This window comes from Paramormyrops kingsleyae, chromosome 4 (assembly GCF_048594095.1).
Source record: "Paramormyrops kingsleyae isolate MSU_618 chromosome 4, PKINGS_0.4, whole genome shotgun sequence".
Classification (NCBI taxonomy): domain Eukaryota; kingdom Metazoa; phylum Chordata; class Actinopteri; order Osteoglossiformes; family Mormyridae; genus Paramormyrops; species Paramormyrops kingsleyae.
The window spans coordinates 36,852,609-36,996,787 of NC_132800.1; the positions used below are offsets into that span (position 1 = coordinate 36,852,609).

At 44.1% G+C, this 144,179-nt stretch overlaps 1 protein-coding gene across 6 annotated transcripts; it reads left to right on the forward strand.

Annotated features, from left to right (window-relative positions):
• Positions 1 to 4,289: 4,289 nt before the first annotated feature.
• LOC111846215 (cadherin-18-like) lies at positions 4,290 to 119,181 on the forward strand. 6 transcript variants are annotated; one of them, XM_023816221.2, is made up of 15 exons: positions 4,290 to 4,475; positions 6,249 to 6,331; positions 48,227 to 48,300; positions 68,230 to 68,320; positions 68,962 to 69,434; positions 82,093 to 82,387; positions 91,696 to 91,815; positions 104,307 to 104,474; positions 105,915 to 106,102; positions 107,337 to 107,590; positions 108,306 to 108,442; positions 109,752 to 109,873; positions 111,488 to 111,602; positions 115,257 to 115,514; positions 117,912 to 119,181. In XM_023816221.2, exons 5-15 carry the CDS (start codon positions 69,204 to 69,206, stop codon positions 118,412 to 118,414), a joined length of 2,391 nt encoding a protein of 796 aa, XP_023671989.2. In that variant the 5' UTR covers positions 4,290 to 4,475; positions 6,249 to 6,331; positions 48,227 to 48,300; positions 68,230 to 68,320; positions 68,962 to 69,203; the 3' UTR covers positions 118,415 to 119,181. The 6 variants fall into 6 exon arrangements, with proteins under 6 accessions (XP_023671989.2, XP_023671991.2, XP_023671987.2 ...); XM_023816223.2 differs by lacking the exons at positions 48,227 to 48,300; positions 68,230 to 68,320 and adding an exon at positions 22,054 to 22,097; XM_023816219.2 differs by lacking the exon at positions 68,230 to 68,320 and having other exon boundaries at positions 48,227 to 48,325.
• The last annotated feature ends 24,998 nt before the right edge of the window (positions 119,182 to 144,179 follow it).

Genomic DNA, 144,179 nt, shown 5'->3' on the forward strand with positions numbered 1-144,179 from the left:
CGCACTTGTAGCTTGTAAAATTTAAAATCTGGCTGATTTACACCAGACATCAAAATGAATCCCTTATTTTGGAGCCCCATGTTGACTCTGAAGGTGTGATCGTCACAAAGCTCTGCTCCTTTTGACGGGAAACAAAGACAGCACAGTTGCCTCGAATTTCCAGTACCGACCAACATAAGTAAAGACCCAGCAGGTGCAATCACAGGTCCTGGATCAATCGGAATCTGGATAGAAAATGTCTGTTTGTCGGCTCTTGACACCAGAACAAAAAGCACAACTTTGACAGTTGGACACTGTTTTGGGTTCTAACATGGTCCCATTATTCAGAGATGAAGGACAAATCAGGCACTGAGAGTCGTGACTCAAAAGGTCCAGGGACTCAGACATGTGAAGCAGCCCCAGTGGCTAAGAGACCTGCTAAAATCCTGTGTGGCTCCATTATGCGGATAGTGACCTCACACATGGCCATCTCACCCACGCCGTCAAGGGCATCGTCAGGGGAATTATACACAGGCACAATGAGGTCGCCCATGGAAGGGAATTATTCCAAGGAAACAAATCACATTTCACACAGAAGATGAATTTGGAATCTGATTGCTTAGAAGCATAAGTGAAGTGCAATTGCAACAGCAGCATAAAAATAAAATAGTAATAAAATAAAAATAGTAAAGCATAAAAACAGACAGGGAAGATCAGCCGGGATGTCCACCTCGGAGTTTACGATGGGGTCCACCTGATCCCATCCTGCACCTCATTACAGAGTCCACTCACAACAATGCTTTATGGCCGTGATGACAACCACCACTTCCCACCCCCTCCCCCCTGCCCTTCCCCCACAAACTTCCCAATTTCACCCTTTACGAGGAGGGGGGGTAAAAGTTGTCGACTGGAGGGGGTATCCACGGAAACGCTATCGATTTGGGGGGCAGGCGCCAGCGGTTTGCTAATTCTGTGCCGCCGCAGAAGTTGCCACTCTGGGCTTCTGCCCATCTCGCCCTTGCCAGGATCCACCACTGTCTTCAGTCCGGCAGACGTATCCTGGAGATGATCCAAAGGAGGCACGCTTGGCTCCAGATGCTGCCTAACCCACTGCTGTGGATGGTCCATGGAGTATCCATCTTGGCCACCAAAACTCAATCTGTGTGCTGCTGCACATATTGTTTTTGTCTTCCCGAGGCTTTCACACATTTAACTCCTCCCGGGGCGAGTCTGTCTTCCCACACAAGAAAACCAAGGTTAGATTACAATTTCACAAAAAACCTCACCTCTTGCTGAAAGAGCAAAGTAAACAGCAGTTTGTGTACTGAAACCTGCCGAGGGTCATTTGTATCATTAAAAGAGAAGCTTTAGACATTTCACTCAGTACTTATGGTAAATAATGGGTCATTCATTTATTCATTCTTTCTTTTCTCCTGTTCATTCCGCATGGTGTAGGAGGGACAACAGAAACACATGGTGGCTTAACCCAAAACAAGCAACGTTCCTCCTATGCTGAATGCTGTTGGGCTCGGGCCAGCTAGGAGACTCAGAGTTTGTATTTCAGCCAAACACCTTCTTTGGATTTATATCTCCATTTGTACTGTTGGGTCTTCGTACTTGTAGCGGGTTCCCTGTACGGCTGGCGTGTTCCTTACTCTCATGCCCAGATTCCTACGTTCAACCCAGTCCTATTGGGTAACCTATCCACAACTCGATGTCTGTTTGGCTGCAGTGCACCCAGTTTCCTTTCCTCTAGTCCCTGTGTCACATGACTTTGTTCACTGTACCATACAGAGCAAGTCTTAGCACAACAGAAACAACCAGGTAACATTATTAGCTCAAGTTACAATCCTGAAAATTGAAATCACTGGCGAAGGAAAAAAAAAACCTTTTCATCATAAAATAAACCTGATAGATTTTCATGAAAATGACCAGCTTCGTGCTCATGTTTTGCCATTCATTTTTTTTTTTTGAGTGATTCCGGGGGTGGTAGACCTACAGAGATAAGCTTAACTCCTATACGTCCTGACATTTCATTAAAGCTGTGTCATACAAATCTTGTACAGTAATCCTCTCGGTAAATATTGTGTCACCCAAAAAGTGGCTGAAACTGCTCACTGTCCACGCGAAACCCGTTTTACTGTCCGAAGACACCTGCACTTACTTCTCACAAAATCCCACGATAGATAAAGACTAAGTGGTTTTAGCCCTTAGAGTCATGGTTCTGTGAACACGTTTATACAGGGGAAGGGTCACCAAAGACCTCAGCGATAAAACCATTCAAACATTCCCAGTTGGCAACATCTGGATGTTTTACTCATATTTGTGTTTCTCAATATGTGTACTTGACCATACAATGTGTTGTCATGTACCCATTTTATGCCATCTTCCACTGGCAAAGACCAGTTCCAATACTAAGAACAGTAATATAGAGGACGGTAAAAATCCCCAGATGTTGTTCTTCCCAAGATATCAAGGATGCATTGACTGCATCGTCACCAACTGAAAAAAATCCCATGATTTATTACACCCGGAGTTCGCTCTTAAGAGGCAAGATAGGGAGACGGCTCTTGCCAAGAAGACAACTACAATCTTTACATTCTTGGTATTGAGAAACCATCATGTGTCTCTTTATTCATTTTTTTGCTTTTGAATTTGTAACAAGTCTCCAGGCTCTTCATGGCAATGTTCTGGATTGACAGAAGGGAAGGTGGGTTGATGGACACTTTGAAATTAGGAAGATTTATTTGTATTTTTTAAACTATGCCAAGAAATTTGGATACAGACAAACACGTTCCCTCATTTTACTACTACAGTTACCCAGCGACTTCACCTCACCTGAAACAACTCTTTTCTCTTTTCTCTGTACACATGTCATGCTCCCATACTGTTGTAAGAACAATATGAGAGCAAATCTGTGTATCTAGTGTAATAGCCCGAAGAAACACATAAATATTTCAAACAGCGCAATTAAAGATCTGCAAAATGACACCAGAGAACTGACTGCTGCTAAAATATGTTTCCTGATGACAGTGATGTGACTCAGCCATTGCTACATTGTTATGGTAGTGAGAGAGTTTTTCCAGTAATTTCTCAAAAAAAAAATAGTACAAATAAAAAAAGATAAAAACAGATCGACCAGGATGTGACCTTTAAGCAAATCAAAATTTCACTGTGCTGCAGTCCCTGTTGTTTTATGCACTGCTTGAAACCACAAGCAAAAGCATTATTACCCATAAAGCCCAGGTCTTTTTTGTTATTTAAGTCAGAATGCTAACTGTAAAATGTAACTATTAAATGAGCAGTACATTACCAGCACATATTAATGGAACTGCTGGGAGCCTTCTACATTCTAGGACTGTTTGTAAGAGCCTAACCGTCTCTCAAATGCTAGCAGCTACATCCTGTATAACAAATGTTCCTGATTTGCCCCCACTGTGGCTCCCCATACACTTTCTGAGACCCCCCACTCCAAAGAAAGCAGCAAGCTGAAAACTACTGAAAAGTTCTTCACAATTAAATGTTAAAAACTGCAGGGAAAAACAGCCCCCCCACCAGATGACTTTAAATGGTCACTATATTTGAAATAGTAGGGGAGTCTGTAAGCATGCATTCTCACATCCACACCGACACACACACGCTGTGAATACTGGGGAGGGGGGTCCTCATTGTGTGGGGAAATCTTACAATGGAAGGCCTTAACACTCATCAATGTAAAGCAAAAGTCATTTATGAAGGGAAGGAGCCAGTTGTTCTTTTTTTTTTTTTTGGGGGGGGGGGGTAAAGGTGGGTAATTATCATAATGAATAAAATATTCGAAACTCCAAATTATGCCCCCCCCCACACACACACACACACGTACATACAGACACACATCTCATTTCTAAACCTACGTCAACAATTTCACTGCAACTGGAAAAGAAATGACACTTTAGATGGCATTTTAGATGATCAATAATCCTCTGCAGTCTGTCCCGCGCTCGCTGTCTGCCTTTTCAAGTAAACTGGCAGCATTTTTAGGTTCTGAAAAACAAGTATGACTCGTCTTCCTTGCTTTGTTTATACCTTCATTGTGTTTTACTAAATGGGTAAAGATAACGCGTAAAAAAGCGAGCCGGCCGAGTGCTGAGCTAACTTATAAAGACGACAGGATGATTTTCTTCCGAATCTGTCAACAACAACGTAATTCGCGTCGGATTCGATTTATTCGCGATTTAATCTAATTACGTCCCGCACGCGAGTCCAGCCGGAGACAAACGCGGGTGTCACGAGCCTGGCGCTTGTACAGGCGAGGTGACACGCATGAGCTATGGATAGGGGGTGACATTTTTCGAGAATTATGGCCGTTGCTTTTAATTGGAAAACACGGGTAAATTATATATAAAAAAAAACGTGTTATGAGATTTAAATCTAGTTAGAAAAGTTTCGACTCCACCATCGATACATCTTCTGCTGCGGGATGAGGCGAATCGAGGGTTACTGACGACATCTTACGGGTACGCCGTCGATAAAACATTCCGAGCTGGAGGGGAAAAGTGATTTTCTGCCCAAAGTACTTATTCAAATAACTCGAGCCCGTGATAGAGAAGATGTGTAAGGCAAAATGTTTATGTAAACATCATTGTCCTTTTAAATATGGTCGTCTGTTCAAATATCACTGAAGCGTAAATAAGCCTCTCTGTCTTTGGTGATTTGTGATTCATTAACTCAGCAAAGAGCACATCTAAGACAGATACTGCCAGTGAAGCTGTTCTATGCAGTTAGCTTGGGCTGCAAGGAGAAGTCACAGGATCATGATTTAAAAAAAAAAATGGCAACACTATATAAACAGTATACCAATTGTTGTTGGCTAAGACTTTTTCCGGTGCTTTCTCCTGCAGTCCAAAGATGTGTGCTGTTGTTAAGTGAATTGGTATCTGTAAACTGACCCTGCAGGAGACTGGCATCCCATCCGGAATGTTCTTTTGGACCCCTTGGACCCAGTACCATTCTAACTTAATGATTGGAAAATTTATGATTTAGTCAGAAATACTAGCAATAATAGAGGGAGCTGTAATTTCACTTTTTTTCCAAACACATTAATCAATGTTAATGTGAAAATGAAATGCAATAGTGATCCAGGTTGACTGAGTGCATCTGCAAGGGTTGTGCTGTCCCCTGACTTTGTGACAGACAAACCACATATTGAATCGTGTGTCCCTGGCCTGTGGCTCATTCTACAATTCTTGCTGATGTAATGACCACTAAAAAACATGAGTCTACAAGACGCTACCTGTAATAACACCCACCGATATAAAGATTAACTTTCTCAGTCACATTTCAATCGTCAGGCCATCTGTAATAGAAAACATGGACACCTAGTCGATATCATGGCTAGGCCCTCTATAATTATGATATCATCACTTCGGTCCTGAATAGATATGGCTTGTTTTGAACCAGTACAAGACTCAACCTTTCAGGTCATCAATTCAAATGCAGGAATGACACCACAGCTCTTCAGAATCATCTAGCAGTTACCGCAGGAGAATGGGCCATATCAGCGACCCAGATGAAAGAAGCTGTGTTTGTGCTGAGTGTTTGAAAATGGTACCAACATCATGTGCAGATACAGGCCTGTCATGTGATTTAGCTTATGGATAAGCATCTGGCTGACTATCTATCAGATAAAGTAGCAGTGGGATTTTACAAGTTGTATTTGACAAACAGAAAAGGACCAGCTGTTTTTCTTTTTCCTGAATTGTGCCTGACTGGCGTGTTTCTTTTTTAAGAATTTTGTATCTTCAAAGTGGGTCATTTGGTGAAGCATAAAATGAGATAACAGCAAAGCCTTCTTTTCCCAAACTTTTGCCAAAAACTCCTAGTTATGTCTCTGCTGGAAAAGACCCAGAACTGGAGAATACTTTTCATTGATTGGTTCGTTAAATAGAGCCCTATTAGCCTCTGTCAGGCTAGATTGATTATACAGCAGTGGCAGAAGGAGTCAAGGGCTTAGAGCAGCGAGAGAGAAGACCAGCGGGATGCGAGAGAGGGGGAGGGATGGGGAGGGGGGGAGAGATAGAGAGAGAGTGAGAGAGAGAGGGGAGTAACAGAGAGGGGATCAGAGGCTGACTAGTGCATGCATGCTCTGCTGCGTCCTCTCTCTGTGACTGCCTGTGCTGAGGTACTTGGTGGACAATTTCTCAGAGCGGTTTGCTTGACGTTCACGTGAAGACAGAGGCTCATATCTCGGGCTTCGGAAATGACGGGCGCTCTGGAATTTCTCCTTTAAGGTGTCGCCCCCAGCACGGTCCTTGCCACCCACCTCCGGCTGGCGGAACCCGAACCCGAACCACTCAAAGTTAGAAGACTGCAGGTAAGCTGTGAAACGCACCCTCTCCTGGGGCAGGTAAAAGTAATCCAGTGCGTATGTCTGTGCATTTTCTCTCTTTCATTTCTCTTTTATTCTTTTTGATGTGTGGGTCGTTTTTTTTAGGATTTGGGGGGGGGGGGGGGTGTCACAGGGAAGCTTGTATATATGCACATGCATATGGATAACTATGTGTGTAACTAGCCAGTGTGGCCACCGGTTTAGGCTTAGGATGTGAATTGGGAGCCCGGAGCCAGCTGTCATACACACACTCCGACTTCACGGTCTCTCGTAAGCGGAGGCACTGCTGTCTGCAGAGGTGAAAAGCATACAGTACCTCCTCTGCGTGACCAGCCCGTTCTTCCCTGACCGTCGCTATCCCACTACTCTGGGATGCATCGGACTGGAGCAAAGCCTCTCCCGTTCTCACTGGAAGATTAGAAGCATCACTCGCTGATTGCAGGGGTGTCTGTATGTGCGTGTATGTGTCTGTGAGTGTGGGTACGTGTGGTGCTTGCAGTAAATGAGTGCGGAACCAACTCCCCACTCCCATCTCTCTCTCTCTCTCTCTCTCACATACACACACAGACACACACACACACTCTCTTGATCCCCACCCCTCCGCCCGCCTGCTGCCACACTCCATCGTTCTGCAGCACAAAGGGATTTTCTGTTGACGGTCTCAGAGTTGGGACTCCGCAGCTGAGGGCAGGAGGAAAAAGCGCTGCTACATCCTCAAAGTAGCAAGCGACTATAGCGTTTAATACACAGCAATCGCCTTTTGAATGTATCGTCGTAATTTACTTCGGACAACTCCGGAGATTCAGCACATGTTTCCTGTAATATAAAGACAACTGATTTGTAGTCAGTGGAGGAAACGGATTCAACAGTGAAAGAAGTCATTGTACTGATAATGACAGCAATGCATTCATAGTGGAGATGATTCCGGAAACAGAATTCCTTGTTGGCTGATTATGCCCATTGCCCATTGGGGAGGTAATTTATCTGTATGGAGACCCTCTGTCTCAGTGACCATGAACTACCAAACAAACATATATGTAAACAGACAGGTAAACAAATAAACCAATACAAAAAAATACATTTTGAATGGACTACTATTTAAAGATTTTATGCTTTCCCCCCCCCCTTGTGATAGAAAACCATAGCCCAAAATTATTGTTGACGTAATAATAATAATAATAATAATAATAATAATGTTATTATTATTGTTGTTGTTAACAATGATATCTATCTAAAGCTGAAAAATGTCTGTATTTCTTTGTAGTGTCATTTTGTTTTGTCCATAGATGTCTCACAGTAGTCACACTAAGTTTCTTGCAAAAATGCCTGTGTGAATTTGTTCCAGAGCTGACAGCAAGGAGAATACGGTACACCTTTAGCCAGTGTCTGCTTTTGAAGTGTAATTCATCATATTCCTATTATGTATTCCATTCTGTGGATCCTGAGGTCTTACGCTGCAAATAACTGCAATGCAATTTGAAATTACCAAGTCAAGCATCTTGGTTAATAGTGTCCATATAAATCAACATCAAAATGAATCAAATCATTCACTGTGCATATTTCAAGTTAAATATAATGAAAGAAAAACTATTACAAACCATTAACTGAGATTAATGTGCTTAAATGATCATTTGAACTCATACTGAATGACTTATTGAGTGCTAATTTAACATATTAAAGAGTCAAACGTTTGGAGTTTGCTTGTTCATATATGATTGTGTGTGATTGAGTTTGTGAATGTATGCTGTGGCATAGCCAGAAATTCAGAGCCCCTGCTAAATTTTGCACTTCCAATATGAGGTCCCCCCATGTTGGGGGCCTGACAGTAGATTTTGGTGCCCTTATATAGTGCAGGGCTCCTGAATCTGCTAGGGTATCCATGTCACTTTGACGTCCTTGCATGTGTGTGCTCTGTGATGGACACACACACACACACACACACACATGTACGTGTCGGGTTTACTTATCCTTATGGGATATCCTTTTTGCACAGTATTTCATTTCATCCTGTAAAATTGTATATACTCTCTTTGTAAATTCATAGGTTTTCTTTTTTCTGTTTTGCACTCTCTATAATTTATTTACAGTATATTTTACAATTTATTTTCTAGTTTTTCTTATTTGCACGAAGTATGAGCGGTTCAGGATACATTTCACTGCATGTTGTACCTGTATAACTATGCATGTGACAAATAAAGCATCTTGAATCTTGGGGACCGCTCATTCACTTCTGTGGGAAAATGCTAATGCTAACTATGATGAACTTAACCCTCACCCAGCCCTAACCATAACCATAAGTAACCAAATAAAATACAAGAGTTTTTGCATTTTTAGTTTTTTCATAGCAGTCACCAAATTGTATAAAATTTTATATAGAGTTTTCCCTTATGGGGACCGGTTTAGGATATTTATCATGTTATGGGGTGATTGTGTCCCCATAAGGATAGGTATACCCGCTCAAACACACACATACACCAATGAGCCAAAACATTATGACCACCCCCTCACGTGACACATTACTCCTGTGATTATCATCAAAATGATCTGCACTTTGTGCCACAGTAGACCTTCGGTTGGGTTGTACCACATGGGATAGCCTTCATTCACATTTTGCATCAAGCACCCTCTCAGTGGTTTTTCAATTTGTGCCACAGTAGCTCTTCTGTTATTATTTACCAAACGAAACAGCCTTTGTTCACATCCTGTATCAAGGTAGTCCTGGCCACCCAACACCCTGTTGGCAGTTCATGGTGTTTCCCTTCTCAGACACTTCTCAGACCAAGGCTGACCATCAGCATCCCACAAGCCTTGTCGTTTCAGAGATGCTCTGACTCTGTCGTCTAACCATAATTATTTGGTCCTTGTCAAAGTCACTCAGATATTTATCCCTGCCCATTTCTAATGCATTCAACATGTTGAGTACAAGTACGGAATGTTGATCCTTTTTTGGCTCCAGAACTGCTTCTTGGGTTGATGAGTAGAAGCCAGTTTTACAAAAGACTGCAGTACCGAGCTGCTATTCCTGCACTTGGGGCCTCCTGTAAAAAATCTGGCCATTCCCCTTCGATCTGTCCGTATAACAAGCAGTTTTCAGCTTCAGAACTGCCACAGACTGGATGTTTTTTGGTCGTCACTCCACCCTCTGTAAACCCTACACACTGCAGTGTGTGAAAATCCCAGGAAGGCGGCTGTTTCTGAGACGCTGGAACCACCACCTCCAGTAACTGACAATCACACCACATTCAAAATCACTTCTCAGCCATTGTAACCCTCAGCTGAACAGTAAGTGAGCCTCTTGACCCCGTCTGTGAGCTGTATGTATTCAGCCCATGATTGGCTGCCTGGAGGAGCAGGCTGCTTGTTCTCACAAATGTACCTAATAAAATGACCATTTACAGTTTTTTCCAATAATTTTCACACTTGTCTCAATACCATGTCCACTTTTTCACAACACTTAGCACATGCACTGTACCATTGGACCCTGTGAGCTAAACTATGTATACGTTTGCATTGCTTTGACACAATATGCACTCAATCACCACTTCCTCCAAATTTCATGAATACTTCTCTCAGTCAGTGTTCGCCACCAGCAAAACTTTGTACAACTACAGCCGATTTTTCAGACGTTTAGATAATCTATTCAAAACAGTTAACTTTCAGGTCAAAACCTAATGAAATTTAGAGCAATTGAAACATGCTGCATTTTGACAAACAAAGGACACTATGCAGTTGCACTAACACAAATAATTATGCTTTTAGCAGAAATTTCCTAATTTTGTTTTTGTTTGCTGCTTCGTTACCATCTACACCATTTATACAAATGAGGTCATGGAGTGTCCCTTTCCTTTTTGCAAGGCAACACAATGTAATCTGTGCAAAAACAGTGGGTATGGCAACACATATATTACAGTAAAACATTTGCATTTATTCATTTAGCAGACAATTTTTTTAAAAGCATCTTATAGTGAAGTATGGTAACTACAGGGACTGTCCCCGTGGATCAAGTTGGGGTCAAGTTCCTTGCTCATGGGCACAATGGTGGCACCCCCTGGGATTGATCTCACAATCTTCTGGTGTTCCTATAGTAATAGGAGCCCAGATCCCTAACCACTAGTCCACCACCATCCCCTTAGATCTGGGATCTCCAAGTCCGGTCCTGGAGAGCTACTATCCAATAGGTTTTCTATCCTGCCTGGCTTCTGATGAGCCACACCTGTTCCTGGTATTTACTTGAGTATAAGTGTGACTCATCAGAAGCCCTACATCACCCCAAGCATTTTACAATGGCTGAAGCTGGAAAGCTGAATGAAAACACACACCAGCCTGAAATTTCAGCTAAGAACCTATCTAGGAATTTGTTTGGTTAGTGCCAATTTGCCATATGTACAAAAGGGGCCATCTTTGGATCGGCATTTTCTGCTAGGAATGAAATATTTACATACTGCAAAAAAGAAACAGCAACACCTACATGATTTCTAATGAAATATATTGCAGCATTTCAGAATTGGTTGGTATTACAATTTTTACACGCAAAAGTAGTTCTTGTTTATTTTATTTTTACAATGCAACATGACAGTAATTTGTGCCAAACTGGAGGATACAGCCACACTTTATATATGTAATTTGCAATGCTGAAAATTGTTAGTGTTTTTTAGCCCATTGAACATTGAGTGCCCCAGTAGTGTTGTTGGGTGACAGCATTTGTCATGGTTATGGCAGCATGAGTCACTTTTGGGTGAATTGTGAAGCGTTTTGGTGGTTGTAGTGCATTTTGCACCAAAGGTTAAGTGGTGTGCTCAGTTGTGTATTGGTACAGCCCACTGTGTGAAGTGTTGTGAAAAAGTAGACATGGTATTGAGACAAGTGTAAAAATGATTGGAAAAATCTGTAATACACATTTACCATACAACCACTGTTTTCTTACTAATTGCCACTGATTTCTCAGGAATTATTTCATTTAACTTGAAAGCTTTCATGAAGGTTCATTTTCTTGAAAGATATACTGAACAAAAATATTAATGCAACACTTTTGATTTTGATTTTTCAGCAGTTAAAAAAAATCCATGATTTTTCCCGACATACAAAGAGCATATGTCTTCCAGATACAAAAGTCTACTTTAAAAAAATGCATTGATCTGACGGGCTTCACAATCAGGGACCATGTGGCCCGAATAGTGCAGGCAACCTCCCACAGTAGTTGAACAGTGGGACAACGTTCCACAGGCCAAAATCAGCAGCCTGATTAGCTCTAAGGAGATGTGTTGTCCTGCTAGAAGCTAGTGGTGGTCACATCAAACACCAGAAATGAATGTGGAAATTGTTTCCCATGGTCTTGCTTTTCAGTGTTTTTGTGACCAGAAGAGCCCAATGGATCAATTTCACTCTCTGGATTTCCATTCATTGATTTCTATTAAATAAAATCTTTGAATTTAGGCTGATTGTTCTGCGTTGCATTTACATTATCGGTCAGTACATGCCTTTGATGCTTTGATAGATTTTCCTTGTTCATAGCATATATAAGCAAATATAATCAAATTTCAGTAACGCAGCTACACGAATGTGTCTCCTTACTAGAGTATTCCTATGCAAGACAGACATTTAATGTGTTAGTAGTGTTGTGTTAGTAGTGATATGTGTTAGTAGTGATATGATTATTACTTAATACCATCAGGAAGTCTGTAGATCTTTTAAAAGACTCCAGGTATTGTTATTGTAAGCTTTTGAGGTCTTTGTTGACAGGTCATTTTGTGAACAGTGTATTTGCTTATTGGCCTTCAATGCATAGGTTTTGCGCTACCTCTAAAATACCACAATAATACAATTTTTAAAAAGCAGGTGTAAAAGACAGACTTAACAGAGAGGTATATTAATCCATAAATGTATTGAAAACATTTATGAAAGTGCCACAAACAACATGTTCACGTTACAGCAGTATGCTGCAGTAAAGGCTGACATATGCTCAAGGTTTTTATACAATCTGTCTTTCAGACTGAGCAGAGACTCCTATAAATAACTTTCTTCTTTCACTATGTGTGGGTAGCTTTTTCTTGACTTAAGGATTTGTATTTATTTAGGAATATGTTTTATATCCCACTGTGTTTAGTTTATTTGTAGCCTGGAGTAGTCCTGAGAATGGAGCTCCTTGGTGTTGAGTTCTGCTCCATTGGGAGCTTGTGATCCACATCCAGGCCCCAAGCCAACGAGTCAGACCTCTTAACTGCTACAGTAAGTGTTCCGATAGTACAGAGACATCAGCGGTCACATCAAACGTTACAGGTATATAAGGGCACGGTGGATTAAGCCGCCTATCACATGGGCGTCATTAATCGTCAGCTTTCCTTATTGTGATAAAATTTCCATTCATCTATCTTCTAACCATTGGTCAGGGTCACAGGGTGGGTCTAGAGCCTTTTCCAGGCACCATAGGGCACAAGGCTTAGGGACACACTGGACATGATACCAGTGTGTGACAGGTCACACACACAGTAATGCACCATGGGCAATTTAGAGTTGCCGGTTAGCCTAAACACGCTTTTGGACTGATGGAAGAAAACTGAACATGGAGGAAAGCCACGCGATGCGACATGGGTAGAACGCACAAACTCCATACACACGCACACACACACAGACGGGGTATGTGTCTCTTTTTGGGGACTTTCTGTTCTTTTCTATGGGCATAACCCTGATCCCAAATATGAGAACCTTAACTGCTATCCGGCTCTAACCTCAACAATAATTTACCAAACAAGATACGATACTAGACTTTCGGGATTTTTTTTGGTTGCATTCACAGATTTTTTATAAAACTGAGTTTCTAATCAAATCAAAAAAAAACTTTATTTGTCCCCGAGGGGCAATTTGAGTCACGTAGAGCAGTGCTGCATAGACACAGAACCAGACATTAAAGAAATAGAAATATTTCTACTTCTGGGGACATTTTTTTTTGTCAAAATAACAGGTTTTTATCACATTGTGTAGACATTTGGTCCCTACAATGTAATATATACATCACACACACACACGTACAGGTTGGTAATTATATCTTTGTGGGGACTCTCCATTCATTTCTATAGGGCAGGGTTATTCAAATCACGGTCCTCGTGGTCTGAGCACTGCTGGTTTTCCAGCCTTCCTTTACTTGTCAGTCAGGTGTGAAGCCTCTGACCAATCAGAATCAGTAATTATTAAACTAACTACCTGGGAGAACTGAAAACAAGGCCTGGATTTGGAATCGAGGTCCAGATTTGAAGAACCCTGCTATAGGGAAACAACATGACAACCTTAACCCCTACCCAGCCCTAACCTTACCCATAAGTAACCAAACAAAATATGAGACATTTACCATTTTGGTCCCCACAACGTCAAAATAAGTTTTTATTACATTGTGGGAACATTTGGTATATTAATGTAATATAAATATAATCCACCCACACACACACACAGACAGTAGAAATGGGATTCACCCTCCCGGCAGGGAGATATGAGGCAGTAGTGTTACCCACAAGCCACCAGACCACTTTATATCTATTCTAAAAAGCTCTCCTCCAACTAACTAATTCCCTCAGTTTCTGGTTAGACTTGTGCCTGCTCACAAATACACTTTGAATTTCACATAAGATAAAATTCCCAAGAAGAATAGTGTTGGTACCACTATGAAAGTGTTCTGTTCCAAAGTTTGCATTCTAAATATTAATAAAGTCCATTTTTAAGGGTGTATTGTCTGATGTAAATGGTTACACTGTATTACACGTACAAAAAGAAAACAATAAATAAAACAAAAAGAGATAAATGTTCTCATCAATGCATGAGGATTAAAGCATTTAACTAAAAACTTTAGCATGACAAGCGCCTTTGTAACTAATCTAAATGCAAATTACTAGTGAGAGGAATAATTGGACATACTTTCACAACCATACAAAACACATCCATCATTGGTTATCATTTTTTCGAAATTCTAATATTTATTCACCTACCATGAATGGATTTCCAGGTAATATTAGTCATAGTGATATTCTTCTTGTAACTGTATATGCATCACAAAAATTTGTGGAGCAGCTGAATAGGTAATGAGCAGCAATATCAGTTGTAGCATTGTTTTATTTTCTTTGTCTGGCCCATTATTGCGTGCTGTGAATGAGGTGACATGAAGTGTAATTACCTTGTCAATATGCGCACAGAGCATGGGAAAATGATGACCTGTTATAATTTGACTAAGCGGAATCCGCTGACACATTTACATTCAGGAAATGACAATAAGTTACATGATTCTTGGATGCTCGGAGGACACATAGACAGATCGGTATACGATGCCGCTTCCGGAAAGATCATTAATAATGGCCTGTGGATGGCTGAAGCCTCGGGCTACAGGGGAACCCTTGCTAATATTACTGAAATTACAAATTATAACAAAGAAACAAATTGCCAAACATGCCTGGACACACTACTTATGTGTGTAAAATGTTTTTTTCAACTAAGCCTTTGGAATCTGGTGAGCTTTTGCACTCTGAAAGTATTAAAATGAGATGCAAATATGAAGACCAAATGGCAGAATATCAAAATAATCCATTCTGTCATCCATCCCTCCGTAAATCCATGCATGCATGCATCCATCCATGCATCCATCCATCTTCAACCATCTATTTCTCTTCCATAAACTTATCCAATGCAGGAATGCGAGGTGAAAGAGAACTGAATCGTATGAATAAAAACAGAATAGCATTGAATATATGTAATGCACCGAAGGTTTAGAGAAGCGCGGCCCCTTAAAACTTACCCCATAGTCTCTCATTAAGGCATTGATATGTTCTACTTACTGCTCTTTGCAAGGGTGGCTCTATCATTAGGTGAGTTGAGTCATAGTATTGGTTTTGAGTCATATTATCACTGTTGAGTCAGCCAGACCATTATCATGACGTTAAAAGGGTCATAGAACTTCATATACACATTTTTTCTTTCCTTTCTTCAGCTGCTTTTCTTCCATGTTTATCTGTAGTTGTGTCTTGCTAGAGGATGTTGGGAGTTTATTTTACTTAACTGCCTGAAAGCTTCTCCGTGTTCAGCTTGGATGTTTAGGACCACTGATGCTCATCAGATGTGTCACGAGTGGGGTCAAGGATGCTATCCCAGAAGCTACAGGCACAAAGGCAGTGAATAACCCAGGACAGGGTGCCAGGTCATCGCTGGACACACACCATTCACATGTACAGGACAATTTGGCAACTCCAGTTCACCTTAGTGTGTTTTTTGGACTGTGGTGGAAACCAGAGAAACCGGTGGAGACCTCAGTACAATATGGCGAGAATATGCACACTCCACACAAGGAGTCATGGCGGAAACTCAAAACCCTGGTTCCAGAGGTGTGAGACAACAGTGCTAACCACAGTACCACTGTGCCTGTCTACAAGCGGCTCATCTAAATTAAATTGATCCAAATCTAAGTGTCGATTCAATACATGTAGAGAGTAGAACGAATCAAAGAATATCAGTATTTTTCTCCTCACAAATCAAATGTATAAAAAAAAAATATGCAGCATTTTCCGATGATTTATCAGAGGCAATAGACACACTGTCAGTTGAAGAAGAGTTTGTTGATTTCATTTTTATGCAAGTCAGCAGCCTGCAATGAGTACATCTGAGTTGATGGTGGAATCGCTGTTTATTATAAGGTAATCTGTTTTCCCGGAAGAATATTTCCATAGATTGTGAGCTTATCTATTGTAATCTGCATGTGGTGCAGTTGAGCAAAATAAGTCAAACTCCTTACAGTGCAGTGCAGTTGTGTTATAGACGTTTTAGCCCGACCTTAATGGAAATCTGTGTTGACATTTTCATTGCATTAATCTTTCGCTCTGCAAAGACATATATAAAAAATGTGTAATCAGATGCGTCCTAGCGGTGATAAAAATGACCGTTGAACGTGAAACGCCTGCAGGGAATCCCTGAAGGGGGCTGCTGACATACTTATTGACAGTCTGATGTTGGCATTGCCGGGATTATATGGTTTGTAAGTACCTACATACTCAGCATATGTGTCACATTAACAAACGATTGTCATATAACTCCATGAGAGATCATTGATTAACAATCTATAAAATGTATGTAAGTTAAAAGAGAGGAAACTATATAGTAGAGGCACAACGGGGGCAGGATCTGGATCTTACTTTTGTTTGTAATGCCAGATTTGCGCATTACTCGCAATACTCGTTTTACCAGATAGCAGTTTAGCATTTTGCTTTGTTATTGCTGTTGGTATAGCTAATATTAGGCTAGATAAGTCGCTGTTAAGTGTCCCTACCCCCCTCACGGCCATGACGCGGCATCAGGAATCACATTACCACGGACAACCTGACACGCAGAAACAGGATTATGTAGCGGGATCCATTAAGCCAGCCATTACCAGCCCAAATAACCAGGTGCCCCTGATTTATTCTCATGTGAATTAGATCTGGTATGGTGAGCAACTTTCCCCTGATCATCCATAAAACATCTTATCTAATCTCAGTAACAAATGCACATGCTTCTTTTCTGCGGTTATTAAACAGTCGTCTCGGGGCAAATGCTTTGTCATTTGGATTTACTGACCGGGGGATGAAATCCTATCTGCCTGGCTGCATTCTGTAAGGTATAGTTTTATAAGACATATATGGCAATTTAATGTTTCAAATATTAATGCGCGATAAAGATTCAGAACACCATTTATTTTCTAAGAATGCCATGTTAGCATATAGTGCATGAGGCTGATGTTGTGGAAGCAAGTTATGGAAGTCCACTTAACAGCAGTCTTATGGCATTGATTCCTTCGTAAACAGCAACTGTATGGTGAACGGAGCTGATGTAGCTTTTGTGGTGGCAACCACAAGGATGTGGGATGCCTGACCTTTATATGTTAGATCTGACTCGATGCTGACTGTTTTTAAAACACATCTAAAAACCTATTTATTCTCACTGGCTTTTAACAATGTACAAAATGTGTTATCTGTTTTTCTAGCTGTAGTTTTACTGTATTTACAGTATGTACTGTTATGTCTATTTCTTATCAATACAGCACTTTGGTAAGCGACTTCTGTCTTAAATGTGCTTTATAACTAAATTTGATTTGATTTGATATCTCAACACACATGACAAAATTATTCAAATGATTCACATGCAGTTATTCTCGCAGGCTGTTTATAATCACATTAAATAATTATTTATAGTCTGTGATATTTATATAAGCGTTTACGCTCCTCCGGATGAGTTGCTTGTAGACGAATGGATGATATTTATATGAAATGCTACATGCGAATCAAAACAGGCTAATGGATGCTTATTATGACGCTGCACAATAGAGCATCAGAACGTAGCACAAAGATGAAAATAAAGTTGTCCTTGCTTTTCCCAGCAGGTGTAAATATTAGCGCTCTGCTGAGTAAGCAGCATCTCCGCTCGCCTGTGCTTCGGCCAGCTGGTTACATTAGCTGATAATCACGCCTCAGAAAAGAAGAGCCAGCTGGGAATCATTAGCAGCAAAAACATCCACTGCTTTGGAATGACGGTTGTCAGCTCTGAAGCATCAATATCTCATTCTGCGAATCTCATTTAAAAAATTATACACAAATTGTATTATAGAATCGCATTTTTCATTGGATTATATGGTAGCGCTTTACATTAACTGCACCTTCATAGTGCCTGTTATAGAACATTCATAAGCAGCATGTAAGTATACCATAGCATCCTAACATACCTTAACTGCTTTAATATACATTAATAACAAACATTTTATGATTACACAATTATAATGTTTGCTATTAATCTATATTACAGCTGTTGTGTCTTGTTCATTGAATGTATTATGAATGCAGTGCTTTAAGACATGCTAAGGTACAGTATTCTTACATGCTGCTTGGGAAAGTTCTATGATTGCATTATAAATGCATTATGATGATGCACTGACTTCTATGAATGTGTCATGAATGCATTATGTTGGTGCAGTTAATGTAAAGTGTTACCGATTATATTGCTAATGGTAGTGTTTCTCACTTTATGTTTCTAATATCTGTATCTTGAAGTTGCTTCCGAGGTCTAACAGCCAGTGAACTAATTTTATTTCCTATTGGTGCATTTTTCAGTGAAAATTATAAGAAAATGATAAAAAGGTATCTCATCTGTAGTCCATGTAGTTTCATCTGATGAAACTGGAAATGAAAATTAAAATAACTATTACGGGAAGAGGATTTGTACTTTTTAAATAACAACACTCGTTTTGCATTAAAGTTTCATTTGATTTATATACATCTTTCACAGGAATAAACAAACAACTAAGCTGAACTAGACATTACAAGGCAAAAATGAAAGCTTTAGAAACAAACTATTCGCCGATGTAATATTAGGTTCGCCATTGTCCTGATAATTCCCTGGGAGGGTTATTAATCTGAGCTTCCTCTTACCGAGAGAAGAACGAATATTTGTTCAAACATTGGACTTGCCATCACTAGGCAAATATTTTAATATGCATTTTTTATACCATGATGCCAGCAGAAGGGGGTGAAGGTGAACTTTGTGCTCATACTCTTCTGTGATTTCAACACATGGCAATGTGCTTGTTATCTGTAGTTTAATTAGCTCCATGTAACTCCCGGGGAGTTAAAATAGCCCCCTTCAGTGGAGCAATCGGAGCCTGACGCCAAAACGACAAAGGCTAAGTCATTCCGGCAGAATTCGGCACCTCTCTTGTGACGCTATGGGTCTTAGCAATAACTGCTGTGGAGGTATCTGGAGGTTTTAGGGAGAATAAACTGATTCTCCAGCACTGACCCCGGGCATTACTGACTGGTGTCACAATACTTGCTGCTGAAGCCAGTCACTGAAGAATCAGGGTGTTAATCACCCATTCCGATTAGTGATTATCTTGCTTAGGGTTGATAATTAATGTGATCTCAGTTGTAATAAGTGGCAGTATTCTTTAGAGTAAATCATGCAATGGAGAATACACAATCTCACTGAACTGGCTTGTCTTTTTTCTTAATATTGTACAGCTCTTTTTGAGATATGCAGGGAAATTTCCAGGGGAAATGGTAGACACTGCAGTGCGTGAAAATCCCAGGAGCGTGTCTGTTTCTGAGAGGCTGGAGCTGCCATGTCTGCAGCCAACAATTACAGCATGTTCAAAAATGCTTAGATCAGGCGTCTCGGCCGTCTAAACCTCAGTCGAACGGTAAGCGAGTCTCCTGACCCTGTCTGTGTGCTGTACCTATTCCGTTACAGACACATGATTCTCTGTTTGGAAGACTAGACTTCTTGCATCAGCAAGCAGGTTTACCTAACAAACTGCCCACTGAGTGTCTATATTTATGTGTATAGACCCAACAGGCCTGTTTCCCCTGAAATATGTATATATTCTATGGCTTTGTTAAAGCTTTTGATCTTGATGTCTCACTAATCAGATTTTAGAATTATGATATGATCCTCAAATGTTCCACTGATGACTCCTATTGCATTTAAATGTCTTAGCATGACTATCAAATGAAAAAACATGGAATTGTAGTTCTTTGAAGTCTCTGGTGGCAGTGGTGAGGGGGTTGCCTCTCGTTTGTTCCACATGTGGCCCCTTATTTGGTTTGACCAGTAACCCAAATGTGTGTGTGTGTGGATTACATTTATATTACATTGTGGGGACCAATTATCCCCCACAATGTGATAAAAACCTGTTATTTTGACATTGTAGGGACCATTTTTCAGGTCTCCACAAAGATCTGTGAATGCAATCAAAAAACTAAAAAAGTCTCAGAATTTTGGTTTCTTATGGTTAAGGTTAGGGCTGGTTAGGGGTTAAGGCCGTCATATTAGGACTAGAGTTTTCCCTATAAAAAAGGGTGGAGAGTCTTCACACAGATATAATTACAAACCTGTGTGTGCTGTGTGTGATTATGTGTATGTTTGTGTGTACTGTGTGTGATTGTATGTGTGTTTTTGTGTGTGTGTGTGTGTGCGTGTGTGTGATTGTATGTGTGTTTTTGTGTGTGTGTGTGTGCACGCGTATGCCTCTCGAATGCCGTATCAGCAGAGTGATTACAGGCGCATTGTTCACACGCCCCTCTCTTGTTTCCCCGCTGAAACAGCAGTTTTGTACTTTGCTTCCTCTTGAGGATTCCTCCCCCCCCCCCCCCCAGTCCCTCTGCCCTCCCCACTTCTGTTCATCACTGAAAAGGGAAAAACAAAAACATAGCCACGCTGCGCTGGAAGCTACCGGTGTCACGTGATCCTGTTAACCGGGCCCACGGCTTAGTTACATTTTTATTTGCAGTGTCTTTAACAGAAAGGCTTGTGTTTCCTCACTATTGGTTTCTCAGAATATCTGAGGGTTTAACGCCTGATGTATTAGGAGATTATTCCAAAGAACAAGACTGCAAACTTCAAGGGGAGGATGTTATTAGATGGCTGTAGCATCATCCGCCATCCACCTCTTATCCTCAAAAGATTACCTACACTACTTAGCAAAGACTCTGCAGGGAAATCCTGATTTCAACATGCCCCTGGGTCAACAAGGGAGGATCTTGCGTTTCACCTCTTTAGCCAATCACAGTTTTCCTTTTATAAAATCATAACATTGGCCCATTTTTTTTCTCATTTTCAAAACTCAAGGCTTCCTGCTTGCAAGCTGAGGGCAGGTTGTGGCTCCGTGAGTTAAGCCTCTGCGCCTGTGATCAGAAGATCGTTGGTTTGAGTTTTCTTGTTATTGGTATTATTACCATTTTCGTGAAATAAAGACACACAACCTTTGCAACCGAGCACGTTCCTATGTTTTTGTATCTATGGCATGCACTATAAAACGGGTACTATACAAATCTGTGCATCTTGCCACTTAACAGGAAACATTTTAATTAAAAATGATAATGTTCTACAATGAAGACTATGATTGGTTAAAGAAGTGTAACGCAAGCTCTTCCCTTGTTTACCCAGGGATGCATCGAACTCCGCAAAATCAGGGCCTGCAATTCTGCTCTGCTCTGTCACGATCTTACAGTGATATAGGGTGGAAATAGACCTTCAGATACAAAGCCACTAAAGAATCTGGGACAGAGGTGATTCAGTGAAGCATTAATCTTAATTTATGGCCAATTAAGGCTGAGCAGATCTGCAGATTGGATTTTCTGTTTTCTGCTCATCACAGGGTCTAAAAATTATAACCATGCCACGGTGAGAACATTGGCGATAACATACTTCCAATGAACAGAAAACAGTATGACATCCTTTAACCTCTAAACGTGTAAAATATGTGAAACCTACAATATTTTGTATTGCATTCATGATCATATAAGCAAATTCATTTGTTAGTAGATTAATAGTTTTAGATCCATTACCTGTGTCCAGATATCTCCAGCTGCTGTTGGAGTGCAATAAAATAACACAAGAATCACGATATTAATCTCCAGTAACAGTGAACTAAGGTCTCTGAGTGTTAATGATTACTGATGTGCAAACCTGGGGGTTGTTTTGGGGCAGTAAAGCACGTGAGTGCACGACAACCCCACTGAACCCCCTGTAGGGGCTTCACCTGAGTAGGGGGCTTCATTAGGATAATCTGCCACAGCTGTGAGCAATTAAGGTATTTTAAGTCAGGGTGATGCTGTCGAATGAATGTATGCACAGAGATGGAGACTACGGAGATATTGTGCTAAAATAGTGCTTTGATGCTTTACATTATACTGTACTATTTCTTTGAATTTCAGAGGACTTTCAGCTGGATCAGCAGGTTTCTCACTAGCCTTGTAAGGTAATTCTTCCTGACTGCATTAAATGGCTAATGTGTGACATATTGTGTTTCCATCCTCTGCACACATTTCCTGAAACAGGCCCACTATTGCACCCTAATAAATGACTTTCCTAAGTCATGCATAGCCACAAATTTTCTCCTGCCACGGCGGCATCTTGCAGCCTGCTTAGTAAGCCGCGGAGGTTCGGAGGTCTTGCCTGGTGACTGGAGGCCGGAGACCCACGGAATATTTGCGTTGGACTGGATTTTCCTGTAAAATCTTCTAATCCAAACCAGGGAAGGGTGACCTTTAGTGCAGAGTACCCAGAATGCCGTGCGGTGACCAGGCATTGTTTTAAGGCTTTGGTGAGATTACTCTGGAGGTAAAGGAGAAAAAAAAGACTTGACTGAAGAAATGTTTGATTCTTACACGACAGAAATTAGATGACACATGAAGGGGAGATCATTGATATCTTTCCCTATAATGGAATCTATGATCCTTTACTCTAGGGAAGTGAAATCTGTTTCACAGGGTAAAATTAACCATCCAAATTCTCCATCCAAATTATATGAATGCTTGTTTTTGTTATTAATATATGGTAAATACAGATACTCCGTAGCTTTAAATGATTTTCCCCAGTTTTCCTTTGAACCATCTCCAAACCTCAACACAAAAAAAATGATTAAACCACCCGTCTAATTAGTTTTATACACGTGGACACTAGGGCTAGGTGATTAAACACTAACAACAATTATCGCGATGTAATTTTCCTTGTTATCAATATAACAAATGCCCAATAAAAGTTCCATGTAATTTAAAGCCTGATGTGCAGCCTGCGATGAATTTTGCATCACAATGAAATGGCGCCACTTTCTCTGTGACTGCTTGTCAGAACCTGCAGTGGAGCGTGAGCACAGACACAACCATAAAAACACAAACAGGGGATTTATTGAACAAATAAAAGAATGCAATAGGGCAGGCAAGCAGACGGCAGACTAAACAGTTAAAACAACAGGGCAATTCACCAGGAGAACAGGTTAGTCCAAAGCAACCCATCAAATATGGGTAATCCAGTGAAATCCATAGCGAACCAGAAATCCACGCAGTAATAATCCATAGAGAATTTTAAAATGCTAGGAAAAATGAGAGCAAAATACCTAAAATAACCTGCTCAACTCCTACCTCAGATTTGTGAAATGCTGTTTGGCAAGTGTTTGTCACGCTCTGATGATAAAAAAATATAATTAAAATATAATATAATATAAAAGAAATAATAATTTATCATGATAATTATCAGTATCAGCTGATAATTTATCATGATAACACATTTGACCATATCTCCCAACCCTATTGCACATGGACATTTCTCAGGTCTATAGATATTAAACTCTTTCTGGGCTTAATCATAAACCACATTATTAAATTACGGGAGAAGACGTGTTTATGCCTTTTCGGTATTGCTAATGTTATTAGGCTGTTCAACCATTATTCTACAAATGAAATAGATGGGCAAAATGGATGGCCTCATTTTTTGTTCGGTGGTTATGTTGAAGTTATACAAACCAATCGGGCACTCGCAGTTTGTTTAAACATTGTCAATAGACTCTCCAGATTCCAAATTCTTTCGTAAATGCCCTGTAGTTTTTGTAAACAGATGAAATCACCTGGCCAGGTCGGTTAAGAGCGGGCATCTCCTCTACATCAAAAACACTGGAAATTTTGAAAGATACGGTCCAGCCCTTTGACGCAGAGACCTGTTGGTTTGAGATAAAACATGACAGAAAACTTCAAAAAGGAATGGAATTTGGAATCCTCACAAAAGTCGAAAGCAGATGTGATCAATTTTTCATCCTGGTATAATGGGCCCTTCTTGATGTGAATGAATAGATCAACAAGTGGTGGACTCTGGCATTGTTTACAAAGCTTGATGTCTCCTTCCAAGTCTTTGGGTCGCCCTGGGATATCATCTCTTTGCTGCCTTGCCCGGACTTGCCAGCCAGTTCCAAGAGGTGAGGCCATTTAATGTGGATGTGCTTTATGAGAGTGCTACATGAATGTACTGTTCAAGGGATCTGCACCGCAATTAATGAAAATTTAATGAAATTTAATGGAATTGGCTGGAATGGAAATAGCCCATCCAGTTTCCCATCATGGGGTTGGTTGCTACCTTTTCCCCAATGTTTATTTTTTCAACACATGCCAACACAAGTTCTGATAATAGCCTTGGCACCAAATGTTCAGCAGTAACGTCTGTGAGCCATGTAGGACACCGCCATAGTGAGGAAATTCCAAAGAAGCCCAATAATCAAGTTATTACCTAATGTGTTAACTAATTACTTAATGTACTTCCTTGCAGGTATATTTATTGACAGATAGCTAGCTGACTATTATGCCTTGACACTATGTCCTTGAAAAGATAGCTGTTGGCTTCAATATTAAGGTTGCAAGTATGACCCAATAAGCACATTCTGGTTCCTTGGGACTGCAGCTGACTGGGCCAGACTTTTGGACGGTCAAGATCTGCCCTCAGTACAATGGAGAACTTCGCCTGAAGACCTGTTTCGTGCTCTCGTTTGCCATCCATCTTTCCCATACACAGTTTTCTGTTGAAGTTAAACTGAACAAATGCCTCCCACCTGCCCAACCCGGTGAGAACCGGCTCAAATTCCTCTGGCGCTGGCTTCCCAGAAAGTCTCTCAGTGCAAACAAATCCATGTCCATGCTTTTTCCTATGTCAGTGGACATCGAGCCTCTGCACTTTTTGCATGTTCAGGAGAATCTGATTTTTCAGGTTGTTTTCAACAGCAGCCCTAAGGTCGGGTTAGCAAGACGTGTGCAGGTCGGGGCTTCAGAAGAGTGGCACGGTGCCCTGTGGCGGCATGCTGGATGGCTGCTTTTATATGCTAAGCTTGGTGGGCGGGGGCGGGGGGCAGAGGCTGCATCAGCTTTGACGTGTCATTAAGAGCGTCACAAAGTCTGCTCTAAGCTGCCATCTTGCTTGTCGATCAATAGTCGCAAACAAGCTTGTTATGGAAGAGGGTAGGGAATAGGTAACAGGAAAATACAATACTGAAGCATTAATTTTATTATGATTATGACTGTATGTGTAACTGCTGCCATTAGGAAGCACAACGCCTCCTGGTGTGTCACTCCCCACATATCAGAACATATCAGAAAGCCACCTATCTTAGTAATGATACAAATCCGGTGCTATCTGCAGTCAGTATTACTGTCACTCATTTATTATAGTTCTATAAATATGTACTCTGTATAATACTACCATATTCTATTTTCAGGATACTCTGTTTGTGTACTGTCTGCTTTTTTAATTTGTTTGCACCACATTTACTTGTTTGCGCTACATGTACTGTCTTGCACTTCTTCTGTTTTTCACTATTTATATGTTGTTTCTGCCGTATGCACAAGAATTTCCTCTCGGGATCAACAATGTCCATCTTAATCTTAATCTTAATAAATAGAAAATCTAGGATGCAGTTTTATTATTATAAGACACAAGGCTGATGCCTCAGTTTAACTGTCTCAGCGCAACACACCTCAACACAGTTTTCTTCCCCCGATTAAAATTTGATTCCGTGGTTACCAAATATCAGGCCAGAGTATAGTTTAGTATTAAGTGGGGACAATTTTATAAACAGGTTCAGAGGAACTGAAATCTGTTTACCTTTACAAGGTGCAATCTTTAGTTCTGAAACCCACGAGAAGAATCACGGCAATTCAGAATTGATAAATGGACCATTGTATGTCGAGATAGAAACGGAACATGCAGCCTTTCTGAACCACATAAACATAATGAGCTTTTTTGTAGCTAAATCAAGTGTATAAGGAACAGAATTTGCAGCGATTTTCTTTCTAAATGAAGCAAGTTAATGTCTATGATGACAGAGGTTGTTTTAAGCTGTTTCAATTCATAATGCATTTGTTGCTTCTGTGTTTTTCAAAGCCCTTCAGTAGTTACAAGTAATTTTCAATTCATGCATAATTATTATTATTGTTCTTTTTTCCTATTAAAATGACCAGATTGTGAATAGGTTTCCTGGAATTAATGCACTTGATGTCCGCTCCTACCAAGAACCAGTTTACTTTCTGTCATAACACTGCAAATTACATATGTAAAAATAAGTGAAGGATGAACAACAATATGCTTACTATTTAAAATGGCTTATTTTTATGCAGTGGCTTCTAACAAGCCTTGTCTTTAGTGTGCTTTCATAATGGAAAAAAAAAAATGATTTCCTAACCTTATTCCTCTAAATAAGGGCTACATTTATATATTTTTTCCTTTCTATTTTCTTTGTATAGCCATACAGCAGCCATGGTTTCGTAGAAAATCTCTTCCGCACTGCTTGCGTCACACATTAAGCATTTACGTAAATTTTGGTTCAGATCCACTTGTGTTGCCTGGACATCTTCCATTTGTTGGATCGTAGCTGATCCTGCAGTGCCAGGGTTAAACGACAGGGGTCACAAGTAATATCTAAATGGACTGCAGGTGATGTAATCATTCTTCCTGGATGCCACACTGTCCCCCACAGAAGGTCACTCCTAAGTAGTGAGTGGGAGAATGGCCCCTCTGGCCGCCATCTCGCAGACCTTCCTCACCGTGCCTCACATATCAAAAGCACGGCCGTGTTTTCCAAAGCGTCTCCTCCTAAACTGCATCCCCTGCTTTGGTAACTGAGCCTTTTAACTTAGACGCGTCCGTGCGACACCTCAGAGGGTTCGTAAAAATAGCACGGCTCCTCCTGCTTACTACGAACTCAGCTGTTTCTCGCCGGGTGTTTAGAGAAATGTGTGGAGGTGGGCTGAACGTTACCCTAGGTGTGTGTATGTCTGTTTTTGGCCGGAACTGGTGAAAGCCACTGTCATTGAAGTGGCGCTGCCCTGAAAGGCCGTCCCCTGCCTCATGCTCTGTGAGGGACTGGCATCACGTCCAGGCCGTCCCCTGCCTCGTGCCCTGTGAGGGACTGGCATCACGTCCAGGGTGTCCCCTGCCTCGTGCCCTGTGAGGGACTGGCATCACGTCCAGGCTGTCCCCTGCCTTGTGCCCTGTGATGGATTGGCATTGCATCCAGGCCTTCCCCTGCCTCCTGCCCTGTGAAGGACTGGCATCATGTCCAGGGTGTCCCCTGCCTCGTGCCCTGTGAGGGACTGGCATCACGTCCAGGGTGTCCCCTGCCTCGTGCCCTGTGAGGGACTGGCATCACGTCCAGGGTGTCCCCTGCCTCGTGCCCTGTGAGGGACTGGCATCACGTCCAGGCCGTCCCCTGCCTCGTGCCCTGTGAGGGACTGGCATCACGTCCAGGGTGTCCCCTGCCTCGTGCCCTGTGAGGGACTGGCATCACGTCCAGGGTGTCCCCTGCCTCGTGCCCTGTGAGGGACTGGCATCACGTCCAGGGTGTCCCCTGCCTCGTGCCCTGTGAGGGACTGGCATCACGTCCAGGGTGTCCCCTGCCTCGTGCCCTGTGAGGGACTGGCATCACGTCCAGGGTGTCCCCTGCCTCGTGCCCTGTGAGGGACTGGCATCACGTCCAGTCCGTCCCCTGCCTCGTGCCCTGTGAGGGACTGGCATCACGTCCAGGGTGTCCCCTGCCTCGTGCCCTGTGAGGGACTGGCATCACGTCCAGGGTGTCCCCTGCCTCGTGCCCTGTGAGGGACTGGCATCACGTCCAGGGTGTCCCCTGCCTCGTGCCCTGTGAGGGACTGGCATCACGTCCAGGGTGTCCCCTGCCTCGTGCCCTGTGAGGGACTGGCATCACGTCCAGGGTGTCCCCTGCCTCGTGCCCTGTGAGGGACTGGCATCACGTCCAGGGTGTCCCCTGCCTCGTGCCCTGTGAGGGACTGGCATCACGTCCAGGGTGTCCCCTGCCTCGTGGCCTGTTAGGGACTGGCATCACGTCCAGGTTGTTCCCTGCCTCATTCCATGTGATGGATTGGCATTGCATCCAGGCCGTCCCCTGCCTCCTGCCCTGTGAAGGACTGGCATCATGTCCAGGCTGTCCCCTGCCTCGTGCCCTGTGAGGGACTGGCATCAAGTCCAGGCCGTTCCCTGCTTCATGCCCTGTGAGGCACTGGCATCAAGTCCCGGCCGTTCCCTGCCTCATGCCCTGTGAGGGACTGGCATCACGTCCTGGCCGTTCCCTGCCTCATGCCCTGTGAGGGACTGGCATCACGTCCCGGCCGTTCCCTGCCTCATGCCCTGTGAGGGACTGGCATCAAGTCCCGGCCGTCCCGTGGCTCATGCCCTGTTAGGGACTGGCATCACGTCCAGGCCGTCCCCTGCCTCATGCCCTGTGACAGACTGGCATCACGTCCAGGCTGTCCCCTGCCTCGTGCCCTGTTAGGGACTGGCATCATGTCCAGGCCGTCCCCTGCCTCGTGCCCTGTGACAGACTGGCATCACGTCCAGGCTGTCCCCTGCCTCGTGCCCTGTTAGGGACTGGCATCATGTCCAGGCCGTCCCCTGCCTCGTGCCCTGTGACAGACTGGCATCACGTCCAGGTTGTTCCCTGCCTTGTGCCCTGTGATGGATTGGCATTGCATCCAGGCCGTCCCCTGCCTCTTGCCCTGTGAAGGACTGGCATCACGTCCAGGGTGTCCCCTGCCTCGTGCCCTGTTAGGGACTGGCATCACGTCCAGGCTGTCCCTTGCCTTGTGCCCTGTGATGGTTTGGCATTGCATCCAGGCCGTCCCCTGCCTCCTGCCCTGTGAAGGACTGGCATCATGTCCAGGCTGTCCCCTGCCTCCTGCCCTGTGAAGGACTGGCATCATGTCCAGGCTGTCCCCTGCCTCCTGCCCTGTGAGGGACTGGCATCATGTCCAGGGTGTCCCCTGCCTCGTGCCCTGTGAAGGACTGGCATCACGTCCAGGCCGTCCCCTGCCTCGTGCCCTGTGAGGGACTGGCATCAAGTCCAGACCGTCCCCTGCCTCGTGCCCTGTGAGGGACTGGCATCATGTCCAGGCTATTATTTAGAGCTTAGACATATTTGACATTTCAGAAATAAATACATTTCTTAGTTTCTGTCTGAGGGACTGTTTGACCTCTGGATGTGGCTGTTATTAAAGGAGCCAGCCGTTAATCACCTCATTGACTTTAATTGAAATGCTCCATTAGTCTGATTTCATCAACAAATACTGATTAAAAAGACTGTACTAATTGCTTCCCCCCCTCCATACAGTGGTGAGTACCATCACCCATTTTTTCCCACAGCTATTTTGTACTTGTTTCTAGTCTAACACTTTGAAGTCACCCGAGCTGGATTTATACTGAATCTGGTTCTCTGATGTTTTATCTGCCTCAATTGTGCGTCATTTTGAACAAATAAGTAAAAGCAAATCTAAATGTCCATTTCATGTAACTTTACTCGACGGGGCACAAATACTTAGTAACAACTCAGTTACTACTGAAGTACAAATAGTGTACAAATCATGAACAAATATAGTTGCTACTTGATAAAAGATGCGTCACAATTGATTAATGCTGATTAAATACGATCACTATTTCACTTGTGTTATTCATGACTTGTTCCTTCAGTAGTTCCTAATGAGTTCCTTCAGTAGTTCCTAATGAGTTCCTTCAGTAATTCACAGAAGTTTACAGAATTAACAGATATAGTAATAAATATAGTAACTGCTTGAGATCAGTATGTAACCAAGACTTAGTTTGTGGTTTCTTAATACATAAGTAATAGTATAATACTACATTATTGCCCTGTCGAGTAATGTGTTGCCGTTTAACTAATAAAAAACTGCATGGATCTTAAGACGACTAAGATGCTGCCCAGAACTCAATATAGAGGAATGACTTACTCAGGCAGGGTCATTGCAATCCAAAATGCCAGCATGGCTCACTCTCAGACTCTGACAGAACTACCCTGAAACTGACAGGCAGTTACTCTAGCCGGTGGTTACAGCCTTAGGTCAAAGGCATCCTACCTTACGCCCCCTCTTTTGGCCGCCTTTAATCTTATTTTCACTTTAAACCTGGTGCTGCTGGCATTCCCTATTTACATTTTCTCCATACATCCCCCCCCCCCCCCCGGCGTCGGCTCTCACACCCGGAGGAGTGTCACACCGCTCCACCTCGGGATCCCGCTCCTCAGATATGATCCGTACCGCGGTAATAATCTCCCTTTTAAAAGACCCCGTCTGATGCAATAGTCTAGCAATGAGCCATTTAGGGAAGGCTGGACAGGCCCCGTGAGGAAGTGACAGCCCTCTTAAATGTGAGGATAATGTGGTCGCCATCATCATCATCATCATCATCATCATCATCATCATCATCATCAGCATCAGAGGCGAGGAACTTGGGGAATGTGTACTTCCCCAATATTTAATTTGACTTCATTCATGCCCCCACACACAAAAAAATTGACCTTTACATTTAAATGATTGAGTCCCCCCCACAATATCAAATTTTCTCCTATGCCATTGATCATTGTCATCATCATCATTATTATGTGTCATAGCCTATGGTCCCCAGTATACAAACCCCCTCCCTGCATACATTTGGGGTGAATAGATGTGCAGACCATGCTTGTGCGCGCGTGTGCGCGTCTGTGAGTTCTCTGTGAGAGGCTCCACCCCCCCGGATGCGGAGTGCGGCGTGCTGTTTCTCTACCGCCCTTACCTGTCTCACTCAACGCCCCGTCCTTGGCGAGACAAAAAAGGAAGAGGCAGTGGCACCGCTTGCCGTCACGCCGATAAATCACGCCGCGCGCTGATTAATGGCTTCGATAAACCGCGCGAAGTTGCCCCTTCCATTAGCGGGCAGCAAGCGCCGCTTCGAGGGCTACAATTAGAGAGAGCGGGGGAACAACCACCGAGGGCTTCCCAACCCACACTGTGGACGTACCGCAGTAAGACCATGCTGCCTGCCGACCGGGGGTGGGGGGGGGCGCTCTCTTAGGGGTCCGCCGCTCTGACTGAACAAAAAGTTTCTGAAAGATCGCAAATTGCAGCCAGTTCATTGAAATTCACAGAAGGGAGCGGCCAATGGAAACGTATCCGTGGCTCCAAATGCAGCCGGGCAGATCACTCCAGAGTCACGCGCTCACACGCTGCCTGTTTTTCCGGAATAGGCAACAGGCACACATTCACACACTGAGGATGTGGGAATAACAGGAAGCCTGGGAAGTTCACCTCAGCAGCAGGTAACCCTGACAGAAGCACGTGAGCCTGCAGCCCAGGAAGGACATGGAAGACATGTTCCCCCCCCCCCCCCCCCTGAGTCACACTGCACTTCCACAGAACCATGAACGTCACAGGAGATCAAAAACGAAGCATCTAATAAGGTTCCTTCATTTAGTACGACAAGGGCGAGCTGGAATTGTGATGTGTAAAACACTGGGGGCCCCTCCATTAGTGATGAATGAACCATGATCATATTAGCTTTTACAGCTACTATTACAGGTGAATGTAAACCAGCTCTTCTATGCCGGCATCGTTCTTCGCTTATTACCTGAAATCTAAAATTATGCTCTATTTTCTACTGGTCTTTATACAGTCACATGTACAGATTTCTACAAGGACCTTCATTGACGCTCAGTTACCATTATACAGTAAATGGACTATATCTCAGATGCTGGATCCTGCCGCTGGTTCATTTACTTTAAATGACCAGAATGTGTGGATTTGCTCAGAACTGCCTTCTCAGTCTAACCAGTGTGTGAATAAGGGGGCTTTTTTTTTTGCCAAATTGCATGGCTAGGAGGAAAATATCACGTGTTGTTTTGAGGAGTATGATGCTTTAAACCAGAAGATTTGGATTACGTTGTTGGTATGTTGAAAATAAAGGAGGCCCACAGACTTGTTGCTTAATTTGAGGGACCTGTGGTTTATTACAAGGTTTTAAGGCTTATAAGAGGCCTTGACTGCTATTGGCAGGTTCTACTTAGTCTGCAGTTTTGCCCCTGAGGTCCTGTGCTGAGGATTACCAAATTGTATTAGCCGCGTGACCCTAGGGGACCCAGAGAGGGGGCGTAATTCACTGCAAGTTAATGGAGTGCCTGGCCGAGCCACTGACCAGAGCTTATGTGTAATACCTCCCCCCCCCAAACAGCAGCCGGAACGTGTCTCAGGTCGTGATGAACTGTGGAATACTGGAATACGTGTCTCATGACCAAGGAGCAGCGGATACTGGATGTAATGCCCAGAACAAGGAATGGGTCCCTAAAGGACATCGACGTGGGGGATAGTTTGATACCAGAGAGGGACACAACATATAATTCAAATACAAATGTTTATTTATTGGGGGAATGAATGAAGCCAAATTAATTAGTGGGGGGAACATGTCTACCCTGTCTCTCTGGTTCCTGCGCTGCTGCTAATGGAGGCCTTTGTAAGGACAATGCACTTGCATGGATTCCTTCACTTTATTATTCTGCCTACAGATATTTTTGATGAATGCATATGACTTGCAATCTATCTTCATACCTTGTGTTGCAGCCTGTAATTGTGAAAGACACCTTCACACCTGTATGTCTTTGCATGTTTGTATAAGGACTCACGCCTTTTTCATGTCAAGGATGGACAGGGATATGGCTCGTCCGCAGACGGAATGGGTGGTTTTAGAGACTTATGACCGCTCTCCAGTTGTATATGTGCACGTTCTCGCCGTTCTGTTGTCAGAAGAATGAGATTTCCGAAAGAGGTGAGCTCTACCGTGACTACAAAGCAAGCAGATGGGACACAGATGGAGCACTGCCATTCAACGCATCAATTAAATTCCCCTGAATTTCCCCCGATGTCCTTCAGGGTGAGAACGTGACTTCCCTCTCAAGCGAACCTGTACGGCTCTCACCGGCGGCAAGCATCGCCATGGCCAGTGCACCGGAGCCGGCGGAACCCGTCGGAGTGGAACCAAAATTTGATTTTCTCCGTGGCTGGGGGAAATATACTTACTGTAGCATCGTTTTAAATCAGAGGCACACATCTGGGAGAGCTTCACCTGGAACGTAGAAATTAGGTCATTAAATTAGCGTGAGATGCCAGGAAGTACAGGATATATAAGGCAAAGTTACAGCTTTGCAAGAATGTTATGCTAATGTAGCCTTTAGTTAAAAGCATGAAATATAGAATACAAAACAAGCAATCCTTTCAATAAATATTGGCCAGATATAAAAGAAAAACATCTGATGAAGACACTTGAGTATAGCTTTCCTTGTTGCCTGGACTCATTGTTTGAAACTACATTCGCCTGAATTGTTTGACATTAATTAGCCTCTGTTACAATACGTTTAAGCTCTTAGTCTGTAAAATGCTCCCTTATCTGCAAACGGATTCTTAAAGGGGTTTTGAAATTAATTTTGTGCCACAGAGCTGAACGGTGCCCTAAGGCGCCTTATTAGGACGACGTTGATGGTATGTGGTGAAGGGACCTACGGAAGGCTGTTCTTTGTCTGCCAGTGAAAGGTGAATCTGGAAAAGCATCCAGTAAATACATCTTGTCTGTTATGAGCAATAGCAGGGTCAGAGCAACGGCCCTTGCAAGGGCAGTTTGAGGATTTTTTAAGGTGGGGGCCGTGGAGGGGCCATAACTTATACATAGGGGCCAACCTGAACATTTGCCACTGATATGTTTTCAGTCAGTGAGTGACAGGGAAAGGGTCAATCAAGGAACGAGCCGGCTTACACTTGGGTCCAGTGCCCCTTGGCCCTACCCCTGGGCTTCTGGTTGGTACAGGCCACGTCAGCGAGCACCGTGATTGGCCTGCGTTTGTGCTCCAGTTTCCTCTAATCCTCTAAACGTAGCATAATCTATAAAGGTTAAAGTAACACAACTCCAAGAATGTTCAGTTAGGTCTAAGTTAGGGGAGCCAAACATTTTGATGACTGTTGATCGCATACATTATGCAAAAATTGAAGGGTAAAACCTGTGAATGTGTGGGGTGGGGGGGGGGGGGGGCAGTCCAGGATCATAAAAAATTATGTATGGCTTGAAAATATATCACAGCTTGTATACTGGGGACTCAGAGCTCGTCTTGGTAAATACAGAGAGCCAGGGGCTTTTGACATTCACATTTCTAAAAGCAAAAGGGCCACAAAAACCTGCCCCAAAGAGAAGGACATAGAAGAGACTCCAAAATAGACAACTAGAGCCTCGTACTTACGTGGCCAACGCTAATACTGCGGTTCGGGATTCCGCTGCAGCCTCATGATATGGCTCAGAGTCTTTAAGTCTCCTGGGGAGAAATTCAGACCCTGGAGGTCAACCACAGCGTCATAGTATTAATAGTCATGCTAATAATAATAGCCGTCTGTCCACATATATTCTTGGATTCTGCTGCATCGATGTTGCTGCAGAGCTCCTGACTTGGCATTCCGAGGGCTTTCTGCATGATCAGCCATGACCTGTGTGCTCAGACGTTCTCAACAGGCAAACAGCAGAGACCATGAGGACTGAGGACTTGCTCCTTTACCTGGCATGGACTGCTGTCAGCCTTAAAAGTCAGTCTACTGCATCTATTCCACCCTAAACTAACAAACCAGTGTTTTCTGATCATGTATGTCCATTAGCAAAATATCTGTAATCCATCACTTCACAGTTATTAATGTCAACGAGTCTGCCATAAACGCTGTTAATATGTGATATGGAATATTATGTATTATGTTTCTTTTTTCCTCTCTATTAATTCGACGTGCACACCGACCTCTTTTTATTTGCTATTTACTAACTCGCATTTGGCTTTATTCATTTATCAGAAGTTTTTTCCCTGAGCAACGTACAAGAGAGGATCAGAGATCCCAGGTGCCCAGTTTCCCTGTAGAAATTAGGGTTAAGGGCCTTGCCTAAGGGCCCAATGGTGATATAACTTCTCATAATAAAGGTCAGATTTTATGGTGTATTTATGAAAGCTGCATAGCATGAAAGGCCAAAGCCCAATACAAGGATACATCTTTAATGGGCAGCAATAGTTCATATCCGTAGAAACACATTGACCTTTTTCACGTATAATTAACTGCCGACTTGTGATATCAGTGGCAGGGTTAGCTGTGTGTCTTTGTATCAACACAGGAACTGTCACTCCTGCTTAGGGTGCAAACATATAATTATGATAACATCAAAGATATTAGCAGCTTTAAAAGGGCTCGCGAGTCAGGAAGTCCCATCATGCACTTGCCACAGCAACAGCTGCCGCGAAGCCTAGCTGGAGGCTGGCCGCGGGAGTTAATTGTGCTCAAACGCTAAGCTCGCCTGAGTAATTGAGTGATATGCAAATAGTGTTTATTGTCACACATTCCTCATCGCTGAGGTGAGTGGAGCCTTGTGGGGTGTGGGGCTGGGGGGTGATATTTACATCAACATGCCCGCTGACCTGTTTGACTCCAGTGTCGACCGTGAGGCATTACAATCTCAGCACTGAAGGAACAGCGTGAACACTGAACGGCGACGGCAATCGAATTCTGCCTTCACGGCATATAAACTTTCACCGTTTGAAAAAACACCTTCATTTGAACTTGTTATTCACATTGAACACCGGGATCGTAATCATTAGCATTCCAAGCCAGCAGGCTATTTCTGAGAAGCCGCTGAGAGCTCTTTATAATCATTTTTAATAACTGCTTCAGACTGACATATAAAGCTCGGTGCTATAATACGGTACCCAGTAAAATAAAACACTAACACACGACGAACGATTAAACCGAAGGACGTGTCACCTCCCCGTAAAACCAGTGAACCTTTCGCCTTCCTCTGCTCCACGTCGCCTCCTGCAGCTCCGGCCGTTATTATTTGCGGTTCATATGAGGTTTTTTGACCCCTCAATCCAGAAGTCCTCGGTGTGCTGATTTGTGGGCCGGTGTTGGTGATGCCTTGCTCAGTCGGGCGAGAGGAGTCTCACAGATAAACGAGGAGGTCTTCCTGTACAGCCTGACCGTCTGATGAGTGGAAGACATTGTGCACAGAGAGACTCAGTTGATACATGTTTTGCTTGGGGTCATCTATATTCATCCCATGAAAGCTATATCCATTGTGGTGAATGCATCCATATACGATGCTACGAAAATGCAGCTGACCCTGTCTTTTCCAGTAGCTCAGTGCGTAGAGCCTTGTGCTAACGATGCAAAGGTTGTTAGGCCTGGGGAGGGTGTATGTGTTGTAACCATTTCCTCTATTGTAAGTTGCTTTATATAAAACCATCAGAAGAATATGGAAAATCTGTGCTTTTCGTGTTTTTAAGATACTGTTACATGCGATCCTTGGAAAATGTAGTGGAATAAGGAGTAAAACAGATGCCCCAAATGCAGGTACACAAAAATGTGTACATTTCAGATATTTTACATACTATTTCATATTTATTATATGTTGTAACATGTAAAGATCACTGAGGCACTGAGATTGTAGGGGGAAACGTTCTGCTCTCATTACACTGTCATTATGTACAGCTTGCCTATGATGTACGCCAGCTCTCACACATTGATGCTCCTGTGACGTACCTTTCCTACCCTTGACACCTTTTCAGATTCTAAAAATGATTATTCCGCTTTCCAGCAGTAACAGAGATGATATGTAGCGGAAGTTAGGACTGGAGGACTGTGTGCAGGGATCCTCTGCATTTTTGTGACCGAATACATGAAGCAACATGGGTAATTTTACAAAAGCAGCTTCACCCTAAGCCAGCACTAAAGAAGAGGGAATCCTCTGGTGTGTCTCATGGGTTCTTTTGGCCTTTTTCTGTCTGGGGGAGTCAGGGCTGAGGTGAGGGCTCCCTCCCCGTCTCCAGGCTAGCTTTTTATAGCTGAAATCATTCTCTGTCTCAAACCGCAAGAGACACGCCAGAGACTGAGAGACATTTCGTTATTTTTGCACTGACAGTGTGTCGGGGATGGAATGACTCAGGCCTCACCTCTCATAAACGCCTTGCCTTTCACATTGTGTTTGTGATGTATGTGTTGTAGAGAGATGGAGAATAAAAAGAACAGGGAAAAGTAGAGAGCAGCTAATATCTGTTGAGTCGTGTGGTTGTTTTTCTCCCCTTTTACAAACATTTTTGCTATTTTCGAATGCTGACTTAAAGTTAAGATGGCACTGTTGCCTCACTCCTCCAGGGCTGGGGGTTTGAATCCCTCCCCTTCTATATGAAGAGTGCTCTGGGGAGTTTTATTTACACATACATGTTCGGAGGTCAAAATGAAAAATGATTGGTTTAGAGAGATAATACCTCAGATTGTAGAGGCGGTGGTTCTGTAGGAGAATGAGGGTTTTAAAACTACCATTTCAACCATTTCAATTAAAAGGACCTGGATTTCACTTAAGCACCGAGTGCTTTATGCGTGCTGATTGATCAGTCTCCTATAATCATGCACGAGTCACTAATGTTGATGTGAAACAGTTGGATGAGTCTGTCAATCAAGGAAACGGACCAGTAAAAGTACAAGAAGAACTGAACTATTTAGCTGAATGTGGGAGCCTTTCAGGTTTAAAGTAGTTTGGAAGACCTCTCTGTTAGTAAAGTAGCTCATAGTGTCCCTCCCAACATGGATCAGGTGGTCACCCTACTGCACACTACTACATGTACAGATGATGCAAACATGCTAACGGCTTCCTGTTTCCTACTGACGAACATAAATGGTCTGAACATGGGTTTAGCACTCGCTGGGTGTTCTGAATATGCCAGCGCTAATTGGGTCGTTAGCATGACAAGCTCCCTCCTTTATAATGGCACTTCCTGCCTGCTATCTGGCTGCTTAAACACAGTGTGATGTCTTCGGTACCGTTGACGGCATGTGCTGGGATCAGGCCCTATCTGCTTTTCGTGGACCGTTCCGCCATCTTACTCTGCAGCCATCTGGAAAACAATCTCTTTTAATATAAGAATATTTATGTGGCTTTTCTTAGTATGAAACCTTGATTGACAGCAGAAATGCAAGTCAGTGGACCGGTGATCAACACAGTATGGTTTCTGTATCATTTGAATCTGGGAGGCAGAATGGCAGTTCGTTAAACAGCTGTTATTTCTGCTAACTGACTATAGAATAGCATTGGTCATGCACCCATGAGCTATGGATTTGGATGAACAGATGCGAGCTAGGAAATGGCTTTTTAATACAATGTGAGCGTTGATGTTAGCTATGTATTTCAGTAAAATATTACGTTTAATAAAAACACTAAAACCCCATTTTCCAACCTTATAACTGAAAACATATTCCCAGCAGCCATTACAATTCATACGGACAGTTTCACTAAGAAACAATCCAATGCTTATATTAGCGAGATGATTATGCTACTGAGTGCAATGTTGATGAATACAAAACTAAGTTCAACTGCAGTTCAGCTCTTCCATTTGTAGAGGGGGCTGATTACAGTGTAATCCTGGGTGTTAATTATTGCATCTACATGTATCCGTGAAAAGATTCACAACTGGAAAGCTTATTTTATAATGTACCGCCAGCAGCAAATGTCTCCCTCAAGCAGTGAATAAAAGGTTTTGAGCCTGAAGAATGTGCCTCTTTGTATGGATTCCTAAAAGTGTACAACTGAGGTAAACATTTGTTTCCCAAATGGCCACTTTAGAATTAATCATTGCACTTTGCAAAAGTGAATACGCTCTTGGAGCGTGAAAAGGTCATAAGGATGGTGATACATGGATGTTTTCAGCTCTATCGGTACGGCAGCGTGAATCATCGTCAGCCTGAAATGTTAAGGAAATGCCTGTACAGTGTCTGAACGGCCCGTTAAATGCAGCACCTGTCTTTGACAGCATTGGAAAATAGCTCACGTCTCTCCTAGTTTGACCCAAGCCGCACTACATATAGATTCTCTTTTCTGAAATAGCTTTATCTAAATCGCAAGGTTTTGATTTAGCTAAAATTGGAATCACAAGATCTTTTTGTTACCCGTACAACAATATCAAGTTATAATGTCCGTGAACCAAAAGGCACTTTGGAAGTATCATTTTCATTCTGATACTGGGACTCATGTACCTTGTGTGTATATTGGTGGGTGTTAAACAACATGCTGCAGCTGATGTTCCTGCAAAATCATAATTGTTTGTTTGCCGAAAATCCTCCCACTGACCTTTTTTCAGGTCAACAAGAAATATAAATTTGCCGTTATTTTTAGGTTTACTGTTGAGCAGTGTGGGAGATTGTTGTCTATATTCTCATCACTGTTTCACTGTTTTCATCTTATTTCTTGTCAGCAAAACAGGACTGGCCAGTTTTACCTCTTTTTACAAAGGGGGCAGGTGTGGTGTAGAATTCAGCCACTACCCACAAGGGGACACCCAGCACCGATACGCTGATAAATGGAAGATGAGGGCAACATCATTGGTCCAGTTGGCGTTGTCTCTTTGTATATTTTTATTTGTACGTACTTGGCACGGATATGATCAGCGTGCCTGTTTCACACTCATCTTTTTACTGCATTCTATCTTTGGAGGAATCTGGTAGGCATATGATCAGCATGCCTGTTTCACACTCATCTTTTCACTGCATCCTGTCTTTGAAGGAACATGGCACAGAGATGATCAGTGTGCTGGTTTCACACTCCTCTTTTCACTTCATCCTGTCTTTGAAGGAATCTGGTGTGGAGATGATCAGCGTGCCAGTTTCACGCTCATCTTTGAGCATGTCTTTGGAGGAACATGGCACAGAGATGATCAGCGTGCCGGTTTCACGCTCATCTTTTCACTGCACCCTGTCTTTGGAGGAACTTGGCACAGAGATGATCAGTGTCCCGGTTTCACGCTCATCTTTTTCACTGCATCCTGTCTTTGGAGGAACATGGCACAGAGATGATCAGCGTGCCAGTTTCACGCTCATCTTTGAGCATGTCTTTGGAGGAACATGGCACAGAGATGATCAGTGTCCCGGTTTCACGCTCATCTTTTTCACTGCATCCTGTCTTTGGAGGAACATGGCACAGAGATGATCAGCGTGCCAGTTTCACGCTCATCTTTGAGCATGTCTTTGGAGGAACATGGCACAGAGATGATCAGCGTGCCGGTTTCACGCTCATCTTTTCACTGCACCCTGTCTTTGGAGGAACATGGCACAGAGATGATCAGTGTGTCGGTGTCACGCTCATCTTTGAGCATGTCTTTGGAGGAATCTGCCATGGAGATGATCAGCATGCCAGCAGAGGGAGGGACGGGTATGAATGAGTAGTGGTGCCCGCAAGCACTGAGAAATCTGCAGTGATCAATGGTGCATGAAAAAGACCAGGAGACGCCGCGTGCATCCCAGAGGCACCGCTAGGGCGTGCCGCTGATAGAGGACGTGTGCTGATCGCTTGCGAGACCCGTCTACCATATCCTCGACCTTGAATAAACCTTCAAAAAGCTGTGGAGGAAGAGAGGGCTCGACATGACACAAAATATTAATCAATCAAACGTTTGTATTTCTGTTATTCAGCCCGTGAATCCAAAGAAAGCCTGAATGTCTATAGAAAATGATATTTCATTGCAACAGATCAGAATAATGAGTTTTAAAAGAAACAACAGAGAAGACCATCCTTGGGTCTTGGGGCTAGATATTCAGCCAACGTGTCTGTCTGTTGTTCATGTAGTATCCAGAAGAGCTTGACCTAACAGATCTAAGGGTTTTGATGTTTATTTTTTGTATCATTTACTTTTGTGCAATTTAGAGCAGTTTCAAACTATAGTAGGTATCCTATGGGTATCGTTTTCTGTGAAAAGTAATAAAAAAGTGAGTCAAATTTTTGGGGAAAATGAGTGAAAATGTACAGCAAAAAAATCCATAATTATCTACAAAACTATTAAACTCAGAAATTCACTCATCGCACTTGCTGCCTTGGACTTCATTCAAGATTTGTAATTATAAAAATCTATTTTCCCTGTGCTGTCTGGTCTGCTGTGGTCATCTGGCAGCAGTACGAGACACGTAAACATTTATGGATATTCAGATGACACCAAAGTGTTTTCTTGAAACAGCATCTGTCTCAGCGGCGCTGATCATTGATGGTTTGCCCTCCACATAAAACAACAAACCAGTTTGTACGGCAGGCCTAGAAACATAAACACACAGAGAGCGGTCGTGTGTTTTCTGCTGCTTATCTGCCGGAAGGGTATCGCAGTTTATGTGCTATTCATCAGATCACGTGATACAACATCTGGGGTATTTCTTAAAAAGATTGCAGTTACTTAAAATGATGTTTCAGATGCAACACACAGCATCGTCGCACCTCTTACTTTACAGAGCAAGGGTTTTTTTTGTTTTAGTTTTTATTTGAATGCTCTATTTTTAATGCATAGGTGCGGCATGGAGAGCAGTGCTAATTGTCTTCTGTTGTCAGGTGTTCTCTAGCTAGCCCAGTCATTTCACAATCTGTCAACAGCCTCAAATGTAAGCTTTGAGTCCCAAACATGTGCTGGCTATCGGTGTATAATTGGTGTTTCTAATTTATCAGCACTGTGAGGTCTGTTCCTGATTCACCTGTCCTGGAGTGAAGCAATACAGGCCTTTCCATGCTATCTCAGATCTCTGGCCTGCTCCAGAGGCCTCCTTGAAGGCCTGCTCCTCACGTGAGTCCAGTCTCTCCGGGCATCTCATCTACTGGTTATAGTGGGGCCCAGTCTGAAGCTCTGCCATAGGCTGAAGCAGTCATATCACCATATCTGCCTCCACCTGAGCTGCTACTTATGTCAGGAGAAGATGGTGCTGGGTGAAATGAGGCTGAAATCTGGTGTGTGTGTGTGTGTGTGTGGGGGGGGGGGGGGTTACTGGACCTTCTCAGTCGCCTTTATAATTCCATCCAATGTGGGCCCTGAAGCTTCATCTCCCCTTTCGCTAATAAATCAGCCCCTGGCATCATGAATTGATCTCACTGAAGTTTGCTGCCTGAAGAGATCAGGGAGACACCGCAGTCCAAGTCAGGTGTGTCGTGGATCCACTGAAGCCAGTCCAGCTTTTATGCTCAGTAAAGGGTACAATCTGTATCAGGGTACAATCTGTATCAGGGTACAATCGGCCGTAGTGAAGTGTTTGTGGAGATCCACGTGTTCCAGGGGGATGTTGTAGACCAGTTCAGACGTGTCATGGATCCACTGGAGCTGATCCAGCTTTTATGCCCTGTAGAGGGCGCTCTCTTTAGCTGAGGCTTGCTTCTGACCCAGTCTTTACCATTGGGGGGCATCATACCTGCTCGCTGCTCAGCGACGTGACACCAGATGTCATATTTGGAGCAGTCTGGCCATTTCCACAGTTCAAGATATCGGAAGGTCTTTTCGTGCTTGTCGGATTCCGAATTAATTCGCAACGCTCCTTCACACGCAAGCGGCCCGTAAAAACACTCCCCAGGCCCTCGGAAGAAATGAGCAGAGATGCATTTGCTAATGGGAGGAGAATAAATAACTGAAAGCAGGAGTGTGCCGCTGCTAGCTGGTAGGCTAATGCGCAGCGATTCGAGTCTCACGCCAAACTTAATTCAGAGGGAAATGTGGGAAATGCTAATTATGTGTATACATTTAGCGGTTTTCAGCACTAAGCACGTTTGGAGCTGTGCGTCATAATAATTTGCATTTGTTGCCATCATTCTTTAGACTACACAGTCATTATGTGCTGGCTGTTTGAGACTCTTATTCAGTCTCAGACAAATTTCTGCTAGATGTCTTAGTCTGCATTCTGTCTTGGGTGTAGCCCCCCGACCCCACCACCGCAATCCTGACCAGGAAAAGGGGTGGATGGGTGGGTGGATGGATGGATGGTCCTTTCAGGAACTTAATCTGTGACTTAAAGGTTCCACTCATGGCTCTTGTCATCTTCCTGATATTTGGAAATATGAACAGATATGCAATGAATACTCAATGAATGTCCTGATGGGCCGTATGGTCTATAACATGTGTCTGCCACGGTCCTGGGGCAGATGGCCACTGGTGAGACAGAAAATTCCAAGAGAGCTTTGTTTGAATAAAGAGGAAATGGCTGGAAGCTCGTCAGAGGCAGCACCTGATGGAAGGCTTTCTAACATGGCGAGCAAAAGGGCACCGGCCGAGAGACTGTGGAAGCCTGCGAAGAGTTTTATCAGCTACTTATTATTCCTGTTTCGATTGGTAATTCTGTATTTGGTTAAACTCATTACGACCGCCATATTCGGTAGCCTAGCAACCTTTTGGTCTATGCATTTCACAACAGGCCTATCTGGAGAGCAATTTAGATAAAACATAAGAGGTATGGCTCAGGCACTGGCAGGAAATTTCATTTTAATTTATTAATAAAGGGATTTTTACTGGGAGTAAATAAGCTGCCATAGCAACCACATTGTTTTCTAGAGTAGGGTTTCTGCATCGGCCTCTAATAACATAAATATTTTATATATAAGAATAAGTCCTATAGGCAAGCATAGTCTGTCTATATCAGCAGATGGAGACTGAGGGTTTTACAGTAACTGATGAAATAAAGATTGGCTTTTAGTGGTATAACTGTATCACTTTACCACGTACAGCTGCCACGGTGCAAGTGTGTCCCTCTCTTTTAATTTAATCCATCCTGTTGCACTGTAGCAGCTAACTGGAAAGGATAATAGAAAGTTACTTTTTTTTCTTTACGCTAATTGGACACATTGACACAGGAGACTGGAACTGAAGCTACGGGACTTTCGGGGTGGTTCTCCTCTCCGTCATAACGTCCACAGCCATCCCATCCGAGGCACATTGATTTCAGGGAGGCAGATAAGAGACAGCTGGCAGGTTGCTGGCTAGCTAATGCTGTATACTGCAATATCTTCGTTCCAAAAAACCACAACAAGCTTGGCAGTTTTTATTGGGAAATACAGAGATACTTTTATCGCCAGGATACCGTATACCATGGTATAATGCCTGGACGGTATGATGATATTAAAAATAAGATACCGCTCAAGCCTAGAGTTGCCTAGAGGGGCTGGCAGCAAAATTTGCCAGCTGGGTGGGGCGGGCTTGCATTGCGGCGGTACGACTTCTCGGCGCCGCCAGAAATGTCAGATTTCGAAACGTTGTGCATCATTCATGGGTGTCAGGGAGCTGCTGTCAATTTGCAGACGACTCCCGGAGCTTCCGAGAGAGCCGGAATGTCCGCGTCCTTCTCGATCTCTCAGCGTGAGCATTCCAGAGCACCGGCCTGCTGCGTAACGCTGCACCTCCGTGTCCCGGTCACGCACACGCACACCGCAGCCCCGCTACACGGACGAAATGTCACCATTCATCACCCACGCCCATTCGTCACCTCCAGCTGACGGCCGGCGCGACACTCAGATCCCCTGAATTCAAAAGATACCAGGATGTTTTCCGCTGCTGTCTGCCCTGTAATCCCCAGCTCCTGCTGTGGGACCGTGGACTCTCAGCAGATGCTAACGGGCTCTCATTAGCTCAGACAGGCGCCTGCAGAACGAGCAAGCGAGTGAATCGTTTACCTTCCGCCGCCGTCCGTGACGCGCCAATATGGACGTTACGCTGAGTTATTCGGGGTTATGCAAAGCACTTTTCCAATTAAAGGCAGGGAAAGTGTGGCTTTGATCGAGCGTATTGATTATGTAAATGGAAAGCTATAAACCTTAGTAGGGCTGCATTTGTAAGCCTTGGGAAAGGGGACTTAATTTAGTCGCCTAAAAATTCAGCAGCTCTTACATACATAAGAAGCTGTTGATGTGTGATTACAGACAATAAAAATTCTGTGAAATTGTCTGAATATTTTCATCTTGACAGAAAAAAAATGTGAAAACAGCTAATGTGTGGGATGCTGTGTAAAATGTAAATAAAAACAGATTTGCAATGATTTACAAATCATATAAACTCATATTAAATTGAAAATAGAACAAAGACAATCTCGAATCTTGAAACTGAGAAAAATTATTGTTTATGTCAAGTAAAGAAATTCAATAAAGTTGGGATGGACGTGTTTGTCACTGTGTTGCCTCACCTCTTCTTTTAACAACACTGTGAACGTTTGGGAAGCGAGGAGAGATGCACACGCAAAACTCCAGTTCCTGAGTGAAATGTTGTCCCACTCTTTCCTGATATTGGATTTCAACTGCTCAACAGTTCAGGGTCTCCTTTGTTGTATTTTTTGTTTCATGATAACCAAATGTTTTCAGTGGGTGACGGGTCTGCACTGCAGGCAGACCAGTCTAGCACCCAGACTCTTCTATTATAGAGCTGGCTGTTGTAATACACGCAGTTTGGCATCATCTTGCTGAAATATACAGGACCTTCTCTGAAAAAGACGTCTGGATGGCAGCATATGTTGCTCCAAAACCTGTATTAATCATTCAGCATTAAAGGTGCCTTCCCAGGTGGTCAAGCTACCCAAGCCATGGGCACTAATGCCCCCCCATTCCATCACGGATGCTGGCTTTTGAACTGTCCGCTGATAACAAGCTGGATGGTCCTTCTCCTCTGGAGCCTGGAGGGCACAGCATCCATGGTTTCTAAAAAGAATTTGAAATTTTGATTCGTCAGACCATGGGACAGTTTTCCATTTTGCCAGAGTCCATCTTAAATGAGCTCGGGCCCAGAGAAGTCGCTGCCGTTCCTCGGTCATGTTTAGATGTGGCTTTTTCTTTGCATGGTAAAGCTTCATCCTGCATTTGTGCATGCAGCGAGAAACTGTGCTCACGATGGTTTTTGGAAGTGTTCCTGAGCCCATGCAGTGAGTTCCACAGTTTTTAATGTAGCGACACCTGAGGACCTGAAGATCATGGCTATCCAATATTAGGTTTTGGCTTTGTCCCTTATGTACAGAGATTTCTCTGGTTTCCCTTGAATCTTTTAATGATATTATGTACTGTAGATGATGAAATTCCCAAACTCCTTGCAATGAGTAACATTTCTCTTCAATGCACCCACAAAGTCCTTCAGAGAGACTCTACCTCTTCCAGTCTTCTGTTGCCCCTGTCCCAACTTTTTTGAAATGTGTTGCTGGCAGCAAATTCAAAATTGACCACATATAACATTTCTCAGTTTCAACATTTAATGTGTTGGTTTTGTTCTATTTTTAAATATGGGTTTATATGATTTGCAAATAATTGAATTCTGTTTTTATTTACGTTTTACACAGCATCCCAACGTCTTTGGAAATGGGGTTATATTTAACTGAAAATGGTCCATTCTGTCCATGGTCAACGCATTAAATATCGCAGTGTCTGCACTGGCGCTCTCTGCATTTCACTGCAACTGTGCTTCATTTTTGTGCCGTCTGGGGTATTTAACTGGAACCGTCCCACCTGACACGGCCTCTGAGAGTTATTTTTATTTAAAAATACATTAAACCACCGAATCCATCCATATCAGCTTTGAATAAATGCATCTTAATGAAGATTCATCTCCGTCCGCCCTTCGAGGGGACGTGATCTCAGAGGCCGTTTTCTCACTTGCTTGCTGCGCTGGACGTATCGCGGCCCGATTTGGCCTTTTGTTACAGTCTCAGCTCTGGACGATGTCATTACTTACAGTGTCAAAGTCACTCTCTATTCCAAAGGGGTGAGATAATTCATCCTTCCCCCCCGCCCCGCTCCGCTGCCATGAAACACACACCCTTATGTGGTCCTCCCTGTTGATTTTTATTCTGCCTCAATAATCTGATAGAATGAATAAACAAAGTTTACATTCTCATGTCATTAACGGATTCACAGAGACTTTTATCCAAACAATGGACAATTGGGAAAGCTGGATCAATCACTCTCTGGAACTGCAGGGGTTAAGGGATTTACTCAGGGGCCCAGGGGTGAAATCACAGTGCTGACCCTGGGATTTGAAGAGGTGACCTTCCGATCACAGGCTCAGTGTCCTAACCCACTGAGTCACACACCTCCCCCATAAAATCCATGCTTCTTTGAACCAGTATTGAATCAGCGAGCGAAGGATATCCAGCTATATGCTTTTAGAGTCTGCTGCTGTACCCACTGAGCTATTGAAGGGAAATAGATGAGACGCATATCTAAGTGCATATATATAGTTATTAATGTAAAAAAAATGTTTTTGGAAATTGAATAATAACCTGACTGAATTTCCCTTTTATTATCATATTAGCCGGCAATTAACATTTCCCCTGGTCCATTTAGTTGAAGCGATTGAATTGTGACCGTTTGTAGTGTAGGCTTCTGTATGAAGACATCCCATAATGTGGGTAGAATGCCAGTTATGATTATACATCACACCGTGCTCTCATGTAAAGGCTTGTCAGGTCAATCGCAAAGGCTCGTCTAGAGTCCAGAAATCGACAATAACCTCGGGAAGGCCTCAGCTGACATAGCTGGCTCAGACTACATTGGCTAATGATGTATGTCGCCTTTTTGAACTCTAGAACCGGGCTCTGATCCCCCTTAGCCATCTAGCTGACATCTAGCCTGTCCTCTCGTGATGGTGACATTTTATTAAAACATGGAGTGTGAACTGTCCCAATGTGCGGCCCGCAATCCACGTGGAGCGTCCTGTGTTTCTCTTGTCCTAAACTATCACCCTTAAAGCTCTCCTTAAATCATTACTGTCTTTAACTATAGATGGAATACATCTATTCTCCTTTGTCTACTGTTAGCATTTGACATCTATTTGACCAATGAAAGGGTGTTTTCTGAAGTAATCTATAAACATAGTGTTTATGTTTGTATTAGTTGACGTTTGAATTCATGACAGTCATTTGAATGGATTACTTTATATTGTTAATTTTGACAACTTAACGCTGATAGATAGAGAGCTAGCTAGCTAACCAAATCATCATTAATTGTGAATATAAAATGAGATCAGTTTGTGAACTTGTTTACATTGAAATGTGCAGCACTGACAATCCACGTAAGTCCATTTAACACATTAAACTGTTCACTGACGGCCGTGCCAAGACAGGGTTTAAGGTTTATTTTGCAAAGTGGTTTCTGTTTTGTCATGCTTCTGAAATAATGGATTTTTGGGAAGATATATTTTGTCCCCCCAAATGTGGTTAAGGTTGACATGGTTGGGATTAGGGGTTTTCCCCGTGTGTGTGTGTGTATGGGGGGGGGGGGGGGCTGGACCCACTGGCCATCTCCCGAGGCTGGCAGAGTTTTTCACTCTTTCCATTCACCTGTCCCTCTTTCTGCTTTGTGTTCCTTTATTCTTTAGTACCATTACGTCCTTGCCTTGGTAACCCTGACCAGTTTCAATGCCGCTCCCCGCTGCAGTTCCTCTCCAGCTCTCTGAGTTTTGTCTTTTTCTTTTCTCCCATACAGCCGATTATCCCAGTCCCATGTGCTGTCAGTCCCATCACCATCACTCCTCATTCCCCGCCCGATCCTGCAGTCATGTGAGTCTGTTCTGCATCCCGATTGGTGGGTTTCTCCAACAGGATGGAAGTAGCCTGGAAATAGCCCTGCAGACTCTGATCAATAAATGATATTTTGCATTAATATCCTTTGGAAAGGCAGGGAATAGTAAGCAAAACAACTAAATATAAATAAACATGAGCGTACCAAGATCAGGCAGATGACTGCAGTAGCTTTCCTTCTAGAACTGTCACTGTCATTGTCCCCCAACGTCTCAGTCACCACAGCCTGTTTCAAAGTGTGAAGCCGTTTCAGCGTCACATCGGAGAGTGACGGCACGCCACGTTCTCAAAGGTGTCGTTCATATCTTAGGAGGAAATCGGTTATATATCTCTTAATATGGCTGAAGAAAAAGTGGCGTCACCACTCATTAAGCTCCAAGAAAGAGAGATTTTAAAAGCCACTAATCGGTTTTTCTGTTTTTTGAGATAAGCTGTGTATTTTTTTCAGGACTTAACAACACAATCGCCTGGGAAATCACACAAAGGCAGTGTATCAGCTAAAGTGTAGAGAATCTGAAGACCCACTTTGCCATTGAAGCATAATAAAATATGTTCATAGAATGATTTAAAGATGGTTTCCACAGCTCCTTCTCCCAGTCTCTATTCCACTGGCACCCATCGTTTTGCCACGTCCATCATCCTCTCCAAGAGGTTCTGAGTTCGGCTCCCAGTGCCTCTCAGGCCGTTAGCGGCTCAGAACAGGCTGGGTTTTAGCTTTACTGCGGCGTTTACGGCCTTATTTCAGCTCACAGTACAGGGTGCAATTATTCCCCCCTCATTGAGAGTCTGGATGCTCTATTAGACGCCTTTTTCATTTCTTTTGATTAATTTCCCTGCCCATTGACCACATGCATCACTGCCATCAGGGTGGGTGACTTACTGTAGTAATCACTACATATATACACCACCAAAAGTACCAATTTTCACAGCCGCCCACTTGGGACAGAGTGAGTCTCAGTTTTGCACCGGGCCCTCCCTTTTACATTAGGCAGGGTCTGTATAGGCGCTTTGCTTTACTGTGACCATGTAGGTTGAGCGTATCACTCGCCATCTCAGGCTTCTGCCTGGGACCGGAACCGCTGCCATTCTGGTTGGGAGGCCCGAGACTGTCTGCTACGCTGCTCATCTTTGTCCATTCTGCTCTTTATCAAGCTGAGGCCATTTTGAACTATTCTGTACGATATGTACAATTCCGGATCACCTTTGGTCACCCTTACACGCCTGGACTGGCAATCCGGCATTCCAGGCAAAATTTGTGGGCCTGCAAAATATATCTTGATCTGCCCCCCTCAGCAAAATCCAAAGCTGAATACCAACTTTTCATCTCGGTACAGCCCTGAAGAAGTATAATTACTATATAACATATAGTTATTAATGCTAAATTACTATATAACATAAATATATTAATGTTAAATTACTATATAAGTATATAACATAAATAAATTAATGTTAAATTGCTATATAACCGTATAACATAAATATATTAATGTTAAATTACTATACTGTATAGCTATATAACATGAATATATATAAATGTTAAAATTTAATGACTGCCAGTCTTGTTGAAAAAAAATCATTAATATTATATATTTTTTGTTGTTTTTCCTCTTGTGTTGAGTTGTTTTTAGTCCGTTGACAGCTGCCTTGAGCAAATATCATATTAAATTCTCGCATTTGACGGTTGCATCACCCTCCGCGTTACGTGGCGCTCAAAGCGGCTGCGGCATTCTTCCCGCTTTGTTCGTGACGCCAAATCCCTGAGATCCCGCCCGGCTTCGCTTTATCCGCCCATCAGTCGAAACACGGCGTCGGCATTTACGACCCCCCCCCCCCGGCCCCGCGGGGAACTCTGCCACGTCCAGGTTATCGCCGCTCGCCCTCGGCGATGAACCTCGCTTGCATGACGCCCTTATCGTGGTGAATGAGGCTGCACCATATTGTTCAATCCTCTTTCTAAAGGATGACTAAGCCACAACAGGATGGTCGACCTGATTTTGATTTAAAAAGCAAGAAACTGTTATGATCAATGAACAATTAAAACAAACAAATGGTCACATGAGTCATATAGAAAGAAAGAAATGAAACGTCAACAGAGAAAAAAAAACAACTAAAGCTGTTAAGATTTAAAACCCGCATATTGACGCTAATATCTTGATATTAAACGAATTGGTCGACAGCACTGGCAGTAGCCAGACCAGCAAACGTTTGTGCTCCTGCCCCTGAATCCCCTCTGCTTGTTATGCCTCCTCGAATAGGAGATACAAGGAGCCTAGTGTGCCAGGACAGACCTGTACCTGCTTCAGAAAATATCCACGCAAATAAGGTCACGCTCAATGGTCGAGCTGTAGAAGTATTTCAAGGGGGATGATGGTGCTGAAGTCTTTGCAGGGGTGGGGGGGGTCTGGATTAGTGTTTCCGACCGGATTCCGGCAGCTGAATACCTCCAATATAGTATATGTACCTTAAGGCAAATGTTTTTGGGATGTTTTTCCCTGGGGGTGGGGGCTGCCATCCATGTGCATCCCATGATAACTCCTGCCCAGTCACACTCACATGAACATCTGCTAAGCAGCTTTAGTTATTTTATATGCTTACTTGTTTAAAAGTTTAGGCACGTTTTCTCATACAAATCATATGTCTCATAAAAAATCTGATGTTTTTTCTGGCTTGAATGTGCCTGTGAATGAAAGATGGGGCAATTATAACTGATATCAAACTGAAGAGGACATCAACGTGCTGAAAGCTTGTTCATCCAGTAAAAAATGGATAAAGCCGGTGGTCTATTGAATAAAATTTCCAACTCAAAATATTTAGAGAATGCTAAGTGAATGTAATTAGATCTGTTTAATGCTACATACTGTATGATGCGCATCTTTCCTGGTTATAGAAAGTGCTCTTTGCCATAGCGAAAGCAGAGTGCTGTCCCAGAAATGGACATCGGTGTACTGGCAGCCACCATAACCGCTATGGGATTTATGGTCATGAATATGGCAGCGTTTTACTTCTGTGACCGTGGTCATAGGTGCACTGGTACCCATCGTAACTGACTTGGGGGTTTGGGTATGAATATAAAAATATGCATCACAGTCTGTACACAGCCAGACAGCAAGCCAAGGGTTTTGTTTACTGCAGATGGTAAACTGAGGCTTTAGAAGATAATAACAGGGAGAAAATTAGGTTCAGTCTAAAAATAAGGGCGGTTCAGGCTGGGGCGACAACCCTGGTCTGATGTGCTGGGATGTGTGAACATCACTGCTGAAGATGTTGAGGTTCTCCTGTTGGCTTCATAAGCAAACACCAAGGATCATTCACACTGGAAAGGCGTTAATGAAGCAGAAAGAGGTTTTGCAGGCTCAGAGAGGGCAGGCAAGGAACAGTGAGCTAACTGTAGGGAGCTTAAATATGAATGAAGCTGTGAAACTATACGGAGGGAACATTCTGGAAGCTTATATAACGCCGTCTTCGGCCCATCTGCCAGGTCTGCGCTCTGATCTGATTTGAGGCGATCGAAGGGGCGTTACGACACACACAAAGAGACAGACACAAACAAACAGGTCAGCCAGCGTGACATGATTGCACTCCTCCAGTAATTATCTATGCGGCAGGTGTTTATGTTAATTTCATTTGTTTTTTTCAGTGATTGTGTCTTGTAGGGGCAAGCGGTGGTGTGTGTAAGGAGGAGATAACTCAAGCGACACACTAACAATGAGATGTGATGGTCAGGTGGTTCTTCCAGCAAACCCTGAGGCCCATGTCACACAGGCTACTGGATCCAAATAAAAAAAAAACCTCCTTCTCTAAGACAATGGGGGGGGGGGGGGACTCAGCTGTCAGTGGCACTCCAGTCTTAGCGTACACCAGCTGTCACTTCCGCTGTCCCGTTCAACAGGCTACAGCTTCTCGTGCGCAGGTGGGTCGATGAGGCGTGAATCTCTGAGGGAGAGAGTCTCTCACCCTCTGCCTGGGCCCTTGCTTTCAAAAGGCGCCACCCTGCGACTCTGCTCACCGCCGCCCCCTGCTGGTGCCGCTGGTAATCTCTTTTTAAGGCTTTCCGCCCGCCTCACTGAGACCGGTCCCTCGCAGTACCCCCTCGCCGTCTGCCATCCAATCCGTCAGTGTGCTTCAGACGCCTCGCAGCAATTAAACGCGGAATTTAAAGTCATATATTTGTGAACCTAATCTCAGCGCAAATTCACTGTGCGTCAGCGGTCGGAGGCATAATCCGCAAGCTCCCGGCTCACCGTCCTTCAAGGCAAACATAACAATCTGTCCACCAAAGCTATGAGACGGAAACTCATTTTTGAAGTTGCTCCTTCTGAAACTGCGTTCAAAACTTACAACCAATGATGGTCCTCGGTCTTTCCGTTAATACAAATTAGACGAATGCCTGCGTTATGACATGCTGTTCTGTATTCTGTGTGAGGACATGCGATGTACTGGCATCCCGTCCAGGGTGTGCCCTCTTCTTGTTGTCCTGACCATGGAAAACGGTTAGAAGGTAAAAGGTACCATCATATTCCTCCCAACACAGCTCTGTCCTTACAAAACTGTTGCAGTCAGACACGCAGAACACAACCTACCTCGCACAGAATAACCAACATAATTAGTTTATGAACAATCCTTCATTCTCCGAGTGCAGACAGTTTTGTTTGTTTTTGTCCTATTAAAAATTCTGCTTCCATGCAACCTCTTCCCCAGACAGATACCAATGTACACTTTCATTTGTTAGGAAGTGTACTTTTAAAATATTATAATGTATGCAAACACTGTACAGATACAAGCTGCGGCAATATCTGCTCTCTGCGTTTATTCCTACCCGCTACAGTATATTGAGTTAAAAGCGTAATGTATAACGCCACAAGCTACATATACAATTTGCAGTGAATTTAACTGACGTTGATGCATGCGATACTTCTGGTCTTCGTTAGCTAGCAGCTATGAGATCATTCAAAAGATTGAGGCCGTTTTGTATACAGGGATCGATGTGGTTTTCGCTGAGGTGTTTATATTATTCTACAGCAATGGACACTGTTCCTCATCTTCTGGCCCTAATGATCTACAAAGCAGAATGAAAATGTTACAGGTCAAATTAATTAAATGTTACAGGTCAAAAAAAAATATTAGTATATGTAGTTCATCCATACTCACCCACACATATGTACATACACACTTACCTGTACTGAAATCACTAGTCTGGAAAATGGACCAAAATGAGGCAGATCCTCCTTCGGCTCCACACATGGCAAACTGTCCGGCGAGTTTCGGGGATGGAGCCTGAATTGTACATTTACCCGTAATGAGCCCTGATTACAAATTAGCCTGGTCAATGTAGGCAAGCCTTCACCGTTTAGTGGCCCACATTACCTAGTCCATCCACATTCAGCATAATGCACCCATCTATCTATCTATCTATCTATCTATCTATCTATCTATCTATCTATTCATCCATCCATCTATCTTTCTACCTACCTACCTATCTATCTATCTATCTATCTATCTACCTACCTACCTATCTATCTACCTGCCTATCTATCTATTCATCCATCCATCCATCCATCCATCCATCCATCTATCTATCCATCCATCTATCTACCTACCTACCTATCTATCTATCTATCTATCTATCTACCTACCTATCTATCTATATATCTATTCATCCATCCATCCATCCATCTATCTATCTATCTATTCATCCATCCATCTATCTATCTATCTATCTATCTATCTATCTACCTACCTACCTACCTACCTATCTATTCATCCATCCATCCATCTATCTATCTATCTATCTACCTACCTACCTATCTATCTATCTATCCATCCATCCATCCATCCATCCATCCATCTATCTATCCATCCATCTATCTACCTACCTACCTATCTATCTATCTATCTATCTATCTACCTACCTACCTATCTATCTATATATCTATTCATCCATCCATCCATCCATCTATCTATCTATCTATTCATCCATCCATCTATCTATCTATCTATCTATCTATCTATCTATCTATCTATCTACCTACCTACCTACCTATCTATTCATCCATCCATCTATCTATCTATCTATCTATCTATCTATCTATCTATCTATCTACCTACCTACCTATCTATCTATCCATCCATCCATCCATCCATCCATCCATCCATCCATCCATCCATCTATCTATCTATCTATCTATCTATCTGCATGGTGCCCATTCCTGGGAAGAGTACTGCTGCAATCCCGGTTCCTCTGTCATATGTGACTTCGGGTACATGTTACATGTTATATCTCATCTGGTCTCATTCCCTGGGGGGGGGGGGGGGGCTGCTTGTCCATGTGTCCTTGCAGAGGGGGCACACTGCAGCGCACTGCTGACAGCTCCTCAGCATCCATCGCTGACACGGTCAACAAATCCGTCCCCGACCGTGGCGATGACTGGCGGGGGTTTGATGGAAAGCGCCGGAGTTAACACCGGGGGTGTGGAAATGGGGGCTGAGGCTACGGGCCGCCGCGTGATTTATCGCACGGGTCAAGCGGCTTTGAATTCCCCATTTTGTCAAGGCAAAGGGATGGTTTAATGGAAGCACAATAGCTGCCCAGGACCATCACTTACCGAGATCATTCCGGCGAGCCGTGTGACCTGCTTCCCCCGCGCCGCCGCACCTCTGCTGCGAAACGAAACAGCCATAAGTCAACAGCCACAAGACAATACTTCTCTTTTTTTATTACTATTCTTAAGTAGAGTTAAAGTAGAATTAAGCTTGCTCAAGTCATCGGAAATTTGTGGGTCACAACTAATTTTATTAAATTGTCTGTAATTACAAACGTGTTTAAGTGTGTGTGTGTGTGTGTGTGTGTAATTGTGGATTAGCTTTATATTACTTTGTGGGGACCAAATATCACCCACAATGTCATAAAAACCTCAGGATGGATGGACGGACAGACGGATGGATTTTTTTATAATCCTATTATACAATATATCATGTGACCAATGGCAAGTATCTGTATTAGCAATGTCAATGTCATTATTAGAGTTTTTCTCAACTGCTTTGGCACATTTCATGAAACATACTTAACATTCTCAAGACTATTAGAGCATTTCTCAAAACAGTTCATGCATACTGCACAACACTATTGTTTAGCTGCAAAAATTTGTAACTTACCCAAAGCAATTAACTCAAATAATTGCAAGTAATTCCACCAATGAATTAGTCACTGTCACCAACATGAAAAGCACAATCAGCATTGTTTTAACCGCGAGAACCGAAATACTTAGATATATCGTCAGTATGTAAATATGCTCCTGAGCTCCACGATTCTGAATGATAGTCGGTTCCCACTTTCTCATTGTCGCTGACTGATCATTTTTCTTTAGCAAACTAATATGTATTCATGTCAAAGACACCAGTTTCAGCATTGCAAGGCACTTCATTACAGTATGCGAAGTTCACTGGCAAGAGAGAGCACTCGCATGCACATATAACTTCAGATTTCAAGACACCGTTCCATAACAAACAAAAAAGTCACACAGCACTGTATAACTCAAAAACAGCAACATGGCAATAGAAGAACAAGAAGCAAAAACACATCAATGTCACTGCAATTTATGGAATGTATTTTAAAATGATTTTGAAAGCTTGGTTAACAGTATTTACCAAACCATTTGGAAATTTGTGTGAAGCAATGAGAAGATGTCCTGCTCTGCAGGAGCGATTACATTTGTTCTTTTGCAAATGTTAATTGTCATTTGAGAATGTTCCAAAGCAATAGACCAGGGGTGGGCAATCTTACCTGCAAGGGGCCAGTGTGTATGTAGGTTTTTGGGATAATCTGTAGGTCAGCTGTTCAAACCCAGGTGTGTGGACTCTTCAGCCAATCAGTCCTCTAATTAGTAATCTAATTAGGCAGTTGCAGCGAAAACCTGCATACACACCGGCCCTTTGCGGGTAAGATTAGCCACCCCTGCAATAGAGAAAATCTGTAATATATGTAATACTGAAAACTTTGCGTTGGACCAACACTGAGATTTCTTCTCAGTCGGAACATTCTAACTATGTAAATCATATTATATTTAAAATGAATGTATTTCTTTAGGTCAGACACCTCAGTGCAGTAAATCACAAAATATCTTTTGGAATATTTCACCATGTCGCTTGTGTAACTGTCTGCCATGGCATTTAATAGGAAGAAGAGAACGTGTCATTTGCAGGCAGGTGAATGTCTGTATAGGTTTAAAAAGAAGATGTGCTGTGGAAGGCTATCTTTCAGGTCTGCGGCTCCGCATTGCATTTGCAGATCTGCGCTCATCCTCCTCATGGCAACCCGCAGAGGTATTTTCATCTGACGCCCAAGATAAATTGAAAGGTCTCTGTTGACACAGAAACAATATATGAAAGTCAAAGAAACAATTACTCTTGGAAATCTTAATGACTCTGTCAAGGGTGCGTGTCACGCACACATTGAGACAGTGAGGCGAGCTGAATTGCCAGTTTAGGAGTAATTTTAAACAATAATAAACAGCTAATCATCTGTGTTTCATTTACATACAAATAACTGCTCTTTTTGCAGTTGGCCATTTTGAAGTGCAGAGAGTTCAATCTGTAAGGCAAACCCTATAAACATGCTTCCTTTGGCATGATAAAATGTGAAATTATTTTGAATAAAAATAAGTCCTGCTTAGCATTGATGTGCACGGAAGAGGGATGCAGTTGGAATAGAGCAGAGGTTCCCAACCTTTTGATGTCCATGAACTCGTTTACGTCTTACAAAAATGTCATGGAGCAGTATGACTTGTCAACGTTGTGTTGTTGGGGGGGGGGGATGCTGGCAATAAAATTTCCCAACCAGTTTTTGACATGCTATCAGAAACTGAGGCAATAAGGAGCTGCAAAACAGGCATGGTTTGAAAATATACAGACATGGACAAATTTGTTGATACCCTTCCACAAGAAAAAACAAACAAACCAACACAGCTATCTCTGAATTAACTGGAAACTGACAAAAGTTTAATATCATCCCTTATTGTTTATTCCTTAAGTCAGACTTTGCTTTAGGTTATTGATTCAGGTGAATATTTTATATAATTAAACTAATGATAATGCCACAGACGAAAAAAAGATTATATCCTTAATTAATAATTTTGTGGCACCACCTTTTGCAGCAATCACTGCCAACATGCGATCTCTGTACTTCACAGTGAGACGTCTGCATTTGCCAGCAGGTAGTTTGCCCCACTGCTCAAGCTGTCTCAGGTTCGAAGGGTGGAGTCTCCACACTGCAATTTTCAGATCTTTCCATAGATGTTCAATAGGATTTAGATCTGGGCTCATGGAAGGCCATTTAAGAATATAGTCCAATGTTTTTTTTTTTTCTCAGCCATTCCTGAGTGCTTTTAGCTGTATGTTTTGGGTCATTATCCTGTTGGAGGTCCCATGACCTGCGACTGAGGCTGAGCTTTCTGACAATGGGCAGTATATTTCGCTCCAGGATGCCTTCGTATTCTTGAGACTTCATTGTATCCTGCACAGATTCAAGGTTCCCCGTGTCAGATGCAGCAAAGCAGCCCCAAAACAAAACTGAGCCCCCTCCATGTCTCACAGTAGGTATGGTGCCCCCTCCATGTCTCACAGTAGGTATGGTGCCCCCTCCATGTCTCACAGTAGGTATGGTGCCCCCTCCATGTCTCACAGTAGGTATGGTGCCCCCTCCATGTCTCACAGTAGGTATGGTGCCCCCTCCATGTCTCACAGTAGGTATGGTGCCCCCTCCATGTCTCACAGTAGGTATGGTGCCCCCTCCATGTCTCACAGTAGGTATGGTGCCCCCTCCATGTATCACAGTAGGTAAGGTGCCCCCTCCATGTTTCACAGTAGGTATGGTGCCCCCTCCATGTTTCACAGTAGGTATGGTGCCCCCTCCATGTCTCACAGTAGGTATGGTGCCCCCTCCATGTCTCACAGTAGGTATGGTGCCCCCTCCATGTTTCGCAGTAGGTATGGTGCCCCCTCCATGTCTCACAGTAGGTATGGTGCTCCCTCCATGTTTCACAGTAGGTATGGTGCCCCCTCCATGTCTCGCAGTAGGTATGGTGCCCCCTCCATGTTTCGCAGTAGGTATGGTGCCCCCTCCATGTTTCGCAGTAGGTATGGTGCCCCCTCCATGTCTCACAGTAGGTATGGTGCCCCCTCCATGTTTCACAGTAGGTATGGTGCCCCCTCCATGTCTCACAGTAGGTATGGTGCCCCCTCCATGTCTCACAGTAGGTATGGTGCCCCCTCCATGTTTCACAGTAGGTATGGTGTTCCTCTCTTTTAAAGCTTCATTTTCCCTTCTGTGAATATAGAGCTGATGTGACTGGCCAAAAGGCTCCAGGTTTGTCTCATCAGTCCAAAGGACATTCCCCCAGAACCTTTGGCGCTTGTAAACATGCATTTTGGCGATTTCCACGCTGGCTTTTTTATGTTTTTCTGTAAATAGTGGAGCCCACCTGGGTCGTCTTCCATGGAGCCCATTATTGTTCAAAATGCAACGGATGGTGCGATCAGAAGGTGACATATACCTTCACCTTGGAGCTCAGCTTGAATGGTTTTGGATGGTTTCCTTGGCTCTTTTTCTACCATCCACACTATCCTTCTGATCAACCTGGGGTTGCATTTCCTCTTGTGTCCACATTCTGGGAGGTTGGCTACAGTCCCATGAACCTTATACTTTTTAATAATATTGGCAACTGTCATCACAGGAACATGAAGCTCCTTGGAGATGGTCTTATAACCTTTACCTTTAACATGGTTATCTATAATCTTCTTTCTGAGCTCCTCAGACAGCTCTCTTCTTTGCTTCCTCTGGTCCATGTTCAGTGTGGTGCACACAATGATACCAAACAACACAGCAACATGTTCTTTCCCTTTAAATTGGCTGAATGGCTGATGAAAAGCTTGAAGGCACCTGTGATACTAATTAAGGTTAAACACTTAGTTTGAAACATGACTGTAATGCAAGAATAAATAGTCTCTTTAGGGGTACCACCAAATCTGTTCATACTATTTTAACATATGTTTTAAAAAGCAACAAATCATTTATTTTTTAATTTTTTATTGGTTAACTCTATCACGTACTAAAGGCATGCAGGTATACATTAGACATTTGCTTTTAATTCAATCACTTTTTAGGAGAAACAAAGCATTGTTTCAATGAGCCTTAAAGGTACCAACAGGTTTGTCCATGTCTGTATACATTTTTGGAAATGAAGTTTTGGAAAACCCCTCTGTTAGAGGTTGCTGTTTTCTAGATTAGCTTAAAGAGAAAAAGGGGGATACACACTGGTTAACATCGTGAGTGTAGTTTCAGGAAGGACTGTTTGCCGTAGCATTTCATGAGCCAAATGCCTGTTGACTGCGCAGCCAGTTGCTTTTAGAGCACAGATAAATGTCATAAACCAGAGCAGGAAAAGCAGTCCCAAAGTGAATCCCAGGCTGTTTTTGGGATAATGAGAACTCGAGAAAGGGACTCGTTTGTTGATCAAATCTACAAGCATGCAATATATATGAAAAAGTTTCTATAAACTTATTTTCAGCCAGTAGATAATGCTTATATTTCCACACTCCCCATTGAAGAAGAGAAAAAAGTTTTGTATCTTTTGTTAGTGTGTCGTATTGAAAAAAAAACAATTCTCTTTTTAATCCAAGAAGACATTGAGAACATAAGAGGAATGGAATCGATGGCACTGGGAGGACCATCTCTCTTTTTTCCATTGCTCTTCCGATCCATGGCTTTTTCACTTCCAAGCATCCAGCCGCATGGTAGCAGACGGATGCCTGGCCAGATGCTGCTCTGTCTACGGTACCCACAATTCAATGTGGCATTAGCGAACAGGCTAGCTGCCACTCCCCTGTGCGCATGCCCATCACTGGGGTACTGCGGAGTGCCTATTTCAGAGAACCAGCAGGGTCCGCAGAGTACAGATTAGGGAATGCGGAGCTTACGCTCTCAGGCGTTAACGTGACGTCTAATCTGCCTGCCATGGGTGTCTTAGCACCATGCTCACACTGGATGGAGCATCATAATCTAACAGGATTAGGGCACCTTATGGATAAAGACTATTATAAAGCTGGACGTGCTGTTGTATTACTTCTACCTCAGTGTCTGTTTTGATGTGAAGGAGGGTAGCAATTGCGATGATATACTGTAATGCAGGGGTTTGTAGAGGGAGAGTAAAGGCTGAGAGGACTAAAATAAACAGGTGGGGAGCATGAAAGCAGAAACATGATGTTACTCTGATTTCTCAGGAAACTCACCTGGCAGCAGCTGGTGTGTCTTAAACCCCCTGCAGCCTAGTGTCTGAAAAGGAGACAGTTCTGCATCTAATCGCAAATGCCTGCATTCAGTCATCAAGGATGGAAGTGGGAAAGGCTTTAGATGTTAAATGAAGGTCTGTGTGAGCTTGGCTAGAAGTTTTTCTGGGACGGGAGTCCCATCGCCAGACAGAGATGGCTCGCAGGGGCCGGTTGCTTCACTTTGAGGGTCTCAGGGCGACAGAGATGGCTCGCAGGGGCCGGCTGCTCAGCTCTGAGGTTCTCAGGGCGACAGAGATGGCTCGCAGGGGCCGGCTGCTTCGCTCTGAGGCTCTCAGGGCGACAGAGATGGCTCGCAGGGGTCTGCTGCTTCGCTCTGAGGCTCTCAGGGCGACAGAGATGGCTCGCAGGGGTCTGCTGCTTCGCTCTGAGGCTCTCAGGATGACAGAGATGGCTCGCAGGGGTCTGCTGCTTCGCTCTGTTTGGTGTTTAGAAAGTCTGAGATGGGTGCCTGTGAGAGACAGCAGCGGAAGACATAGTTTAGCTTATCTCCTTTAACACTGGCATGACTGCGCAGCTGTATAAACTGGCTCTTACTTCAGACATGTGACGGCACTTGCATCCATCCATCCATCCATTTTCTGACGCTACTGACTTCTTTCTAGCAGGGCTTGTGCTCTTAGGAGTCTTAGGAATGTTTTCAAGAAAACAGACTGTCATATAAAAGCATGACAGGTGTAGCTAGTGCACTATATAGCTTCTTTTGAATCATGTTAGCTGAGTGAGGATTTGGAAGCGCATTGACCCATGCCCTACAACTAAGTCAGGAGTGCAAGATGATTCCTTGACAACAGTTCCCTTGACAACATAGTCACTGGTTAGTGACAGGAATGTCATCAGAAATATCGGAAATATGTTTACGTTATGTACGAGGCTGATGTCCTGCTGTTATAAGTGCATTGTGATGGGTTGCCTCACTGTAAGGTCCTCATTGTAAGATTCTCACTGTAAGATCCCCACTGTAAGGTCCTCATTGTAGTCTCACCCAGACTTTGGGCTGGTCACTCGTTTCCATTACAGTCTTTCCCATATTAACTAGCACTGTTAATTCCTGTAAATTTCATGCTCAGTCAGAGGGGTTTCCCATAATTCTTTGTATGATGTTGCTATTTATTTTAATTTTAATCAGGTATTAGTCCATTTAATTATAGAGGCAAAAGGAGTACTGGTTTTCAAGATGTTAATTAGATTTCAATCCATTTTGGTTAACATATAATCCTCTTAAATGTCCAATACTATGTCCATGTAGGGGAAATAAAATTTACACTGAAATGTTAAAATACGACGTACATACAGGCATACGGTGGGTGAATCTCAAGACAGAAAATGCAAAAAGCGTATCTGTAGTCTCGCTAACTTGCCGTCCAAGAACGAACTTGGGGCGCAATGAATCATGGGATTGGTCTCATTGGGCACAGATGCAACTGATGTATCCTGGATGTTTGGGGCGAAGCAAGACCAACATCCAGGGATTTGTACCGTCTTCTGTACTTTTGTTCTTAGTATTGGAACTGGCCTTCGGCAATGGAGGATGATGCAAAACAGGTACACGAGAACACAAGTATGGTCAAGTATGCATATTGAGATTCACCCTGCCTCTCTTTCCCTCCATGGATCTCCAAGACAGGAGAATATGTTGCAGTTTGCTAGGGATGTACTATAATTATGGTTCGGTATACAAAGATCTTAACAGGAAAATCAATCTGCAGTTACTGAAGACACAGATTCATGTGCAATTGTACACATTTGAGCATGATGTGCAAAAAAGAGCATCAGGAAATACTGGTGAGCTGGTCCACCATGGAATTAGAGTTATGAGTGCAGAGGATGCGGATGTAATGCTTTCAGCTTTGAATTAAAGTATTATTTATTTATGAGGGGGAATGCATGTGTGTGTGTGTTATTTTGATGTTGTGGGGACCATTTTTAGTGAATGCAATTAAAAAACTAAAATTTGCTTGGTTACTTATGATTAAGGTTAGGGCTGGGTTGGGGTTAAGGTCGTCATGTTGGGATTATCGTTTCCCTCCTTAGAAATGAATGGCGAGTCCCCACAAAGATATAATTACAAACCTGTAGGTGTGTGTGTGTGTGTGTGTGTGTGTGTTTATTTGATGCTCTTGGTGGCACCTTTGACTTACCTTTGATGTGAGTGGGAAAAAAACCTTAGAATAAATCAATTAGCCTCATAAACCACTGGACCTACTGTGTGATTTGGTTAGGGACACTTGTCATTGAATGATTGCTGGTTTGAATCCCCGACCTGTAAAGTACCACTGAGATACCCTAAGCAAGGTTCCGCCCCCAAGCACTGTTCCTTGGGTGCTGAATTAGCTGCCCCCTGCTACAGTACGTCACAATGTGACAAGTGTGTTAAATGCAGAGGGCACATTTTGTCACTGTGCACTGCATATGCTGTGGTTTGTAAAAAATGACAAATAATCACTTTCCCTTACTGTCTTATTTACAGCCTGATTATGAAACTCACACATCTATTTGCTACTTTGACCAGCTCTGGATCAGGGCTGGAGGAATTACACTGTTCTAACACACATATTAGTGCTTATAGATGCGAGAATCATTTTGGTTAGCTGCTTCAGTGCGTGGCCAGTTAGCTGCACGGGTGCCGATGAAGGAAATGCGACGTGGGCTCGACCTTCATTCCAATGCAGGCAACAGCGTGCAGAGAAAGCACACTTAAGTGAGGGGCGTTCATCTGGTTCTTGGCAGACACACCGGAGGCTCTGAATTAGATTCACCCGGCTGCTTAATCCTTCCTCTCCTGATTAGCTGGCTGCGGCGGTGCAAGTCAGTGCCGGAGACGCTGACGCTGTCCTCAGCAGAAGACCAGAGGCATTCATGCAGGCACGCCAAGGCCTCGGCCAATCAGATCAGCTCCCCGGTCCGTCCCCCGTTTCCCGCATTGGTGCTCCCAGAGATCTCGAGGTGAAAAGAGAAATTGCAGAGATGTCTGTAGCCCCCACTCACGTCATTTGGCCTGGGAGGTGGGCTTCCTCACCGGGCAAAAGTACCCGCTCACGGTCACGAAAAAGGACGAGAGCATATGTGACTCTCCTCAGAACACCACAAAGAACACAGCTGAAAACACAGGTGTACATGGGGACACAGAAGCTGCCCCAAGACCAGTAAGCTTCAGCTGACCAGGTCATGCATTTAACCCGAATTTCAATCATCGGATCAGAATTGGCCCTTAAAGACCCCGGAATGTAGACGATTATGTGTCAACCAGCAGTTTCTCTGTTATCACACCTCTTCCTCTTGCCGTCTCTCACCTCACCCCTGTTTAATTAGTGCTCTAGCGCCCCCTCGTTCCACAGTCTCCAGACTTCACCCACTCAACCCGTTTTTTGACGCATTTGTGTATTATAACAAAATTTGTTGGGCTTCGTTCTGCATGCTTGTCTAGAATCTGCCACTGAATACCTGTAAAAGACAGAGAGAGAGAGAGAGAGAGAGAGAGCGAGACCAAGATAAGGAGGCAGAGTGAAAAAGAGAGAGAGAGAGCAGGATAAGGAGACAGAGCGAGAAAGACAGAGAGAGAGAGAGAGAGAGAGAGATGGAGAAACAATAAGAGAGCAGTAGGCTGAGAAAGTAAGAGGTGGAGGAGAACCCAGAGAGAGAGGGAGAGGAAAGGAGGGAGTATGAGGAGTGTGCGGTGGGTGCGTGCAGTGGGCGCGTGTGTTTGCCTGGGAGTGTGTGTGTGCGTGCGAGGGGCCATCCAATCAGAGCTCCCCTCCTGAGCTGCAGCAGGCGAGCAACACTGGCCCGGCAGACTGGGGAGCGCGCTGCTGAGAGGCGGATCGCTGGGCGCCGACCGGCATGCGGCGGGAAATGACAGGCGCCTGTGGGACCTATTAACACCTCCCCCCCACCCCCCGCGTGGAGTCCCCCTCCAGACCTCGGACAGGGTAAGGGCCGGACGGACCACACTGGCGGAGCATCACAGGCAGTGTGGCGGGGCTGTTGGAGTCCGGGGGGGAGGGGGTGGGAACTTAACGTCAGTGCTTCGGTGAGTGTGTCAGTCAGTATATGGAGGGGGGCACTTTACCTGGCTTTTTCCCGGCTCGTCTCCCAAGTGCGATTGTTCTTTTCTGTACTACACAGGTACTGCCGCTTACACCGTAGTGTTACCATGCCAAATTTCCCTCAGAATTACAGGTGTGAGCCTCTTAATGCTCATGAGATCGCTGCTGCTGCATCCTTTTAAAGTCCGTAAACCGCGCGAGTGGGACATGTGCCTCAGATGGCCGGGAGCGCTGTCGGGACTCACGCACACATCGGCGCACAAACAGGCAGCGACAGAGACAGAGGCGGGTCCGACGGGCAGCGGTGCGGAGCGCGCCGAGAGGGAGGGTGGGTCAATCCCACGGTGTGGCGTTCAGGTCACCGGGAGTCACTGTCACTTGGCTAAGGCCACCGCCGTTCCGATTTCTCCGCTTCATCAGTGTAATGCATGTGTTTCGGCTCCCGTTGCGGGATCATCAGGAGGATGAAACGCGTTTCCGAAGTTGGGCATCCGGACCGAGCACAGATTGAAATTAGCATGTCAAGGTGGCAAATCAGCTTCCCACCCCCCACCAGCAGGGAATCCGTGGGACTTTGTTAATCCCATATTAAGGAATCATTCCCAGTAGCCAGGCCCTGGGGACTCGGGGACTGCAGCATTGAGTCCGTCACTGAACACGGCGAAAGAGGGGAAGATTAGAAAACACGCGCCTCCTTACCAGAGGCGTGGAGGAATAATTAAGGGAGAAGTGAGCAGCATGAGCCTGGATGTACTGCGCTGCTGACGTCCTCATTAATCTCCAGCTGGATAGACTCCCTTTTCATGAAGCTTCTCTGTCTCCAGCTTATTAGGGAAGGAAGATTGATCTTCCCCATACAGCGCGGGTGAAGGTATCAGCGTTTACACCGTGCGTCAGTGGGCTAAATGTGCTGTGAACATGCCACCAACTGCAGCAGGTGGATTCTGTATTAATACCGGGAACAGAAAATCTAAGCATCCTCTGTGGGCTGGGAGTTCCTCCTTCAGCTCCCTGGCTCTGATTGGACAGACACCCAAGGGTGGCCTACTGTAGAGCCCGTAAGCAAAGGCAAAATGATCGATACTCTCTACGCATGACTCACACTGAGGCGTAATGTTGCACCAGACCCCAGGCAGGGTACATGCATAGCTGAAGTCAGTAGACTGAAGTTTCAGTGCATTTTTCTGATTTACTTTTCACACAAAAGATGTCTCACACAATAATGTCTTCCTAAAACAAACCTTCTGATAAGTTACTGGTTAGTGCTTTGGTTACGAACTGGAACACTTACCCTATTCTATTTTAATTACATTACTGTTATCGTATCTTTTGACAGCAGTTTTATCAGGGCTGTGGACGACCGTCAAGGCAATCAGTGTTATTTCATTTTAATTTGGTGCTTTATTTGGTGTTCTGAAAAGACAGAGGTAGACAGACAGGCAGACAGGCAGAGACGAACAGACAGACAGACAGAGAGATAGATAGACAGACAGACATAGAGACAAGCAGACAGACAGAGAGACAAGCAAACAGACAAACATAGAAACGAGAAGACAGACAGGCAGACAGACAGAAAGACAATCAGACAGACAGACACAAACATAGAAACGAGCAGACAGGCAGACAGATAGAGAGACAAGCAGACAGACAGACGGGCAGACAGACAAACATAGAAACGAGCAGACAGACAGGCAGACGGATAGAGAGACAAGCAGACAGACAGACGGGCAGACAGACAAACATAGAAACGAGCAGACAGACAGAGAGACAAGCAGACAGACAGACGGGCAAACCAACAGAGCGAGATAAACAGGTAGACAGTCAGACAGAGAGATGGGCAGACAGACAGGTAGGCAGATAGATTGATAGAGTTGCTGATAAGGGTTAAAAAATGGGAGGCCAGAAGATTTTTGTCAACAGTTCCTGTATTCATTCAGAGTCAGACCGGGTGGGCTAATAGACCGGATTCGTCTGGGTTTTTTCCCACTCTCCATCACCTCTGGGACGCTGGGACAGCCGTGCCGAGAGTGCAGCGTGAAATATAGGATTCCATTAAGGCCGGAATATCCGCCTCCATCCGCGGTCCGAGAGGCCCCAAGCCCCCAAATGGAGACGCATCGCTCTGCCCGGTGGGCCATCATCAAGCCCGCTCCATCCTTATGAATCGCATGGTCCCGTGTCCAGAACACCGCTGGCTTGGGGCTATGAAAAGATCCAGTTACACGTCTGGGGAGCCAGCCCTGCCCCAGCCAGAGATGCTGGATATGGATGGAGACATGAAACACTTTATTTCCCAACCACACTTTGGGTTTACTTGATAATGCACTCACTCCCTTCCTGTAGGGAAGTCCAGGAACAAACCGGTAAGGTCCACAGAGAGCAGAAGCTGAGGCCTTTCCATTCATTTCAATCTCTCTTCTTGTAGGATGGTATAATATTTACCGTACGACCCACCTCATTATTGTTAACCATTAATGAGTTCAGGGTACGCACGATTTCACCTGTTGGTGATATTGGCGTGCGGCCCGCATGAATAGAGAATGAAGGCGTTCTGAAATCAAAGCAAAAATACACTGCATTCATTTCCCTAATTAATCATACGCTTTTGTGCAGGTGTGGAAGCTAATCAGAGCCTGTTTATAATCATGCCTTATAATCATGATTTAGCCGTACCTGCTGCGTAGCGAGGATGCTAAGCACCGCCACACTTTGCACAAAGCCTGCAGGGCTTTCTTAGCGAATGAAAAGTTTGCTAAAGATGACAGTTGCCGTCTCTGTTAATTTCGTGATCGCTGTGCATTGAGTCAGTAAGAACGTAAGTTACAGAACATGTTCTCTCGGTCAAGCCAGTTGCTTCATGAAGAAAAAGGCTTTCAGATGACAAATACTACCTTTCCTTAAAATATGGAGCTAATTGTGCTCAGACGGTAGGTCAGCAGAGACAACATTTTCCACAAAGTAGACGTGCGCAGTCTCTTTCTCCATTTAGTTAACCTGAACAAGAATATTTTATTGTCTTAATTCTGTATAGCTTAGATTAATAAACACAGGTGAACCATGGGAATTTCTTTTTATTGCACCTAGACATAATGCTCAAATTTGAAATGATTTATCGTTGTTTTGCCGAAAAGTTTTATTATGAGAAACTGTAAGTTCCAGCTTACAGTCTGTAGGCAAAATATTCCCGCTGAAGGCTTCATGCGTCTGCCCACCTTGTACGAGTCAGCCAATCATGGAGCAGGGGGCGGGCAAAACGCTGACTCACCTTTCCCTTGGGACTCCTCCTCTCCGTGCGAAATCCAGGAAGGGAATCACGTGTCGGGGCCATCCACATCACCAGTGCTGTATTATCCACACCACCTGTGCTGTGTCATCCACATCACCCGTGCTTTATTATCCACATCACCTGTGCTGTATTATCCATCACACACACCTGGCTTCCCCTGCCCCCCCATACCTTTCCCTCGTCTCCATGTGACATGGTTCTGTGTGCTGGAAAGTCTGTTTTTTTTGTGTCATCCAGGAAATATTTCTTGTTTTTTTGCTGCATCTTGGGTAAACTGCAACATGACAGATAGCACATCTTTCCGCGGCGATTTGGAGCGGACATATAGGTAAAAACAACACAATGTTAGTGCAGTCACAGTGAGCTCTGTAACTATGTCTGACTTACCCACCTTGACATTTTCAGTCCAAGACCCAGTATTAAGTTTTAAAAGGCATGTGAAATGGACATTTATTATCAAACCAGACATGTAAGGAATCTTCTGTTCCCATAAAAATGACTCATTATGATAAGCTGATGTTTTAATTCTCCTGGGTTGGCCTCCCATATCTCATGTGTTTTCAAGCTACTCCTTGTGTTCCTTGGGTTTTCTGGATAATTGTATCTTCTCCATGGATATCCACCTGAAAAGAAGCTTTGCTAGGACTGACCCTGGCCAGTAATATAGCAATGATGGAGAAACGCCACATTTTTTGCCTTTATCTCGTGTTTTCAGGTACATAGGAACTCCATCAGATGAATGGGATTTCTTTCCTGTGTCGTTTTGTTCGTTCATTCCACCTTACGGATATAATTATTGGTGATACGAGCGATGTGTCAGTTTAAATAGGCAGCAACAGGATATAGGAGAGTTGTAATTGGCTGATGACATATTGGCTGGTGAGCTTCTACATTTCAAAAGAGGACTACAACTTTTCATGTAATGTGACACCACCCGTCTATCTCTTCCTCCCCTCTCTCTCTTTCCAGAGGACCAAGATGACCATCTGCTTCAGCTACTGATAAAACCTTGATCGGAACCCACAAAAATCAGCTTTTCCTCTGCACACAATGTGAATGATAGCAAACGCATGACGTCAGTAGGATAAGTCTCTCCCTTAATGGGCAGCCATGGACATTAACAGAACTCTCTGGACTCGCCTAATCTGGGTTTAGCACCGTTTTGCATCGCATCACGGCCTCTGGGGGCAATTCGCCAGCCCTTCGTCACCATGTGGGTCCCCTTCAGCACCTTCTGTCTCTGCCCCTTGCTGGTGTGCCTCAGCTTTGTCCCAAGGAGTTATGGGAATCCCCAGCACGGTCCCATCAAGGGACCGAAGAACCACACCCGAGCCATCGAGGTGGAGAAGGACATTCACCATCGGCCTAAACGTGGCTGGATCTGGAACCAGTTTTTCGTTTTAGAAGAACACATAGGATCGGAGCCTCAGTACGTGGGGAAGGTAAGATCCTCCATATTTAATGACTGCCGGAATAATGTCTCCTGTGGTGATATTTATCTTAAGTGAAAATGAATGGAAGCAGTACTGGGGTCAGAAAAAGCAGTGCTGGGATAGCTTGAGGTGGTGCTAGGGTCACTGGAGGCCATGCTGGGGTTGCTAAAGGCAGTGTTGGGGTCTCTCAACGCTGTTCAGGGATCACTGGAGGCAGTGCTGGGGTTGCTCGAGGCTGTGCAGGGGTCACTGGAGGTGGTGCTGGGGTAGCTCGAAACGGTGGTGTGGTTACTCGAGACAGGACTGGGGTAGCTTGATGCTGTGCTGTGGTCAGTCAAGGCAGTGCACGGGTCACTGGAGAAGGTGCTGGGGAAGCTGGAAGTGGTGCTGGGGTTGTTCAGGACAGTGCTGGCGTAGCTTGAGGCTGTGCTGGGTCACTGGAGGCAGTGCGGGGGTCACTGGAGATGGTACTGGAGTTGCTGGGATAGCTTGAGGCAGAGATAGGGTCATTCAGAGTGGTGCTTGGGTACCTCAAGGCGGTGCTGTGGTCGCTCAAGACAGGACTGGAATAGCTTGAGGCAGTGATGGGGTCACTGTAAGCGGTGCTAGGGTCACTCAAGGTAGTGCAAGGGTCACTGGAGATGGTACTGGGGTAGTTCAAGGTGGTGCTGGGGTTGCTTGAGGCAGTGCTGGAGTCACTGGAGGTGGTGCTGGGGTAGCTCGAGGCAGTGCTGTGGTCGCTTGAGTGAAGACTGGGGTAGCTTCAGGCAGTGCTGGGGTCACAGGAGGCAGAGCTGGGGTCATTTTGGGCAGTGCTACGCTCACTTGTGGTCCATAAGTATGGCACTGCATACATGCGATGCTGCTTTTATTACTGTAAAGCACGTAATATTCAGCTGAATGCGTAGCTTTCCCCCTCTCTCTCCGCAGTGAATAACTAGAGTGTCCTCAAGAGCCACGTGGTCTTGGCGTTCAAACTGTGGCTCTTATGATTTTTTTAGCTGATGTGTGCAGTGCTGAGCATATCCAGCTGAACGCAGCTGAGGGTTGTCTGTTACTCACATGCTATAACATTAATCTGAGATACTGTACAGATGCAACAGATGCAGTGGCATCACCCACCCTCCCAGAGGCGCTCCAAAACTAGACTGATTACTACCACACCATTTTCATTGCATGGATACCGCTTGGCTGATGTTTATGGTGCGTGGATCCCATACGATTGATGTTTATGGTGCGTGGATCCCATGCAATTAATGTTTGTGGTGCGTGGATCCCAAATGGTTCCTGTTTATGAGGATCCAGTACAGTTAATGTTTCACAGGAACTGGATGTCGCCACATGGTAGATGTTGTGGTTAGTTTTACCACTGCGTACCGTACTGTGGAACAGTGGATAATTCAATATTTTATGGCTGATGTGGCATATGGTTAATGTACCTTTGACATTATTACAGCTCATTTTATGGATATGGATTGCTTAATAATGGAACTGTTGATATAACACTAGTGGTTACCACATTAGTAATGTGTGTACACTGTCTGATACAGTAATAGCTAGCGGTGGAATCTGAATGCTTGGAGATAGTCCCAGGGTTTCAGATGGAAGCCATCACGTGCAGCTGACCTCCTCGTGCCCTGGATGCGGTGCACCTGCACCCGTTCCGATCGCTTTCATTTCTCAGCCAAGCCGTGACGTTTACACGCGCAACTCGCAGCCGCGCGTCTGGGTGTGGCAAATTTAAAACAGTGCCGCGGTGTCTTATTTTTAACCTCAGGTCCCACCTTACATCGGAACCGAAACTTATTCCCAAGAGACCAGCCAATAGGGACGCTCCCCCCGAGGCACAGGTGTATCAGCATGGAACGTTTGTTACGAAAGCATCCATCCAATCTACGCTGCGCTAAGGCGTGAGCATCAGAAAAGCCCCGCTGCTAGGATCGAGTACCGTGTTACAAATCCTCTGGCTCCACTCCGCCTTGTAAGCTATTGTCTGCCCATTGAATCGCTTTTATTACAATGCAGTACCTTCCTAGTGACACTATTGCAGTTTTTTCCAAAGCGACAGACGCGGCAAAGGATACAAGAAGCTGACCTGAAATTGCTTAACGTTGCTTCATGAAGTATCCTGTAATTGCTGTTCATCTATATATTTATTCATTAAAGAGCGTTGATTTATTATAATGCAAAGATATGTATTTGATTAGTGCTGTTTCAGCGGTGTGTCTGATTTAATAACAATAATGATAGTAATAATAATTATTGCTGTACAGGGTTACAATGAGTGCTGTCAGTATGTGAATGTCAGTTCGTATGCGTGTGTACCCGTACGCACAGCGTATACACATCTTTTTCGTGCTATTTGCATTAGGTTAGCAGGCTGCCATCAGCTTGTACTTACATACCAACCGTGTAAATATAGTGGAAATGCATTTCAGCCAGAGAGGGTAGTTTTAAGCGGGCCGGGCAGCGGCCGGACTCCCACACGGCAGCGCCGAGGCTCTAATGCGCTCCGGCGATTATCCGCGACACCATAAAAGCGCAGTGAGTGCAGCGAGGGAGAGTCAGACAGGGAGCGGCGTCACCCACGCAAAGACCCGGACGCTGGCCAGAGTCCCCTGTAAATCACTGCGGCGTCGCCGCGCGTGCCCTGAAACTGTCACACGCCGAATGTAAATCCCCCGTGTGAGGCAGGGAAACTCGCACGCTGCTCACCAGCCCAAGTGTAAAGAGTGCTGAGTGCAACACTTTCCGAACTACATATGCCATTTTTTCAATCAAGAGCAGAAATTTTAATTTGATATTTCTGTAAATGATTTACGTGTCCTTGGGGATTCAAAGCCCCTGCGCATACTTACCACCAAAGAATTCCTAAGCCTTTCCTGTTGATTAGACTGGTCTTATTTTACTGCTCACTTGGATAAATGAATCTGCAGTTCAAATTATAAAATATATCATATTCAGAGCTACTGAATAATTAATATCTATAAAAAATGTGTATCATTATTGTAATATTTTTTATCGATATCCTTGTTATTTCTCTTTTATCTCTCAATAAAACAGCCTGTTTCATGCAACGTCTGTTTAAATTTTAAAAGGCTTCCTCACGATGACCTTCTTTACATGTATAATACAGCTTAGCCTTTACAAACCATAATTTTTTTACCATATTTATATATGCAGCATGCGTGGTGCTAATGATGAGCAGGATAATATATTAATGAACGTCTTCTAGCTGTGGGCTTCCATGTGCCACATAGGGCTTCCATACACTCTTAGCTCAGCTTCATAGCAGTATTTACCACCACTCAAACCATGCCTTTGCATGGGGCCCCCAAGGTTTTGTAGTTTGGCCCCCTATTGGCTACAAAGAGTCACTACACTAAATATTAAATACAAGGAATTCCTTATTTAGGAGATGGTGAATCAGCATGTTCTGCTAACCAGCTAGCCTGCTACAGTCTTCTGACTTTAGTAGGTATTTGTTTAGTTTTTCACGCATCTGAAGAGGGCGGAGTGGCCAGAGGGGACAAGGGACTTTTTTTTGTTGTGGAGCCCCAGGAACGACAAGCCCTGCCCTGCATAGGAGATGCATGCCATTTGTTGCCAGTGTTGAAGTCTTAAAAATCATGCCATTTCAATGGGATGTTTCAGGGGGTTCAAGGATACTCTCGAGTGAGGGAGGTCTTTTCCTTCACTCCTTAGCTAGTGTGGGAAGGCTGGCATCCTTTAGTATTAAGGACGTCGGGGCCGCCTGTGGAGTTAGCTACTTGTAAGCCCCATTTAACGTCTATGTTAAGCTGCCAATAAAAGAACATCAAGTTGCGAAGACTTTCATTAGCGCCTCACCTCGAAAAGAGAAAGGCTTCACGTGACCTCGCCCCAAAAATGTGTCGCTAGGCACAGCGCAGGTGACGCCACACAGGAAGCGACTCCCTGTCAAGTCTTACGACAAGGGGGTTGTTCGGATGGGTGAGAGGCAGATACTTAACAAGATAATGAGTGAAACCGTTGGTCAAAAGCTTGAGAAAGCACCTAGGCCACACCTACGCAGGAGCGTGGTCTGCATACCTCCTTTTAGAAGCACCTTAAGCTCAGTAGTTCTGTTTGCCTTTTACGTTACTCACTGTTTACTTTATGGTAGCGGGTAGCATCAGTTGCTCCCCAGCACTACGGGAATAAAACACACATTGGTTTTTACCTGTCAAACTGAGGTATGTCCCTTTTTGGCTTTACCTCCTGCACAGGAAAAATGGTTCTTAAAACGCAAGAATGAATCTAAACCTGGCTATGATCTCGGTGAGGCGGCTGGGATATCAGCTAAATATTACCGCACTTTTACCTTTCGCAAAGCGGTAGGCAGGGAACAGTGGATGAGAGAGTATTTTGTAAAATGTGTCATTTAAAGTTCCAAACAAATTCACATTTCTTGTAAAAGGTTTTCTCAAAATGGCTGCATGGGATAAAAAAAAAATATGTTCAAAAAGGAAGGCAGCACATTAAATTTGGCAGCCCAAAGAACACGGAGACCTTTACCTGATCAAATAATCCTTTTGCAGAGGAATTTTCTGGTAAAAGCAAGTAAAACAATATTGATGTGCTGTGGTTCCCTCTCCCACATTCTCTAATATGCCGTCTAATATGGCTTTGAGCGAGAAAGGGTTCAGTTAACCCTAAATCAAACAAATGTCACAGACATAATGGCATTTTATCAGTTTGACTTAATAATCACAGACCTCTAAATGCATCAGAAATCGTTATGGATGTATAATCAGCTTTTAAAACAGCTAAGGTTAAGCCGGCCTATAAAAATGAGATTTGCTGGGATTTTGGACTGATTCTGGACCAATTAGACTTGTGTTTCTTGCCGATGAAGTCACCATGGCTCTAAGTAGCGGTTTAGAGTAGTGGAGCACTTGTTCAACAATAACCTTGTAAGGTACAGATAGCTCACAGGAGTTTTACTCATACAGAGATGTCCTGAGGGCAGAAGGATAAATGACTGGTTCAGTGAGATAACCAATCAGATTGTAGATGAGGTGGATCCAAGCAACTAGAGGAGGTGGGACCAAGACATCAGATTGGTTGTTCCCGCCTCCTCCAGTGGCTTAAGCCCACCTCCTCTACAATCTGATTGGTTATCTCTCTGAACCAATCATTTATCATTCTGCCCTAGCAACAATTTTATGTAAAAAAAAAAAAAAAGTAAAGCTACCACAATCGTACAGATTTCGTGGATATAAGAAAGGTACGCCACTTATTGGATTTTCTCAGAAAGCTAAAGCTGACCATTTAGTTATATTTCAAAATAGCATTCAATAGAGCTCCATAATCCTCTATGTAGATGTCCTCATCAACAGTCTTGGCTTAACATGCATTACTTATGTTTGGCAAAGAATAACAAGTAAAGACATTCATGATTAAAATGGGCGTATTAAGTGTGTAATTTCCATTAATTTAGAGCTAGAAATGACCTTTATGACACGCGGCAAACACATCATACAGCAAACAGCTGAAATCTCAGGCATTCTGGCTTCTTGTCTTTCATATTCTTCCATTCGGGAAATCACGTGTAAATCCTGTTCAAGGAGCTTCAGTGCAAACATGAAAGGGACATGATGTAACATAGGATAATGGGGCATGTTTGTGTAGTGCAAATTAATCGTGCAGATTATAAGCAGCATGCAAATAGGCACATCAGACTGAATGAGGCTTAAGCTTTTATTGCTGGGGTACAGAGGTCAACACCATGGCAAAGTCTGAGGGACGCTGTGATCAAAATGCAGGTTTTACCAGGGACATGATATTTTAAAATGTAGCCTACGGAGTATTTTACCACAGACACAGACAATTCTTGCCAAGGACACAATTGTCCGTGTACAGACATGTTGACGATCCCTGCTGAGGTACCTTGGAGTTATTTCCAGTGCAGTAAAGCTACAGTGTATGACTGTCTCCTGCAGGTCTGACCCACAGCTTTGGACTTTGAGTATCAACCCGAGTGACACAGCATAGAACTGTCAGCTGCAGGTTTGACTGAGGCAGGATGGCCAGGAACGGGTTTAGCCGTGTTTCTCAGTAGAGTTCCAAAAAAAGGAAACGTGTGGCTATGAGGCAGCAGCGGGTCCGTTAGGGCCAGCCGAGCGATCATCGTTAAAGGAGCTGCAGTGATCCAGTGTGACACCAGCACTGCGCCAGCAAACGGAGAACTCTGGATCCTGTGGGAACCTGGGCTTTTTTAAAGCTGTGTGAGTGTTTCAGAAGAGGCTGGGAGACTGCTAGGCTCCGACAGGTACAGTTGAAAGCCAGGATGCCGGGCATGCAGACTGACACCTCAGCCGTGGACAGTGAAACACTAATCAAGCTTTACGAGACCTCAGCGGTTAAGGAGAGTGTAGCAGATGTTGTTTTTTCATCACAAGGCCATATACACGATCTTTTTGGGCTAAGGGAGGGTTTCGCACAAACTACATACCAGCAGAGTCTATGAGGATGTGAACTCACAACCTAGTGGTGTAATGTCGTTTGACTTTTCCTGTTACCATTATCTGTAAGAGATGATCGGGCAGAAAGCCCTTGTTTCCTGACTCTGAAAGCACACATACCCTCTGAAACAGCTCCGACCACAGATTCCTACCTTAAGCTCTGCCTTAGTGCTCGTTCTCCGTTCCTTTGCAGCAGTCTTTTAATCTCTACACTCGTTTTATTGTGCCCCTCTTCTAATAACAAAGGTACAATAGGAATATATATAATGAGGGTTTAAAAAAAGAAAGGCTGTTATCTTTTGTGCTGAAGACTCCAGGACTGGAGTGTGTGATTTGAAAATAGTGATTTGATATATCCTGTCTGAATGAGGTAATGGGTCCCTTAACAATTGCACATAAATCTATCAGATCTGGGGGAAGAAAGGCCTTCTTATCGAGCTATTGAAGTGTAGCAATTCTGTGTTCTGGTACGACCCTGTTGTTTGAGTGAAAACTGTGTGATGGTGATATTTTTTTTTCTTTTCTCCCTCTTTCCTTGCTCTGCGAGTCCAGTCACATTTGAGCACTGACAGTATGGAAAAAAGGGGGCAAGAACCTTTAGCCGAACCTGTCACATGTCTGTCCCCCCCCCCCCCACACACACACACACCCCCCACCTTAGGAGTGAGAACTAACTGCCCCAACTCCCTCTGGGCTGCTCATGTCATGTGGGAAGTACGACCCTGCTCAGATACATCACCGGCACCCACATCACCGGTATACACACTGTCTGCCCTATTCTCCCGTGTCAGGGAAGACGCAGATAAACAGTGTCCACTGGGAGCTGGTTATCTGGGGATAGTGCAACTTTAATTCCTTTTCAGGAAATGTACTGTACAAGCTGAAGTATCCCCAGAAGCGTTTACATCAACAAACCCGAGCCCATACAACACGCATACATAAATAGATGCACAAGACCAAGGAGGAGTGAACATATCTGCACCAGCAAACTGTAACACAAACACGTTCTCATCTCCCAGAATATTTGAAAAATACAAACACTGTACTGAGTCCTTCAAAGCTAAAGTTCTTGGTTCAGCAAAAAAGTTTGTTGGTCTTAGTTAACAGGAACCCCTGGCTATTAGGAGTTGTCAGGTCTTGAGAACCATGTATACAGAAATCCTGCAAGAGCTTCTGTTTTCCTTCAAAATCTTCAGACTTCCCAAAGGCATGTTGATGGTTATGATGATTGAGTTCAACTTGCTGCTGGTCGTCCTCTTGCAGGTGTAACAGTGATGCCGTTGGTTGGTTGAGGAATTTATTAGACATGTTCAATTCACAAATGCTCATTAGTTTAGCTTTTTTTGTTTCAAAATCCTTAATGGATTCCATGGATTCAGAGTGGTATCGGTTGGTCAACCGTACTGTATCATTGTATCCAGATACATCCTTTCTAATGTTCCAAATTTACTATGAAAGTCACATTTCTTCTTTCTTGTTCATTATTACCTTCTTTCAATCACTTTGAATCATTTTGAATTACTTTGAATTTGGTGTCATTGCCATTGTCACCACTGTGATTCTCCATCAACACAGTCCTACATCACTGCTGCCCAGTATAGGTGGTAGGATTCACCTGGCACCTCTGCTAAGATCTGCTCGCTATGGGTGACTATGACAGGAGACAGAAGCTCTTTGGCCGTCATAGCACTTTCCTTTTGGCCATCATAGCCCTATGCTTTTGCCCATTATAGCCCTTAGTTTTCGGCCGTCATAGCCCTTTGCTTTTGGCCATCATAGCCCTTAGTTTTCGGCCATTATAGCCCTTAGCTTCCGTCTGTCATAGCCCTTAGCTTCCCTCATATGTGCAAAACTCCTCACCCTGACAAGGCACTAGTGCGCAGTACAATTAATTCAGCAGCTGTTTCTTGTTAAATATTTAAATCTAAAGCAGCCCGATTCATAGTCAATTTTCCGTTCTCCAATAAAGCATTGAAGAGAACATGCTGCCTAGAAACTAAGAAGGAACACAATTCCTGTTGTAGCCTTGAATGCACATTAAAATAACAACATTGCTGTTGGTCTAACCTCGTCCCCTTGACTGGCTACCTATTGTGATATTCAATCATAAAGCTGGATTTGTACCCAAGCCATTCAGGTTAAGTACCTTGCTCTGGGGTATCGCTGTATTGTTCTACTCCATATTCATGGCTGCTTCTGCAGCCCCCAGACATTTATCTCCTTCCAGGCACATCTACACAGAATAGGGACCGGGAGAGTGCAGATGTATAACACAGCAGGTTTGGCAGTGGTCATGAAACTGATGCTCTTCATCACTGTTTTCTTGTTTTTTCCCTCTCTCATGGTTCTTAGTCTGTTCTTCATTAAAACTGAAAAATCAAAGCACTTCATTGATTTTTGCATATTCTCTGTATATTTAGTTTGAGGTTCACGGAGTCTGCTTTTGCCTTCAGAAGCCCGAAGGTGAATTTCATCCCAGTGGAACTCTCACTAGTTTTGCAGCAAGCAAGATCATTTGGTGTAAGATAATTGAGGAATCCTGGTGGCAGGAAAGTCATCTTCGGCAGTGGTCCTGGTTAGCATTAACGCTAACAAAAGTGGTTACACAATAAGGCCATTATTTCTGGAACAGTCCCTTTGCCAGCAGCATTTTGGCATTCATCTTCTACATCACGTAGCCTGCTCAGGGTCACTGGGTTTTGAATGTCCATAACCTCTTACATCCACTCCAGTGACCCAGGTTCGAATCCAGCCCCAGGCCATCATAAATGTCATCTGTTTTCACCTAGCACTTCAAAGCTGGTGGGATTATGTGTGCGTGTGATCAGGTGAACACCACCCCACTGCTTACGCCTGAGATGTGACCGTTGTGAGTTGCGGGGAAGTAACATTTATCTGCTGATGTTAATCTAATACTTTCTACTCAGATGACTCTAAATTACCATATTAATGAAAATATCTAGGATAACTGTATGTAATATGAACACTGCAACCAAGCGCCTTGATGCTCTTTAAAATTTGTTTTCTACCAGATATGCGATTAGGAATTCAGCATATTTGCCACGATAAACAGTTTTATTTTCCATATGCTTATATTTGACTGTGGATTTGTGTTTAATCCTCGTTCCCGTTTAGTGTTTAGCGATTTAAGCAATCCTAGGCAATGGTGGGCCTGCGGCCTGTCCCAGAAATGTACTGTCAATACGCAAATACCAGCCCACGTAAACAACAAGTTCTTGGACTGAGGGAGAGAAGCAGAGCACACGGTATACAGGAGGAATGTGAAGGGAGTGGGGATCAAACCCACATCCGCGAGGATGCGAGAGCACAGCAATCCTCATCGCCATGTTACCCGCGCTTTACACCTTCATTTGTGCTACAATAAAATATCGCCACGGTTACGATTGTAACATTAGACCATTTTTCATTTTGGCTAAAAACCCCTTAACCTCAGCTCCCTTTGCTCAGCTCTGAACTTTACCATAACGCGGTGTCTGGAGTTAGCCGCGACCAAGAGAAAGGGCATCCATTATACAGGTGCCAAATTGGGATCGACATGGTGCAGGGAGTGTTGGCGTCAATCGGCGACCACCACTGGCCTGGGGAAGGAAGGACAGCCCGACCCCCCACCCCGAATCCGCGCCGTGCAGCTTACTAGCCAAAGCTAACTGTTTAATGTCAGTAATGGTGCGGCGCTTTCCCACAATGCACCTCTATGGGCTCTTTGACGTGTCAGGTGGACGTGAGTGACCCCCACGAACCCTCCTCCATGACTATTCCTGATTAAACCACAAGGGATATGTGATATGTTCACCCTGTGGCCGGGACATTGTGTCCCCGCCGGTGTTGGTATTTCTGTGCACCGCGGTATGTGCTTATGTATTTATCTAGCTGCTATTTCCCTCCAGAACTGTACTTTTTATTTACTTGCTCCCCGGACCCCTTAATCCACAACGGTGACCGTAAATTACGCTCTGCTTCTTTTACGCAGCAGAACATTCTCACAGCAGCGATGTGCGGCCGCGCTGAACGTGGTGTCACTCAGACTTTAACCTCTCGGTCACGGCCTGCTCTGGTAATGCTTGCTTTGCATTGTGGGTCAGCGTTTCTGGCTCCTTGACGTTACAATATGTTCATATCTTTCCAGAGACAAGTAATTAACTAAGAGCTGGACAGAAAAAATGTTGTAGAAGAAAGCAAACACAGGCATCGTCTGGCGGAGCGGGTATCGCTGTCGCACAAAATTTGTTTGCATTTGGCGGGGGGAAACTTGAATTATTCAAAATGCTAATATAATTTAAACAGCGGCTAACATAGCAATAGCAGTTAAGCAGTTTCTATTTTTTATGAGGTTATAAGTTCAAATCCCAGGAAAGCTGTGTCCTCAAAAAAGCTTTTAAGAAAAATTATGAACTATTTTTCTCAATAAATAAAGTAAAAAAAAAAAAAATGTAGACTACATCCTTCCAAATTAGGTAACGCTTTACATTAACTGCACCCTTGTAATGCCTTTATACAGTAATGCATTCATAGAACATTCAGTGTACCTTTATAATGCATTCATAGAACATTTAGTGTACATTCATAATGTATTCATAAAACATTCATAAGCAACACATAAATATATCTTTTTGGTAACATACCTTAACAGCTTTAATATACATTAATAAACGGTAAGGCTTTACATTAACTGCACCTTTATAATTCCTTTATAATGTATTCGTAGAACATTCATTGCACTTTTATAATGCAATCATAGAACAATCATAAGCAGCATGTAAATATACCACAACATCCTAACATATCTTAACAGATTTAATATACATTAATAATGAACATTATATGTTAATAACAAACTTCATAATCGTATAATGTTTGTCATTAATGTATATTGAAGTTGTTGAGATATTTTAGGATAAGGTATACTTATAAATGTTCTATGAATGCATTATAAATGCATAATGAAGGTGCACTGAATGTTCTATGAATGCATAATGAATGCATTATAAGGGTATAGTTAATGTAAAGTGTTACTCAAAAATTATTATTTATGAGTTGTTAGTTTAATTTTGTAATGTGATTTTAGTTAATGGGATCTGTAATTTCACTTCACAGCTGGAACACTGAAAATTAATTCAAATCACTCGTTCATCATAATGGGGCATTTACAGCCTATTGCTGTTCCGTAGATGTATTATTATTTTTAATTGTAGTAGTAAATATGCCAGGTGTAAGTGAGCAGATGTGGTCACCTGCACTGTCGAACATCAAGTACATCCATTGTTTTGTCTTTGTTACCACGACAACAAAGTATAATGCATTTACTTTCCAATAATGTGGCTCATTGTAATGCGACTAATCTGGACTAGGTTGGATTAACCTGTTCAGAGTAATGACCCCCCCCCCCCATCCCACCACCATGTGCGCCCCCGCATACACTCTAGTGTTAGAATTATATTTTAGCCAATGCACAGATTTGTTCCAGCCAGGTATTGCAGGAACCGTAAATTAGCCTTGAAAATGTCACAGTGGCTGACACATGCCTGCAAGTCCTCTCCGCAGAAACAGCTCTGTGAAATTCTGAACAAATGTTCAGACCCACCTGAGGCCACCTCTAAAACCAAGCACCACAGACAGCTTTCACCAACAAGACTTCCGTGTCCTTCTGTACATCCTTCTGTGTGAGGGGCCTTCAGATAAGCCTTTTGTTGTTCAGTGCCTCTGTTTGAAATCACAGAGGAGCGAAAACACCCCCGTGTCAGTAGTGGTACTGTCCAGTTCTGCTTCAATTCATATTTCCACGGGGCTCTGCTGATATTTACTGCCATTCAAGTATTTGCATTAAAGAACGAAGACTCCCAAGGCAAATTTACCCATCCCCTGCAGACCCCCCGTCTCGTGGGGGTCACACGTGCAGGGATGTCTCTGACATCTACTTCATCTACCCATGCAAGTGACCTTTTCTGGATCAGGAAGAATCGTAGGAATGCAGTTTTTACGCTGCTGAATTTTGAATCATCATTATTATTTTAAATGGAATGCTTTCATCAAGACTGTCTTCTTACGCCTCTGTTGTGTGTAATTTATTGTTTAAGACGCGTGTACGTGAGTATGCGAGTGCGTGACTGTGTGACTAAGATGTTCTCTTTTTCATGCAAACACCTCCTTTCCTTCTCTTGCAGCTACACTCCAACTCGGACAAAGGCGACGGCTCTGTGAGATACCTCCTTTCTGGTGAGGGAGCGGGAACCATCTTCCTCATCAACGAGGTCACAGGAGACATCCACGCCACCAAGAGCCTGGACCGTGAGAAGAAAGCACACTACGTCTTACACGCACAAGCCATCGACCGGCACACCAACAGATCCCTGGAGCCAGAGTCGGAATTCATCATCAAAGTCCAGGATGTCAACGACAACGCCCCCAAGTTCCTGGACGGGCCGTCCGTCGCATCCGTGGCCGAGATGTCCGACGTGGGTAAGGCACTCAGTCCTCGGTCTTTGATACCCCATGCAGCAGTACATATTAGCTGGGTCAACACTTTCACTGAGAACATCCCCTGCTGGATTATACCCTCTGTGTTACCATCACTCACCGCCCTCTAACTGGATTTCTTTTTTCCACTTTATCATCCAGAGCTATGGAGATAATAAGATTGAATGCAGGATTATATTTGGAGAAGGCAGGTTTATGTTTTGCTGTCTAAGCAGTCCCTTTCGAGATCGTAACACATGCTTTGGCTTTTGCCTGGAACGTGGGTTGATGTTTTCACTGCCTCTTTTCATCACTCTTACGATATTTAAGTTCCCCTTTTCCGCTGCGGACCGCATAAAGGCGTGGGATTCGTTATAGCCGTACGTAACATCGGTTCCCATGCAGCAGTGGATCACCATTATTACCAGTCACAAAAAAACATGATGTAAAACATGGTTGAGTGCGTACATTTCCTGATCCTTTCCCATCTCTCTGAATTGTGTCTGGAGAAGCACTGCACAAGGTCCTACAAAATTTAGAAAAATGTGTGGCCTTGCATTTATTTACTAGAGAATAATAAAACAGAAATATTTTAAAAAGCAAACCAATCTTAAGTCCTTAAAGATGGGGGCAATGCAAGGCTCACTGCGCTTGAGACGGGAAGGTTGCCAGTTCAGATCTCTGGGTCGGCAAAGTAATTTCACTGATCAAGGCCCTTAACCCCTAAGTTGCTCCAGGAACTGTCTGACCCGGCTTTCCCAATTGTATGTTGCTTTAGATAAAATATCGTGCTGAATAAATACAACGTTAAAGATCGCATTATAAAATTTTTGTGCCGATTCCGCGTGGAGGGTCTTGTTCTCCGTCGGAGGTTACCTCTTCCAGTGCTCTGTTTGAACTTTAACTTGTGCAGTTTAAGCTGCCTGCAAGGTAATGAGCAGCCGTGTTTTAATTTGTGTGCACATTCTTTGCTAATACCTCTGCACACAGCAGTGGCATCACTCTCCAGGTTTTAAGGGGGATTAATTCTTCTGCTGAGGCCCTCGAAGTCTCGCTTACAACACGGGGGAGCGGAAAGGCACTGAGGAACCTGCCCCCTCGCACGCTTTGTCTGCGCGGAAGATTAAGTTTGTTTTATTAGCTCGCTTGTTTATATATTTTCCATCCTGTCGGCCTGGTAATAGTGTTCTGCCTCTGAGAGTAGTTATAATATCCTGAGCTGCCAAGTGCCTCTGTCTGCATATTGCTTTTCACTGGAAACTGGCACGCTTGTTTTCCAGTGACAGAGTCAGTCAGAAACGACGCGAGACAACAGCATTCCGGTGGGAGTCTTACTGCAGCGCGTTATTGATTATGTGGTGATTATTGATGCGCTGCTGTTGTTAGGTTTATTTTGCTCTTTTGAAAAACAGGGAGGATGTTAAAGGTGCAAAGCAATGGAACAGCACCACTTGACCTGCACGGCACATTTAGCAGTGAAAACCAATGAAAGAACCCCTGACTTTTTTTTTTTCTTCTTAAGAACTGGATTCGATGTGTTTTGGGCCACCTCAAGTCACATGACATGCCATTATTCCGTCACACGCAGAAAATGCCTGACTGTACAGTGGTAATGAACAGCAGGCATGATGTTATGATGTTTGATAATGGACGTAGAGTGACTTTACTGAGCATGCCCAGAAATGTCATAAACACCCGCTACTTCTGCTTTCATAAATGTGCTACCGCGGGGGATACTTACCCTTCCTCCACATTACCGCGACTCCACCGGTCAGCAGAAGCCCTAGTGTGATTGCTGAGGTATCCTCATCTTGATGCTCCTCAAACAATGCAGAAGCTCATTCCCCGTCTTCTTTTATTCCTCGAGGGGCATTTGTGGGTTTGATGACGCAGTGGACGGCGTCCTGGGTCAAACCCTAGATTTATGCAGTTTCGCCCGGGGCCTCCTGAATTTGATGGAGGTAGCCTCGGTCCACTGGAGGTGTTTTTAAAGTAGCCGCAAGCCAGTATATTAAGAGCTGTTAAACAGAGAGCTGTGTGAAGCATCACGTCTCTAATTATCGGCCAATCAGTGCTGATTAATTAGGGTTAGCAGCAGTGAGCTAGCAGTGAGCTAACGGATTAGCCTCTCGTCTTCACTATGAAAAGCAGCTGAATGGAAGAATAGCTGCCGGCATTTGTGGAAGTGGGAATGGAGGAGGGGGGACAGGGCATAACAGGCACGTAACTCCGGGGAGTGCTGCACCTGTGTCACGCAGCAGAGCGCGGCTGCCGGCATCTTATTGCCATTCCTCTGTTTCGTTTGCTATTCATCTTCTCTTCCTCTCACCATAAATAAGCCCAGAGCGAGGGACTGAACAAACGTTTGTTTGTATTTTGTGGCATCTGGGTCGTTTTCTCAAAGAGCCTAGTTTTCCCTGTAAACAGACTGACCAAGGCCTCTGTGTGCTTAAGCTACTCTTCACAAATAATCAGTAAAATATCAGTGACTAATGTAGCAAGGCTACGAATGACCATCAGCAGCAGCGAGACAAAGTGAAATGAATAGAGGGGTGAATGGCGCTATGAATGGGCCATTCATCCTCGCCGTTACCAGCTCGAGAGGTGGATGTAGTGCCAGCTGTCAGGTGCGCTAGATTCTGGTCGCGTTTTATTCCTAAATATCATACAGCCACAAAAAAACTGCTGTATTTCAGAAAGCAAGCAGTTTTAAATGCCTCACAATGCAAGCTGCTGAGGAAATGGGCCTTTGAGGTGTCATGGAGGATCACCTCTGCTTGAGAGAGGACCCGGAAAATCAGGGGTGGCTTTTGCGCATCATAATTTTAATTTGTAGCAAATAATTCCGATTTTTTTTTTTTGTTTGTTTTTCCGAGCTGGTGCTTTGAATTTAGCTATAACGCCCACTGAGTATATCGATACTTTAAGTGCGAACCTTTTCATAGATCTGTGGCTGAACGGGATTAGCTACCTTCTGATGCAAAAATAACACAGCGTTTAGTAGTTGTGCTGTGACACGATGGAATATTTTCACTGAAAACAAGCATAGGTTGGGGGTGTTGACACTGAGATCAGACATGAGTCAGAAATCTCCATCCTTGTAGAGCACGAATAGACATCAGACATATCTCAGTTTTCTCTTTAAAATGCACATAAGAAGCACCGTTTGGCAGCTGATGCCAAAATGCAGAAGGATGTGGATTTAGCAGGAGCAGGTTAAAGCCTGGATGTAGAGCAAGTGTAGTGCAAGGTGCTTCTGTAAAGCAGTCAGCTGCCTAAAGTCCTTGTCTGGCAATGAACTTAAATCCCGCAGTGTAATAAACCCCTGGTAGGTGACAGAACATTTATATAGCAGATGGTTTTGCCCAAAGCAACATCCAAGCGAGGATAGCTTGGGTTCAGACAGCGTTCAGCTCCCCTGGAGCAGTTAAGGGTACTGCTGAAGGACCCAATGGCGATATAATTATTCTGCCAGGGGTAGGACTCAAACCCACAACCTTCCAGATACGGGCACAGAGCCCAAACTCACAGAACTGCACGGCACCCTGTGCTGGAGTGATAAACTGTGGTGTGCTTTTGAAGCTGGTATTTGCAGTCTGCTTTCTTGGACGGTCAGTGCTGCGATCCACCCTCGGTTATTCAGAAATGCATTAAAGGGGAGGCTTCCTCACCCTCGCTCTGCTGCTATAAACTGGCCTGCATGCTGTGGGACTGCAGCTCGGTCACGCCTGACTCTACCCATGAATCTCAGCGGCTATAAATAGACCCTCATTCGAAATGAAACTGAAAGTGGAGTTGTTTGGCTGGAATGCATATAACTATGGGCACGGTGGCTCAGCGCTCAGATCTGTCAACTCGCATCTCTGCGATTGAGGGCTCAAATTTCACTCCCACTCTGTGTGTGATGCTTGCACGTTCTCCCAGTGGCACCTGGGGTTTCTCCCACAATCCAGCAACATGCAGCTGCGCTAACTAATGTCAGTAAATGGCGTGTGTGTGTGTATGTGTGTGTGTGTGTGTGTGTGTGTGTGTGTGTGTGCACCCTGTAATGCAATAATACCCTATCGAGGGTGCACCCCATCCTCGTGCCGCTGCGGATAAATGCCAAGTGACCTTGTCCGGGATAAACACTTACTGTAGAAGACAGAGGCAGTGCAGATATTCCCTGAGCATTTCGCACATTTCTAAGCTGAGTTTAATACAAATATCATGTGCTATTGGCCAGTTCTGAATCCAATTAATTATTTACTGGTACAGACTAATTTTTTAAAGGAAAGAAGTTTTCTTAAAAGCCAAAATGTTCTAGACAGCTTTCTCTGTCGATGATGTAGAAAATGTGCAGCTGTCTGTGTTAGTGATTAATGCAGTTTTCAGATCATGACTGAGCACATAAAAGGCTAATAGATGAAAAACAATGGCCAAATTAAATTAGAATACAAGTGAAAGATGTAGAACAAGGAGCAAATGAAGAGAGGCTCGCCTCCCTCACAGCATTACAGATCAGGTTGGAGAAGTATGACCAGTATCAGTGTGTGGGAAAATGACCAGGGAAGCCAAGCCTATTAGACGCACTGGTAGAGGTCACCGTCGCTGCCACTAGGGGGCCAGCGTCTACTGGCTTAATGGCTAATAGTATTACATTCTCAAAACATCCACACTGTTTCAACACAATACAGATCTTATACTGCAGACAATAAAAGTAACTGCAAATTAAGACAATTACTTTACGAAGTATAGTAGAAATAGAATTACAGTAGAATAGAATTTCACTAATGGTGTGTGAGTGTGCTCTGTGATGGGTTGGTGCCCCATCCTGGGTTGTTCCCTGCCTTGTGCCTCAAGCCTCTGGGATGGGCTCCGAAGGGACCATAACAAACATCTATGTTACTGGCTTATGTATTTACTGTACTGTACGTTTTATCATTATTTTAGAGTAATATCTTAGAGTGTACCCTAGTTGTGTAGTAGGGTATACCAGCTATGTCTGTGTAAATACACTCTATGATGTTTACACAACAATGAAATCGCCTAATAGCACATTTCCCCTATCCTCATCGTTAAGCGACAAATGAGTGTAGGGTCGTCCCCGTGTATTGCTATAAACTGTGCCAGTTTTATTTCACCATCAATCTCACTTTGAATCACTTCTGCAATGCCAGCTATGTAAAATCATTTTGTATGGAGTTCGACATTCCAGTAAATACAGTGGATGAACGCAGATGTTCTGCAGGAACAGCATCGAATTTAGCAAAAGCAGGTGCCAGCTCCACAAAATTTCCCCTGTGAGGGAATGTCGCAGATTAATTGTGCCCTCTGAATGTTAGTTGTTGTTGCCCAAGATAGGGGTTGGCAATTATTATTATTCTCTAAAACGCCATGATTTTTTTTGGGTAACACTTTACTTGATGGACACTAATTCTTTGTAATGACTCAGTTACTACTGAAGAACAAATCAGGAACAAATCATAAACTAATGTAGTCACTACTTGACGCATCATGATTCATTAATTACAAATATGACTGACTTTTTATTCAGGACTTGTTCCATAGTTCACAAAGGTTTGCACAATTAACAGATATAGTAATAAATACAGTAACTACTTGAGATAAAACATGCATCATGATTCATTAATGATGAATTAACATGAGATCAGTATGTAATAGACTTAGTTTGTGGTTAATTAATACATAAACAATAGTATAATACTACATTATTATGCCCTGTTAAATAAAGTATTACCATTTTTTTTAACTTGGACATTATGCCTTTTGGGCTTAGCTTGCCTGGATAAGTTCTGGATAGCTTTGCTAATTCGGAAAAGCCAGCTGTTGCCCACGGGTTGCCTGGGGGCATTTTGGCCTGGCAGATAAAAGACAGGGCCAGCAATATAGCTTTTTTACAGCAGCACTATCACCCAGACTGGTGTAGTCCTCTGTATTAAACAATCCCACACCTCCTCTTGTCCGTTTCGGGGCAATATCTAGCTTAAGAGTTGGCATTTCATCATTTATTTTATTTTGAGTTGCTGCTCAAATTGTAATTTTATGAAGTCATTCGTCACTAAAAACTCAAGGTCATAGATTTTCGAAGTATGATGGTGGCATCACTACAGTGTGCTTGCGATTTTGGAAAATTATAGAGATTTGATTGGCGGGAAGACACCACTAATAGCTCAGTGATGTTCAATAAGAGACGTTACTGATAGGTTAACCTTGCATATTTTTTTTAGCCAAGGGGTGCCAGTGAGTTCTGGCTCCTCACACTCATTGCAGCAGTGTTGTCATAGAAAGGAATTGCTCGGGGATGCACAGTTGGAATGTCTTACTGTACTTCCACGAATATAAAGCAAAAATATACCACCAGTCAAAATTCTGGACACAGCAAGCCACCTACAAAGGGGAGTGATAGAGTCACATCACATGACCTGGGCATCTGACTTAAACCCAGTAGAAATGGTTCTGGAGGAGCTTGACCAGAGAGTGAAGGAAAAGCAGCCAGTGAGGGCTCAGCATGTATGGGAGACCTCCTTCAGGACAACTGGGAAAGCATCCCAGGAGGCCGCCTCATGAATCTGGCATAGAGGAGAATGTAGGGTCGGCCAGTCCCTGCAGCAATTTGGGTTAAGGGCCTTGCTCAAGGGCCCAGTGGTGGCCTCACTCTGCAGACCCAGGCATTTGAACTGGAAACCTTTTCAGTCCCAGACTTTTTATTTTACTCTATATTTTATTCTAAAAATATAAAATAGTGCCTTTCTATGAGTTGGTTGTGCCCAAGCTTTTGACTGGTACTGTGTATGAAATGCAAAATATTATTTTCTACATACATTTTTATAGTTTAACTTCCCGAATTACACGGCCCTCAGTAAGATTCTATATGGCAGTGTTTCCCAGTCCGGTCCTTGGAGACCTGCAGACAGCCCACATTTTTGTTCAATTCCAGGGCAGGGAGTTGGGAGGGAGCAAAAACGTGGACTGTCTGAGAGGGAGTTGGGAGGGAGCAGAAACGTGGACTGTGTGAGAGGGAGTTGGGAGGGAGCAGAAACGTGGACTGTCTGAGAGGGAGTTGGGAGGGAGCAGAAACGTGGACTGTGTGAGAGGGAGTTGGGAGGGAGCAAAAACGTGGACTGTGTGAGAGGGAGTTGGGAGGGAGCAAAAACATGGACTGCGTGAGAGGGAGTTGGGAGGGAGCAGAAACGTGGACTGTGTGAGAGGGAGTTGGGAGGGAGCAAAAACGTGGACTGCGTGAGAGGGAGTTGGGAGGGAGCAGAAACATGGACTGTGTGAGAGGGAGTTGGGAGGAAGCAAAAACGTGGACTGTGTGAGAGGGAGTTGGGAGGGAGCAGAAACGTGGACTGTCTGTTTATGATACTGTGCAAAAGTCTTATGCACTCAAAGGAAGTGATGTGTAAATTATATTCATCTTGGTGTAAAATGATGACATTATGTCTGTCAAAGTGTGCCAGCTCATAGTTCATTGAGTTATTTAACTAATTTAATTAATTAAGAAATTGAGATGGTGGTGAAATTTAATGCATACTTGGAATGACTGGGGTACCCGAGAGGAGAGGTTTGGGAACTGAAGCGGTGTTCATCTAGCCATCCAGCAAGATATCAGTAGCTTTATGGAGAACAGAAAGATTCTTTGCATTGTGTTACTGTTAATTTGCGTATGTTCTAATGTTAAATTGTGTGTTTTTTTTCTCAACAAATTCAGCTCCACTTACTGCTGAGATAAATAGCCAAAAACATTTTCTTTGCTTGCTTTCTATTGTGCAGTTATGTATCTATGCAATGAATGCCAGCATGTGTCACACAGACCAAAAGTTTAAGAGAATTATGTATTTATATGTGTAGTGGTTTGCTATGTTGGAGGTAATTAAATATTTGGAACTTTATTATAAGATTCAGAGTATTATGATGCCGATGCTGAGTGAAACAGCGATAGCTTTATTGCTCTGTCCTTTGCTTCTCACAATAAATTTACACAAAGTATTCAAAGTTTGTTTTGAGTACTTCTTAATTCAGAGTGCAATTCGTAAAACTCATAGAACATCTACCCAGGATATATGCAAATATGGGTCTCAAGGCAAAATTTGGAAGATTTAAATATCAAAGCTGTTCTATATGTTATAAATATTGTTTGTGTGATCGCTCGTCTGAAATGAAAATGGGCAGATCAGCTTAGGCTAGGTCAAAATTTATTATAAGATACACAGCTTTGATAAAAAAGCTATTTGATCCGAGAGAGGTCTTTATGAATGTCAAATATGGGCCAACCAACCTCAGCTCTCGCAAACAGACTGTCCCAGAAAAAAACATTCCATACACACAGGTGCGTAGACAGATGACATGCTGCAGCAGGGTCCAAATCAACCCACACCAGGGGAACCAGACAGATAATGTCATTGGAAAGAGTCTCCAAAGAAAGCAAATAACTCTGGATGAAAGAAAAAACACCTGTTTTCAATATGATTGTTTTGAAGGTCATTATGTTTTTTTGACACATTTTTGACTGTAGAAAGAGAAAAACCACTAAGCAGTTTAAGTGTGGATGCCCTGTTTTGAGTTGCCCCACCATCCTGAGTAATTTTCTGCTTTGCGCCTGTTGTTTCCAGGATAGGCTCTGGACCCCCACTACCCTGCAAAGTACAAGAGGGTATGGATGGATGGATGGATGGATGGATGGTTTGAGTGTGACAGTGGTCCGGGAGCTCTAATGTGTAACATTAGGCCGGCAGGTTTAAACCCAGCCTGCTCTCTCTTAGGAGATCCCATGTTCTCCCTATACCCATGTCTCCTTCCTGCTGTCGATCCCCAGACCGCTCTCTCTTAGGATCTTAGGAGATCCCATGTTCTCCCTATACCCATGTCTCCCTCCTGCTGTCGATCCCCAGACCGCTCTCTCTTAGGATCTCAGGAGATCCCATGTTCTCCCTATACCCATGTCTCCCTCCTGCTGTGTTTCCCCAGCCTGCTCTCTCTTAGGAGATCCTGTGTCTTCCTCCTTCTCTGACCCCTCTACCAAATTCCCTTAATCATAGTTCCCCTTAATAGCATTTTCATAGAGTTTTATCTGGAGTAATCACAGCAGCAAAGGGCAGTGGCTTTTCTGGCACCTTCCACACTTTATCTCTCTCTCTCCTTCAGTTAATGGCTGATTAAGTTGTCTAAATAGTTTCACTCACCCAGTTAAAAACTGGACGAAGGCAGCTATTAATCTCCGTATCTGGGCAGTATACAGTGAGGTCCAAATGCTTCCCATGGTACTCTTCCCGCATCAGTCTAAGTGGGTTTTTCTATAAACCTTGCAGGCACCTCAGTATTCCAGGTCAGTGCCACAGACGCCGACGACCCAACCTACGGCAACAGTGCCAGGATTGTGTACAGCATCCTACAAGGACAACCCTACTTCTCCGTGGATCCCAAAACTGGTAGGGCATCTGGATTTTCTTTTCGATACCGGGAAGGGGGTTCACACACAGCACCCAGTCCTTGCTCATCTAGCTCATGGGAGTTTTAGTTACACAACAATGTTCTGAGGGCAGATTGAACAATGATTGGTTCAGAGAGTAGAGGAGGTGGGTCCAAGCAACTAGAGGAGTTGGGACCAACCAATCAGATGTCTTGGTCCTACCTCTTCTAGTTGATTGGACCCACCTCCTCTTCAATCTGATTGGCTGTCTCTCAGAACCAATCATTTTTCTTTCTGCCCTTCGGAACATTTTTGCGTCAGCAAAAGTACTGCAAATGCTCATCTATGGGGGCGGGGGGGGGGAGCGGTCTTGGAAATAAGGCCTATAAATCCAATGCTTTTATCCAAAAAATTAGAAAACAGAGTTACACACTCCCGGGAGCAATGGGGGTTAGAGGCCTTACTCAGGGGCGCTACTATGAAATCACTCAGCCAATCCCAGGATTTGAACCAATGACCTTCTAATCACGACCACAGCATCCTAACCTGCTAAAACACACGTTGCCCCCGATGGTTTAATATCTCTGCAAGCCTTTTCCCTGCAGTTGCATGTAGTTCTGAAGCTGTTGTGGGTGCATAATTGCATAGCACAAGGAGAAAGCCCCCTGTCAACCAGGCTGTAAACATCTGTCTTTACATTGTTGCTGAATGCAGTACACTTATTTATAATACATTCCTCCGAATGCATTCTATAAGTGTAGGGGAGGCTTAGACAGCTCACAGGCTTTCCAGGAAGCCAATGCTTAAGTAGAGAAACCTCTGCACCTCACGCCCCCCCCCCCCCCAGCACACGCCATTGCCTGTCACAGACAGCTTCCTGTATTTTGTAACAGCTTAGTGTTTTCACCCTCAAGAAATGAAGAATAAACAACCAAACAAATGAAGATACAAGTCTAGATAATAGGCACTCGGTCTTCACAAAATGCATCTTTGGTTGGGAGAGCTTCCAGATTCTGTTAAACTTCAATCTGATGAGCATTGGGGTTGTTGTGGTTTATGTGTCTGTGTGTGTTTTTCCAGGTTCTCCTGGCTAATGTGTCTCACCTCATGTTTCTGAAATGCTAACTATCATGGAGGTGTATTCTCAGTAAACGGCTCGTAGCCGCCTGTATGTACGGATTATGATTCCCTTCCTGCCTCCTTCTCCTGATACAAGCCGCCGCCCAGCCTGTAGACGTGGAGCACATCAGGCGTAGCGGTAATTACATCATGGCGATGATGCGATAAAGTGCCCACTCGGCGGCGGCGGCCGTAATACGGTTAAAGGAGGGCACTGTGCGGAGACCGCAGTGCCTCCACTACCTGTGAATCACTTCGGCAACATTGCGCCCGGGAAATCTGTTTACGAAAAAAAAAAAAAAAAAACACAATCTGTGAGTCTCCCGACGGACCCCTTTAAGAACAGAGTTGCCCGGCGAGGAGGAGGAGGGCAGCGTGTCAGAAGGAGGTGTCCGGGAGCCACTTCGCATCCAATTTGGCAAAAAAATGAAAGAAGAAAGTGAGAAGCAAACATTTACGGACCCTCTGTTCTTCAAGACGAACGCACGCCCCCGTGCTGCTCCCATTGCCGGCCTCGTCGTCACGGCAGCCGGCTGACAAGATTAAAAAAAAAACTCCCCGGAGTTTGTCTTCCGGGCGCCTCTCTTGGCCGTCTAATGACTGCGGGCGTCTGTTAAAAATGCCGACTATTATCGGCACCGACTCTGCGCAATTCATGTCTGGCAGGCCTGCACTGCATCTGCTCCGCTAACTATTTTTACGTTTCTTTGATAAATAGTTAAATGGAAGTCTTCTGCGGCGACGTTCCATGCATCCTGATTCTTTTCTGTAAAGGACTTGTGAAGAGGCGCTTTCGCGGAGTGCCACGCACTCCAAATAAAAGTCTCCGGGTCGTTCTAATTGGAGCATATGGGAGCGTCTTTTCATCCCATATTAGTTTCCCCTTTATGTGCTCTCGCTAAAACAGATGGTTCCGCTCTCATGCACGTAACAGACAGTAAAACATTTATTATGTGATGTGTATTGCCAAAAAAATAAAACACTAGTTTGAAATAAGGTGGAAAACACTAAACAACCAAATTTGCATTGTAGTTAAAGGTTAGTGGCCATGACACTGTTTCTGGCCAGGATAGGAAGGAGGATCATGGGACACGTCTAGGGAAGTCCTGTCCTGGGGAAAACAGAAACCCGAAGGAAACACAAATGGACAGGATAGGAAGAGTATCCAGGTTGGCAGGGGTGTGGGATGGGAAGAGAGAGGTGTCCAGGTTGGCAGGGATGTGGGATGGGAAGAGAGAGGTGTCCAGGTTGGAAGGGGTGTGGGATGGGAAGAGAGAGGTGTCCAGGTTGGCAGGGATGTGGGATGGGAAGAGAGAGGTGTCCAGGTTGGCAGGGATGTGGGATGGGAAGAGAGAGGTGTCCAGGTTGGAAGGGGTGTGGGATGGGAAGAGAGAGGTGTCCAGGTTGGCAGGGATGTGGGATGGGAAGAGAGAGGTGTCCAGGTTGGCAGGGATGTGGGATGGGAAGAGTGAGGTGTCCAGGTTGGCAGGGATGTGGAATGGGAAGAGAGAGGTGTCCAGGTTGGAAGGGGTGTCGGATGGGAAGAGAGAGGTGTCCAGGTTGGCAGGGATGTGGGATGGGAAGAGAGAGGTGTCCAGGTTGGCAGGGATGTGGGATGGGAAGAGAGAGGTGTCCAGGTTGGAAGGGGTGTGGGATGGGAAGAGAGAGGAGTCCAGGTTGGCGGGATGTGGGATGGGAAGAGAGAGGTGTCCAGGTTGGCAGGGATGTGGGATGGGAAGAGTGAGGTGTCCAGGTTGGCAGGGATGTGGAATGGGAAGAGAGAGGTGTCCAGGTTGGAAGGGGTGTCGGATGGGAAGAGAGAGGTGTCCAGGTTGGCAGGGATGTGGGATGGGAAGAGAGAGGTGTCCAGGTTGGCAGGGCTGTGGGATGGGAAGGGAGAGGTGTCCAGGTTGGCAAGGATGTGGGATGGGAAGAGAGAGGTGTCCAGGTTGGCAGGGCTGTGGGATGGGAAGGGAGAGGTGTCCAGGTTGGCAAGGATGTGGGATGGGAAGAGAGAGGTGTCCAGGTTGGCAGGGATGTGGAATGGGAAGAGAGAGGTGTCCAGGTTGGCGGGATTTGGGAGGTGTCCAAGTTGGCAGGGGTGTGGGAGGGGAAGAGAGAGGTGTCCAGGTTGGCAGGGATGTGGAATGGGAAGAGAGAGGTGTCCAGGTTGGCAGGGATGTGGAATGGGAAGAGAGAGGTGTCCAGGTTGGTCTTGGTATGGGATAGGCTGCAGGGATGAACCTTCCTCCAAACTCCTGTGGTCTGAAAGGAACTGAAGTGGGAACCAATTTGTACACATCACAAGGGGCCGGAATGTCAAAGCCCAGCCTGCGGATTCCCTCTCCAGAGGCTGTCAACCCTCAACTCTGCTGTGATGCGTTTAATTATACACTGCATAAACGTTCTGGACCATAAGAATAGAGCTTGTACCGTTAGCAAGACCTTCACAATCAACGTGCCATACGCACCATTTAAGAGACACTTTACATGCTTAAGCGGGACGTTGGTGCACGATTCACCATTGCTATGCTGTTGTTATCGATCGTATTAAATACTAGCCACACCCAAGACATTTCTTCCATGTTATTTGACTAATTCCAACAATTTCGCTGAATACACCGTTAAACCTGATAAGCCCCTGGAAAAGGTCAATATGGCCATCTAACCTGTCTGTCTCATCAATGTAATCCGTAAGACGTGGATCTAGCGGTAAAATGGGCGTTTTATTGCACGGACAATCCCTTGCGGGAAGAAACGGTGATAACAATGACAAATAAAATAATAAATGGTATGCGATATATATTCTCGAATATAGGGGTTTCCAACCTTTTGATTTTCATAGACGGGCTACGGCATACAAAACCTTCATAAACCGAGACCAGGGGCGGGGGGAGCGGCAAATCGATCACTTATTTCATACGTCTAACAGTTTCCATTATTTCTAAATGCAAACATAACATGCAAATGTGAGGCGTCATAAAAATGAAAATATATCGTTTATTTTAGGAAATTAAATAACCCCTCTGTGATACCCCCCAGCGGTCAGCAGCCTGGTGGAATACTGGCCGCAGATCAGAACCAGACCATGGGCTTAGAACCCATAATCTAATCCACAGTGGGACCGCTGCAGGTTGCCTTCCATTCATGTTGTGTTGCTGTCCACTTTAATAGGTACGCCTAGTCAGTATCAGGTCAGACCTGCTTTTTCTTTAGGACTGCTTCATGGGTAGATGAGCTCTGTCCTCTGAAAAGCCATTTTTCACACCACCGTTGCACTGAGCTGTCGTCTTTGCACTTGTATGGCCATTGTCCTCTGATCTCTCTCCTTAAAAATGTGTTGTTATCCACATAAATGTCATTGAATGGATGTTTTTTGTTTTGTGCACCATTCTACGTAAACTCCAAACGTTGTAATGTGTGGTGATCCCAGGAGGTCGGCTGTTTCTGAGATGCCAGAACTACCTTTCAGCTCCGCACAGATACCTAAACTGTGTGTGAAGACCTGCTGAGGTGAGGATTTCATCAGGATGTTAATGCCACCTGGGGGGTGTGACCCTGTTCCACAGCCAATCAGCTTACAGCAAGTCTGAGAACCAGCCAGTCACTGAAGATGTTTATTTCTGAAGGATAAGCAGGGATTGGGTCGGGAAACGGAAGTCTCACATCGGGCTGCTTCCCAAGCTTGGGAACTCACAATCATATAGGAAAAAAAACCTGCCATGTGATAACTGGATAGACTTCATTGTCTGCATTACTGGGGTGAGAGGGGCATTATGAAATAACTATCCGTTACTGGAAACTTCAGTGATTAGGCATTAAAGGGAACAAAACAAGGCTTTGTTAAAAATAGTGTGCAACATCATTAGTGTCTGGCACACAGTACTTGTAACCACTGCTGTCAAAAAATTAAAAATGAATAAGGGCATCATTAAACTACTGTTACATTCTATTGGGTGACACAGAGGGATGTAGGAAAGGCTAAAATGGAATGCTGTAGGAATGGTGCAGAATGCTGTGGAAGGGTGAGACATGGTATAGAATGGTGTGGATTGGTGAATGATGAAGAATGGTGTGCAATGGTGTGGAATGGTGTAGAATACTGTGGAAAGGGGTAGAAAGCCATGAAATAGTGGAATGTATTACAATAGTAAAATGTTGTGTAATTGTCTAAAATGTTGTGGAATATTTTGGAGTGGCATTGAATGCCGTGGAATGCTGTAGAATGATGTGGTTTGGTGTAGAATTGTTTGGAATGGTGTACAATGCTGTAGAATAGTGTAGATTGTTCTGGGATGGTGTTGAATGTCATGGATTACTGTGGAATGCTGTGGTATGCTGTAGAGTGGTATAGAATACTGTGGAATGGTGTACAATGATGTGGTATGGTGCAGAACACTTTGGGATATTATGGAATGGTGTAGAATGTTGTGGGATGATTTATAATGCTATAGAATGGCATAAAATGCTGTAGAATACTCTACAGTGATGTAGAATGCTGTGTAATAGTGTAGAATATTCTGTAATGGTATAGAATGCTGTGAAATGGTGTAGAATGTTTTGGAATACTTTGGAGTGGTGTAAAATGGTATATAATGCTGTGGAATGGGGTAGAATATTGTGTAATGTGTGGATTGGTGAATAATGATGTAGGATGGTGTATAATGCTGTGGAATGGCGTAGAATATTGTGCAATGGTGTGGATTGGTGAATAATGATGTAGAATGGTGTATAATTCTGTGGAATGGGGTAGAATATTGTGTAATGGTGTGGACTGGTGAATAATGATGTAGGATTGTGTATAATGCTGTGGGATGGGGTAGAATACTGTGTAATGGTGTGGACTAGGGAATAATGATGTAGGATGGTGTATAATGCTGTGGGATGGGGTAAAATACTGTGTAATGGTGTGGACTAGAGAATAATGATGTAGGATGGTATATAATGCTGTGGAATGTGTAGGGGGTACAAAAGATTTGTAGAGAGATCTTCAGCTAAACTGAGGGAGCTTATCGTGGTACTGTACAAGGTCATTTTTATACACTCAAGTAAAAATGTATAAGCCCTGTTAAAATCAGAAACTTGTCGCCTGGCACAGCACATAATGGTGGGTGCACACTGGCATTGAATTCCCTGTAAGATGTGCTCCTAGGTTCAAATACTGCTCTTATGGGGTGGACTTCATATGACTTACCAGAGATGATATCATGTATCCCCAAGACTGAACTACCTTTAAAAAAAAGATATTTAATTCATAGGCTAACTTTGCAAGATGCCGGTTAGGGATTTTGAGATTGAGAGTAATATGTAGATTATCTAACTAGAAAGTCCCTTTCTCAGTCCAGCAGTAACAGCTAGTTACTGTTTATTGTACTGACACAATACCTTCTGAAAGAGCCCCTGTAATTAAATTGACCATTCAGGCACAGAGTTGTGACAGTGAATATGCATCACTTGATGTCTTTTCCCTTTGACATGAAGAATGGAATAATGTTTGCTTGTCCATTTATTGTAGATGCCTAAAGGCATACCTCAGATTTGACTTTTTGTAGCAGATGTGGAGTGAGTCTCTGTTCAAGCAGAGAGAATAGAGAGCCATATATTTAGATTTCAGAGGTTCCTTTGTTGATGATATTCATTTAGCACTCAGAAACATTTACTTAAATGAAATATTGTTTTAGCAACTAAAGTTAAGAGTCTTGCTCAAGAGCCCTGAAGTGAAACCATTCTGCAACTCATGGGATTTGAAACCACAACCTTCTGATTACAAACACACAAACAACACCACTGAGCCGCCCATCACCCCTAGGAACTTGGCAAAATATCACTTTGCATAGTGGCTAGGTTAATGCTCTGTTTGTTGTAAAAGTGTTCACCAATAAGAGAGATATCAACATCTGTGTTCAGTACCCATTTACAACTTTTCTCCTCCTCCATCAGGATGTCAGAAGAGCAGCATGGACACAGAGCCCTCAGATCTCTCAGATCGCACCTCTCTTGAACCCACTAATCTGAGCAGGTGGCCTGCAGTCACAATGCATCAGTATTAATCACTGTGACATTCTCCCAGGCAAATCTGCTGCCTGTTCTTCAAATGCATTCCTTTATTCTGATGTGCTCATCAGTTTTATTTATCTTCTGCTGAGCTCTGTTTGGACCGTGTCGTGTGTACGTGTGTAACCTGATGACAGCCACAGCGGTGGTCATTTCTGTCCCGCAGAGCCAATCGGCAGCTAACCCAACTGGCCCTGATTGGATTCATTTTTCTTCTAAGGGTTTGCATTGGGTCACATGGATGGGCAGCACGGAGATGTGTAGAGTCCTTGGGTTTGTGTGGTTTTATTTTTGAGATATGAAAGTTTTCAGTGAAGTGTTTTGCTATTATATTTTTGTGCTATACTTATGGATAGCAAATTGCTTTTGTTTTTGCTTGAAAGCCTGCCTTTTTTTGAGGGGGGGGGGGGGCGTTACATGTACTGTAAAAGGAATCTGATGGGGTACCCCGCACCCCAAGTCAAAGGACACTGCATGCAATCAGGCTTATCTCCATCAGCTTAGCGACATGAAGGATTTTGCAATGACGGTGCTGTAAATGACTCTGTCTCCAACTGAGACGAGGCTGTTTGGGCGGTTGGGGGTAAAACAAGGCCGGAGCAAAGAGAAAGCGAGTGATTTCAGCTCGGTAATGAACCTCGGTTGTGTCGTAAAGCCAGGATGTACTAAGGAATTACAGCGGGATAACAGTTATCGGTCACGGGTGGACTGCCCGCAATTCCAGCTTGATAGCGGCATCCGTTTGCAGGCCGTGTCACTAAAACCAGGCTGTGAGCAAGCTTTTCCTAGGACTGTCTCCGGGGGGTGGGTGGACTGGCATGTGACCTCATTGCTCATCCAGACACTGCCACAAAACAGTCATTTGTACACAGAGACATCAGTCATCTGATCTTGAGAGTTTCCACCAAGACACCCAGAAGCTCAAATTACGAGCAAATTACACAACAGTGGTAGAATACAGTTACCTTAAGGAAGTAAAATCATAAAGCACAGAGATTGTGCTCTCTGTACAAATCAGCCATTCAGACCTTTTATTGCATCTGATTGGTTGTCCTTGTTTAGAACAATTTATTTGAATATGTCCCCATTTTAATGACACTGTTAAAACATGGAGAGACAATTATGATGGGATTTTTAGTAACGACAGGATATGGGTATGCATGGGTGCATTGCAATACACACCTGCATTAATACCCAGCTTGAACAACTTAAGCTGTTTGACCAGTTCATGATGATTGACCAGTTTAGGTATATCTTCATCATGGTTTGATGGTTTAACTGGTCATACCAGCTTACGATCGTCATTCTAACTGGTTTAGCTGGCCAAACCACCACGACCAACTGGTGACCCCCCACCCCACAGCTAAACCATCAAAGATCAGCAAGAGCTGGGACATGACCATTCAAGACCATCTATCATCTTAGGCTGGCTAAGACCATCCGAGAACATCTTAGACCAGCTAAATCCAGCATGTGCTAGTTTTTATCTACTTTTGGCACAGTACCCTAATGCAATGCAACACTTACATTAAAAGACATGAAACATATTGAAAGGGGTGATGTAGTTATTGCATATCAGAAACATACATATATTACATATATCCAAGGGTGTTTTCACAGGGCAGTGATGTGGATAGCAGTGGGACAGCCTGTGTTTTTGCTTGGGGTCCCACAAAGTGCTATAATCTGGTAACTTCTTCCACTCTCAAACTAATTGAATTTTTAAAATAATTTTCTCACAAAGCCTTGGAGAACAACCTTCTTTCTTTTTTTTTTGCATGACACATTTTCATAGTCATTTTGTAATGATGGCTATCTCTGAAATAACACTTTGATGTAAAATGTTTCGACTGTATGCTCAAAACATAAAAATCATTTTCAAAAGCGCTTTGAAAGTTGAGTTTCATGTCTGCCGTTGTTTGCAATACAGGCGGACTTGAATAAACTTGTTCTGAACCTGTTTTTATATTAGTCAGTCTTCCTGAAAGCTCCCTTTAATGAAACGAGCGCTGTTACTCTCCTGAGAATCATGTCTGCGTTCTGCTTTCCTGTTCTCTCAGAAAATCGAGATTTTGTAAAAATTCAAGCAAAGTAGCTTGCAGAATACAACTGACCTATTTAAGTAAGAAGGTAGTGACAGATTTTACATATTAAGCTGACGCACCGATGTGTTGTGGCTCAGGCCAAACCCTAGAGATGCGAGACACACCTGGATACTTATTTTACAGCCTTAAATACTACTGGTTCGTCCTCTACGATCATGTTGGCTTATCATGTAAGTTTGGCCATGGGGTAAAGCCTCACATTTGTCTATTGCTAATTTATAATAATACCAAAGTTGCTTTTCCCAGTTTTTTTTTTTCCTCCGGCCAATGGTATAGCTAGAAATTCTGCGTCCCAGGCCCAAGACCAGAAATCAATTGTGAGAGGGTTGCCCTTGGTAGATTTCACCAGCCAAAGGGGTTTCCCATAGTAGATTTGTAGATTTTGATGGTTGGTTCAAACTTGTAATTTTACTATGTAGTTGTGTGCTTGCTGGGCCCTCTGACCAAACGTGCCATTGCCCACACTCTAGGGTGGCCCCCTTACATTCTGAAGAAATATGGCCCCCCAGTATAATCTGCGGAGCGGGGGATTGGCACAAATGACTTGACCAAGCATATAAATTATAATTTTTCATATTCAGGGGCCCCAATAAAGTGTTGGGCCCCCTTAATATGCCGGTGTATCCACGCCCATATGTTTTGTTAAAGCCTGGCATTGGATCCAAAATGGCGGTTGTTTACATTTGCTTTCTCTCAGCTGCTACATGAAACACATTCCATCCCTTACATGGTTCAGCTCATTGTCCAGACCACAGGAAGCCTCACGGCTCCTTCTTAAATACGTCTTCAAAGGAAGCACTTACTCCATCCCACAGGCCCAGCGAGATAAAGTAGCGTGGAGATGCCAGCATGTTGGAATGATGTTTCTATGCTGCTCTTCCAGCAGTCTTGAGCAATTTGCTTAATTTATATTCATGTCTACAAGGCTGTGGTGATAGACACGAGGGATGTCCCCGCTTGCTTCTTTCATGAATCATTGATGTTTGGTATATTATGCTGAGAATTTCGCCCCGACCTGCCGAGATAGCGGCCAGAGTCCCTTCAGGCTGTACTTAAACATCACAAATGTTTTTGTTGTGTTTCTGTTTGGGTTGAGTATCATTTCCCTTTTGGCTATCGGAAGGAGGTGGGTTTATAAAACAAAAATGCATATTTAATTACTGTTAAGAGTGAGTAACAAGACAATAACATGATCCAGCTGCTTTGGCATCACAATCCAGCTCAACACTTCTGCTCCCACGTCAATCTGACGCTGACCTTGATATAAAGCAATCCACCCCCCCTCGTCTATTTAAATCAGTCATGTGCCATTATGCCATCCATTTTCCCCTCTGAAGATCTTGTCCCTCCTTGGGAAAGCTGTTTTATTTTTTATTTTTTTACCTTTAAGGTATACTGCAAAACAGATGCAGGAGTCCTGGCTTTTGCGGTATGAAAGCACCCGTAGCCTTGTCGTCGAGGGTATCGAAATGATGTATGACTCAGTGCCTGGAAGCGAACGTAGCCGGTCGTGATGAGACTTACGTTAAGGTCTTCCATGGGGAGCCAGCAGAGTTTATCCAAACAGAGAGGGAGGCAAAGTCCTGTTATTATCAGGAACGCTGGAAGACTCATCTTTTATTCAGTATTTTCTTTATCTGAATTATGTTGTCTGACCTGCATGTTCAGTAGTTTCTTAATTAATGTTGGAGAAAAAAGAACATAGTCAAATAGCATTCAGAACTGAGATATTATTTTCACAAGACAGAGATTTCTAGACAGAGAAATTTGAGATATTTGGTCAGTGGATGTCAGGAAGGAAAAGAGCTGAGGATTCTCAAGTCTCATTTCATGATGCAAGATGCTGGGATAGAGAAAAAGCAAAACTTCTGAAAGATTCACTTCTTCTTCATCTAGCTGAATGTTTTCTCTGTCTTGTCTGTTTGTTAGTTAGTTGTCAGTTACCATCAGACCTATTTACCATTTCACCCAGCTGAGTATCTCAGCAAGTCAGCCTCCAGCGTCCATCTACAGTCCACCAGCTCCGTCTGTGTTCTTAAAGAGGAACTCCACTGAACCACTTCATTATACCAATAAATCATACTTCCAAAGTGAATCTCAGTACATCCTGTGACCAGCTCCTTTTCCCTCTAAATGTGCTCCTCTTTGTGTCCCTGGCACATGGGCACATCCCCATAGTCTCACGTTTTATAGTCACATGTGTGAAATTTGCAGGGAAGGGGACAGGTGCATAGGGGGGACAATAGGACAAACAGCAGTGCTATACAGGACAGACAGCAGTGCAATACAGGACAGTCAGCAGTGCAATACAGGACAGTCAGCAGTGCAATACAGGACAGACAGCAGTGCAATACAGGACAGTCAGCAGTGCAATACAGCACAGACAGCAGTGCTATACAGCACAGACAGCAGTGCAATACAGGACAGTCAGCAGTGCAATACAGGGCAGTCAGCAGTGCAATACAGCACAAACAGCAGTGCAATACAGCATAGACAGCAGTGCAATACAGGACAAAGAGAAATGCAATACAGGACAGTCAGCAGTGCAATACAGGACAAAGAGAAAAGCAATACAGGACAGTCAGCAGTGCAATACAGCACAAACAGCAGTGCAATACAGCACAAACAGCAGTGCAATACAGGACAGACAGCAATGCAATACAGGACAGATGGCAGTGTATTACAGGACAAACAGCAGTGTCACAAAAGACAAGACAGTACAAGACAAGTCAAGTGCAATATTAGCCTGAGTGAACAATAAATAAGTACGTAAACAGGATGCAATGGGGTTAAACAGGTGCAAATAGACCACAGTATAGTGAAATAAATGTTGATAAAACACAGAAGTGGAATACTGACAACAGTGTGCAGTACAATGCAATGGGGGAACAGATGCAGGTCACTAGGTATCCAGCGACCAGGCAGCTCGAGGAAAGAAGCTGTTGTGGGTGATGATGACTGCTGGGGCTCTGCAGAGGCCAGGGGTGCCAGAGGGTATGAGTTGGGCAGCTGGCATCCCAGATGATGGAATATCATACTACCAGCTGCAGATTTATTTTTTTATGTAACATTTATTATTATACCCATTTGTAGAGGTGTCCCACACAAGAACCAGCCATTCCATCCCTATGTTGTAATTTTTTGTTCAAGAAATGCTATTTGTGGGGGGTTTCTGGGTAAGTGCCTCAGATCGCAGAGTAGTGCTGATGTTTCTGCCTTCTGTGGGCCGTAGGGGTCATCAGAACCGCCCTGGCGAACATGGACCGCGAGGCGAGGGAGCAGTACTTCATCATCATCCAGGCCAAAGACATGGCGGGTCAGGTGGGAGGTCTGTCGGGGTCAACCACCGTCAACATCACGCTAACGGACGTCAACGACAACCCGCCCAGCTTCCCCCAGAGTACGCCTCTTCCACACCCTCCCACGTCCTGCTTCTCACTGGACCTCATTTTAACTACAGGCAGATCATTATTGGGAAAATTGCACACATGGCTATTTTAAAGAGAAATACAAGCAACTCGCTAATATAATCTGTTCCACAAACCCTTACGGAAGTCGGTTTTTACCTTAGTCGAATTTACCTTCTCATTCAACTCAAGACACCTTTTAGCAGAAACCCTCAGCACATAAAAAAAACAGCAATACGTGCCAAAGAACATATATATAATAAAATTTAAATTATTTATATATTAAATAAGTGAAAAGATAAAATTATATTTACCTACACACATATGTTGTTGTTTTTTCCACTTCCGAGGACTCTATCTTTCTCAGATTTTCATTGTGTAGATCTGGATTTACGTCATTTGGTTTTACATACTGTAAGTTCCCAGCTGCCTGTACTGTACATGCATTTTTCATTATAAATTAAAAGCCTCTCAGCATTTTTTAAGTACAGACGCAGCCCAGCTAGAATTCATGGGGAAAGCTGTTTTAGTTCTTGATTTTGTTTATTATATTTTCTGCCTGTCAAAAATTCTCTCTAAAAGCTTTAAAACTGCAGTTCATTCATGCAGTTCATGTAAACTAGGTAAACTTTATTGATCCCTGGGGGAAAATATCGTGCAACAAGGTGCGTAGCGCACAGATGAACAAACATTTAGTGCAAGACAGATAATGTATAAAGACAGTACACATAGTGCAACCAAGTGAACATAGTGCAAATTAAAATTTGTGTGCACAGTACACAAATTGTTGTAACTATGTGTTATAATGACAAATGTAAATAACACTTTGTTCAATTTGTATATGTTATCATTTAATGTTTCTATGTGTAAGATGTTTAAAAATGTCTATCCTTCAATTAATGGCTCTACGGGGAGGTCAGACTGTCATTACTGTTGGTGTGGATATTCAAGGCACCATTGTAAAGAAGGGAAGCATAGATGCGATGCAGTAATTTAAATGTGGATCTGTTTCTCTTGAAGCCTTCACAGTTGTAAAAGCAGTAATTAGTGCATTTATACATTTTAAGTGGATGTTGTCAGTTTCATGCATACTAATAGGGAAAGGGCACACACAAGCTCATCTCAGATTGCACTAATTATTCAGCTTTGACTGTCATTTGACAGTTTTACTCGACAAGTATAGGAAAGGTTTTGACTTTGGGCTGTCATTGAAATATAGCTAATATAAAATGGCTTAATTTCTTTGTTTTACACGTGTAGTTCTGAGATAAGGTCAGCTTTCATCATGGTTTAGAGTAAACCAGCTTGACTGTTAGTGGTACGACTCATTATTCGTTCATTACAGAGTTTATTGTGGGAACCGTCACTGCTTGCCGGTAGGTGTGGTTCCGGCACTCTCCCTTAAGCGCTCGCCCGCCCCCTGCTTGTTTCAGAGAACTATCAGCTGTATGTGCCGGAGTCGGCCCAGGTTGGGAAGGCAGTGGGCCGGATCAAAGCCGACGACGATGACCTCGGCGCCAACGCGGAGATCAAGTACAGCATCACCAACGCGGAGGGAGCGGCCGTGTTCTCCATCTCCACCGACAAGGACAGCCGCGAGGGGATCATTTCCCTGAAAAAGGTTTCTGGAAGCAAGGCAGCAGCGTCTACGCACCATTCTTTGCTAACCGTACCATATATTCATCTTCTTCAACAGTCATGTGCCGCATAACGACATTTTAGTGAACGACGGAGCACATATTTGACGGTGGTCCCATAAGATTATACTGAAATGGAGATGAAAAGTTCGTATCGCCTATGGACGTCATAACGTTGTAGCGCAACACATTACTCGTGTTTCTGGTAATGGTGATGTAAACAAAACACAGAATATAATACTTGATAATGATAATAAACAGCTATGTTGCTACTTTTTGTATTTACTATACCATACTTTTTAAAATTACTTAGGCTATAGCATATAGCCTACAGTAGGTGTGCGGTAGGGTATGCCATCTACGATTGTGAAAGTACGCTTTATAATGTTGGCTCAACGACAAAATCGCGTAACAATGTATTTCTCAGAATGTACGCCTTTCGTTAAGTGACATATGACAACAATACATTCATGTATAAATGCGTATCTTTTTTTTTTTGGCTGAGAAATACTCATTATTACTTTTAGAGACAGCACAGCTTTATAAGGTCCTTGAGATACAAAGGGATAGATTTAACACGCTGACATTTACATGTGTAAATCATGTCCAAGACTGTGGATCCTCTGAGGCTGCAATGCAAATGCAAATCGCCTCTTGACCGGTTCCTCAGCCGGACAAGCCATCTGCTGGATCTTCTTGGTACAGATTTGGCCCCGTGAGTCTGCAGCCCTCACCTCTCCATTAAACTGCGTTAGCTCGCCACTCCATATGAGCAGGGGGTCATCAGCCCGTCTGTACATGGATGACCGTGTCTGTGGCAAGGCTCATCTGTGTCCATGGCAAAATATTTTTATTGAGAAAAAAAATTACGCAGGCTAGTCTTTAAAATGCAGTGGCCTAGTAAAAAAAAAATGCATTTTCACCAAAATGCATTAAGTTTCGCCATGGTGTGGTTTCCTGTACTTGATGTTTCTGACGTCGCTGTGATGAGTCAGCAGCACTGTCATTTGTCGGGTGATGCTTTTACTCCAGTGTAAGGAAATTACGACCATAAAACTGTCATGTTAACATCAGGCCAAGTGCACCTTCTTAATGTCTTCCTGTATAAATGTATATCTATTTAGACTGTGTGTAATCCGTACGGCCCTTGGCATAAACAGACTTGCGCCATACTTGTGGCTCTGCTGCTTCTGAATCCTCCGTTCATCTGACCCATAGCCCCTGAACTACGAGAAGAAGAGGGCCTTCACGTTGCACATCGAGGGTTCCAACACGCACCTGGACCCACGCTTCTCGCACCTGGGGCCGTTCGCGGACACCACCACCCTGAAGATCATCGTCGGCGACGTGGACGAGCCCCCTGTATTCTCCATGGACTATTACATCCTGGACGTGTACGAGAATGCCCCCGTTGGGACGGAGGTGGGCACAGTGACGGCGAGGGACCCAGACAGCACCAACAGCCCCATCAGGTGGGTGGGGGCGACATTAAGGACATAGATCTCAGGAGGTTATTCTGACTCTAGAAGCTACACGGACTGGAAGGTAAGAAATAGAAAATCCTTTTAGATGGAGGCCGTCTGTGTAGAGACCAGCTTCTCTGTCCTATAGTAACGTCTGGTATACAGGACACACATATATTTATATATATTCACAATAGTGGAGTATATATAGAGCTTTGAGGAAATATTTCTCAGTGATTTCCCACAGATATATATTCCTATGTCCTCAGTTTGAATAGTATAGCATAGAATAACATAGTATAGTATAGTATAGTATTGATATCTGGATATTACAGCAGAGCTTTAATAGCTTTATACTATTTAATGTCCTGTGCTTGTATGGCATAATAAATTATGGCATAATGTAGAATAGCATTTTTAGTATAATCTAGTACAACATAGCATAGCATAGTATAGTGTAGTGTAGTATAATGCAGTGCAGTGCAGCTTAATTATCTATATACTGTAGTATAGTATAGCTATGTAATGTCCTACACTTGTATAACAGAGCATAACGTGGTATTTATATTATTTATGTCATTATAGAGGCAGCTGCTTAATTTCATTGTACTTGGGTAACCCACAAATAAAAATCCTTTAACTTTGACCCTTAATTTGACAGAGATTGTTTTTCCCAAAGGTATCTCTCTCCACTTGTACTCATCTTTCTTTTCCTGGCATGTAGGTATTTCATTGACAGCGGCTTGAACAAGGACGCCTGCTTCAGCATCGATGCTGTGACTGGAGTAATCATGACCACACAGATCCTCGACAGAGAGGAAACCGCCTGGCATAACATCACAGTTACAGCCGTGGAGGCTGGTAGGTACCAGATAGAGATTCCAGACCCCCGTGTTCCTCGGGACCCAGATGGGATGACGGGAATAATTTAGAAGGTCATGGACAACAAGCAAAGCATTGGTGGGGTTGGGTTTTTCACAGCCTGAAGGTACAGGCTTATAGGCCCAACGACAAGGAGGTTAAGGTTGGGTAATTCAATCTAGGATGATCCAACTGTAGACCCAGAGCTAGAAGGATAACATTGTGGGATAGGAACCAATCCTCTGCATCTGCGGGGTCAGGTTATGGATTCTGCTGCATGTGCTGACAGAGATTGAGGTTTTAGGCTTAAGTCTTCTGAGTGGGGGAGGTGGGGGGGGGGGGGGGGGGGGGTGTCCCTAATCGTAGAAAGTCTGAGCTGCAGATGGTGGCCAGTCATCCAAATTGAGTCCTCAGCCAACCATGAAGAGATGCACTAGGAGATCTTTGTGTCAGGCAGGAGAAGGAGCTGAGATGAATGTGATCTACATAACAGGTGGAGACCTGAGAAATATTTTTGTACAGAATGCCTGACGTTTAAAATTATATATATATGAAAACCGCAGAAAGCCACCGGATTACCCAGAATACTCAGGGGCAGCAATGCGAATGTATTGTAACGCTCTCTATGAATCTTTTATTTCTGGATACATTCTTTTATGGAAATTACTCAGATGATCAGATGGATGTTATCTGGCATTTATTCTGAAAAATCCAATATGTGATTTACCTTACTCATGAAATTAGATCACCTTGATTGCAGTGTTCATTAAAGTCTCTTTCTGTTTGGCAAAACCAAAAAAAGAGTTTTTGTCTTGATATATACAGTGTAATGACACTGAAGTATACTTATGTTTTACTGCTTGAATAAATTAGTCTTTCTAATTAAAATGATGTAAACCTGTATATCACTGACCTTTAATGTGTTTTCTTCATAACATAGCTTGACCTTTGATAAGAATATGATGTGTTTCACTCATTCTTAAATGTTATGTTATGCTTCATTAAAAAATATGGCAGTTGGCCAAAGATTATTAAAGTTCACTTAAACCTTACGACATGGTTTTGTACAATTTTCACGAGAACGATATCTAATAAACAACAAATCTTACGGCTTGGCCCAAGACCCGGGGGGGCAGGGGGGATTAGGGGTAGGATAAGATGCGGTAAAATCATGAGTGGCCATTTGGGGGGATGCCACAAGGCTACGACACTGCTGCTTAAGCAAGATGGGCTAGGAGGGATTGTGTGATCTAGTGCCATGTCATGCTGATAGCAACTTTGCTAAGTTTTTTCTTTATTCACTTTTTAGACAATCCAAGCCTCATCAGTCACATCCCTGTCACGGTGCAGGTCCTGGACGTCAATGACAACCCTCCCCGGGTCGCCGTAGACGATGATGTCATCGTCTGTGAGAGTTCCCGGCCCGGCCAGGTGACCCCGCCCACTCCCCCCATTCGCGTCACACACACATACACGCACACTTCACTGAGGTTAAGGATTTTCTTGCCGCTGCTACCACTCTCCTGTCCTTTCAGGCCTATAAATAATTCAGAGTAGAGCAGCGTAGCCGATAGCTGATAGGGCTGCGTTTAGGGGAAGGAGCGGGAAGGTCAGAGATGTTAATCACGGCACATCCAGACGGGGTCTGCGAGCGTGACGCCTCGGCGTTTCTCTCTCTGCCTTTTGCTTTAAATGAACATGGGCGTGAAATCGCAACACAGTCACTTAACAAGGGCTGAACGGCAAAGGTCTGCACCTCCTGAAGGAAGCAGGGAGGGAGCCTCACGGGGTTTTTTTTATATCGCTGGCCCACATTGAGCGGGACCTCACAGCCAACCGCAAAAGTGAGGTTCTGTCACGTTTTACGTGTCTTGGTGTTTTACTGAGGTGATTCAGGGGGGAAAAATTCAGGGTAACATCCAGAGCCTGCTGAACCACTAACAAATATGCCATCTACAGCCTTTATAAAAAATAAATAAACCTCCATGTTCTGCTGTACAGTTCTGTGCACAGGGTGCACTGCAGTAAATTTAAAACAGACTCAATTCTGCAAGGCATTATTCTTTTTCAGAGTTTAGCTTGAGTGCTCGGGGCCAGATGCAGTGCTTGGCCGACCGTAAGAGCGGCTGTGGGTTCCTAGAGGCCCTCAAAGCCGTGGGAAAGCCCCCCACCCCCACCGGGCTAATTGATTAATTTTTTTTTTGGTTTGGCCTGAGCACATCTGTTACCATTGGCAGCTGAGTTGCTTATGCAGCTCAAATACCAAGAATGATCAGCCATAGACACAGTGCTGATTCATCCAGCTAAGATACCATTAATGATCAGCAGTAGACGTGATGCTGATTCATCCAGCTAAGATACTATTAATGATCAGCAGTAGACGTGATGCTGATTTATGCGGCTAAGATACCACGAATGATCAGCCGTAGACGTGATGCTGATTCATCCAGCTAAGATACCATTAATGATCAGCAGTAGACGTGATGCTGATTTATGCGGCTAAGACACCATGAATGATCAGCAGTAGACGTGATGCTGATTTATGCGGCTAAGACACCATGAATGATCAGCAGTAGACGTGATGCTGATTTATGCGGCTAAGATACCATGAATGATCAGCAGTAGACGTGATGCTGATTTATGCGGCTAAGATACCATGAATGATCAGCAGTAGACGTGATGCTGATTTTTGGCTAAGACACCATGAATGATCAGCAGTAGACATGATGCTGATTTATGCGGCTAAGATACCATGAATGATCAGCAGTAGACGTGATGCTGATTTATGCGGCTAAGATACCATGAATGATCAGCAGTAGACGTGATGCTGATTTATGCGGCTAAGATACCATGAATGATCAGCAGTAGATGTGATGCTGATTTATGCGGCTAAGATACCATGAATGATCAGCAATAGATACGATGCTGACCCGCCCCCCCCCCCATTGCTGACAGCTTCCGGCCCGCCTTCCCCAGCATCCGTGTCAGCAATTAGTCCAGCAATTCACTCTCAGACTCCCATGAAATGTTTCTCTGCCCTGAAAGGTGATCATGACCGTGCGCGCATCTGACGACGACAACTTCGCCAACGGGCGGTTCTCCTTCTCACTGCCAAGCGATCTCCCGACCAACCCCAACTTCACGCTCAAAGACAACGAAGGTACCGCATGAATGGCGTGACATCATTTATCGCCATGTGATGCTTTTTTGATCGCCATTATTATGCTCATATTAAAGCGTGCCAGCTTTAGGTCTCTTACCTCATAATGTAGACTTACTAAATATTGTAACAGACTCTCTGCTTAGCACAGAAAATCATGCATTATTATTTTGGGAATTAAAACACGAAAAAGTGACAGCACTACTCCCCTGACAATACTGGAACTGTTGTATATCATAAGTGTCATTTGAGTTCTGTGGAGATCTATATGTTTCTGTAATGCTATTGTGCTGTGAATCCTCAGCTTACGCTGACTACAGTAAACAATGATTAAAAAAATCACAAAGACTGTTGAACCCAGGTTCCATTATATTTATGCATTTTATACATTCTACCAGTCTTTCTCAACCCAGTCTTCAGGGATCCCCAGAGAGCCCAGATTTTTGCTCCCAACACCCCTGTACCAGATATTCTGTATTTCTTGATTGGCTGGGAGCTGGGAGGGATCAAAAATCTGGACTGTCTTGGGGTGCCCAAGGCCTGAGCTTGGAAACATTACATTTAACATTGTATTTTGATGTTTGAGCTTCAGTGTATACTTACCAGGTTACTTCATGCTTTCTGCGGATTTGTAAACTACGTGAGGGTCTTCCATTAAGTTATAGTTGACATCTGATAGGTGTAGCATTGTAATTTCACAAAATAAAACACACACACACACTGTCTGATTTATTTCAAAGGTCTCCGTGATGATACTCAACCCCAGCGAGCCTTTAAATCTCCAAGCTTCGGGGGTGTTTGCGTGGGATTATGGGTAGTACTGCAGCAACACGTGCACACACATTTGGCTGTTTGCCGTCAAACAGGGTTACTCCAGCGATTACCTTTCTGTCTCCTTCCATCCCAGGTGCCTCTCTTGTGTAACACGGGAAGGTCATTTGAGGAGATTGCGATTGTGGTCACTCGGGTCACACTGTCCAGAGACTGGCTTTTAGTTCCTTCCTCTTAATGCATTTTCCCCATTAGTATAGCTATTTTCATGACTGCCCTCCTGCAGTGCAGTGGTACGACAGATTTCTGACAATAATCTCGTGGCACAGACAGTAACTAACATCAGTAGGCTTAGATTCAAACCTTCGACATTTTATGACAATACTCTGAAGGCAGAGGTAGGTTGCCATTCACTGACATCAATATTCTCATCAGTAGAACTTAGTTCTGGTTCTCTGAAGACACAGACATGTCCACACTAACAGGGACAGACTAACTTCTGTGGGGGGCCTATAGGCTGACATGGGTATCCCCCCCCAAAAAAAAAAGCTGGCCATTTGAGCTATTTTTTGGAGCCAAAAGAGCAACAAGAGGGAATTCAAAATGATGGAACATCAATAATATCCTAATCGAAGCGGCGGGTGCCAGTGGCAAAATTTACCGGTCAGGATGGGGGTGGGAGTGCGGTCAGTAAAATTTACCGATGGGAAGGAGGGGGGTATGGTGCCGGTGGATAGATAGGCCACATTTAAAAAGGTTAAGCATTGCCTCCTGTGCTAAGGTTAGTCTTGAATTTTGCATATGTTCGTTTAATTGTGCTCTCGCCACGTCTGTTCACAATTTGTCTACAACTCTAGAGGGATAGGATCAAAGACAAGGGATACGTAATTTAAGTCTTGTATCTTTCTTCTTCTTAGGCTACTTCGTGTCAGTTCGCTTGGCAGTGAAACAACCGGTAGACATTAATGTTGTACGAAAGCTGGGTAGAGTGAAGTCTCAAAGTAGAATAGTCCATTACGGCCGGGATGGGGGGCAACTTTGTCTATCCTGAAAATTGTCACAAACAAAAAATGCAAATATCAGACATGTTGCTATCATTTAAATTATCACAGTATGTTGTATCCTTAAATGTAGCTTGTGGAAATTCTGCCTTCATGAGGACCCTAGTTTTCTGGGGGCCCAGGCAGCTACAAACTCTTGCCTTATGGTAAGTCCACCCCCGCACATTAACTAAGATCAGTATCCTCGTCAGCAGGCCATGATTCAAAATTTGACCATTTATGGCAATACTTTGAAGGCACAGACAGATCCACACATGTGAGCATCAACTAATGTCAGGATCCTTGTCAGTAGGTCTCAATTCAAACTTTTGGAACCACATCATATTGGATTTATGCAATATGACTTCACACATCGTAGAACGTGCAATTAGGAAGCAAGTTTTTATGTACTCATTTAAACATCTTCAACTGAATATTCCGGCAAGTGTTGAGTATAATCATCTATGAAACCCGTCTTTGCTAGTCTTTGTTCATTTCTAAAGTGGGATGATGTCTAAATAGGCCAATATTCAGTAATTCTTCCTATGGTATGAGGGAGGTATTAGATGTTGTTTCTTTCAGGAAATAGGCTGCGGCATTAATTCACCATATAAGTGTCGCTTGGAATGTGTATCAGCCGAGTAAATATCACGTCTGGTGTCGCCTGTTTGCATACTCACTAAAGCACGTGTGAGAGTTAAAGTGCTTAAATATCAGTTACGGAAATAAACCTTTTTTCCCCCTTCTTGTCTGCGACATGGTGACACATTTTTGATATTTGCTCATGCTCTCCAGAGAGACTTGTTTATCGCATAGTAATGGAATAAACTGTGACTTGGTTTCCCGTCGAGGTTAAGCCGAGGCTGAGCGTAATGAATGCCAGAGCCTCCTCGCCTCCTCCGGGCCTCCTGTTTGCGCGAAAGCATTAGCGACGAGCGGGAATCCACATCTGGTCGCGAGAAACCCTCTGTATCTGGTTAAGCCATTCTGTTACCACGCAAGCGTCTGTGAAGTCTGTGGTAGGGGGTCAACAATTTCTATGCAACCTAATAGGAGCTAAATCCTATCTGTGTGTCGAATATGTTTATTTGTTTGAAGCTAGAACACAGCATTGTTAAGGGTGCTTGTAGAGACGTAGACGTGCGGACGTGCTGCGAATTGTCGAGTTGTTGATAGTCGTGAGCTGTCCGGGCATGCTGAAGGGGAGATCCCAAAGTGCCAGAGGTTCAGAGCTTTTTATGAATGCCAAATTGGGCAAGGCCTCCGGTTCTATGAATGATCCAGGTCCAGACGGTTTGTGAACAGGTACATCATTTGCCATTGAGGAGAGTTGTGACATAGTGCCACTGCTGTTTACCAATATTCGTGTTCATACAATTGTTTGTTAGTTTATTCATTCATCTATATATCTTTCTGTGTGTGAATTCCGTCTATATTCCATCCCTTGCTGCTTTCAACTCTAGGTAGACCATCTGTTGTTGAAAGTATGTGTGAAGTTTTATGTGTACATACTTGTAAATTGTCCTGAGTTATCTTGCATATTGTATGATATAACGGGGCACATCCAGCAAGACAAATTCCTGGTGTGTTTAACACGCTTAGCCAGTAAAGATCTTTCTGATTCTGAAGGGATGCCAAAATTTGTTCTAGATCTGAGATTTCGAAAGTCGCGTTTATTGAAACACTATAGTGTTTTGAGAGGGCAGTCTGTGGGAGAGAACTCCGTTATGAGAGATAACGGTCTGAGGATGTGTCCTGAGGAGACAAAGGAGCTGGGCGACAGGGCCGGTAATGGCGGTCCGGAGAGGATGATTACCGACAGCACGTCTCTTTGGGCCGGCAGACAACAGCGCCAATATCGTGGCCAGACGTCGCGGCTACAGCAAGGCCGCCCAAGAGTCCTACCTGTTACCCATCGTGATCTGGGACGGCGGCGTGCCGGAGCTGAGCAGCACCAGTACGCTGACACTGCGGGTCTGCGCGTGTGACCGCGGTGGCGCTGGAAAGGGGCGCGTCTGCCAAGCCCCCGCCTTCCTGTCCGCGGCGGGGCTCAGCACAGGGGCCGTCATTGCTATCCTGCTCTGCGTCGCCATCTTGCTGGGTGAGTACTCGATCACCTCCCATCTTTTCACACAGATACTATGGAGGGATAAAGGTCAAAGGCTAACAGGCGGCATAGAGACTCATTGTGAGGCAAAAGCAAGAGAACGCAGCGTGCAACATAAAACGATCGTTTGATAAAAACAAATTCGAGTAGAAATTGGGCAGCGGCCCTTTAAATGCCTGCAGAGCTGTAGGAGGAATTAGGAGCTAATGCAGCATTCCAGAATTAAGTGTCGAACAGAACAACATCGTTGCCAGAAGACAATCAAACTTATACAGCACAGAGGAGAGGCACAGCAGACAGTTTCTGGAGAGTGTCAATGAGATCATCAGTGTGTGAAGGTGATACATCACAGTTTCCCTCCTCTTTTCATGGCAACGTCGCTGGGTGGAGAGACAGCTTTCAGCTTGGAAGGATCCGGAAGGAATTTGAATGAAACAAGATGAAGATAAACGCCTACAGACAGCAGACGTGTTTCCGGGGCTCAAAGTGCAGGAGACGCAAAATCTCCCACGATTTGTCAGTCCAAACCGTTTCTCATCTCCCAGTCATGCCGATAAGGGACTCTAACGGTTAAATATAGCTCAGCTCTGAGGGATGTATGACAGTACACACAAAACACCTGCCACACCTTTTAACTGCAGGTCACGCTTGCTTTGGCAGGATGAAATCACCGGCATCATTGCATAAATAAGACCCCCCCCCTCACTCTGCATGTTACTGTGGCAGATCTTTCATCTGTAGGGAGTCTGCAGAATCCCAGTTAATGAACAAAAAGCCTGACAATCTGGGGTGAAAATCTCTGGGGGGGGGGGGGGGCTGTACATCTTTCTGTCTGCCCAAGTCTCTGCCAGTCTGCTTTGCTACCAAAAGAAGAGAGACATTGCGGGGGTGGGCAGATGTGAGCATTTATGGACTGGAGTGGAAGGTGACACCCCCCCGCCCCCCCCCCAGTGTACAAATAGACAAGCCCCTCCCTCCTCCAACAGTGCAGTTGTATTTCTAAGAATTGGGTTATTCAGTTATTCAGAATCAAATGTTCCGTTCAGAAAGCAACACTCTGCACATGAAGATGGAGACATCCCCCCCCCCCGTGCCTTCCTCACAAAGAGTAAAGTAATTTCAAGCCTGTGAATCTCAGCGCGGGACCGGGGAAGCCAGCGGCGCTTTGTAATGCGGGGGGGGGGAGGGGGTTCTATCTCAGCCCATTGGGGTTCGAAGTGCTTTCTGCTGAGGGTGGTTTCAGCACTCAGTGTGCAGCGGTCATACCCGACTCGCAATGCCGTGCTTCACTGCGTTTTCTCAAAGGCTGGGGGGAGAAAAAAAACACTTCAGCATGTTCTGCAGGAAGGAGAACATTGACCGCTTCCTAAATAAAAGGCCGGGCTTGTGTAATGCTTTAAACAATGACAGATCCTATTGAATAAATTGCTCTGAGGCTCTTTTTTTATCAGGGCTATTTTACTGAGAGAGAGAGAAAACTCAAAGGAGATGGATGAGCCCACAAAAAAAAGTTACAATTTTTATCTGACAGATGTCACAGAGTAATATTGAGCTGTTTGATGCCAAAAGACGTGATGTGGTCAGGAACCAACAAACAGAGCCGGGTGTCACAGGGGATGGGTGATGGAGCCGGGGATGTATTAGGAGTACAAGAAAAAGCAAGAGATGGCTGTTTCATCTTCAGCCTGAAGGAAAATGTGGGGAATCAAAACGGACATGGGGTCTTGATGAGGCTGGGGAGGGACAGAATAGGAGTTTATTTGTACATCTTCCCAATTATCCAGGAGGGCAGGAAGCCATGGGTGCTGCTGATAGTTCCCATCCTCTCTAGCAGTGTAAACTCTGAGCTAATGCTACTATTGTGATCATGAGCTAATGGCATTATTGAAATTGCAATGTAACGGCTCTATGGCAATTGTCAACTAAAGGTGCTGTCGCAGTTGTGAGCTAAAACACTATTGTGATTGCAAGCTGATGCCATTATTGTGATTATAAGTTAATGGTGCTATCGCGATTGTTAGTTAATGGAAGTGTTGTCATTGTGGGCTAATGGAGCTATCGTGATTGTAAGGTAATGGCGCTATTGTGATTGTGAGCTAATGGCACTGTCTTGATTGTGAGCTATTGGCGCTGTCGTGATTGTGAGTTACTGATGCTATCGTGATTGTGAGTTAATGGCGCTGTCATATGGTGCTATCGTGATTGTAAGCTAATAGCACTGTGACGATTGTGAGCAAATATGCTATTATATGGTGCCATTGTGATTGTGAGCTAACACTGCTAATGTGAAGTCATGGAGGTAACGGCACTCTCGTGGATGTGATCATGATCGTGATGTAATGGCCTAACATGATTGTACTGACATGCCGCATATGATGCTCCTCTCCATAGCGATCGTGGTCCTCTTCATCACGCTCCGCAGTAAGAAGGGCAAGAAAGAGCCGCTCATCATCTCCGAGGAGGACGTGCGTGAGAACGTGGTGACGTACGACGACGAGGGCGGCGGCGAGGAAGACACGGAGGCCTTCGACATCGCCGCACTGCGCAACCCTGCTGGTGCCGAGGAGCTGCGCCTCCGCCGGGACATCGTGCCGGAGGAGAAGCGGGAGAAGCACAAGCGGGGGAGCCCCTCGCCCCTCCTGGATGAGGAGGACGTCCACACCTACCTGGAGCAGCGGCTGGCCGAGGCGGACGTGGACACCAGCGTGCCGCCCTACGACTCACTGCAGACGTACGCTTATGAGGGCCGCGGCTCGCCCACGGGCACGGTCAGCTCGCTGGACCTGGCCGGCGCCTCCTCAGAGCAGGACTACAGCTACCTGGACGACCTGGGACCGGAGTTTCACAAGCTGGCTGAGCTGTTAGGCGAACCGGAGCCGGACGAGACGACCTAGCCGGTCAGCCTGTACAGATAGCAGCGTCCCACTCGCTTTACTCAAAAATAAAGGTGAAAGCTTTGCTGCCGTGCCGCGGTATTTACCGCGGTAAAGCTGACTGCCCTTTTTCACTGGGTTCTACAAGTGGAAAAAAAATAATTTTGGAAGAAAAAAAAACCTTCTATACAGATAACGGGAAATTTTTTTTTCCTTTGTGTATATTTTTTATTGCTGAATAAAGTCCATAATTCCAGATAAGTGTACATATGTGATGTGAATTTTAATGCCCCCCCCCTCCCATTTTTAGTTACTGTTAAATGACAGGTTAACAAGGTTATATAACCCAGGAGCAAAAACACCATGTGCAGGTTTTAATGTTGAAAGTGAAAAACAAACCTGCTTTGTTTCACGGGGTAATTACCTCCGTTTAATTTAGCACAGACAACATCAACAAGTCCGAGTTTCTGTTTGTGTTCTGCTTGGATGCCTCGGGCAACTCTCAACTTTCTTTTTTTTGTTTGTTTTATATACTATAGTAAGTTATTCACTAACCCAATTTAAGGCCACGTTTTCCCCTAATCATTTGTATTACTATAACTGAGAGCTCATAGCTTTTAATTGGATAACTGTATTCCGTGGGCGATAATTGGCTTCTTTTGCGTGGGTGGCTTTTATTCTTTTTTATATCCCCGTAAATCAGCTGTGAAACGTCTCAGTTGCAGTTCACGACGTCAGCTTCAGTGAAACCCAGCGACTGTAAATAAAGTACCAAAGAATTAATTTTACCTTTTCTGTAACGATCTGAATCACTTTGGGGCTGTCATTCATTTTTAAAATATATATATTTTAAATATGCAATAAGCTGTTTTCTTATTTGATATCATTATAATATTACAGAACAAGGTTGAAATGGCGTATATGTTGACTTTGAGTATGTACTGTATCCATCCATCCATCCATTCATCTTCTAGCCTCTTATCTTGCTCAGGGTCACATGGGAGTGATAAGACAGGGGAGAAGTACCCCGTGGATGGAATGCCAGTCCATCTCAGGGCAGACACACACACACACACACACACACACACACACACACACACACACAGCGCTGTGCTCATAACTTTATGGGGACCATCCATTCATTTCTATGGGCAAAAGGCCTAATCCCAGCAATGACAACCTTAACCCCTACCCAACCGTAACCATAAATATCCAAATAAAATACAAGTCTTTTGGCATTTTTAGTCTCAGTCACAGATTTTTAAAAAGTTCAATTTCCCCTTATGGGGATCGAAAAAATAATAATGTCAAAATAACAGGTCCCCACAATATAATGTATATCTGACCCATCTCCCCACACACACACACACACAAACAATCATGCACTATAGGTAATTTAAAGATGCCATTTATCCTGATTGCATGTCCTCAGAAACCTGCCTAACATCAGGAGAACATGTAGCCTCCTAGGATCTCACCCTCCAGAGTTTTAGAGTTTTGAGTTTTGAGCTCTAGAGTTTTGAGGCAAGATGATTTATAGCTTTTAACTCAAATATTTTAAATTTTAACATTTAATTGCATCAGTTGCACTCATTGTAACTCCCAGTGACACTTTTTCTACAAAATAATTGTCCTTCAAACATTTAAAAAGAGGAGCCACTAAAAGAGGTGTGTATCTTAGCTGAGTCCCCAACCCCCCTCCCACACATGCCCAACCACAGGTTCATGTCAGGTCAAGTTGGGGAGCATGAGCTGATGCAGCGCGTTGCCAAACCCACCACACAGCGAAACTCCTCGGGATGCCGGCCGGCGACCCCCCCCAGGCTGACACACGGTCCAGTCCCACCCTCCGGAAATGGCCTTCCATCTGTCGCAGCCAGGTGTTATGTGGGCGTCCCCTTGGCCTGGTCCACCCGCTGGGGTCCTCAGCAGTGAGGATCCTGCGAGCCGGATCACCCTCAGGGAAACACGCCACACGGCCGTAGCGCCGTAACTGACGCTCCCTCACAGTGCAGGTAATGTGCCTCAATCGGGTCTCCGCTTGCAACCGCTCGTTCGACACAAAGACAAACCAGCGGTACCCTCTGAAGAGACAAGGTACAGAAGGTACACCCAACCACCAGTGCTGAAATCTCTCCATCAGGATTCCCCCCCCCCCCCCAGAGCCAATGTGGGGGCGGAGGTCTGGGGGGTTCACCTGGTACCTTTCATCACTGTGCCTTCTTTCCAGTTGCAGCACCCTCACCCCCCCCGAAATTGGCCCAGTTGCCTTTCTGGTTCTGACTCTTTTTAATGCAGCCTGGAGAGTGTAAAACATAAAACCTGCTTAACCAGCAGGACCCGCTCTCAGCCTGGGAGGACTGAGATCTGGCATCCTGATAACCGGCAGGACCCGCTCTCAGCCTGGGAGGACTGAGACCTGGCATCCTGATAACCGGCAGGACCCGCTCTCAGCCTGGGAGGACTGAGACCTGGCAGCCTGATAACCGGCAGGACCCGCTCTCAGCCTGGGAGGACTGAGACCTGGCAGCCTGATAACCGGCAGGACCCGCTCTCAGCCTGGGAGGACTGAGACCTGGCAGCCTGATAACCGGCAGGACCCGCTCTCAGCCTGGGAGGACTGAGACCTGGCAGCCTGATAACCGGCAGGACCCGCTCTCAGCCTGGGAGGACTGAGACCTGGCATCCTGATAACTGGCAGGACCCGCTCTCAGCCTGGGAGGACTGAGACCTGGCAGCCTGTTCCTCTCGACATTTATATGCAGTCATTAAAAATGCCTAATGTTGTATAACAGTATATTTCATTTTGATGCTGGAAAACAACTTCATGCAGATTTTCCGGACACGCTGCATTGTGTCTGTCACACTTCCACACCGTTTCCTCACTTGGTTGCTTTATCTTCTGTGGGATTTATCCGATGATATCCTGAGCCTCACGATGAGTTCATCCTGCGCTGATGCTTCTGAGCCGGGATCAGGCAGTTAATTCACTCCGTATCCCTCCTGATGTTAAGGAGTGAACGCCGGGAACAGCGAAGATGCCATTTAAGATAATGACGTGTTTACGGGTCCCTGTCACCATCTTACACATTTTTGTACACATTTTTGCTCCCTCCTACTTCCCAACTGGCATTCTGTGCTCTTGGTTGTTTGGTTCAGTCATGTTGGGAGCTCGGAGGAAGCAGAAATGCGGACTGTCTTGGAAACCCGAGTCCTGTGGTGAAAAACAATGTCCAATTCCTTCAAAGAACAGAACAGGGGACCTCCTTGATGGGATGCCAGTCCGTCACGGGGCACACGTTCACACATCAAACACCAACCCACTGAAACCATGAGAAAGCCACAGCAGTGACTTTGTGCCCATGCAAACGGGACGTGATTACAGCACCGATGACACCCCCCCCCCCCCATTTCCCATGTGTCTCTGAAGCACGCTGCACCACCCTCACATCTACGACTGCATCACAGCAAGAAGACGAACATACAGACACAGGACGCCGAGATCGACTCCTTTACACGCACAGCTTTTGCTTTTACTTCTGAACCTGAATTAGGTGTTGCTCACATGTTAATTAGTTTCTTTGTGTAATGCGTGTGAATGAGGCAGTAAGTGAGTGGTAGCTTCGTCTCAGCATTAAATGAAATTTCTGATCACACACACGTACATAAAAGCAGAGTGTTAATTGAATAGTATCTTTCCTCTCCTTCGGCTCGTCTGCTCCATTAAGGGACTGGAAACAGGCTTGGTAACTTTTATCAGATGAGTAGCTATATCTGGGCCATGATCACTGGAAGCCATCTCCCCCGCGCCTGTCCTTTCTGTGAACACGGCGCTGGGTCTGTGAGAGAGGCTGTGCCATGCTACCGGCCATCCAGGTTTGGAAAGGTGCAGGACTGAAGGACTGAATGCTGAGCTAACAGGAATCTTACTAACCATCTAACCACCATTACAAGATTTCTGGGGGGATTACACAATTTCTAGGGGGGTGTGGGGGGGGGGGGGTGGTGTTTTATTCCCTGTGGCACCCCCTTGATTCACTTCCCACGTAAGGCAAACAAGCAGAGGTAGGTGGATCATAGTGAGGTTAGAGAAGATACGTGGAAGCTGGAGGAGAAGCAGAGACACCGTCATCTCAGGATGGAGGAGACCTGCACTGAGAGCCGCATCATTAATCCTTAATAAAAGCAGCGTGTTTGTTTGACCAAAAGGCTCTCATCACTCCCTTGTTAATTATTGACACCATATGTGTTATAATCAGGAGATATTAAATGAGTAATTGCTTTAAAGAGGATGCGGAGGCAGACTGGGGAGGCAGGGGGCACATTGCTATACTGTAGGTGTTTGTGCTACCAGTCTGGCACTTGTGGGGCTGTCAAAGTCCCCACGTGTGCATGTACGTGTGTATAATACGCACACACACGTGTAACATGTACTCTGTGTTATTTAAGTTATTTGAATGCGTCTTTCTAAGCCAATAGAATAAAACTGTTGTCCTTAAATGAATATGAAATCTTATTGTCTGCTGAAAGTCCATAGATATTTCATTTTACTGTAAAATACAAATTCTTTATAAAACAAAAGATAAAAAAGTAAAAATCTGGTGATTGGTTGACTTCTGTCACATATATATGTGTATGTGGCCCCTCACATAGATCACATTTGGGAATGAAAATATCTCCAAAGTGTGGCAAAACCTGAAACGTCCTTGTATATAACTTTTATTATAAAAACCTGTGAAGGCAATCATAAAGTAAAAATGCATGTAGTATTATGTTTTGTTTAGTTAAATATGGTTAAAGTTAGGATTGGGTAAAGGGGTGTTGTGACTGGGATTAGGGTTTTTCCATAGAAATGAATGGAAGGTCCCCATTTAGACAGGTCCACCAATGTCTGTCTGTGTGTGTGTGTGTGTGTGTGTGTGTGTGTGTGTGTGTGTGTGTGATTGCTAATGATTGTAATCTGCCCAGCTGATCAGGACCCTCATCACTAAATCCATCCATTTTTGTGTAATCTGGCACAGAAGAGCCACTCTATCCAATCAAGGCCGTAGTGCCGTTTTATCCCCAGTTAATTGCACCATCACCAAAACAATGGCTAATCAAAGAAGCGATTCCACACCCTAAAGGCGACGAGTTACAAAAGACTGTGACATATGGAAGAGGTGCTACGTGATGTTAGCCTAGTCTGATCGTTATAGATTCTCAGCATGGTGTTCATCATCATCATTATCATCCAGCCAAGTTCTATATTCTTTCCAACATCTAAATGTAATAAAATGTAGTCCATGACTAAAAGAATGTAATAGGTGTATAACATGAGTGAGCCAGCAGGAGGCAGCAGCCCAGACCAGCATGGTTTTGGGAGAACCTCCATGTTGCTATGGCGACTTGAGCCTCCAGGTAACCAAGGAAATGAAGCCCAGGTGGTCCTTGTTAGTTAAATATCTTCAAGGTAGCTTGGAGTGGTGGATTCGAAGATGGGGGGGGGCTGCTTTGTACCCCCAGCAACGCTTCAGCAGTTAGTAAGTGCACTTTTTTGGTTCGCGTTTTAAAAGCCTTGTTTTTTAGCTTAATGGAGCCTCTTTCACGTCTGAACACGGCTAAGCTGTGCATTTCTCCCGCTCTGTAACCTGGCACGTGTGCTCAGGATAACCTTTACGTGCTCAGTGCACGTATGAGGATCTTCATGGGGTGATGAGTGAAAAGTAGAGCTGTTCTCTGAACTGGTTGGGGAGGACCATCACCGGGTAAGAACCTCTCTGGCCAGTATGTGGCCCTTATGCCAGGGAAATATTAACTGGGTTTAAAATGCAGAGCACATAAATGGCTGGTAGACATTTCCCAGAATGCTTAGCAACAAAACACCCATGACCAAGTAGATTAAACTCTTATAATGACATATTCTGGGCACATGAGAAATAAATGTTTTTATTTTATATATAAATCATGATTTTATATATATTTATTTTTTTTTATTTTTTTTTTTTTTTGAACTATGGTATATAATAATATACAATGATAGTGGTACTATATTGATCTTCATGGGGAAGTTCTTTCTCCTGCCTTCTCTAGCTCTTACTGAGACTCATATGGAGGTGAGAGCAAGTCTGGAGCTCACAGCAAGGGGTGAGACACCTGTTGCACCTATGGAGCTGGGGGGGTTAAGGGACTTACTCAAGCGCCCACAGATATGTGACTGTTCTGCCAAGGCCGGGCTCTAACCGGCAGCTTTCCAATCTCAGGCAGATAGGCTTAGCCTGCTGAGCCACACGCTGCCCCCATATGAGCCACGGATGTGCGGAAACCCTTTTCCGAACTGCGGTATTTGATCAACGAACGTGCGGATCAATGAACGTGCGGAAGTAAAAGTTGAGATTTTACGGTGAACTCATTTTCAGATGTCCTCAGATAACACAAGACGTCCCCCAGACCCTGCAGCGATTTATCTGCTAGATCCCCATAATCCGTTCCTCCAGGTGGGGAGACAAGCTGCTCCTCTGTGGGGTATAAACTCGGGCACATTTAACAGCCCGACCCAGCCCCGCTCACTAACGTCAGCCCTGCACACACACTCTCCGGGGTGGGTAAGGGGAGCGGTCAACATGTCTTTATGTTGGCATGCATCAGGCGAAGTTTTCACGAAGCGCCCATCCTGTAAAATATGCACATCATTACGTGCGAACTAACTGAGCAGGATTATTACATGTATATTTATAAGATGCTTTTATCCAAAGTAATGAGCAACTGGGGGTTAAGGGCCTTGCTCTAGGGACCAATGCTGACATCACGCTGTTACCCTGGGATTTGAACCGACGACCTCCTTACCAGACACCCTGCCACTGGTATCTGTCTTACTCTATCACTGTTGAATGGCATATATGAGATTAATTTGATATTCAGCCTCTTGCTCTTTAGGACAGTTGACGGACAGAAAGCTCTCTCTCACACACGCACATCCTCCACAGCTTTAATAGTTAATTTAAACATCAGAAAGCATTTAGCTGTGCTCAGAATATACAGTGGTGTACGACTGGTTAATAATACAAAGTAAAAGCACATTTTGGACTCAGGTTAATAGTGCTACTTAACACTGGTAACAGGGTAAAGTTATTATGGGAGTTTGAAATCAATATGCTTAGTGGATATGTCAGTGACTCAAGTAGTGACCACAATCCTGGGGACTGAAACTGATGAATGACATTTTGGATGTTCACCATGCAACTCAATTCAGTTCACTTCCTGCTGGCTTTGAGACATGCCGAGTCGCGGGGCTTTCCGGGAAACAAGAGCCTTCATTTGTGGGGCTTCGTTCCCCATCTGGACCACGCCGCCCCTGACCTGTGTGGCATCTCCACCATTTTCTAGCCTGTGGACCCATGGGAACTGCCTCAGTCTGCCCCTCCACATGGTCAGTTTGGTCACTGAGTAAGCAGGCGAGTCATGATGACATCATCCTTGGCCCCTGATGATGATGTCACATTGAAGAGCTTCACTTTTATATACCTGATCGTCTGTACAGTGGTACCTCGGTTCTCGAACTTAATCCGTTCCAGACTCCGGATCGAATCCTAAAAAGTTCCAGTTCTGATCGAATTTTTCCCATAAGAAATAATGGAAAACCAATTAATTGGTTTCCGGCCCCCCAAAATTACACCTAATTATTTTTTATTTTTTTTAGCATTTAAACACAAAATGAACAGGATAAAATAAGAAGAGCATTTTTTTCTTAATGGCTTCCAAAACGATAAAGAATTTATCCCAACATTACCCCTGTCCTGCCCCGATCGTCCACTCCTTCCGTGTGCCACGCCCCCTCGTTAACCTCGTGTGGGATCCCCATGTGTTCAGCTGTTTCTGGTTGTTGTCACTAGTCCTCTGTATTAAGTTTGCATTTCCCCAGTCCGGTCATTGGGTGCGTTCAACTTGCTTACAGCGCTGACTTAAAGCAACACATTCTGATGCTGACGCTATGCATTACGGTTAGATGCATTGTGACCTCTCACCCGTCTGCACAAACTGGAACCGCCTCCGTGACGACACACCTTTCCCCTTATTGGCTGAAGAGTGTAGTTCCATGACAACGTTTGTATCCCAGGCAGTTCAGATGCGTAATCTGCCGTTTCTCCCGAATATCACGTAAGGCAGTGAGAACTGGTTTCAGTTAATTTACCTGGTAAAATAAAGTTTAAATAAATGACATAAATGCTCTAATAGTACACGTAAGTTAGTGGTTTATTTATTGTTAGTTACTGTAATGTTGCGCTGCTTTATTTGGTTAATCGTCCACTCTGTGAAGAAGGCATTCAAGTAAGGATTGCATTGCAGTATGACTCATTTCCTGGCGTGTACAATTTATATTAGGTCAGCGTTCACGGTTCGACTTCTGATATTCAGATCGAGTTCTAGGTCAAACTGGTTTGTTCGACTTTCAAGAAATTCTAGTGAGTTCAAGAACTGAGGTACCACTGTATTTCTATCTACCTTATAGACTGATGTGTGGCTTTCGCACACGCATACCAGTTTTGCGTTTGTGGACTCTGATATTTTCATCCATTTATATTCAGGATCTTGTGTGACACCAGCTCCATTCCCTTGGTTTGTAGATAACTGTCGAGAAAAAAATCTCTTCAACACTGACTTAAGTTTTTTTCCCCCCCTCAATCTGAATGGATCATTAGCTTCACAGATCAAAACAGTTTTCAAAAAATCTCCAGAGCTGCACCCCACCCCCATCACGGCGATGCTTGAGCGTCAGTCTCAGTGATCACAGAGTGAGGCTTTTCAACCGCCAGCAGCCTCAAAAAAAACATCCCGCCCTCGTCCCAGTGGACAAGTTTGTGCCCCAGCAAAGACAAGGTCAGGAACCCACAGAGAGCCGGCGTCACGGCCCTGCTGGAGAACTGGAAGCCTGACACCCTTAATGACTTCTTATGACCTGCAGATGACAGGCGTTTAACTCCGGATCGGTGTGGGAGTCGTGTTTGTGCTGTGAACACTGAGCCCCTCCAGCGCCAGGAAAATACAAAGTTGTCAGTAAGGAATCAGATGGAGTGTATAGATTAGAATACAGGATGTGATGTCACACACAGTGCGCAGTTAGGGCATCGCCCATACCCTGGTAACATGTTTACTCACGTCCAGGGGAAACCAGGTTTAATTCACCTTAATTCACAGAATAGCTGTGCCTCCCACATATTTGCTCTATCAATGGTACAATTATATATTTAGCCACTATTTCAAGACGGAATATTGTTCAGTTTATAGTAATTTAAACTGTTTATTTCTATTCTTTATATACCTCTGATTTCCATAACAGTTTCCCAGTAACTTAACTGGTGTTGAGACTGGTAATTGGTAAAGGACAGCAGAGACACTTGATGTGTAACACGTAGTATTGCAGGTGCACCCAGCTCCTCTGAGTTTTAGCCCTAGTAAAGTTCAGGATCGACACCAGTGTCTCATAAATAGAACATAACTCACGAGTCTGGGGACCGTATATCCAGCGTAGGTCAAAGGGGAGACCATGAAAGGAAAAGTAATAAGGTTAGAGCGTCCAGGGGGAGACACCACCACTCAGGAGGGGGCCTTCGGCTCCCTAGCTCTGCCTGGATGGGGGACGTAATCTTCCAGTTGGATGTGGTGGAGATGGGATGTGCTGAGTGAGGACTCTGGGACCAGAATTCCCAGCTTAGGCAATTTCAATCACCATGTCACCAGATGAAATGCCTGGCAAGCAGTGCTAGTTAAGTCCTGCTAGTTAGATGCCTTGTCTTATAACCAATGACAATAACTTTTCTACTTTAGTCAGTGGCAGATGCACAGGGTTTACTTTAGGTCATCCATCCATCCATCCATCCATCCACTTATCCAGAATAGGGCCGTGGTGGTGATTTCCCCAGCCTCGCGAAGTCATTTAGCTGCCCTACAACATGCCAGTTTTTGCAAGTTCCGCTTTGTAAGTAAGTAAGTAAAGCTTCCCGACTTTAATCTGCTTTTCATAATGAAATAAATTATATAGTTAAATAAGTGACAACCGAATCCAGAGCCTTCGTTTTTGTTAAAATGCTTTGGGAACTTTTTTCCAAGCAGGAGAATGTTTGTTTAATACAGAGCCAGTATCATAGACACGGGGTCCAGCAACGTTAGACTGCATTAATCCATATTTATGCATCGGCTGTTTGAGTCCTCTCTGATGAACAGAAAACAACAGTTATAATCAAGTGCTACTTCTGCGCTGTGTGATTATTTAGACATCGCTATTACCTGCCGAACGGGCTTGCATTATGGCAGTAGAATGAGCTGTCAAATACGCTGTGGCTCTGAGGAAACGTACAGCAATTTATATGGGAAATTAGATACTCGCCGGCACAGCATTGAAATGCTCTGAAACATAATGACACTGCTGATGCCCAAGGATTTTCCTATCTTTTTTTCCCCGCCTCTCCCAAACGGGAGCAGGACGAGGGAATAATCACTAAATGCCATTTTTGAATTTCAGCAGCCAGAAGTTGATTGAAGTCACCCCCTCCCCTTAATATATACAGTATTCACAATAAGGGCTACTTTGAGGAAGGAAACCAGGTCAAAACAGGAAGGATAGATGCCGAGGTCTGTTTTCATGCTGCCTGAGACTGCACCCTTTGCTGAATGGATACGTTCTTTATGTGTCATCCTATTAATTCCTTTTTGGGGGGAGGTTTTGTGGCTTAGCAGGTTAAGTCTCTGTGCCTGTGATCAGAAGGTCGCGGTTCGAATTCTCAGCCAGACAGGGTATCTACATCTCCGCAAGGCTCTTCAGCGAGGCTCTTAGTCCTCTAACATTCTCTAGGGGGGCAAATAAATGGCTGACCCTACGCTGAGACCCCAGGCTTCACTCTCACCTGCGTGTGTGTCTATATCTCAAAAGAGAGAAAGATTGGCTGCATGAAAAGGAGCATTCGAATGTGTGAAAATAAACCTCAAACTTCCAATTATGGCAGTGTCACATGGGAAGTTTGTGACACGCAGAGCAACGTGGGATGTCTTTAGAGCGTTAGAGCCGATGCCGCCTCTGTCACAGCTATCATTCCAGATATGTGTGCAGTGACATGTTTGCAAACTCAATGCTGAATCATGTTTTGGGCTCTCAGAATATTGCTTCAGTGATGTGTCAGTTCTGAATCATGTTTTGAGCTCTCCTTCCTTAGTGATGTATCAATGCCGAATCGTGTTTCGGGCTCTATGAGTTTTAAGTGTAACGCTTACGGGAGTTTTACTTACGCAAAAATGTTCTGAGGGCAGAATGAGAAATAATTGGTTCAGAGAGATCAAATCAAATTGTAGAGGAGGTGGATCCAAGCAACTATAGGAGGTGGCACCGACCAATCAGATGTCTTGATCTCTCCTCCTCTAGTTGCTTGGACCCACCTCCTTTACACATGCGAGTGTTACCCGTCACTGGACTCGCAAAGTCACTTGTCATCTAATTGAACATTTTACACTCATTTGGCTCTTGTTTCCCTCCTTTGGTCCACACAGTGCACACACACACACACACACACACACACCCAGCCTGAAGAGATGCCATCCGTTAGTTGCCCCAGCACTGAAATTTTACAATAATGTAATAATCACTTCACGGAGGGAGGGAGGTTCGTATTATACTGAGACTGTACACAGATGGGGGGTCATGATCGCGGGTCTCTCTCTTAATTTCATAACCCAGCTTTCTAATGGCCAGGTGGGGCCTGCCAAGGACAGCTCTATTTCCTGAAGGATTCCTAAATTACAGCCTAGTAGAGCGGTGCAGAAATAATTCACACTGTGACAGGACCGGTAGCCCTGTGCCGCGCCTCCCGTGGGCCAAATGGCACGTCGGCACCCTGGAGCCCCTCATTTGGCTTGCGGATAACGCCCAGGAAACGTCTGGAGGACCAGGCGTGTACGTCATACCTCTTAGGCACCGGGGGGGGGGGGGGGGGGGGGCGACGGTCCCCTAAACGCTACATTAACACATCCCCACGGTCGCCAGCTTTGGTCAGCTGGAGTGAAATTCTCAGTGTGAGCAAAGTCTGCACACATGTATGTGAATGAGATGTCGGCACTTACATGTATGTGAATGAAGGAAAGTTACATTTATAGTAGAGTTTTTCAAGACACCCAAAGCACTGTACAGAACCAGTGGGGAGCCACTAGAACCAGCACCACTGTGTAGCCCCCACCTGGATGATGCGACGGCAGCCATTCTGCACCAGTACGCTCACCACACAGTAGCTAAGGTGGTGAAGGGGCAGGAGAGAATTCACCAGTTAGATACTGGTGATGATTAGGAGGCCAGATCTGATTGGGCCACAGTGGGCAGTTTCAGGCAGGACATGAGGGTACCATCCCTACTCTTTTGAAAGATGCATAAGGATCTTTTATGATCTCAGGCTTACATCTCATTCGAAGGACAGCACCATTTTTACAGCGCTGTGGCCATATGGCTGTACTGGGAGCCACACAGAGCACAGGGTGGCCTGACATGACGACCACACCAACACCTCTTCCAGCAGCAACCCAACTTTCCTGGTTGGTCTCCCATCCAGGCCCAAACCTGCTTACCTCCAGGTGGATTACATACTCCGAACTGCAGGATGTATGCAGTGACAGTTTTATTATCTTGTAAATAGACTGTGTGGTGTGTGAACTACCCCAGTGCTTTTGATGTAGCTAATTTTAGGTTTATAATGGAATAACATACATTTGATGTGAGATTTCTTGTGTAAGCATGAGAGTCTGAAAGCTTGAGTGTCACGCCTGACGCGTGAGAATTGGTGACCCTGCATCCCACAAAGAACAGGAACGACAAATAGTCACACAGCTGAACACATAAAGAAGATTAAAGAGTTAAAGGTTCCCCACATCTCACACCACAACCCCCTCACTCACCCTACTCCGTGTTGCCTCTCCATCTGATCTAAATGTTTTAATATTTTTTCATATGTGGGGATGTGTTTTGCATGAGAAGATTTGATATTTACATCAGGCAAGATGATTAACTTCGTTTTTTTTTTTTTTTTGGGGACCATAACTAATGAAAAATAATTTATGAATCAAATTCACACATTCGCATTCAGGAACCTTCCCGGAAGGTCACGGTTATTCGCATTTGCTGGAGAGTCAACATTTATAGGCTCTGGTATATTAAGGTTATTAATGATTTAACTACGATTAATTAAACATAGCATACATCAGCGCTGATTTAGTGAGTTTGCAAAAAACATAATAAGATTTTTGAAAGACGCTACTGGATCCCTCTATTAACCCTTTAAAACCCATTTCTGTCCTGGTCAGGCTTGATTTGACATCCGCGCTCAGAGATCCATCTGAGCTGCATCTCCGACGCCGTGCTTCCTTCACTGAGGCTCGTGTAACGTTTGCACTTTTTAATTATTCACTCGTGGCAATATTTACTCCTTTCAAGTTCTTGCTGATTTCCACATATAATAATTGTTGCCGGTTGCTAAGAGACGGAGGAATCGAAATTCACAAATGCACAGTGCGGTCTCGAAATGCAGATTGGCGAAAGCATCTCGCAGTGGTGCCGCTGATGATGAAGAATGCACTTTTGAAGGATGTCTTTCCCCGCCTCTTCTGTATCCCAGCTAGAAAGCTCACTCAGCTTTACCCACATGTGGATTTATATGTTAGTTTGTTACGCAAACAGCCCTTGACATGGTGTCTCTTTGCATGATAATAGTGCTTATTGTTCTCATTGTGTTGTTGTTATTAATTAGCAGTGCCCGGTGCCGGTTCTAGCCGGTGTGGTGTCCTGGGTGAGCATCGCCGAGTGAAACTGTGTGGCAAGTTGGTGCCCCATCAGGAGTTGGTGCCAATCAGGGGATGGTGCCCCAGGCAGCCACCTATTGACCAGTCCTGGCACCATCTCTCCACACAAGCTTCTTAGACTCAGTAATGGGGAATATTTAAATATAGATTATATGCTCTGACTGGGTTGTTTACCCATCTAATGGACGACCTGGGCCGATGAGTTGACAGTGATATGTAGGTATATGTGCAGCGATGCACAAATATACTCAGATACGGAGCTGAAATGCATCTCCTGCATTGCTGATGGAAGCCTCACCCCCTCTCACTGCTCCTGAATTGACTAGAGCCAGAGGGCAGGATCTGTGTATAGACCTCGCCGAGGGGGAGGTGAGGGACACTTGCATAAAATACAGCACCCTGACTCTAATACAGAATGGAGATTAGTCATTAGTGTGGGTCAAGCCTCCTCTGGATCTGCCATCGCTGCCATGTCTGGAGATTATGATTATGTGTGTGAGCATGTGAGATGATCATGCGGGGGGATGCCTGAGGAGCAACCAACCCAGAAGGCATCAGCCCAGAGGGCTCCTCACTGGCATCCATCAATCCATCCATCCATCCAGCCATTCATTCAGCCACCTATCCAAATAGCTGTTTATCCAGTGGAGGGCCGTATAGGAGGGATAGGGAGGCGATCTTCCCTACATTAGCGTTCCTCAGGGATCCCCAGATAGTCCATGTTTTAGCAGAACTGTCTGTCTGCCAGGGAGCTGGGAGGGAGCAAAAATGTGCTCCGTCTGGGGGCCTCGGATTGGGAGACACTGCTCAGCATCACCGGACCTCGTTTACAACTGAGCAGGTTTGATACGTCTTTCTTCGTCACACGGTATGTGAATCATGATTATAAAATTTAACTAAGTCTAGAACATCTCTACCTAAACAAAATTCTCAGAATTAAAGCAAATATTTTTCCCCCACACGTCTGAAATTAATTATATTGTGATAAAAGCACATTTTGATTTAATTCATACTTGTGAAGAATATGAATATAAAAGCTCAGTATGACTCACGATAAATAGGTTTAATAAGAAAATGTGTTTCAAAAGTTTACTTTGTGCGTGTGATGTTGCGTATTTTAAGCCTTTAAGTATCGCGTGCCATAGTCATATTGCTAGGAAACAGCCCAGCTCTGATTTCTACATTGACTGATTTGTAGATGTCAAGAGTATTGGGACCAGAATATTGCTGATCCCACCACTACATATCACATGCTGACCTGAGCAGCGCTGAGCCTTAAATACACCAGAGGCCCAGAGACTGGCTTTCGGCACTGAGGAGTAAATGACAGCATGTTGAAGTGTCCCCCTAGAGGCGGGAGGCTGAACAGCGCCATTGCTCTCTGTGACCAAAGACCTCTGTGTCATTCTTTTTAAAGACCAGTGGGCATTTGTGGCAGCCAATCAGGAGTGAGGAATGGTTGCTCCCCCATCCTGGAGATGGAAAGCTGGATTCTCCCTCACGTGGTTGAACCTTCTGGTTCCTTCTGGTTCCTGAAACAGCTTTTATGTGTGGCCTTTTATGTGGCCCTTTAGAAATCTTTAGGCTGACTCTGTGCACCTGCAAACACACTGTTAAAAAATGCATCCTTCTATCAGGGTGATGAATGCCAGCCATACATTTCCAAAACTGTTCTATCTTGAAATAGAGAGCTCAGTTGAGCCCTTCAATCACACAAGAAAAACGGCTGTCTTGGTAGGTCACCAGAAGGTTGTGAAGCTCCAGGAACTCCGGTCTGCAGATGTTTGAGCCAGGGCTCATGTGTGGCTCAGTACTAGTGGGTGAGAGTGCTGTGCCTGTGATCAGAAGGGTGCTGGTTCTAACCCTGCTGTTGACAGGGTGATGTTACCATTCCCCCCCCCCCCCCCCCCATTGCTGTTAGGTGATAACAACTGATAAATAATATACATTTTTCAAGTTATAGTTCAGTTAGCAACTGCTTTGGATCTGGTATACAAAGTAGGATTAGCTCTTATCAAATAACCAGGGTGGTTTTCCACAAAGCAGGATTTCTTACGTAGTTGGGTTAACTAAAGCTAGAAGTCATGAGATGGTGTAAATTGAAAACACCAATGTGGTCCTGAGAACCAAATAAGGGAAGAGATTTGCTTGGAACTTCACCCAGGGCATTTAAATGTCATTATTCCCAATTCGACGTTAACCACATTTTTCCATATAATATTTTTCAATTTCCACCAATAAGCAATGTTAAATTTAAATGAAAGGCATTTAAATGAATATACGGCTCTGGAAAAAATCGAGAGACCAATTTTTTTTTTTTATCTGCATTTGTAAATCCTGGTTTAATCCTGGTTCTGTTGAGCAGTAGGATACTAACAGGTTCAAAATGTCTAAGACAGCAGTAAAGAAGAATAAGGTGAAGCAGGAGACACTGGGAACAACCAGAAACCAGCCAGGTAGAGGGCAGAAGCAACTTCTAATGCCAGAGATGACCAGAGATTCTCATGAATCAGAAGATGACCTCAAGTGACCTTCAAAAGGAAGGGGAAACATTAAGTGCAGGTGTGAAGTGCACTGCTAGGACAGCTAGTCTCCTTGAAGCAGGACTGAAGCAAGGAAGAAGCCCTTCGTTAATGAGAATCAGAGAAGAGCCTGGCTTTTCTTTTCTCATAGAGCTGCATCCTTAAATTAGCCTCAATATGCATGACATAGTCAAATGCACTTAGAGATGATGTCGCTGTACAGTCAGTAGGTCGCTTTGACTGCCTCATTCCAGTGCGTGTGACTTCTGGACCCTACATGCAGTAATCGTGCTACACAGAGGCTTGTATTCAAAAGAAACTATTACCTTGTAATTGCGCCCCCCCCTCCCATCAGGCTTTGGATGAGACGGCCCGCCATGCTGAATCAAAATAATTAAACCCGAGAACCCCTCTGCCCTGATAGAGGCTGGTGGAAATAATTGTTTGTTCCCTAAGACCAGGCTTCAGGAGTAATGAACGTTTTAAAGAAGGTCATTTCAATCAGACGTGACAATAGGCGCCGAACAGCCAGACGAGAGCCTGCTCTACTTTCCACAGTCGATAGTAACCATGACTTCATTAGCATAATTCAGCTACTGGGGAGGTAGAGACCCTTATTATCATCTCTGCGCCATTATGTTGTTGTTGCTGTTATTGTCCGTGCTGGTCTCCCTTAGGAGGTTATCCTTACCAGCAGCAACCTGCAGCCGTCTGTCGTTTACAGTCCTCGGTGTTCAGGTCCGGCCTTGATCTCGCACCGCTCCTTGCCGATAGTCTGTACTGGGTGTACAGTGAGTGTCAACTGGCTGTGAATTGAGCCTTTATCAAGAAACATTCAGCCCCCGTCAAGGCTGTTAGCCCGTGAATGAAGCCTGTTTACTTCCTCCACTCAATTCTTGAGATTAAAAATGCACGCTATTGAAATTCACGGGGCTCCTGACTTCTGCTGGTGCCACAGTTAAGAAATTAGCTTTAATTTTTATTTTGTGCATTCTCAAAATTAGCCTGTAAGAAAAGCCATCTGTCAAATGGGTAAATGCCTCTTTCTGTGTTTGTCTTTAGTGTTTGTTTCCTTTTTCTGAATTATGCACGATGTTTTTAATGGCACATTGATTTTTCAAATCATTAGTTCAGCTCAAAAAGCATCGTGTTTTTTTTATTATGTAAATCGTACATTTGTCTTTCTTCATAAACAAATTTCTCGTGTGATGAAACAACAGTAAACAGAAGCTTGCCAGTTTTTGTTTAACACACCTACGGTCTGTCCGACATGTAAGATTACTGAATGGAAATGCATTCCTGGTCACTGGTGCCTTTGTGTGCTCTGATAAACAGGTTCGCATCCTTATTTGAACAGTGTGCAGTCTGGCCTGGTTTGCCATTCAGTGAGTAGATGTCTCGGCTATGATAGGCTGGTGTCCCCTGCTTTGGATCCTGGAACAGGCTCTGGACCCCCTACTGGATGAGCTATTTTCCCCAAATCTCATCCACGGGGCTATAATAAGCATTGCTTCAACCCACTGCTGACCCCCCCATAACATAGCCCGGCCCACTTTCCTCGCTCCTTTCCAGAAACATGCCTTCCCAGGAGGACCACAGTGGGGCATGATAACACTATGTGGAGTCAGAATTGGGCATCTGTCAACTGACCCGCAGCTGCTTGTTCTCCACTCGGACCTTAATATGAAGCTAACCAGCATAAGTGCAGCTGGCCGTCTGTAAAGCAGCAGAGATCTCACTCTGTCTCATCGTGTGATGTCAGCGCCCAATAGAAAGCCGTGTCACATTCCCCAGCTAATTTATATTCATAAGCTGGTTCAGTCGGGAGACAGGATTGGATCAAGGCTCAGACCTCAGCGGCCGTGTGCAAATTGAGCCCCGTTCATAATTCATACTTATATTTATTAGGAGATTAGAGTTTAAATTAGGACAAAAGTTGTTCTGGGCAAATTAGCTCCGTGAGACGAAAGCGTTCTGGATTTAATAAACGTAAAAAGAGGCTGTGATGTACGACTGGTGGCAATGAAGGGATTTATTTTTTTTTTAAATAATGAAAGAGATCAGTTACAGTCCCTCGACTGAAGTCTTTAGCGTCTCTAGTTGTGTTTAATGTCCCGGTGAGAAAACAAACGGGCAATAAAAACATCCTTCTGGATAATTGGCAGTGCCACGTGCTTCTGCGGCGACATGGAGGTCTGCTGATTGCACGGTGGATCTGACGGAGGCTCTGATCAGAGCGCGGACGATCGAACGAACAGGCGAGGCCGCTTTAATCAGCGGCCAGGCAGGAACGGCCCAGCACATCATTGACAAAGAGACGTTTCTATTTCTGCTTTCTGTTTGCTCACCTGGAAAGAGTTATATTGATTTTTTCTTGCGAGTTACATATTATGAAGCTGGTTTCATACTCAGAGTTAACAAAAAAAGATTTACCGGAATAGGAATCGCATGATATTATATAAAGAAGTTGCAATGCTCCTTTCAAGCAATATATATCATTCTCAAGAAGAGAGAAACCTAGTTTAAGGGCTCCATTATCCTTTTTTTTCTCCATCCATCATTCTTCAAAGTGCTTATCCAGATCAAAGTCACGAGTTGGTGTTTTGTACGTAAACTTGGTCGTGGCCGTAGATTCACGTTTGACTGGCTCTCTGCAGATCTGCTCTGTGTGCATGCAGTTAGCATGTTCTGCCACACACGTATCCTACAGCTGCTCCGATTTCACCCTGCAGTCCAAAGACATGCGGTCAAGCTAATCGGTGTCTGTAAATTGCACATAGTGGGTGCATGTGAACATTGCTTGTGATGGACTGGAATCCTGTCAAGGCTGTACTTTGAGTCCTCTGCTGTCTGGGACTCATGACCTTGAGCAGGATAAGCGGTTGGGCAATGGATGGATGGATGGATGGATGGACGGACATTTTTCAACATGGATCATAGTATCTATATAATACACTGATTTTTGTTTTCTGTAAAGCAATTTTCCAGCCTCCCCATGTTCTTAAACGCCTCAGCTTTGGAAATGGATAAGCTGAGATTTAAATACTGCTTTTTCCTCTCCCCTTATTTTTCCATTTTAAAATGGGTGCCACGCGCCTCGCTGTAATCGGGGACCTTATCAGTAGGAAGTAGCCGACGACTCTCACATGCACAACAAACGAAATATCGACCCAGTCGCTCTCTGTCTCTCCCTGCACTTAATTGCACACTGGGCTGTTTATTTTCCGTCCGCCGTCTTTAATTTGAAGCGTCCGCTTCCTTCTTCGCTGCTGGCATCTTCCTTTCCCATTCAAACGCCCCGTGATGTCTGATGTTATCTACTTGCACAGACACAGCACAGAAAACCAAAGCAATCTAAACCCCACAGCTTGAACCTGAGCCAGTGAGGACAGGAGGACGGAGTAGATGTTTGCCCTGTAACCCTCTCCAGGTCTATTAACTCTTCTGGGATGGATCTCCACCTTCCAGAGCTCTGGTCTGCCTCTCCCAAGTCTTCGCAGGCAGAGTAAGAACACCAACTGAATATGTTTGTTAATAAATCGTGACCAAGTATTGCATTGATATGTTATGGATCCTGAGCGAACGCCTCTATGGCTCCCCTAGTGGCATCACCTTATCTTCTGGCGTGCGGAGGTTAGCCATCCCTAACCAGCACCAAGCTGTGAGCCATCTTAGTGCATCAGTGTGGCCTGCAATGTCCACTGCGGGGATTTTATGGCATGTTTGATCCTGTTGTGAAATGATGCTTTACTTGCTATTTCCACAAGTACAAAGGATTTTTTTGGTTTTTGCATATCGCACACTAGGGGGTTAAGGGCCTTGCTCAAGGACCCAATCTAACTATTCTGCTGAATTTGAGATCAAGCACAGACACCTAACTAACCCATCGAGCCACACACAATGCAACGCATTGCCCCTTGTAAGAAACTCCACATGCAAACGCAATTTTCATTGGGAAACAACTTTATCCACTTGAGAGCTGGACGTCTGCAGCTTGCCATCATCCTCCTGACCCCCCCCCCCCACACACACACACACACGCACCCAACAGTATCCTCTCTGACCGATAAGTGGTTTCCATCCTCCGAAAATCCGCCTATCGGACGGCCCTCCATCTCTGCCAGCCGGATCCTTTATCTTCTCTATCGTTCTCCTTTAGCTCTTTCTGAGTCGGCCAGTGTGTTTGCCTGACTGTGGGAGAGTGAAGGGACCCCCTCAGATATCAGTACTGACATAAATTATATAAATATCAAACAGCACTGCTAGTATTTCTGTCTAAATGTTTCTTTTTTTACCATCTAAATGTTTATATTGTGCTACTGTAAACCTCCAGTTTCCTTTGGGATTAATAAAATATGTATGTATGTATAAATCTATCTATCTATCTATCTATCTGTCTATCTATCTATCATCTATCTATCTATCTATCTATTGATATTAATGGATTATCTCGGTCTTTATTAATGGATTATATCTATCTGTGTATTAATGGATTGACTCTATCTATCTATCTATCTATCTATCTATCTATCTATCTAATTACTAACTGTGAAGCAGTGATGGGCTGGTCTCATGAGAGGATACTGTGTAAAAAAAGAGCAATGTGTCAGTATCTGAACACCAGCAGCCCCCAATACTGATAACTTCAGATGGAGGACTGGGCTGCAATTTCAGCTCCGGGTACCTGCAGTAATTAAATGGTGCGCGGTGTTGTATTTGAGGCTACTGCCACTTCTTTTTTTCCTCAGATGTAAACTGTGAATGTGCTTCTCTCATCTGTGCATGAGCAGCGCTGGCGGTAATTACTCTGCCATATGAACAGCCCTACAGTGTAATTACTCACCATAAGAAGAGTGCAGCTGTCCCGTGTCTCTGCTATACTGCTGTTTAACTGCTCCATTATATAAGCAGAGATTCTGTGTATTTGTTCTCCTATATGAAAGGCGTCTGGTTTCAGGTGCCTGTCTGTACCTGTGTGTGTGTCTGTCCACATCACGTTTCTGATGTGCACCCTGACCAGTGTGTGAGTCTGTCTGTCCACATCATGTTTCTGATGTGCACCCTGACCAGTGTGTGAGTGTGTCTGTCCACATCACATTTCTGATGTGCAGCCTGACCAGTGTGTGAGTGTGTCTGTCTACATCACGTTTCTGATGTGCACCCTGACCAAACTCTGCTCCCGAGGGCTGAATCTCTATAAACTATATTCCACTATGCAGTGTGAAACTGATTCCCTGGTCTAATCTTTTCTTAGAAATGATGGTGAAGCACTTCTGGAAATGGTTATCAGGATAATATAAACATTGATACATAGTGATGTCTCAGTTTAATGTCTAATGCTCTTTATTTATGTGTGTACTGTTAGATATTAGACATTTGTGTACTATTAGATTATTAGCCGGTTTTGTACACGGGCAATAGAACATTTGAATCTTGAGACTTTTTCAAACTTCACAACATCCCAGCGAGTGAGGACCTCCTTGCCTGTGGGCTTTTCAGTATTTCTGTTCTCAAGACTTTCCAAACTCTGCTTAATTTCTGCTCCAGTGCCAACTGCTCTCTCTTGGGTAACCAGAAGTGTCACTGCAGATAGAGAGAGTGAGAGAGAAAGAGAGAGAGAGAAATGGGAGGGGGGGTAGTTTAAAGGCATCAATCTATTCTTCTGTTCTTCACCCAGAAACAGGAGTTTTCTGCCTGACTTGTAAAAAGCTTTCAGTCCATCCCTCTAGTCTGACAAAATAGCATTTGGCTTGTTCACAAATCTTACCCAGGAAAACGTATCTAAAAAAAAGCAAACAAGCTTTTCCTCAACTGGTTACAAGGGGGGTTTAATGGATAAAGAACAGTCATGTTTCTAATGCTCTCTGAAAATTGCATAACCCTTAAATGCCTTTTAACGCACCTCTTTCTCATGTACCATGATCTAACTCCTGACCTGAAATTCAGCTAGGATTTAAAATGCTAGAAATGACTCTCTATGTATGCGTATCTATAACGCACCTCACCCATTAAACCTATTCTAGGAATTAATTCCCATTAAGCCTGACCCTGAATTTGTAATATTTCAATGTATTGTCTTTGTGTAGTGTTTTATTTGTAGGCTTTCTGTTTAATATCATTTACTCCTGGCAAATGGCCAGTACATTTATGAATTGAATACTGACATTTTAAGTGTCATTCCTGACATTGTGTAATATGTTATTACAACTGTGAGCCACATGCACTGTGAGTTAGAACAGCTGTTCACCAGTGCCGTGTTACTGTGAGTGAGCACAGCTGTTAAGCAGCATAACGTTACTGTGACTTTCCAGAGCTGTTGACCGATGCCGTGCTACTGTGAGTTAGCGCAGCTGTTGACCAGCGCTGTTACTGTGAGTTAGCACAGCTGTTGACCAGCGCTATGTTACTGTGAGTGAGCACGGCTGTTAAGCAGCATAACGTTACTGTGACTTACCAGAGCTGTTGACCGATGCCGTGCTACTGTGAGTTGGCGCAGCTGTTGACCAGCGCTATGTTACTGTGAGTTAGCACAGCTGTTGACAAATGCCGTGTTACTGTGAGTTAGTGCAGCTGTTGACCAGTGCCGTGTTGCTGTGAGTTAGCACAGCTGTTGATCAATGCCATGTTACTGTGTTACCAAGCAGCACCATGTTAAACCAAACTGCTTCACTGGTAATGTGTATCTCCTGTTCCTCAGTGAGCATCAGATCTTACTTGTACGTTACCTTGTTAAAACCTCACAGCTCGGCCAAGGCTATGCATTCCGCCCTTATTCCGTCTGTATCTATTTTTACGGCTAGTTATTTAGAGCAGTCACCTGTTGAGTATTCACCTTCGGCTTTAAGACAGTGAGGAAGGGTGGAGGGGCTTCCATGCTGGATTGTATCAATAGTTTCTCTTGCATCCTGGCGTCTGCCACATTCAGCCAGCAATTTGCTTGGAGAACTAGCTCAATGACGGACTCCATGTCCACATTTTGCACCCTGCTTTTATCAAAGGAGGCCCATTTCCCCTGGATTCTATGATGTTAGCATGCCTGGGGCGGGGGCAGCCAGTTGACCTTGGATCCTCAGAGGTCCTTTTTTTACTCAGGAGTTTTGGGTTCCTCTCCTCCGTTGTCTTCAGGCATTCTTTCTTTCCTTTTTTCCCAGTTTCATGCACAGTTTTGAATAAACAATGGATCACTATACATTCCTGTTAAGTGACTTGGGGCAGCTGTGTTGTGAAAGGTGCCATATTAATAACATTAAATTGAATTTGACCTCATAATGTAGAGAGCGTGCATCGTGTAAGTGTTTGTTATGGACGGCGGACACTGTCATTCTGATGAGTTAATGATCTTGATTTCCCTGTGTCTCTGAAGGATGTGTCTCTGAAGGTATCTTGTGTTTAGGATTCATCTGACTGGCAGCTCGAGTGCGTGACTAATTTGACAGCTAGGGACTAATTATACCGAAAGCTTTGTTTCTGCTTACATTTTGTTTGTTTAGAGAAAGAGATGCACATCGTAAATGTCACATTTCCATCGACAACAGATTAATATGCCACCGATGCTTTGCATACAGATTTATCGTGAAAGTTAGCATGAAGAATATCTACCATGAGCTGGACACCTGAAGGACAGGACCTTGGACTGGAGGGAGGATCATCAAAAAGATGGAGGAGACAGAGTGAGGAGTCACGCTGAGCTTTATACTAATCAGCGGAAATGATCCTTCTGGAAAAAAGGTGACTTTTTCCATGAAGGCAAAGATTTCTGAAGTGATTTCAGCATCAAGTCAAACACATAAAAATTGCCAAGTCAGACCAATCAATCAAGTTGTTACCATGAAAATCAAACAAATGAGACCTAAATATCGGCGCTGTCCAATGAAAACCACCTATGTCCACTTTTCTGACAATTGTAACTTTTTACTATAGACGTAATACACTCATTCTCTTCTGTCATTTGGGTGAAAATCTATTGTCATCTATTTAACTAGTTTTTGTGTTTGTACTAGTTGATATTTGTAGTCATGATGGTTGTTTGTATGGATTACTTAAAACTGCCAATTTTAACAAATTAACAGTGGTATCGAGATAGCTAGCTAACTAACATCATTGTTAATTGTGAATATAATGTGACATTAGATTGCTTGTCGTTGACACTGACATATTTGCCTTGCTGACCACAATCAACATACATCCATTTGAAACATTACACCGTTCACTGACGGCTGCATAAAGATAGCTTTCTGTTTGTGGCACTAAAGGGTGTCTCACTGTGCTGTTTTAGGTTTATTTTGTATAGTAGCTTCTAAGAAAATGTGATTTTTCACACGTCTGGTATTTTGAACATTTGGAGATTGGTGTTCTTCATTGGACAGTGATGCTGTGCTGCACGTTGCACATTTCATTTGTTCTTATTTATTTCCAGCAGGCATGTTCTCCAGGTTCTCCGCGGACCTGTACGGCATAAGCGATTGGAAGATGGATGGATATAGGTTCCAGACACATTCTAGAAGGTTTTCTATCATCAAGCTGAATTATCTTTGTGGTTCAATCAATCGGAAACAAACCAAAGGATTCAGTGATGATGGTTACACGGAAGGACAGATGGGCATTTTATTGAGGAAATTGCTCTCAAAACCCAGTTGAATATCTCAGAAGGTTATTTACAATAGACTGGTCTCTGAACTGGCACCAGAATACATCAGTTTTTTCCTCAGAGTTTGCTGACAGGGAGATACTCATCGGACCAAACTGTACTGAATCTCAGGTGCTGCAGCTTTGGAGTGCTTTGAAGAAATGGCTCTCAGTTATCGCAGAGGACAGCGGGAGTATATTTGGGGGTTTAAGAACTTCTGTCCTCCACAGCCGACGATAAACTCCGGATTGATGAGGTGAAGGGGTCAGCACACATTACAGTCAGGGCAACAAATTATTAATATATTAAGACGTTTTTTGATAAATCACATCTTATGAAATGGTATTCCCTTTGAACACCTGTCAGCTTATATTTTAGGGGTAAAAACACCGGCGCAAAAAAACATTCCACAACAAAGTCCTGACATACTGCAGAAGAGAGGCCTCCCAGTTTAGCGCACAAAGACCAAATCAGGCCTTTTCCCTTGTTGCTGTGAAACATCTCTTCGGACGAGACCGCACACATCTGTCGATGAAAAGAAACAGAAGAAAAACTTTATTTGTACTCACCTGCCACTACAGGTAAGGGCATATATTTTATACGATACATTTCATACAATTAATATTTTTTTTTGTATTGTAGTTATTGTATTTGCATGATTTCTTACCTCTTATTAGTTTTGAAAGTAACAAAATTGTACAGATTTAATAGATGTCAGCAGAAAAGTAATATTAACTTTCATGCACATCTAAGTGGTTAATTGAATATTAGCTGCCATTTAATGATTGGCAGAGAAAATATGATCTGAAATGGAGACAAAAATCTTGAC

Bases quoted from the DNA above. Each gene is read 5' to 3' on its own strand.
- LOC111846215 (XM_023816223.2), top strand. From the start codon at position 69,204: ATGTGGGTCCCCTTCAGCACCTTCTGTCTCTGCCCCTTGCTGGTGTGC. The intron at 91,816-104,306 runs GTAGGGCATCTG...TGTGGGCCGTAG, and splicing joins CTCCGTGGATCCCAAAACTG to GGGTCATCAGAACCGCCCTG. The intron at 106,103-107,336 runs GTTTCTGGAAGC...TCTGACCCATAG, and splicing joins GGATCATTTCCCTGAAAAAG to CCCCTGAACTACGAGAAGAA.